The sequence below is a fragment of the Oryctolagus cuniculus genome, chromosome 20 (genome assembly GCF_964237555.1).
Source record: "Oryctolagus cuniculus chromosome 20, mOryCun1.1, whole genome shotgun sequence".
NCBI classification, from domain to species: Eukaryota; Metazoa; Chordata; class Mammalia; order Lagomorpha; family Leporidae; genus Oryctolagus; species Oryctolagus cuniculus.
The window spans coordinates 22,617,559-22,756,026 of NC_091451.1; the positions used below are offsets into that span (position 1 = coordinate 22,617,559).

Genomic DNA, 138,468 nt, shown 5'->3' on the forward strand with positions numbered 1-138,468 from the left:
TAGCAGAGAACTGGATCAGAAGTGGAGCAGCCGGAACTCAAACCGGTGCCCATATGGGATGCTGGTGCCACAAGCGGAAGCTTAGCCTACTACACCACAGCACCAGCCCCTATGCAGCATTTTACAAAATCAGCCTTACAAGATTATCTTTTTAATGTATACCTCCTCTTCATTCACATTCCTAATAAATAGTAATTAGGCATCTATCTGTGCCCGGTGCTGTTCTAGGAACAGGAGACTTGGTCCCTAGCTTCAGCTTGCTGGGAGGAGAGACACTGAATAAAGGTGTAGAGTGTTCTAGAAGAGGGAGCAATGGGTGCACTGAGAGGGTGTGGCACAGGGGAATCAGCAGCAGATGTAGCCAAGGGTCTCAGCCTTCCTGAGGAACCCAAGTTCAAACCCATACCTGGAAGGCAAGCAGGGGCTGGTCATGCGAGCAGAGGGGAGGAGGTGCCGCTGCTCAGAACCCACGGCTAGAGTCTGAGTCATTCAACAAACTGAAGACGCCCAAGAGTTTCAGAGACTATGGCTGAAGGAACAGCGCAGAAGCTGGCAGAGTTAGACTGTGAAGGGCTACTGAAGACTGGTCAAGGAGCTGAGGCTGGGGCCGGCGCTGTGGCAGAGCAGGTAAAGCCTCCGTCTGCAGTCCCCACATCCCATATGGGCACCAGTTTGAGTCCCGGCTGCTCCACTTCCAATCCAGCTCCCTGCTAATCCATCTAGGAAAGCAGCAGAAGATGGCCCTTACAACCATGTGGGAGACCCAGAGGAAGCTCCTGGCTCCTGGATTTAGATTGGCCCAGCTCTGGCCATTGCAGCCAATTGGGGAGTGAACCAGCGGATGGAAGACCTCTCTGTCTCTGTCTCTCTGCCTTTGCCTCTCTGTAATTCTGCCATTCAAACAAATAATAAGTCTTAAAAAAAAAAAAAAAAAAGGAACTGAGGCCATCTCCTTCCTCCAGCAGGAAACCTGTACGGAGTTTGAAGCAGTTGAAGCGGGGTCACCGGATCTCTTGTGATGCCTCCATATGTATTAGCCTTACAATGAGACACGCTCAGCCAGAGAAAGCAGAACCAGGCACTGGGACCGCCGAAGCTTCCCAGGCTCTGCAGAAGGGTGCAGCCTTCAGAGCCACAGGAACAGGTCCGGCTTCGACTGGGGGAAGGCGGGACCCCGGCGGGACCCCACACCTGCTTGCCCTCCGGGGACTACAGACCCACAAGTCTGGGCTCTTCCGACGTACATCTTCCAGCTTGCTTCTTCATCTTCAATATTGCCATTACTCTTTTTGGCCTTTGGAGTTTCCCAGACAAAGTCTAAAAATCAACTTGTCAATTTCCATGAACTAAAAGCCGCGTGCATTTTGATGAGGGTTGCACTGAACATGAAGACTAATTTTGACCTCTTTGCAGTCTTGAGTCTTCTGACCCATGACCACCGTCCAGCCCTGGGTGTCTTTAGATTTTCATTCATTTCAATAACGATGGGGTATTTTCAGTACGGGGTCTTGCATACGTGTTGTTAGATTCATCCCCATATGTGTGATGTTTTTAAGGTAATGTAATGGGCAAACATAAAAGATATTCATTGAGTGCCTAGAGCAGATATTTTGCAAAATGTAAAACTTTATGTAAATTTGAGATTTTTCTCACCAACAGCACAGCACGCCTCATTTTGAAAAGCCACTCTACACACACTGCAGGCCAGTCGCTACTGATTAACCAAGATGTGCTGCTCCGTAACCAGGATAGCCAAAAAAGTGACGTCAGACACCAAGAGAGTGAATGGCCTGGAATATACTGAACCTGATTTTACCCAACAGCCACTAGATGGCCTTGAGGGACGGGACAGTGTCAACAGGCACAGGATTCCGTCAAACCCAGGGACTTGTCTCCTTCCCCCATGAGCTCCTGCTGCACCCCAGCCAGCCTGCAGCGGGCGGGCCCTATGAGCCCCTTGGACTGCCCCCGCTCTTCACAGCGATCCTCACTGCAGGGGCTGTCCACAGTGGAGACCTGGCTTCTTCCTGGACATGGTCCCTGGCAAGGCAACACTCCTGCTTCCAGATGCCTTGAGTGACTCACGGCCCTCGCCGAGCCAGCCCCACGGCCCCACCCCCGCTGCCAGGCCGCCTGCCCTGCACACGGCCTGCTCCCCATCTCCTTCCCATTTCCACAGTCTGGAGAAGAAAAAGGCCAGAAGCAAAGTCATGGGGACGTGAAGATTACTCATCAAACACAGAAAGCGGAAGGACTTTTGCTGTCCTGCCATTTCAGTAACTCTGGGATGGAACGCAGCGACCTGTGTCATAACAAGTCCTCCAAACGCCGTAGGGACTTTCCAGGGCTGGACACCTACCCTTGTCTTTCTACTGACTAAGCTGTTTTAACCTTGGAAAGCTAGAAGTTTAGTTGTAGAAAAATGAATCACATTGCAAAATATCCTTGTCCATAGATATGCAAATTAATTGTGTCCAGTAGAGGACCATGGATTTTCAGAAAACATAATCCCATTCCGATCTGTAGAATATCCACCAGTCTTTACGCCCATCAGCAAATTCATCTCAGCATTGCTGATCAACTATATCCCTCTAAAGTGTTTTTAACAATTTTTTGAGGCCGGCGCCGCTGCTCACTAGGCTAATCCTCTACCTAGCGGCGCCGGCACACCAGGTTCTAGTCCTGGTCGGGGCACTGGATTCTATCCCGGTTGCCCCTCTTCCAGGCCAGCTCTCTGCTGTGGCCCGGGAGTGCAGTGGAGGATGGCCCAAGTGCTTGGGCCCTGCACCCACATGGGAGACCAGGAGAAGCACTTGGTTCCTGCCTTTGGATCAGCGCGGTGCGCCAGCCGCAGTGCACCAGCCGCGGCGGCCATTGGAGGGTGAACCAACAGCAAAAAGGAAGACCTTTCTGTCTTTCTCTCTCCCACTGTCCACTCTGCCTGTCAAAAGAAAAAAATTTTTTTCTGAAGGAGTTAAATAAAGTCTTTAACACAAATTCACTTTATGCTTGTACGAGAGCTGTAACCTTATGATTCTGAAAATTACACTTCAGCGTCATGAGTCTCTGGGTGAAGTCCCAGCCCAGCTGGGAGCGTGCCACAAACACAGGCTCTCAGGCCTCACCCACACCTACTGAAGGGACTCTGGGAGCTGGGCCCCGCCCCGACCTTCTGGTGCAGACTCCAGTGGGAGAGGCACTGCCCTAGCACCGCCACCCATCACCACCCACATGCTAACACGAGTTAACTCGGTTAACTCTTGGCCCCTAACACAGCCTGCCTGTGACAGCTGAGGACAGGCCAGCCACCCTGGTCCCTCCTCCCCAGGGACCAGTTCAGCTGTCCCCTCCCTCCCTCCCTCCCTGTCTCTCCCACAGTAAGAGAGTGAACAAGGGTCCTTTGTGAGCCACACAGAACAGGAGTGTCAGGGTTTCCTTGAGCGGGTCATCTAGGGCCTCTCCACTCTTGCTGGTCTGACCCCGTGGGAGTTAAACCCCCTGAGCTTCATAAGTCACGGTCCCAAAGGGCAATGGCCCTGGAGAGAAGGGCCTAGGATAGAGGGGACAAGTGACCTCAGGGCCCAAGCCCCAGTACTGCATCTATTCTCGGCCTCCTGCCGGAACAGAGTGCTCCCTCACTGCTGGCAGGTGCACAATCACAAGCCCTGGTGCACCAGGCTGGGGAGAATACGCTGCCCATTTGTCCTGCGGTCTGACCGGGAGCTCTGCCCGGTTCACAGGAGCCCTCTCTGACTGTGGGCCACCACATAAGCCAGATAATCATCCCCCCCCCTCCCCCGGGGGGGGATCCACCAGAACACAGCTCCCTTTCTCAGCACAACTGATGGGGTAGGAAAGGCACCCTAGCCCCCCAAACAGCAAACCCCACCTCTTCAAAGCCCCCCAGGCCAGCTGGGGCAGCCGCTGCTCATTGCTGTCCCGGGGACACAGCACAAGGGCACTCAGAGCCAGTGGGCAGTGCCCGGGCCAAGGGCACCCTCAGGGAGCAGCAGAGCACAGGGACTAAGACAGCACTTAGCATGGTCTGCGTTCCAATCCTGCTCCTTCCCCCACTGGGCACGGCCGTGAACTTGGGCACCTTGCTCCCCTCTCCTAATCCCATCTCCTGCAGTTGAACAGGGATGATAAAAACACCTTCCTCCAGGTGCTGTCAGGATTAAATGAGCTCACAGTTGATGGTGGTGGCTGTTCATAAAATAGATTCTCTAAAAAGCCCCCTGACAGGGGAGGACAAGTCATGGCCTAGGGATGAGATGGGGTGAGCACAGGGCGGAGCAGTTAAGACACTGCTGGGGCTGGCAATGTGGGGTAGCAGGTAAAGCCGCTGCCCCACTTGGACCCAGTTTATGGTCTGCCTGCTCCCTTGCCGAGCCAGCTCCCTGTTAGTGGTCTGGTAAAACGGCGGAGGATGGCCCAAGCGTTTGTGCCCGTCACCCATGTGGAAGATGCCAATGAAGCTCCTGGCTCCTGGGATCATCCTGGCCCATCTCTGGCCATTGTGGCCATGTGGGAAGTGAAACAGCGATGGACTCTCTCTCTCTCTCTGTAACTCTGACTTTGTGTGTGTGTGTGTGTGTGTGTGTGTGTGTGTGACAGGCAGAGTGGACAGTGAGAGAGAGAGAGACAGAGAGAAAGGTCTTCCTTTTACCGTTGGTTCACCCTCCAATGGCCGCCTCAGCCGGCACACCGCGCTGATCCAAAGCCAGGAGCCAGGTGCTTATCCTGGTCTCCCATGGGGTGCAGGGCCCAAGCACTTGGGCCATCCTCCACTGCACTCCCGGGCCATAGCAGAGAGCTGGCCTGGAAGAGGGGCAACCAGGACAGAATCCAGAGCCCCGACCAGGACTAGAACCCGGTGTGCTGGCGCCGCAAGGCAGAGAATTAGCCCATTGAGCCATGACGCCGGCCATAACTGACTTTCAAAATAAATAAATCTTTAAAAAAAAAAAAGAGAAAAAGATGCTGCTTGGGATCCCGCATTCCATATCAGAGTGCCTGGTTCAAGGCCTGGCTCCACTTCCCATCCAGCTTCCTGCAAATGTGCAACCTGGGAGGCAGCAGGTGCTGGCTCAAGTACTCAGTCCTGACACCCGTGTAGGAGACCTGGAGGCAGTTCTGGACTCCTGGTCCAGCTGGCGCACTGTTACATTTGGGGGGTGAACCAGCAGATGGAAGATCCCTCTCACTTTTTTTATCTCCCCTTTTCAAATAAGATGAAAATAAAGTTTAAAAATAGGCCACTAATAAATAAGTGGGCACTAACCGAGGGCTGGATTCACAGAGGCCAGGCAGGAGAGCAGTGATGAGCAATCACGCACTGGCGACTTTCTGCAGGTGCTGCTTGCTCTGTATGCTGACACGAGCAAGCCGCGGGGTCAGCGGAAGACCAAATTGGAAGATCAAAGGAAATACTCTTTGTTAAGAGAGAAAACCATTTAATAAATGAGTGTTTCCTCCTAACCATCGATATGGCCCAGGACAACCCCTGCAGTGAAGAACTGTGCAGCCCCAAACAGCAATAGTGCCCAAAGCCAAACACAGTCACCGGGCTAGAGCCCATGTCTCCCTCTGTGCACCTTGCACACCTTATTGGAGTATGAGTAGGAGCATTGGCTTGACTCTGCCGGTACTGCAGTCAGCTGGTGGCTTCTTGGCACAGCAGAAGGGGCGGTCATTCGATGGTGACGGCCCAGCAACAACCAATTTGCTTCTGAGCCATTTCCTCATCTGTGAGATGGAAACTACAGTCCCTGCCTGTAGATCCATGGTAAGCTTTACATGAAACACTCTGTGCAGAGCCTCTGGCCAATGGGATGCGACCTAGTGGATGCACCCCCAAGGGCTGTAGCAATCTTGTGCACATCCTGGCATCTTCAGCAGCATCTGAGGCCACGCCACGCTACATGGCAGACACTCCAAAATTGTTGCCGAACTAAAGGGAAGTCTTCCTGGGAGCCAAGGCTCGCAAACAAACCCAGGCCCATCTCAGAGAGGTATAGTCCTGCAAACGGTTCTGATGCACCAGCATCTCAGAACACCCTCTGTTCCTCCTAGCTACAAAGTCTGGGGCCCATCCAGTGAAGGGGGATTCTGAGACTGGCCTTTGATTCCTTCTGGGTCAGCCAGAGCCTTGGTCATGGCTAGAGAGAGCTACTAGAGCCTGGCCATTCCAGGTTGACCAACTCAATCACCATCCACTAGCCAAACACCTGCATCCAGTGCCTGGAGAACAGCGGAAACACTACGCTCCTGACAATAGGACGGGTGGGTGTGATTTGCCTGGAAGCTGGAGGCGCCATCCCTCAGTGCCCCAGGTTCAAGGGAACCTTGCCACGTGCACACCCCCACCTGCCGTCACCCACTGGGACACACAGTGCAGCCACACCTGAAACCTGGCACTGTGAAACTTTCAAGGGCTCAGCTGGTGCTGGCTTCTCCCCTGCTGGAGAACACATCGGAGAAGGCAGACGGCGCCGGGGATGATGGGGGCACTAGGTCCACGTGTGAACCCTCCACCAGCCGGCTGCGTGAGCCTCGGCACGTGCTGTCCTCTCTCTGGGCCTCTGTCTCCCATCTAGAAATGAGGGCTGGTCAAGAAGAGCGACGAGGGTCCTTTCTTCGCCATGTCCGGCTGTGGCTCTGTTCCCAGCGGACCTGCTGGACGCCACACAGCCAAGCCTAATCCACTATAAATCAGGCCGTCGCTGCTCTCCAAGGCCTGGATCTCCTGTTACTGTGTTGGTGGCCCCCAGAGAACGACAGGGGTGAGATCTCTCTGTTAGAGTCCTTTGGAATAGACACAATGAGTGCTGCCCCTGTCCAGCCCCCAGAGGCCAGGCTGAGCCGCCCAGGAAGTATCGAGCAGGGACTCGGATTACCTGTGTGCATCCTGAAGCAACACAGACACTGCCAGCCCACGGGAATCCAAGCCAAGACTAGATCACGCTTATTCGGAGCACACACCATAATTGCTAGGTGTGTAAGAACTAGCTGGTCCAGGTACAACACTGCTCTTAGCTGTTGCCTTCAAATCCTTGAGTAAAAGGAACCCAGGCACACCATCACCTAAAAGGACTCCACTGCAGATCCCTCCACCTGCCTTATCCCCAAATCCCCCGGCCCCCAGCCCCCTAGCACTCTCACAGAACACAGCTGCCTGGATCAGAGCTGTATGGGGGCCTCTTCTGACTCACAAAGCAAGGACGACATCCCAGTCCCCCGTGAGGATGCAGCGCAGAACACTGCTGTCTGTCTGCTGCCCCGAGCTCCTGCCTATGGGGTCGCCACACAGCGCTACAGGGGAAAGAACGTGGAGTTGGGACCCCAACAGTGCCAGCTTAAAGAGTGACAATTCAGGGCCGGCGCTGTGGCATAGCAGGTAAAACCGCTGCCTGCAGTGCCGGCCTCCCACATGGGTGCTGGTTCAAGTCCCAGCTGCTCCACTTCCAATCCAGCTCTCTGCTATGGCCTGGGAAAGCAGTAGAAGATGGCCCAAGTGCTTGGGCCTCTGTACCCACGTGGGAGACCTGGAGGAAGCTCCTGGCTCCTGGCTTCAGATCGGCTCAGCTCCAGCTGTTGCAGCCATTTGGGGAGTGAACCAGCGGATGAAAGACTTCTCTCTCACTCTCTGCCTCTACCTCTCTGTAATTCTGCCTTTCAAATAAATAAATAAACATTTAAAACATCCAAGAGTGATAATCCTTAATGACTTGAGATCTCAGTTGCTCATCTGTAAACTTGTGTCAGCAGCTTGTCCTGGGGATTACACGGAACACTGCAGGTAAAACAGCTGACCTACACCAGGTGCTTTGCAGAAGGTAATTATTATTATAGGGACTCCACTCACTTGATGGAATCATGCAGATCAAGACACGAAATACAGGAACTGTTTGAGAAAGAAGTGATTTCCAGTGGACCCCACAGGGTAGACATCTGGTCTGTCCACTAAGATGCAGGCTAAGATATTACAACCCATACCAAAGCGGCTGGGTTCAATTCCCGTTTCTAGTTCCGGATTCCAGCTTCCTACTGATGTGGATCCTGGGAGGCAGCAGGTGATGGCTCAAGCGGTTGGATTCTTGCCTCCCATGTGGGAAACCTTGATTGAGTTCTCAGCTCCCAGCCTTGGCCAAGCCCAGTTCTGGCCATTGCAGCCATTTGGAGAGTAAATCAGTGGGTGAGATATCTCTCTCTCTCTCTCTTTCTCTCTCCCTCCCTCCCTCCCTCTCAACTGACTTATTTGAAAGGCAGAGTTACAGAGGGAGATATAGAGAAAGAAATCTTCCATCTGATGATTCACTCTCCAGCAGAATGACTGGGGCAAGAAACTAAAATGACTGGAGCAAGGAACTCCATCCAGGTCTTCCACATCGGTGCCAGGGACCCAAGTACTCATGCCGTCTTCTATTGCTTTCCTAAGTGCATTAGCAGGGAGCTGGGTCAGAAGCAGAGCAACTGGGACTTGAACCGGTGCTCCAACTTGGGATGCTGGTGTTGCAAACAGAAAAAGCTCAACCCACGGCACCACTATGTTGGTTCCCTTCTTTCTCTTTAATAAGTAAAAGGTTTAAACTTGTTTAGGGGTTGTCATTGTGGCACAGTGGGTTAAGCTACTGCCTGCAACGCCAGCATCCCATATGAGCACAGGTTCAAGTTCCGGCTGCTCCACTTCCCATTCAGCTCCCTGCTCACGTGCCTGGGAAAGAGCATCCCAAAGCAGTCCTTCTGACACTATATTCAAAGTGAGCTGGATTCCATTAGGGCTCAGCAAGAGTAGGGTTGTTCTCCTCCAAGAATCTTGCATGCAGTTCAGACAGATGCCCCAGCCGGGGAGAGCTCTCCGAGTTTGTCACTGGAGCCCCACAGTGGCAGTCTGGCCCAAGTGCATTCAGGTGTTCGGGCTACCTGAGCGAGTCACTTCCCCTTCACCGTTCACAGCAGAGTTCAGTGGTTGGCAAGCCGGGCTACACATCCACACCGCCTGGGAAGCTCTCGGACACTGTGGGTGCCGCACCCCACCACACACCCATCTCATCCAGAAGTTTGGCTGGGTGGGGCCCCGGCGCCAGGAGCTCCCTGCTGACTCTCTCCTGGGATGCACTCGGCACATTGCTCAGATTCTTCCCAGGTATCCCTGCACGGGGCAGGCACTGGGGATGCAAATGAAGATGCTGATTCCCCCGCTTTCTTATTGATTTCACATCTGTAATATACGAGGAAGAAGAAGGAAAGGAAAGGAGTTGGAAGCCAAGTAAGAATCCTGGAGCAGCAGTCCCCAATGCAACTCTCACCACGACGGAGATGCATCATTGCCTGCACTGTTCATTACAGCAGCCACGGGCCACATGTGACTGCTGAGTCCTGGACACGTGCCTGGTGCAGCCGAGGGACTCGATGTTCAATTTTTCTTATAGACTCCTCTTTAAATTCCACTTTACACACACTTCTTTTTTTCTTTGAAAGGCAGAGTTAGAGAGAAAGGGAGCAAGCGAGTGTCAGAGAGAGAGAGACAGAGAGAGAGAAAGAGGCATCTTCCATCTTCCGGTTCACACCCCAAATGGCAGAAACAGCTAGGGCCAGGCCAGGCTAAAGCCAGGAGGCAGAAACTCCATGTGAAAGGGCCCTAGTGCTTGGACCATCATCTGCTGCCTTCCCAGGTGCTCTGGCGGGGAGCTGGATCCAAAGCAGAGCAGCCGGGACTTGACTCAGCACTCTGGTATGGGATCCCAGCATCACAGCAGCAGCTTACCCTGCTGTGCCATAAAATACCAGCCCCTGGATTTTAAGTTTAACACCAAATTCAAAGTTTCAGGGCCACATATAACTTCAGGCTGTGCTAACAGTGGACAGTGCAGAGTCTGCGTTTTCTAAGCCCACCCAGGCCTAAGCGTCTCCGTGTCCTGTTTTCCTAACAGCACCTTTTCACCTTCAGGGCTTCCTTCCCCAGGGCTTGCGAAGCTGTTCCTCTGGCCTAGAGGTGGCCCCAGCCCAGGCCAAGCCAACCCGACCTCCCTTTCCAGGAACTTGCCCAGAGTTTCAGTGTCACAGAAGAGAACATGAGTCGAGTAGATGGGTGCGATTGTTGATGCCCTAAGACAGTGTGTATCAGTTTCTAGAACATCAGTCTAGGGCGTGATAAGAACAGGAACGCACAACCTGAGCTAGGCACCTTTGTCATCATCCCCGTCACCAGTCACTGGGAGCCAGCAGTTCTGACACGCCAGCGACTGGGCGAGGTGCACACCCGGCCTCACCTCCCCGGTGCAGCGTTTCTTCACTGAAACTTCTCCCAGACTTTTTCTGAACACGGCAAAAGAGATAGTGGCTACAAAAGCTTTGAGCCAAATAGAGAGGTACCCAAGTGCCTGTCGGAGCAGCTGTTCCCAGGGCCCAGGCATGCGTGAGTCAGGGGAGGGTTTGGTGAGAAGGACCCAGGCCTAGGCCCATGTCACACGCTGTGCGACCTCAGCCCCACGCTCCTCCTCTTGGGGCTCTGGCCAAGAGGAGATTAAGTTAGACACAGCCCTTAGCAGCCCCACCATGGTCTGCTCTGGGTATGTGCCCTCTCACCTAACACACATTCCCTCCTATGTGCATACACACATTCTAGAAAATTCTCTAGCCTAGGTCATGCCGGTCGGGTTCCCGACTCACCTCTTCTCCACTTCCCCACCTGCCCGGGAAGTCGCTCTGAGCCTGCGGTCCCACAGATTCCTGTCCTAACCCTTTGACGGGGCACCTGCAGGGGACCAGGTCTAACCATCTCCTCAGCAAACAGACCCCAAGACCCACTAGGGAAACTGCAGCCCCGTTCTCCACTATGACTTCTCTGGTAGCTGGCACACAAGCAGGTGCTCAGTATGGGAGGGTCTCAGCGAATACCTTAAGTCTAGTTCACTAGCTGGCATTTCAGGAAATCCACGAGTCAGGCCAAAATTCACTGGTTCAAAACAGTGAGGGTCACTGAGTCTCTCTCCGTCTCTGTGGGAGAGAAGTTCAGACAGTGCACAGCGAGGTGGGCGTGTCTGTGCCCCCTGCATGTCGGATTCACGGGGCAGGTGCTGGAACCATCTGAAGCCTTGAATCCCCACCTATCAGGTGCTCGGTTCTGGCTGTCGCCTGACAGCCTACAGGGTGATGCCAGCAGAACACCCTGTCACAGCTGAGAAAGAGAGGGCGCTGTCGCCTTGATGTTACCGTAGGAGCCACACAGCCTCCACATCCGACCCATGAGGGATCACCAAGTCCAGCCCACGTCCAAGGGGAGGGAATTACTCCCTCCTTGGACAGAATTTGCCAGCATATTTTAAAACCACCAGAAGCACGTGGCTAACACAAAAGACAAAGTGTATGGTGAGACCCCGGTGTCTGGATTCTGGCTCCGCTCCACACTCGCTGTGAGAGCCTGGGGGCTGCTCTCAGACTCGCTGCCCTTTTATACGGTGAGTAGGTTTCATTGTGGAGACCCAGTGGCTTTCTCTCTTTTAACTTTATTTTTCAGGATTTATTATTTGAAAGGGAGTTAGAGAGAGAGAGAGAGAGGTATCGTCCATCCGCTGGTTCACTCCCCAGAGCCAGAAACGGGTCAGGAAGAAGCCATAAACCTGGAACTCCACCGAGTGGGTTGCAGGGGCCCATCTTCTGCTGCTTTCTCAGGCACATTAGCAGGGAGCCTGATCGGAAGTGGAGCAGCCGGGACTCCTGGCGCTCCTATGGGATGCGGGTGTCCCAGGTGACAGCTTGACCCTCCGTCCACAGCGCCGGGCCCTAGACCTCAATGGCTCTCCCGGGCCTGTTTCCTTCTCACCTTAGTGAGTTTGAGAGGACCCACACTTAAGTTACTTCCTTGCAGCCCTGGGATCTCGCCATCCCGGATCCCCCATGGCTTCTGACCCTGGCTGCTGGTGCTCAGAGACCCCAGGAAGCTCAGATCCCAGAGACAACCCCACAGATGGGGAGCCCCTGAGGACCTGGGGGTTCTCTGAGGTCTTCTCCGCCCCAGCCTTGGCACACACACCTCGGCTTGTCAAGAAATGCAGTGAGCGGGGCAGCGCTGGGGCCCAGTGGGTTAAGCCGCCACCTGGGAAGGCAGCATCCTAAGTCAGAGTGCTGGTTCCAGCCCCAGTTGCTGATCTGCTGATGCGCCTGGGAGACAGCGGACGATGGCCCCAAGATCTAGGGTCTCTGCTGTCCCCCTGGGAGACCTGCAGGAAGTTCCAGCTCCTGACTAGGGCTTGGCCCAGCCCCAGGCATTGTGGTCATCTGAGGAGTGCAAAAATGCATGGAAAATCAATCCTTCTCCTTCCCTCCTCCCACAATATGTGTATATGAGATTCTGTCTTTCAAATAAATCTGTAAAAGTAAGGGGAGGGGCTGGCATTATGGCGTAGCAGGAAAAGCCTCCATCTACAGTGCCGGCATCCCATAAGGACACCGGTTCAAGATCTGGTGCTCCACTTAAGATCCAGCTCTCTGCTGTGGCCTGGGAAAGCAGCAGAAGATGGCCCAAGGCCTTGGGCCCCTGCACCTACATGGGAGACCCGAAGAAGCTCCTGGCTCGTGGCTTCAGATAAGCTCAGCTCCAACCATTATGTCCATCTAGGGAGTGAACCAGCGGATGGAAGACCTCTCTCTCTCTCTCTCTCTTTCTCCTTTCTTCTGCCTCTCTGTAACTCTGCCTTTCAAATTAATTAATTATTTTTAAAAATAAAAGTAAGGGGAAACAAGCAAAGCAAAGCAAACCGTGTAGGCAAGCCTAAGGACCCGGAACCTGCCCGCTGCGGCCCAAGAATCCGCATGTCCCATGCACCGTCATTGGCAGCAGCTGCGGGCAGGACAGAGGGGAGGAAACAGAGCACACACCAGGCTCCGCGCATCTAATTAAGTCCTTGGCTTCTGCCGGTTTGTGTTGCCACGAGTGGAACGGGCAGCTTTGTGGAGTGAGTGGGGAGAGAGAACAAGCTGAGTTTCTGAAGCCCAGGGACCACACAATGGCAGGCGACCCTCCCCTCCTCCAGGCCCTGCTGACGCCCCACCTCCCCTCCCACTCCCAAGTTGCAGCCCTGCAGCCCTACAGCCCAACCCCGACCCCAGAGAGCCGCAGCCCTCCCTCCCCGTCCAGGGAGGCAACTCCAAGCACCCAACTCCCACCCGTGCTACTCCTCCGGGCTTTCGGTTCCAGAAGCAGACACCGCCAACCTCACTAACTCTAGACATCCTCTCTTAAGGAACACGTGCGGGCTGGGGGGCACTCTGCGCTCACCCAGTGCGACCACTACTGCGGGCACATGGGGACCCGGAGGCCTTCAGAAGGAAGCGATCTGTTGAGCCTCTCACAGCAAAAGCCGGGTCTTCCGGACCAGTGTTCTCACTTCCACCCTAGCTGAGGGCCCCCGCGAGGGACCCCCCTCAGGGAAATTCCTGACCGCGATAATTCCTTCCGTGCCGGGAATCTCCCTGGAGTTTGCGCTCTGTCCTGTCCGGGCAATCGAAAACTCCTTCTGCGACGCCACACCGACCCCGCCGCGCCCCAAAACGGAGGTGAGCAGGGAGCCAAAGCCCCCCGCATCCCGGAGATAACTTAGGGAGGCGAGAGGGCGGCGGGTGCCGGAGGACCGGCCGGGAATGAGCTGGCCCTTTAAGGGGGGGACCGGGCGCATGCGCGGAGCAGGCCAGAGTCGAGCCCGGTGGGCGACCGGCGGGCAGTGGACTCGGCGGGCAGCAGCCGGGCCCTCGGGAGGCGGGGGCGGCCCCAGCGTCGCCGAGCCGCCAGAGCCGCGATCCGCCAGTGCGCGCCGCGATCTGCCCGTGGGCGCCGCGCTCGCAGGCTGCTCCCCAGGGGCCGGCGCAGCGGCGTTCGCCCGCCCAGGCTTTGTCGCTCGCCTCCAGCTGCATCCGCCAGCCGTGGCCGCGCGGAACCTGCGGGCTGGCCCTGCGCGCCCCGTGGTCCTCCCTCCAGCCGCTCGCCGGGCCGCGGGAGCCCGAGCGCACAGCCACGGAGCATCCTTCGCACGCCCCGGCCGCGCCACCGCCCATGCTGCAGCCGGTCTGGGACAGCGACCCCGCGGCCGGAGCCCGCCGCTCGGTGACCTCTGCTCGGCCCCTGCGCGCTGCCCGAGAGGTTCCTGCTGAGCCCCGGACCCCGGCGTGGGACCCGCGCCCGGCGATGGCTCAGTCAGTGCAGCGCGGCGCCCGGTGCCCGCCGTCCGCCCGCTGAGACGCGCCCGGCTGGGGACCTCAAGGCCTTGGCTGTCCCAGCCTCCGCCTCTCCGCCGCGCCCTCCTCCTTTCTGGGGGGGCTCCGCTGCTGCTTCCCGCGGGCGAGCGGAAAGGGGGCCCAGACAAAGCCCACTTGGTACAGGGAGTTGCAGCGGGCGTGGAATGCGCGCGTCGGCGCGCGCCCGCTCCCCGCGCCCCGCCGGCCGCGAGTCGTGGCTCCGGGACTAGTCTCGGGCCCCAGCGCCTCCGGGGCGCCCGGACTGCTCGGAGCCTCCCCTCCCGCCCGGTGTCGCCTGGGCCCCCCGCGCCGGGGCGCGTGCCGGGGCGACCTCGGGAGGGTTTTGCGGAGGGACTCCCTCTCGCCGCCAGCGGGGTCCCGGGGCGCCGGGTCGGCGTGGGCACTCGTGCCCTGACCCTGCCTCCGTGTGGCCGCAGGTCCGAGTCCTCTAGCCTCAGTTTCCCTCCGACGGTCTCCTCCAGCCCAGACTGCTTGCCCGGCATTGTTCTCCCCGCCAAATGGGGGTGCTTTGCGAAGGTCGCCAGGGTTGGGGGTGTTCTCTTTATCCCGGTTTTCAAACAAGACGAGGCCTCTCGGGCTGACCCCTGCAACCCACCCCTCAACCCCCACTTCACGCTGTTGCACTGACTTTTTTTTCCTCTTTCTTTCGAGTAGTATTTTATTGTACAGGAGCCACGCCCTGGTGTCTTAAAGGCGCCTTGCACTCTGTTTGGCCATGTGGCATCCTCACAGCTGGTGTGTGGGAGGCTTCTTGTGAGCCCCCCAAATTTCCCGCCTCCTGATACATCCTCCCACCCTTGTCAAGGATTCAGGGATGCCCGGGGGGAAGAAAGTAGGCGGGGGTGGCAGCGGCGGTGCTGCCCCGACTGGAACTGCTGTGGCCGCCGCTGCCGCCTCCTCCGCTGGAGCCGGAAGCTTGGAGCCCAGCGAAGGGGCCTCGGCCCAGAGAGACGAGGAGCCAGAGGAGGAAGGGGAGGAGGACCTGCGAGATGGAGGCATCCCTTTCTTCGTCAACCGGGGCGGGCTGCCCGTGGACGAGGCCACCTGGGAAAGGATGTGGAAGCACGTGGCCAAGATCCACCCCGACGGAGAGAAGGTGGCGCAGCGCATCCGTGGGGCCACGGATCTGCCCAAGGTGAGGCGTGGGGCGCAGGGCCACCTGGGGTGTTCGGTGATCCGGAGTCACCCTGCCCTTTGAGGGTTAGGGATCCGCGGGCACAGTAAGAGTTTAAACACCTGTCAAGAAGGACTTTCCTCTGCCATTGGGGTCTCCTGGGAGGGGGCACCCCTGTGTCCTGAGCTGAACAGCAGGTGGATTAACAAATGTACTTGACAAAATGTTTTCAGGCATTGTCTCAGCAGTCTCCCAGCATATGCGGGAAGGACGTGCTGGTTGCGTGCCCATTTTATGGATGGGGAAGCTGAAAACTCAAGGTCCTGGCACCAAGAAGTGGCAGAGACTCCATGCCAGGGCCTGGGGCTCTGGGATCTGTGCCCTCCTGGGCACGAGCTTTGGGGCCCTTTGAAGCAGTTCGGTGGAGAAGGGTGAAGTTAAACGAATTTTCTGTGTTGGCTGGACCCTCCCACCACTGCTCTCTTCCCTTGGGTCGCCCACGGGGGCAGAGGCTGTGTCTCATTCATCGTTGTCTTCTCAGGGTCTCCTGTGTGCCTGGCACTGAACAGGCACTTATGTGTGTTTGCCCAATGAAAGGGTGTTTGAGACTTCTGTGTTGCACAGTGCTTTATGCAAAGACACACTTGGTGTTTTTTTTTTTTTAAAGAAACATTATGGTTAGGACTAAGGACGCATTCTCCCAAATGCAGAGACCCGAAATCTCCCCGGCAGAGTCCCACGGACAGAGACCCGAGCCCAGTGCTCAGCCCTGCCTGCTCAGGTGGTGAGGAAGGGCACGAGGGGGGATGGCAGCCAGTGCGATGGAACAGGGGACGTGTGGCCTGCTGTGTTTTGTTTCCGACAGGGTTTGGGCAGAGCCACCCAAAGCACATTTTCAGTGAGAATCAGAGGTCGGAGGTTGAGCTACTGCAGGATATTTCCTGGGGAAAATAAGATGCAGATGGATTTCGAATCGTTGAATCGCTGCGCTCTGCACAGACTTGTCATTTATTTAGCTAATCCCCTCTGGTTGGACATTTTCTCCCTCATCTTATTTTTAACCCTGTGGTGAACATTCTGGAGCATAAATTTCGGGGTTCATCTCTGATTATCTCCTCTGGATACATTCCTGAAAGACAACATGTTGCACCCAGGGCCGGTGACGTAGGCTGGGTCAGTCTGCCAGGCTACATGACTTTGGGCAAGCCTCATGGGCCTGCGTGAGCCACAGTCTTCTCATCCGTAGAATGGAGTTGATGGTCGAGGAAGAGTAAATGAGAGGTTGTGTATTCAAACGTTCGGCAAACCATAACGCCCGAGCCAGTCCTGGCGGCTGGCTGTCCATGCATCCTGCGCATCCTTCGACTCGAGGCCACACTAGACTTTACTCATAGCTTTTGTGGCCACCAGGCCCGAGTCCCGTGCTCCTCCCACGTGAACCAGTTGGGGCTGAGCAGGTGGCTCTCCAGCCATCTCACTTCTGTCTAAACCGGGCCTTGGCTTCTCTGCTCCCAGGGCCTGCAGGAGCGCCTTAGGGATTGGTCCACGGTGTCCTCGTGTCACCCTCCGTCCTCAATGGAGGAAGCGCATGGATGAAAGACACTGACATCTGTGGACAGGGAGGGATGTGAAGAGACTGACAGGAGTGTGGTGGAGAGAAGGGGGATGGGTGAGGGGTTTGGGGGAATCTGAAACCGCTCGAGCCACGCCTGAGTCTGCGTGAGGTTCTTCTTGTACCTCCATTAGAGTAGGGGCGAGCTCTGCGAGCCTGGGAGGGGTGGGGGGTGGGGCAGGGCATGGAGGAGTGAGGGCAGGCCCAGGCCAGTGGCTGCAGGGTGGGTGGGCGCCCCCTGGGCTCGCCCCTTCCTGAGTGGCCCTGAGTAGGAGCAGGGCCAGAGGCAGGCTCTGCAGAGGTCACACCATAGGGGGCCCAGGAAGTATGTTGTGGGGACTACAAAGACCACACGAGCCAGGATTTAAAGTTGGGAGATTTCCTCCAGGAAGCCGCAGACTTCTGGCATGAGAACGAGAGGACCTGGGAGCAGAGAGGCAGTCCCATGCTGCTGCACAGTGGCGGCTGGTGGCTGGGTCTGGGGAGCACTGCCCCCCCACCCTCAGTTTGGCACAGCCCCTGCCATCCACCTGCCCAGCCTGCCTTCCCTTTTCATGTTGCCTGCTGGGCCCCTGCGGGTGGCTGAGTCTGGAACCCCCTGAAGGGTGGTGTAACAAAAGGATGCTGTGGAGTCAAACCCAGCGCTGAAATCCTTACTTTCCCGTAACTGCTCACACGAGCAAGGCATGGGGATAATAGCAACGCCCACTCCAGAGGGATACTAAGTGGCGTGGATGGCAGAATGCGTGTGATGCTGCAGTCGGTGTCCCGGGCTGTTACCAACATGTTAAGGGCAGCTGTTTGCAAGAGAATCCCAAATCCATCGACAACGTCCGCTCCCCAGAAAGGATCTCTCCTTGATGGTTCGGGCTGTCACCACCTTTCAAAGCTTAGTGGCTGCTTGCCTCAGGTCCAGCTGCAACTCCAGCTAGGGAGTCTGGATGTCTCCCCTGAGAGGGTCACAGTGCTAGGGTCGTCGTGTGCCAACCCTGACACCTTTGGCACGCACTGATGATAACGGTGATGGCTCGTGTGCCCGACCCTGCTCGGATGCTGCGAGGTTGGCTGTGGGCTCCAGATGGGGCAGCCAAGGCACAGTGAAGTTCAGAAGCCTCACCGAGGTCACCCGACTGTCAGTGGCAGAGCTGGGCCCTGGGAGGCAGTGTGCAGTGCTGGAGCCGGCCCCACTCACCTCGAGGCCGTTCACCCTCGGCACACGTTCGGTCGTAGGCGCTCCCTGCTTCCCTGAGCCTTCTGCCATCCACGTGGACCCACCAGTAAGAATATCTTGGTGGAACTGGGGGCTCTTGGGGTGTCTTGGAGGACACCCTTGGCCGTGGCAGTGGAAAAGGGGCTGTCCCAAAGAGATCCGGGCAGCTGACGTCACTCGACCCTACCACATCCCCACCTAACCCCACTGTTCACAGGGAGGAAGCATTTTCTGGCTCCTGTTCTGGAGGTGGTGGGTGGAGGGCAAATGCCTGTGACCTGCCCTAAAGTAGGCCTGGTCATTTGTTTGTATGAGTTTATTTATTTGAAAGGCAGAATGACGAGAGAGAGAGAGAGAGAGAAGAGAGAGAAAATCTTCCATTTGCTGGTTCACTCCCCAAATAGGGATGGGCCAAGCTGAAGCCAGGAGCCGGGAACTCCATCCGGATTTCCCATGTGAATGGCACAGGCCCAAGCACTTGGGCCATCTTCTGTTGCTTTCCCAGGTGCATTAGCCGGGAGCTGGATCGGAAGTGGAGCATCTGGGACTTGAACACTCACATAGGATGCTGGCAGCATCGCAGGCAGTGGCTTAACTTGTTGAGCTACAACACAGCCTGTAGGGTCTTTGTTAATCGTGTTGGGATGAATGCGTGTGCCTGCAGAGAATATTTAGAGAGAAGCTGGTGGCATCCGCAGTGGGCTTCCAGGAGTCAAGGCCACGGCCGACCAGCCCCTTCCAGCTGAGCTGCAGTGGGCGCGGCCTGCAAGGGCCTGCTGGGAACCTAGGTCTTTCCCAACTCTTCCCGCTCTCAGAGCAGCCAGTTCCTGGGTCGTTTGGATGGCAGGTGCCAATGCTGTTGTGGGTCCCGTCTGGCCCTGGCCTGGGCCTGGCCTGGCTCTGAGGGAGGTTAGGTGAATGGTTCCTAGACTGCGGCCCCTTCCCTGTGGGAGCTTCTCATGAGAGGGTGCCTTGCAGACTTTTAGCTGGAGTTCCTTGAAGCCACTGGAGCCCCAGCTAGCAAGTGGGGATGATCCTGCCTTGCAGAGACGGCCACTTGAGCGGGTCAAGTGACCGATGAGCGTGCAATGCTGTTTATAGCAAACTCCTCAGTAATCCCGTTCTAATTCCCCCCTCCCTCCCCCCCTCCCATACCCCTGTGACAGGGGAAGCCAGGCCAGGTCCATGGAGAGTTCTGGAGTCCCCTGCACACAGGCTGGTCAGGCAGGAAGAGGGGGAGCCCCCATGCCTGGCCTTTCACCCCTGCTGGTGACTCCAGGTGGCAGCACCCTTGTAGGGAGGGAGGCCATTTGGAAAGGGAAGTGGCTTCCTCCAGCTGCCCAGACCGGAAGCAGGGGACAGCAAGGGCGGGAGGGAGCGGAAGCTCATGCGAACTGTCAGTGTGGGCTGAGGGCCCTTCCCTCCGGCCTCTCTGCCCTTCGGAGTGAGGAAGCATCTGTTGGGCGCTGCCATAGTCCCCTGCTGTCAGCAGCACCCCGGCCACTAGTGAGCAGCCATAAGTGTTGTCCCACTTCCCTCTGCCGCTGTGGCCACATCACTTAAGAGGCTGTGTCCTGTGGGCTCAGCTCCCCGACCACGACGAGCATCCCAAGGACAGGAGGGCAGGAGCCGGGTCCTTCCCCCGCTCCCCCCACCCAGACCTACCCCAGGAGACAGGGCTCCTGTCACACCCTACCTGCACAGACTGCAGCCCCCTGCCATGTGTGCGAGCTCTGTGTGGCCTTGGCAGATCAGCTGGCGGCCTTGGGGGGAAGAGGGTGGCACTTCCCAGGTGGGAGCCTGAGACCACCTCACAGGAGCTCCAAGGGGTGGGCCTTGTCCCTGGAGATCTGGTTCTTCTACCCAAGGAATTGTGTTCTGAACTGGGGTCCCGAGAGGACCCCCAGTCGGTGCCTCCCCTGGCCGCTTCCAGCCGCACTGACTTGTTGGAACCGAAGCTGCAGGACCTGGGCTTCACTGGCTGGAGGCCGAAAGACAGCCCCAGGGCCTCGGCGCAGCCTGGCAGTTCCCAGGCACTGGGGGCACCTGCCTGACTCCTCCCCACTGCCCCTCCTTCCGCTTAGTGCTGGAGATCGTTCTGGGGAGATGAGCTATCGGGTTACCCAGGTACCTGTGCTGCTCAGGCGGAAGAAGGTTGAAGGAGCCCCCGAGGCCTCTATAAAGCAGCTGGGACCTGGAATATGGTGACAGCAAGACCTGGCCCCCTCATCCCTGGCCTGCTGCCGCTGACTGCTGCCCCGGCCAGGAAGCCGCTCAGAGGATGGGACACTGGGATGGGCGGCTTTGAGCCAGCGCTTGCACCAGAGCAAAACCCAAGCCCAAACGAACTTAACCCCAACGCAGGCATCTCGTTAGGCCTTGAAGTTAACAAATACTTAAAATTCAAAGCAGTCAATGAATCAACCTATGTTTTTCTAAAATTATTGGGGAAACATAAAATTGGAGCGTCAGCGTGAGTTCCAAATGAGGCGCGCTGTCTGTGCCAGGAGGGAGGCGCTGCTGGGAGCAGTCTCGGGAGGGAGAGGCCGCCCCTTCCCTAAGGTGTGGCTCCCCTGGGAGCTAACCCCGGGCGTCCGGTGGGCTGCAAGCCGGGCCTCCCCTCGTGACTCGAGCTCTTTCTCTGTCCTCAGATCCCCGTACCGAGTGTGCCTACTTTCCAGCCGACTACGCCCGTCCCTGAGCGCCTGGAAGCCGTGCAGCGCTACATCAGGGAGCTGCAGTATCCGCTCTGGTTCAGGGTCATGGCCGCTGGCCGGCTGGTGTGCTGGGTCCAAAGCCAGACAGGCCTGGAGAGGGATCCGCGGGGCCTCCTCCTTCCCCAGCTGCAGAGGCATCGTTCTGTGACATGGCTCTGTTCCCCGAAACGCTGGGAACCCAGCCTGTGTCCCCCCTGGGTCTCAGAGGAACATTGATGAGTGCTGGCCTGGCTCCAGCCTCCATCACCCGCTTCCTGGGATAAAGGGGCAGTACTGTCTCCTGAGCAGCTCGCTGTGGCAGGGGTAGGAGCCTAGCTCATCATCAGCCGCCAGCCCCAGCAGAGGCTCCCTTGGGGCTGTTGAAAACATGATTTTAAAGGCAGGGGAAACTGAAGAAGACAAAGGATGTTTATGCCCCAGAAGGTTAACTTTCGCTTTCTGGAATCTTCTCTTGGTTCTTGCCTTTGCTTCCCCCAGCAGGAGCTAGCTTGCCCAGTCTTTCCAGATTCTGCCCTGAGTCACTGCTGATCCTGCTGTCGGCCCCTCCAACCTCTGTGCTATATACCCCAGAGCCGAGCCGAGTCTCCTGGGGCCTCTCCCTCCAGTCCCCCTGGCTGCAGACGAAGCCAGAGGTGGGGGAAGCAGCACAAGTCTGAGGTCGGGAAAGGCCCTGCTGAGGTCTGAAAGGCTGGTCTGGCTGTCCCTTTGCCAGCGGGGAAAGCGTCCAGCAAAGGGAGGGACTTGGCTCAGGAGCCCCCAGCCATTAGCCAGGCAGGACACTGCCACAGCCCCAGGTGTCTCCTTTCTCGCAGCCAGATGGGAAATGAAGCAATGCAGAGTCCGGGCTGTCGCCAGCTGCGGCCTCTCTTCCAGCCCCAGGTGGGAGGGTGCAGGAGGCCGCCAGGGGGAGCAGGGGGATCCTTTCTACGCCTGCCTCTCCCTCCGGGAGAAGCAGGCCTTGAGCAGCTTCCAGGGTGCCTGCAGAAGGCTTTTTGTGGGGTCCTTATGCAGCCTGCACCCCTGGGAGTGCTGGGGCCCCCGCGGGGAGAAGGGCTGCCTCTTCCAGAACAAGCCAGGAAGCCCTTAACCGGCACCCGCAGGTACAATCACACAGGGACACAGTTCTTTGAAATTAAGAAGAGCAGACCTCTGACAGGGTAAGTCCAGAAGACCCCAAGTCCCCTGCCCCCAGGCCGGGTTGGAGCCTCCGTGAGGTGCCTTTGAGTGGAAGCTCACGGGACAGGCAGGGCCGCTCCGGGCATGCCAGCCTACAGGGGACAGGTGCCACTGGGGCTCTGGGGACACCAGCAGATGACTGGCCAGGGCTGGCTTGATGAGAAGGAAGCCCGACTCCATTCTGAGCCAGCAGGGGGAGGGGCAGCCCCGCCCCCACCTGCTTGCCTTGGGGGTGCCGGAGGGTGGTCCCTAGTGGACTATAGCTGCATGGCCAGAGGACAGTAAGCAACGGATGCCACAGCCGGGGCTAGGCTGGGCCCCTAGGGTTTCAAAGTTAATGGGAATTGTCCATCTCGCTGCCCACATAATCTGTGTTTGCTTCCTGGTAAAATGTGCTTTAACCGGTTCATTAGCAAAATGACTTCCTTACCCCTGCTCCGGGCCCCATGGTGGAATCCAGGCTCCCTGACCCCAGAGCCTGGCTCTCGCTCTGCTGCAGCTGCAGTGTGTGAAGCCAGTGGCCAGGCTAAGTCTCACCCCAGGCCTTAAACAGCATTCAGTGCGGAGAGGGGAACCGAGCCTTGGGCACAGATGTTTGGAAGGGGGGGGGGGGCTCACCAGGCAGCTCTCTGCCTGAGGTCACACAGCCAAGCCTTGGGAGCAGGCGCAGGTGCAGCCAGTCTGGAAGCTCTTTGGAAAAGCCGTGGTTGGGTCAGGGGTGTCTGCCATGCTCAGGAATGGAAGGAAGAGTCCCTGCCTCTCCCCCGGGTCTTAGAGCTGGAGCCAGGAGTGGGAGGAGGCAGGCAAGGGTAGGAGGGGGCCTCTGTCCACCCCGACCGCCCCTTCCCACTTCAGAGGAGGGCGGCTTGGGGGCTGGGAAGGCTCTGTGCAGCCAGTATTTCTAGTCCCCCTGCCCCCTCCACTCGACCCTCCCCCACTGGAAGGGGCTGGAGATAGGCGCTGTCCTCATTGCTCTGCGTCCCTTTCCCACAGGCTGATGGACCTGGCCAAGGAGATGACTAAAGAGGCTCTGCCAATCAAATGCCTGGAAGCTGTGATCCTGGGAATGTATCCTTCCTCCGGGGTGGCGCCCAGCCTCCCTGGGCTCTGCTTCCTGCCCTGGCAGGGGAGGGCCCAACGAGGGCCAGAGCTCTCCCAGCTGTTGCCTGGGCAGTCATCCCCTGGACCCTCCCCAAGGTGGAGGAGCCTGGGGGCCCAGGGCCCCACGCCCCAGGCTTGCTGGGCAGCTGCCTTGAGTCACGTGGGCATAGCTGCCCTGTTCTCCAAGCCCTGAATCCGGGCACAGATCTCCCAAAGACTGATGTCCACTAGCCAGCCTGGGAGAAGCAGTCAGAATGCCCAAGTATTGGCATTTCCAGGGCATGCTGATTTGTGGGGACGATGCATAGGATCCTGGGAGTAGAACTCTCTTAAAAAAAATAACAACAACAAAAAAACCTCACAGACAGGGTTTCTCGGCCAGCCCCAGCCAGAGGGCAGAAGTATGGGAGGCAGGGGGGCAGCCAAACCCCCAGTGGGTGCAGGGGGAGGGGAGGCAAGTTCTGCACCCTAAGTGGTCAGTGCCCGAGCCCAACCTTTTCTTTATTCACTTGTTTCATTACAAGATTTTTCAAGTTTTTGCAGAGGGAGCAGTGTGGTCAACACCCACGCACCACTGCTCAGCTGCAGTAACTCCAGGCCAGTCCCTCTCTCCCCAGCCCTCCCATGTTCCCTACCTGCTTTTAAACACTTTGCCTATCTCCCCTGGGGTCAGAGGAGCACAGATGAGGGCGGGGCCGGGAAGGGGTGAGGGTGCGAAACTGGTTTTTCCTTTGGAGGAACAGGACCCGCAGGGGTCCCCTCTTTCCCCACAGACAGACCTTGGGTTTATACAGTGAGACCACAGGTGCCCTCCTTCCACCCCCCCCACCCCCGCCACCCAGAGGTGCCAAGAACCGAGTCCACGGTGGCCACAGTAGGCAGGCACATTTCTAAGAACCCGGCTGGCACTGCAGTTGATAGCTAGGATGGCCATGAGGCCCCTGAGAACTTTGTACCACGGCCAGTACACGGCCTCACATCCACTTCTTCAGGGAGTGTGTACCAACGTGGAGGCTGCCCATCCCCCATCACAGGAGGGAAGCTGCTCCCAGTCCAGGCAAAATCGTGGGGTCCCAAGGCCTTCCAAGGATCAGCTGGTGGCTTACGAGCAGGAAGAGAGGAGGGGTGTCCATCTGGGTGAGGGGCCCCCAGAGCCCCCTGTGCCACTGCACATGCACCGGGCCCCGTGCTGGTTCTTCCTGGCCCTCATCCCTGCTGCACTGGGAGCCACTGCAGGACAAGGCTGCGCACGTCTCATCTCTGTCCCTGGACGCTCGCAAGGAGCTGGGCTCAGTCAGCATCGGCGGAGTGGGTTTAGTGCTGGAGGGACGTGATGTAGGGGCTGAGGGCATAGACTCTGGGGTCACGCTGACCGGCGCTGGAATCCTGGCTCTGCCACTTACACACTGTGTGACCCCACGCAGGCTCCCTAACACCTCGGAGCCCTCCCCTGAGAAAGTGGGTGATTAATGGGGTACGTGTGGCAGAGTGCTTGGTACATGGAGGGCTCAATGCATTGTGCGCATGGCAGAGTGGTCGGTGCACGGAGGGCTCAGTGTGCCGTGCGCAGCACCTGCTCCGTGCTGTATCCACACGTCCCTTTCGAAGAGTCTACTGAGCAACTACTATGTGCCTGGCTCTGCCCTGGAGAAGCCGCAAAGAACCTGACAGACAAGGTCCCCAGTCCAGCAAGTTTACATCCCAGTGGGGGAGACAAAGTAAACACAGAAATAAGCAAAATACAGGTCATGATCAGCTAACTAGCAGAGCAGACTTGCTTTAGAAAGGGAGGCAGGAGTAGGGATTAGGACGCCGGCTGGAGAGCGTGCGTCCTGTACTGGGAGCCTGGGTTTCAGTCCCAGGCCCTGGGAGGGAGCAGGCGATGGCTCCAGGAGCTGGGTTCCTGCTACCCACACAGGAGACCTGGGTTCAGTTCCTGGCTCCTGGCCTCAGTCAGGCCATTGTGGGCATTTGGGTGGTTAACCAGAGGATGGGAACTCTGCCTCTCCAATTACAAGGAAGGAAGGGAGGCCGTGATGGCGCTGGCAGCCAGGCTTATGGACTGAGAGCAAGGGGGGAGGGGCCACAGGACAAGGCACTGGCGGGGGGGCGGGGGTGGCTGCAGAGGTGGAGCAGGCTGGGCTAGGGATGGGCAGCGAGACTGCGGAGACTGCCATGCTGGCCTCACGGGCCACAGCAATGCCCTTGATCCTTTGTGAAGGGCAACAAGCGGGGGGGGGGGGGGCGGCGTGTGGACCAGGCAGAGGGAAACCAGCGAGGGCCTGTGACAGGTGTGAGTGACAGGAGGGGGGAGGGTTGGGGAGCCGGCCAGGCCGAGGGGCTGCAGCCTCCCTCACCCCTTCTCCAGCCACTGCCGTCCAAGAGCACCTCACAAGGTTTGTGGGAAATGGAATGAAAAGAGAGGATTATTTTGACGCCAGATAGTTACCATCTGTGCCTATAGAGGCCTCCAAAAAGTTCTGCTTTGCAGCAAAATAAATTTACCTTCAGATTTAATGTTTTCCACGAACTTTGTGAAGAAGTCCCCTCTATTATTATTATTACGATGAGGAGGAGGAGGAGGAAAATGATTGGCCCAGCAGCTGGGAATGTTCTAGTAGTCCTGTTCCTAACAGAGATTCCGTTTATTAAGCACTTACTGTATGCTGGCCGGAAACCAGTGGGGAGGAGGAAGTCACGTGTCTGCACGGCTGCGCAGGGGCCGTGGGCGCGCGTTCCCCCGCCCCGGGTGGGGCCCCCACGCCTCGCTGGGCTCTTTCCTTAGCTGGGGTGCCCGGCAGTTACCTCACCAACAGCATGCCCGCCCTGGAGCGCTTCCCCATCAGCTTCAAGACCTACTTCTCAGGGAACTACTTCCGCCACATCGTGCTGGGGGTGAACTTCGGGGGCCGCTACGGGGCGCTGGGCATGAGCCGGCGCGAGGACCTGATGTACAAGCCGCCGGCCTTCCGCACGCTCAGCGAGCTCGTGCTGGACTACGAGGCCGCCTACAGCCGCTGCTGGCACGTGCTGCGCAAGGTCAAGCTGGGCCAGTGCGTGTCCCACGACCCGCACAGCGTGGAGCGCATCGACTGGAAGCACTCAGTCCTGGACGTGGACAAGCTGGGGCGCGACGACTTCCGCAAGGAGCTGGAGCGCCACGCGCGCGACATGCGGCTCAAGGTCAGCGCGGGGGAGGAGGGGTCCCCGCGGACGGGAGGTGGAGCCTGGGCAGGGGCGAGTTTGCAGAGAGGTGGCCGCTGGGGTGGGCAGACCGCGACGGCTCCAGGACCAGGGTTTGCTTGGTGGCTGGTGGCGGGTGTGTGTGTGTATGTGTGTGTGTGTGTGTGTGTGAGATCCTGGGAGGTGGGGGAGGGCCTTAGGAGTGAAGACCTGCTGGTGAGCACCTCCGTAGCGCCCCCTATGGGTCCTGACTTGGGCCCCCAGCCCCGGGCATCCAGTGAAGGACTAGGAGGAAGTCAGAAGAAACACAATGAGGGCGGTCACTTCCTCTCCCTCCCCCCACCAGCGATGAGCAGGGTCTTTGGGGAGCTAGAAGGGGGCTGGGCTGTTTGGACTAGAACAGGCGACCTAGCACTCGTGCGTATCCAGCTGTGCCTCCGCTGGCCAGCTGGGCAAGTTCCTGTCCACTGCTGCCTCCCCCACAGTCCCGGGAGCTACTTGGATGGGGACAGGAAGTCAGAAACTTGCTCACTGGTGCTGAGAGGCGGATGGGCCGGACCTGGGAATGCCGGCTTGTGGAAGATGCCTGCAGGCAGCCGCCCTTGCCCTGCCAGGCGGGAGGCCGGGAGCCTGCAGGGTGCCGGTGCCTTCTCCCAGGGCACACATGGGCTCAGTGGACCCTGCATCAGGGAGGGGGCTGCTCTTCTCTGCTGCTCCTGGGCTGCCCGCCCCCGACCCCGGCCTGCCTCTGGGCGGCCCAGCCCCCAGCCCTGGCCGCTCATGGTATGACGTGTCTTCAAGGCCCAGGTTGGGTCTGGAGCTAGAGCTGGAAGTTCCCTGCCGGGTAGCGCTGATCCCCAACCAGCCCAGCACTGAGCACTCCCCCTGTTACGTGCCCCTCTCCTGTACCCGACGTGCACCCCAGGCTTTTGGAAGCTCAAGCTGTGCTGCACTAAGGATGATTCATTGGTTTTTGTCATTTTCCTTAAGGTTTATATTTGAAAGGCGGCGTGACCTAGAGAAAGGGAGAGTCAGAGACCCTCTGCTGGTTTGCTCCTCTAAGTGGTCACAATGGCCAAGGCTGGACCAGGCTGAGGCCAGGAGCCTGGAGCTCCATCCAGGTCTCCCATGGACTTGGTCATCTTCTGCTGACCTTCCAAGCTCATTAGCAGGAAGCTGGATTGGAAGCAGGGACACGAATGGGCACTCTGATCTGGGGTGCCAACGCCACAAGTGGTAGTTTAACCTGTGCACCATAACAGCGGCCTCTGGTCGTTTTTACTTAGCGACAGAGCTACCAGTCTGACTCCTGATTGGCTTGGGATAATCAGTGCCACTTTTGGGGTTGATAAGGCCCCAGACCTGAGCTACCTCCCCAATGCCATGTTCAGCGGGCGTGGCTGAATGGGCTTCTCTTATCAGCCCAGCCACAGCCCCTACTTCCTGGCTACCTGCGGGGGTCCACAGGGACAGGACAGCCTTGCTGAGCACCGCCTGCCCTGGTCGCGGGGGTGCCTGGGAAGGGGACTTGGACAGCCCTCAGAGCAGGGCAGGACCTTGCCAGAGGCTTCCCAGGTGCCTGTGCAGGGCAGGTTGGGCCCTGGAGCAGCCTGGAGTGATGCTTTACTTCCCTCCCACCCCCACCTAGATTGGCAAAGGGACAGGCCCTCCCTCCCCCACCAAGGACCGGAAGAAGGACGTTTCCTCCCCACAGCGGAGCCAGTCCAGCCCCCACCGCCGGAACAGCCGCAGCGAGAGACGGTGAGAGACGGGATGGCCCCTGCATGCGGCCCAGGGAGGCTCTTTCCTTCCCTCTCCTTGTCTCCATCTTTTCCTCTCCCTCCCTTGTCCTCTCCCCTGTCCTCTTTCTGTTCTGCTCCTGCCCTAGGGCAGTGATGTGGGATGGTCGGGGTGGGTGTTTGTGTGCTGAGCGAGGCAGCCCATCTTCCACCAAAGACTCCACCCAGAAGAGCCAGGCAGGCAGCAGAGTGGGCTGTATGGGAGGGAAGGGGTCCCTGGAAGGAACTTCCCACCAGAGGCTATGCACATTGGGTGCTGGCTGTGTGCAGCCTTGGTAGATGGCTTCGAACGTGACTTTGAGTCTGTGGTTTGTGTCTCTATCTAGATGGAAAAATAATAATAATAATAACCAGGCCTCCTCCTGTGACTTTGTCTCCTACGATATGAGGCTGGCTCTTGCTTTAAATGCAGTTGTCACCCAGGAGCCACCTCTCTGCTGTGAGGCCTCTGGCTGGCTTTGATCTAGGCTTCTGCTTCTATAGGGATTTATTCTGCAGGCCGTTCCCCACCAGCTGCCTCCAGGGGAGCCAACCCCCAGAGGAGAGCGAGCATCTGTAAAAGTGAGCAGGACCACGCTCAGGAGGGCGCGTGCAGGCCAGCGTTCCAGAAACGCACCTGCCCGCCACTCTGCTGCCCCGGCAGGGCCCCTGGGGAACAGAGCTGAGAGCCACAGCCTCCCTGGGTGGCCGCTCACTCGCCCTGCTCTCTTCTCCTCCTCCCTCAGACCCTCGGGTGAGAAGAAGCCTTCGGAGCCCAAAGCCATGCCAGACCTCAACGGGTACCAGATCCGGGTGTGAGGCAGGCGCCAGCGACCCGGGGCCTCCCGCCCACTTCTGGGGACCAGGATCCACCTGCTGGAACCAGCATCGCTCATGGCGAAGAAGGGGCTTGTGATGGGGCAAGAAGAGTGCGCTCCAGCTCAGTGCCCCAAGACCACCCCAACTAAGCTGAGACCCCTAACTTTGGGCAGAGAGGCAGTTAGTACTTGATTTGGCGTTTTTAGCTCTGCAGCTGAAGCTGAAGGTATTTGGGGAAAATGAATCAAGTGGGGTCTGCTGATGGCTGCAGGGCCGGCAGGTAGGAGCTCCAAGTGCCATGCGCCGGCTGAGGCAGGGTTGCCGGTTCTGCTGGTGACGCGCCCTGGCGTCTTGTCCTATCTGTGGGGTGTGGTGGGGAGCGGGGGTGGGGTGGGGGGATGCGTTTCTCCGGTTCTGCCTGCACTGGCAGAATCTTGACCCAGGGAACGGGAAGCAGGGTAGGCACCATCCTTGAGAAAAGTCCACGTGGCCCTCAGTCCGGAGCTCGGCCCCCGTGACTTCTGCGCCCAGAGTGGGATCCTGTGGCCTGGAGACCCTCAGGCCCTGGTGCAGAGTGGCCTGGGGCTGGACTGCAGGGGAGCAGGAAAGAACCATGGGTCCAGGGTGCTCAGGCCCCCAACTGGGTCCGCGTGCTCAGCCTCTTGCCTCTTGCTGCAGGCCGGGGGCCTCCCTATTGAGGGTCTTAGCTGTGCACTGGGTTCTGCATGACCGCGGGGATGCAGCAGACCAGGAGCGGTGGCTGGACACGGGGTGACTGCCTGGGACCCTCAAGGCCTGGGTCCTTCCCCATGGCTCAGCCCTGCCGGGGGAATCAAGAGCAGCCAGGGACGGCTGTGGCCCCGGCCGGCCCCCCTCCTCCGGCAGCCCCTGTAGGCTGGGGGTCCCAGTGATGGCCGGACCCGCCGCTCGGGCCTGTTCTCCAGGCCCCAGCAGGGAGGGATCTAGGCGGCTGGAGCTGTCTGCAGCCTCCGACCAGACCCCAGACAGCTGGCACGGAGGTGAGACACGTGGGGAGGGGTCCGCAGGGCTGGGGAAAGGCTCTGCAGGCTCAGGCGTGGAGGTGTAGGGCCAGGGCGCCGTGTGTCCATGCAGGGGGGCCAGGGCCCAAGAATTGGGGGATGTAAGTGACAAAGGGGTATGGGGAGAGTTTGGAATCGGGCTGCTTGGGGAGCAGAGTGTCCCCTACAGCAGAGATAGGCAGCTACTTTGTCAGGAAGCTAAAGAGGGTTCGGGTTATGGCCGGGTGGCCGGGTGAGCTTATCATTAAGGTTTTTGACTGAGAGGTTGGGTCAGCCAGGAGCAGCTGCCCAGGAGGCCCCGTAAGGCAGGCGGCAGCTGGGGGCCTGGATCAGGAGGAGTTGTGTGCTCCAGGGGAGGGCTGCAGGGCGGGGTGGGGACTGAGGCAGCGTCTAGGGCTCTCCCCATTAAAGGGGCAGCTGCTGCTCATCTGTTCTCCCACGTCAGGCCCTGCGTGGAAAGAGTAATTCCTCAGAGGCCAGAAGTCTGGACTTCTATGAGAAATCTGCTTTTTTAAAGGTTGGCAATCAGTTCATAACATTAACAAACCCAATACAGAGGAAAGAGAAGGATTTGTGAACGCTGGAGCAGAGCCAGTTGGGCAGGGGGAAGTCTGCTGAGGGCTTTGAGGTGGGAAGCCTGAAAGGTTCTCAGCCTGGCAGAGAGGGAGAGGTGGGCCTGAGACTCCTCCCACAGCGGGCAGCTGCCTGTGTCCGCCTCCCGTCTCCCAGCAGGCCGGAGACAAACAGGACCACCTGAGTCACCACTGGGTCGCCAGAGCAGGTGCACTGGGATGGAAACGGGGCAGCCTTCCCCTGCCAGGGAGATGGACGGTGCCTCTGAGCAAAACCGGAAGAGGCGGAGCCAGGGCTGCCTTTGCTGCGCAGAGCCTGCCGGGGAGATGCCCCAAGGCTGGCAGCTCTTCAGTCCGGCAGCTCTGCGCCCAGATCCTGGCCCGCTGCTCCCAGAAGACCCTAGGAGCCCAGCTGGCCAGTCCCTTGCCTGGGCACATTCCTCCTGGGGTTGGTGGGCCTTGGCCCCTCCCCTAAGCCACACCAATCAGAGGGGCGTGGTCAGGGATCCCGAGTCAGCCTTCAGCGGGCAGGGAGGGTGGTCCCACGTTGCTCCCTCAGGAGGCCTGAGGCTGCACACGCTGCCCTCTGGGTGTGGGTGTCACTCGCCATCAGGGCGCTGGGAGCCGGAGCCTGCTTCAGGAGGGTCCAGGACCCTGAGGATTGCGCTGGACCACAGGGCCTGTCCTGCAGAACCCTGGGGGGCAAAGGAAGCAGAACGGAGCCCTGACCCACGGTCCGCCCCTCCCTGGCTGGCAGCCCCCTGGCACTCCCCTCCCAAGCCGAGACCTCGCCTAGGGCGACCACCACAGGCCGCAGCGGTGCTTCTTACTTTCTGTTGAACAGTCTCTCCTATGTAGCGGCCCCTCCTCCCCGCTGGGCATGTTTACACAGGCTCTGCTCCCCGGGGCTGGCCTGGGGTTCTGGGGAGGCAGAGACAGGGACTTCGGGGCCTTAGTCACCGTCCATGGCGTCACTTCATCTCACTCCCCAGGAGGGACGGGGCCTGGCTGCTGGGGAGGGAGCCCAGCTCCTATGCCCTCTGCAGGTGGGGGCTGCTGGCTGAGGAGGGGGCAAGGTGAGGTCAGCCCGAGCCGCCTGGGGAAGGGGGGCCGGGGTCAGCATTAGGAAGCTGTCCACCTGCCTGCCAGTCCTCCCCCTCTGCAGCCTCCCCACGTCCCCACACTCCCCTCCCCCATCATGCCCGCCACCACCATCCCTCCCTGGCTGCAGCCAAGGGCACAGCAGGCACAAAGCCGGGGCTGGGGTCTGAGGAGTAGAGAGAACCCAGGAGTTGACCACATCTGGTTTCCGGCCCTTCCTGGCACTCCCATCCTGCCCCTTCCAGCTTGGACTTGACTTCCCCGCTCTGGGGTTAGATGGGAAACCGGGCTGGCAGAGGGCCCAGGGGCACCTGTGCCAGTGTGCACACCTGTTCTTCCTGCCTGCAGCCATCTCCTGGCTGGGCCACAGCACCACGCTCTGCCCTGAGCCCCTGGCCTTGTGGACGGTGTGAAGGCAGGAACAGTGCTCTGCGGGGGGTGCCCCTGCCAGGTACTACAGCTTCCCGCCAGCTTCCCCCACCCCAGGGCTGCGTGGTGCTAGCCGGGGGTGTGTCAGTGTCAGCCCTCTTGCCCCAGCCTGGTGCTCTGAGTCCCAGGTTCCGGAGGGAAGCAGCCCGGGTTGGTGACGGAGTACCACCCCTCCCCCAGGCCTTGTGTTTGGCTGCCGTGTTATACTTGACATTGTACTTCCTGTGCTCATATCAGTATTGCCCCTCCCTTTCTCCCTGACACTTCGTCTCATTCCTGTTCTCACTTCTGCCCTGAAATGAATAAAGTCTCCCAGCTCCGATGTGTGGGCTGGGCTGGCATCACCACACCCCAGCTGCTGCGTCTCCTTTTCCTTGGGAGCTGGGGCCCTGTCCACGCATCCCCACAGTGGTGCGGGGAGCCTGAAGCCAGGGACCAGGATACTCCCACCCCTGCCGTCCTGAGGCGCCTCTGGGGTCCCAGACTTTCATCCTCAGCCAGCCGAAGCCACTGGCTTCTTGTGAACCCTAATCCGGGAGTGGGTCCTTGCTTCTCCCTCACTGCGCCGGGGCCCCAGAGCCTGCGCCCAGCGTGCATTCCAGAGCCCTGCTCTTCCTGTCCCCATCCACAGCGGCCCATGGGGACGGGGAGCAAGGGGAGGGCTCTCCTGGGAGATGACCTTATTTCAGGGAACCATGGCAACAGGGGTCTGGAGTCCCTCCTCACAGCCGCCAGCCCGGAGCGCACCCAGTGGTGAAAGTCACAGCTTCGGGGGACACCCCTGGGTCTGCCAGCCTCCCCCACCCCTCCGCTGCCCCTCTGGCTCTGGCCCTCTTCCCACACTTGAACACAAGCCCAACCCTTGAAGGAGGACTGGCACAGAAAATACCTTTCAGATTCCCAAGGAGTTTTCAGACCTAAGTCTCCCTCGTCACATCTCTGTTCTTTCATTCAGCCCGAAGTAAAACCCCAGACTTAAGAAATAAGACGGGAGGTCTCCCCCCAGCCAGACCTCACGACGTGCTAGCAAGGCTCCCGAGGAGGCCTGGCAGCTGGGGAGACGAGGTGTTGGCTTCTGTCCCACCCACAGGGCCAGTTTTGCTACAGGCTTAGTGGACTCCAGCTACAGCAATGCCCAAAAGAGCCTTTCGGTAAAGGTGACCAGAATCATGATTTCACAAAGGCAGTGTCGGTGCGCTGCAGTGGGAGGACAAGGGCCCGGTGTGCAGGCTTCCCGGAGACCGCTCCCACACAGGCCGTGTCAGCAGAGACCCCTGGGGGCCCCTCAGGGGGAGGCAGCTGGCTCACAGCAGGTGCAGCCGATTTAGGCATGTGTCTAATCAGCGTGGCCCTCTGGCTGCAGGTGGCACCTTTCAGAGCCCTGGAGGTGAAGAGGTTGGAGCTCTGCCACCCCTCTCTGTCAGGGTCCGGCATTCCGACCGCTACTGTGGAGGGCAGTGCTGGAAGGAGGTGGGGGTCACGGCCAGGCCCAGGCTGCCTGGCCACCCTTAGTGCTTGCCAGTGGGAGTGAAGGGAGCCCAACTGGGGCCTGGCAGGTGGTAGCCAGGTGCCACCCCAGTCATCTGGAGGTCAACCCATATGGCAGTTTGCACACAGACGGACAGACTGTCTTGGACCCCTGGCCAGAAAGGACTGGGTCTTGGGAAACACAAAACCTCAGGATTTCAGTGCAGCGACTCTGCTGTGTTCACAGCTGGCCAAGGGCCCAGGCCTTACTCGGGGTGACGGGAACCGAGGGGCTGGGCAGAAGGGCGGGGTTCCCTTCCAGTCAGCCAACTCAGCTCTCCTGGGCCTGGTGGAAATGCACTCTGCCGGGCCCTCATCTGGGTGGCTCTTGCCTGGGACGGGTTCCTGCCGCACGTTTGTTTAGAAGAGAGAGGAAAGGAGCAGGGGGGGTGCACCCAGGTGTTGGCAGCCAGGGGAGGGCAGCACCCCCTGGTGGAAGCCACGCTGTGTGTTCACTGCGTACCCAATCCTGCAGGGAAGAGCTACCCCAGGCCAGGAGAGGTCTCCAGCTAAAAGCCTTCTCTGCCCGTCCTGGGCCCCTATCCCACATGGGTGACCACCACACAAGGTAACGGCCTCTCTCCCAGAGAGAATCTGTTCCAAGGAGCTTGGGGTGACAATAAGGCAAAGGGATCCCAGTGTACACGCTGGGAACTTCTGTGTCTTCAGCTGTAGAGGTGCCATCTGAACACACCTGAACCCCGCCTCGAAGTGCTGTTGTCTCAGTCACATGGGGGCACTGTGTGCACTGCTAACAAAAGCATTGTCCAGGGGCCGGCGCTGTGGCATAGCAGGTAAAGCCTCCACCTGCAGTGCCGGCATTCTATAAGGGCGCCGGTTCAAGCCCGGCCTGCTCCACTTCTGATCCAGCTCTCTGCTATGGCCTGGGAAAGCAGAGAATGGCCCAAGCCCTTGGGCCCTGCACCCATGTGGGAGACCTGGAAGAAGCTCCTGGCTTCGGATTGGCACAGCTCCAGCCACTGCAGCCATCTGGGGAGTGAACCAACAGATGGAAGGTATCTCTCTCTCTCTCTGCCTTTCTAATGAATAAATCAATCTTAAAAAGTGCTGTGCAAAGCTAAGTGACGGAGGCGATGAGGGGGCCCAGGGAGAGGACTGTGGGGCCACACCTCCAAGCCTAGAGCCTGCTTCCCCCCACTCGAGTTTGTACTGGAGTGTAGTTCTGCTCTGAGAACGTACTGAGCTCCTATCGGCATCACCACCGGGTGAGCACCAGCCTTTGTTAAAGTGGTGCCAAGGTCACGCCGCTCCTGCCGTGGCCCTACCCTCCATTCACAGTGCTCTCTCTCCGGACTCTCGCGGCAGCACTGCAGAGCTGAGATCAGCACTCACGCTCTCCAGAAGAGCAAGCCGCGGCCTCTCTGGCTAGCCCGCAGTTGAGCCGGGGTGCCTGACCCCAGGGCCGACGCTGACCGGAGCTGGCACACACTGCCTCCCAGGTGGCGGCTGTGTCCCCCGCGAGCTCCTGGCACTCGGCTCTGCTAGGGAGCTGACCGAGGACACTGCTGATTCAGTTCGCAGATGCCTGAGAGCAAGGACGATTTTAATTAATTTACCTACTGAGGATTCCAAGTAGGGTCGCCAGGTAGGCCTTCAAGCTTTGGAAGGCGTCCCAGCTCGCAGCCCGGTCGTCCAGCCTGGCCAGGGAGAACCGCACACCCTCAGCTCCTCCCAGCGGTGTCTGGAATTCTTAGCGTCCTTTCCTTGCCAAAGCCCGGAGGAAGACTAGGATCTGAAACCTGCTCACAAGTGGAAGTGACCATGACTTTCACTTCCATCCCGCCAGGGAATGTGCACTGAACACACCGTGGCTGACCTTCCTACAGTCCCCAGCCAACCAGGCCGAGATGACCGGTCGGGTTCCCAAGCCCGGGCCCTTCACCTCATCTGTGGACCCCAGCTCAGGGAGCACTACGTAACTCTGATTGAGTGTGGAACCTGGGAAGGTGGCGCCCCACACCTGGTGTCAGGGCTCCTGAGGGTGTGTGGGCCTGGCAGGGCTTGCGGCACGGGATGCTGGAGAGAGACCCAGGAACCAGCAGCGCCAGGCCCAGGAAGGAAGGGAGATGTCTCCAGCGACAGATGGTCATGGCTCAGCACCAGCTCCCAAATATAAGAGGGATGATCAGAAATAGACTCTCTGCGAGAGGCACTGCCCCACGCCTCCTGCAGCCGCTGTGCTTCCATGGGGAGGCTCACCTTACCCGCTTCCCATCACTGTCACTGTGCAGGGGGAGGCGCGGGGCGGTGCCACAGCCGCAGTGAAAGGCAGCTCAAAGAGCCATTCTCCTCTCAGCTGGTGGGGATGGAAGAGGGAGCTGCCTGCCCAGCCCACCTCATCTCAGAGTGGTGGAGATGGGGGTCACAGCAAATCGCTCAGGTCCAAGCGTGGGTCTGGATCCTACCCACCTCACTCTGCCAGCCCTGTTCAGAGACCCCTTGGCCTCCATAATGACCAACAGTAGGGGCAAAAAGGCAAACCTTTATTTGGAAAAAGAGAGCTTAAATGACCATTGAAAACCCCTATTTCATTTCCAAAACAAAACAAGCAAACTAAAGCACATCTCAGCTCCTGTCCTCCGCCACCATTAGCCGTTTCCAGGCTGTCTCTCCTGAGCTGGGCCCCCGTCCTAAGAAGCAAGAGGCACCGTCTGGAGGCCGCTTCAGGAGGTGCTGGGGACAGAGTGAAGGGGGCGCTGTGGACAGACAGGCCTGGGGCTCAGACAGGCACATGCCTACTCCCTAGGAAACAAAACTGAAAGATACACATACATAGAAAAATCAATTCCCTGGAAAAACAAACTCCCCAGAACCAAGGCATGGAAATCTCAGAACCACGAATGTAACAGAATTCAAGCCGGGTCTTTGGCTTTCAAAGAAAGGAACGCACGTTAACTTCCGGCGTGCTGCCCCTGACTCAGGCCCTTGGCCATTCTCTTCAGTCCATCGCAGAGGCCGGGCTGGCAGCTGTAAGAGCAAGCGGGGCCCACGGCGAGGCTGGGTCAGGGGTGTGAGGAGGGGCAAGTAGGGAGTACCCCTGGGTCAGGGGAGTGAACGCAGCAGCAGCACCGAGCAGCCGAGGCCTGCTGGACTGAGCAGCCCTCGAGGTCCTGGTTCCACCCCAGGCCACCCTTCCGCTGAGCCAGCTGAGCCTCAGCTAAAGCAGGCTCCGCTGGAGAAAGTGGACGTGAATGGCAGGAGGCAGCGCAGAGTGGCGGGAGGAGGGGGCGGGCACCAGGCCCTGGTGTGCAGGGGAAGCACCACAGCCCTGGCAGAGTGCAGCAGGGCCGAGCTGCCCTTCCCCTCCTGGGACTCCCGCCCCATCCGCTCTGCAGGCCGCGGTGAGACAAGTGTCCTGGGGTTCTTCCTCCTCATCCTCAAAGAGTGGACACCTCAGGCACTGCCTCGGCCCACCCAACTCCACACGGGGATTCCACTTCCGCCTCCCTCAGGGCCGCCTGGGAAAGGGCCTCGCCCTGGAGAAGTCATGCCAGCTCCGTGCGGAGTTGTGAGCAGGTGCATCCCTGAAGGCGCTGCTCCAGGCCCTGGGGCCCTCCTTCCCAGAGCCCAGACAAGCCTGGCCTGGCTGGCAGGACACACGCCTCACAGAGCCCAGGAGGAGAGGAAGAAGGGCCCCGGTCCTGGCCCCTGTGACACGCTCTCATCCTGCCCCTGGGCTGTGGCCCTGGTGCAGAAAGTGGGCTGGGCACGGGCAAGAAGAGCCGTGCGGGCTGCCCCCTGCCCCAAGAGTACAGACATGTGACACATGCAGCAGCTCGCGCACGCACGCCTGCCAAGAGGCTGGGCCAGGGGTCGCGGAGGCAGGGAGCAGGTCGGGTCAGGAGGAGCGCCCGAGAAACAGCCTGAAAGCAAATAACCAGTGAGATCTAGAACTCCCGCAACCCTGGTAATTAACAATCAAGGCAGAGTGCTGGATACATGGAAGGAAGGGGCCCCCTCTGCCTCTCCGGGGCCACTCACTGAGTGTGCGGCACAGGATCAGGAAGAGGCTGGGGGCAGGGACCACGGGCAGAGCGTAGGCAGGCCCGGAGAGAACCTAACGGTGGGAAGAAGGGACCAGCAGGGGAGGGCAGGGGACATGAGTTTCTTGGCTCTAAGTTTCCAGAAGCAGGGGTATTTCCAGTCTCTGATCCACTGAGCTCTTCTGGAAGAGACGCTCTCTTCCCCTGGGAGCCCATCAGGGGGCGGTGACTTCCATCCCGAAGCTGGCTAGCAGGCAGAGGTGGTCAGAGGAGCAGAAGGGGTTGGGCAAGCCGTTGGCAGCCCACAGGATCTCTTCCGAGAGCAGGGAGAGGCGGCCCAGCAGCTTGAGAGTCCCATCTCGATACAGCCTGGGGTCTGGGGGGCACAAACCAGAAGCTAGACACGGGGCACAGGGCGGCAGGCGGCAGGCGGCGCCTCCAGGCAACCACGCTCTGTGCGGGCTGTGCCCTTGGCGGCCCACCCTCCCTCCTGCCTCCTGTGCCCTCTGGCTCTCAGAGATGCCCGGGCTGACATCAACGACTGGAACAGGCAGGTTCAGAGTGTGGGCACACAGGAGCACATGCCCAGCCCAGCACCCAGGACCCAGTGGAGATCCAGGTGGTCTATATCAAACCTGAGTTTTAAGCACGGGCAACCAACGCGGACACTTCAGAAACCTTTAAACAGAGGCAAGGAGGGAGCTGGGGCGCGGGGGGGTGGGGGGGGGACGGGACTCCAACACAGCCTCGTCCCTCACTAACTGGCCGCCACTGAAGAAGCGCGGCCACCTCCCAGTGCTCTCTTTACACCTGAACCAGGGGTGGAGAGTGGTTGTCCTACACCCTCTCCCTGCTGCTCCAGGAAGCAAAGACACAAGGCAGGCAGCTGGCCTGTGGGGAGAAAGGTAAGCATGCCCAGTGCCAGGCTGCTGGGAAACTGCCCCTTGGCTGCCTGGGCCCCCAGAACGCCCTACAGGCCACGGGTGCCCACCCTCCCCTCCTCATCTTCTGGGACCCCAGCCCCCGCTGCACTTACCAGTTCTGTTCCCACTCTCGTAGGGCTCCGCCGAGAAGAAGATGTAGTCCACTGTTGTCCCCAGGCCCAAGGGCATGGTGGTGACCTCTGGGCGGCCGTGCTGGGGCAGGAAATGGGTGTACACTGAGGTCAGGTGGAGGCAGTGCTGGATGGTGCCTGCAGTCCTGGGGGGCGGGAAGGGGAGCCGCAGTCAGCTGAAACCATTCTGTCTTCCCCAGGTCACTTGCCCCAGGGGTTTATTGCATCTTTTTTAAGGGAAGATCCCAAATGAGGCAACCCTAGCAAATTCCCTCCCATGCTGATAAAAGGCTGGCAACTTTAGCTGGAATTAGCCTAAAAACAGATAGGCTGAGACCCCCTGACACTCCTCACTTCTACCATCTCGTACACCTGATGTGCCCTAGCCACGGGCCAGCAAGCCTGCTGTGAGGCTCTACCCCCAGGGAAAGGTGGCACACACGGCCTAGCAAGTATTAGAAAGACGCGGCTCAGCACAAAGTGCTCCTGCAGATCTGTCTCAGGATAGCCAATGGGACTCTTTCATCACAGGACAGCCAATCAGACTCTCTCACTTATCTCCAGACAACCAATGGGAATCGCTCTCTCGTCCCCAGACACCGAGGGGAACTGCTCTCTCACACCAAGGCAGGGGCGGAGGTAGGGTTACCTGGGGAAGACAGGCTCAAGGTCAGATGTGTCTTCCTCAAGGACAGACTCGGCCCAGTCAGCAGGTCGCTCTGCAGAGGACCAGAGAGAAGAAGGTCTTATCACCATCGACGGTGAAGCAGGTCAGAACCGCACCCTGCAGTTCCTCTCGGATCCTTGACTTGCTCCAGAAGGATCCAGAAGGGGAAAGGGAGAGACACAGGGGCGCCAACAGGAAGAAAACAATGAAAACAATGAGGTCAGGAACCTCCCCAGGGCGGCCATCAAGGCTTCTCACCTAGACATGTCTCCCTTGGCTCAGCCCCTGCTTTGTAATTCAATTAATTAGTTAATTAATTAAAAAAAATTTTTTTTTTTTAGGGAATAGGTCAGACAGCTACATAGTATAAAATCAAAATGTAGAAAAAAATATCAGTGAAGTTTCGCTCCTGTTCAGTTCTCCTCCCCAGAGGCATCAGTGCTATCAAACTCCTGGCGCATTCCTCTAGAGATCTTCCATCACAGGCCAGCCATGGTGCGTCTGTAAGTACCCATGAATGCATGTGCACACACACAGCACATGTATGTACCCCACACACACATAAAGGTTACCAACCTAAGGAGAGAAGAGAGGACACACTTGACATCATTAGGGTAACAAGAATCAACTTGGCAGCCCCTTAGAAGAAAAAATACTCAATAACATCAGGAGTGAAAGCAGGGCCTTAGTTACAAACCATATAGAAGTCAAAAAACTCTACATGAATACTGTAAACAACCAAAAATTAGATAACTTAGGTAAAATGGACAAATTTCTGGAAAAACACAAACAAGGAAACTAACTTAAGAAGAAACAGGAGATCTGAGTAGGCTTTCAGCAGGAGACTGAGTTAGAAATTTAAAAGCTTCCCACAAAGAACAAACCCAGGCACAGATGGCTTCACTGGTGAATTCTACCAAGCCCCTGCAAGAGAACTGGTGCAAATCCTTCACAAACACTTCCCACAGCAAGAGACGCATCCCAACTCACTCTACAAAGTCAGTGTTACTCTGATACCAAATCAGACAAAAACATCACCAAGGAAACCATAGATCAGGGGTCAGTGCTACGACCTAGTGGTAAGGCTGCCGCCTGAGGCGCCAACATCTCCTATGGGTGCTGATTCAATTCCTGGCTGCTCCACTTCTGATCCAGCCCCCTGCTAATGCGCCTGGGAAAGCAGTGGCCCAAGTGCTTGGATGCCAGCACCCATGTGAGAGACTGGGAAGCAGCTCCTGGCTCCTGGTTCTGGTCTGGCCCAGCTCCGGCCATTGCAGCCCTTTGAAGAGTAAAGATTTCTCTGTATGAGGCCGGTGCTGTGGCATAGTAGATTAAGTCTCTGCCTATGGTGCCAGCATCCCACATGGGCCCCGGTTCGAGTCTCAGCTGCTCCACTTCCAATCCGGCTCCCAGTTAATGGTCTGGAAAAACAGTAGAGAATGGCCCAAGTCCTTGGGCCCCTGAACCCATGTGGGAGACTCAGAAGAAGCTCCCGTCTCCCGACTTCAAATTGGCCCAGCTCCACCCATTGCGGCCATTTGCAAAGTGAACCAGTGATGAAAGATCTCGCAGTCTCTGTCTCTCTCTCCCTCTGTAACTCTACTTTTTGCATAAAATAAATTACAAAAAAGATTGCTCTGTCTCTCCCCCCTCTCTCAGTGTAACTCTGCCTTTCAAAGAAAGAAGAAAAACTACAGATCAATGTCCTTTATGAATACAGATGCAGAAGTTCTCAACAAAATGCTAACAAACCAAACCCAGCAAAATATACAAATGATTATATATGGTGACCACATAGGATTTATCCCAGGACTATAACATTAGTTTAGCATCTGAAAATCAATTCATGTAATACATCACATTAATTGAATATGAGGGGGTTTCAAAAAGTTTGTGGAAAATGTGTATTACACAAAAACATGCATGAATTTTGAAATGCTAGCAGTAACTAAACTTCTCTTTTAACTCCATCTTGCCATCCACATTTTCCACTCCTCTTGCACTCAGCTGAGCAGAGAAACCCCGTATGAGCCTTCTTCCTTCTGCACCTGGACACTTCTCAGGCCCTGTTTCCCTGCTAAGTAGGTTAGCTGGCGCTTGTGCATCAGCAGCCGGTTCTCAGTCAACCAACCCTTGGAGTTTATGCCACTGCTTTTCTGCTCTCTCAATTATCTCCATTTTAATCGTTTTTCCTTTTGTTTTCTTTCCTTTTCTCTAATTTTTTGAACTGGATGCTTATTTCACTTATTTTCATCCTTCCAGATTTACTCATGCTATGATTCTAAATCTTGTATCTCACTCTATGCATTTTTCAATGAGCAGTTTTAGCAAGTCTCGCAAACATAGGACATATCATTATTATTTCCTAGCTAGTCTTCAGTTTGCTTAGATTTGTTTTTTACAACAAAGTTTAATCGTTCAGATGACAGTATTTCCTTTCTTCCCTCTGCTGCTTTCCCAGGCCACAGCAGGGAGCTGGATCAGAAGTGGAGCAGCCAGGACTTGAACCAGCGCACATATGGGATGCTGGCGCTGCAGGCAGCAGCTTTACTGCCTATGCCACAGCCACAGCGCCAGCCCAGTGATAGTTTTTACGCTTGGAGTCTTTAAAAAGGCTTCCCCAGGGGGCACTGGTCAGCCCCAGGTGAGGTGACACTCGCAGTATGTGCTGAGTGGGCGTGTTCACAAGCCCCGTCTCTACGTTGGGAAATGCTACTACTATTTTGCACCGCTGGTGAACTGGCTATTTTCCCTCCAAAGATGAACTCTTTCCTACTTACAACATGACTGTCAGTATGTATTTTAGAGACTTTTGGTTTAATTTGTTTGCTATTGAATTGAAATGGTTATTCTATGCTGCACTCAAGTATAGCAATGATTTTTCAAAATAACTTTTTGGTAACATGGAATTACCTCGGTGGGGTCCTGTCGCCACTCCTCCGTAGGATCCTGTGATCCTGGAACACTGAGCACTGCTCTCCTGCCTGAGCTCAACCCACACAGCATTCACCCCAGCCGTGGGCACGTGGGAATCCCACAGTATGGCCATGCTGGTTGTTGGTATTGCTATTGCCACGATTATAGCATACTTGACTTCGGGGTGGGCACTTGGCAGAGCAGTTAGGAAGCCCCTCAGCACACCCACGTGTCTCTTCCTGGAGTGTCTGTGCTCAAGTCCCAGCCCTGCTTCTGACTCCAGCTTCCTGCTGACACATCCTAGGAGGCGGCAGGTGACGGCTTAAGTACCTGGGTCCCTGCCACCCACCTGGGAGACCTGGACCTGAGTTCTGGGCTCCTGGCTTGGGCTGTTTGAGCTTTGTGCCTCGCTTGGAGCGATGGCCCAGTGAGCTCCGCAGCGCCGCCCCGTGGCGCCCGCGCTCCCCGCAGCCACTCATGGGGTCGCGGTTGTTCCCGCCTTCAGCCGTCTGCCCATCTCGTTTGGTCAAAGATGGAGTTGGTTTCTTTGCTCCGCTCTCCTAGAGGCTTCGGAGACGTGACGGGACGATGCTCCGTTCGGCCTGGAAGCTCCCCCCGCAGGAACAACTTCCTGCGACGACCAGGACCACTGGCGCCCTCCAGAGCCCGAGGCCCCTGGCGTCTCCCTTCCCGACTCCACGGTGCCCACGGGCAGCCTCCTCAAAGCCTCCGGGCCACCGAGCACCAGCTCTCGGCCCGCCTGCCCGGCCACGCACAGGTGTGACCGCCTGCGGCTCTGTACCAAGCCCTCAGGGCTACTGAGGAGAGGCTTGGAGGCCGCCCCACGCACACACCGCGGCGCCCGTCCCGTTACCTGGCTTCGTGTCCGTCACGCCCTCCATGAAAACCAGCCCCACCGGGCGCTGACAGGAGACGCTGCAGAAGCGGAAACGCAGCAGGAAGTCCCGGCCGTACTTCAGTCTCCCTGTGAACCGGGAAAGGCCGCACGGTGAAGGAGAGGAGCCCCGAGGCCGCGGGGAAAGTCGCCGTCTCCCCGGGTGACCGTGGGGCAGGCAGAGAGGAAGAGGGGAGCTGCGCAGAGAGTGGGGGGGGGTCGGGTTCCGCTGGCTCTCGTCACCCAGGCGCCGGCTTCCTCCCAAAATGGGCCTGACAACTCAGCCCGCGCAGACGCCGGCGCGTGCTCACCTGCTCGCTTGGGGTGGCAGGAGGTGACGTACTGACAGCAATCCGTGATGCCCAGGGAGCTAGGCCACAGCGGGGCCTGCAGCTTCCGCTGGTAAAGCTGGTGGGAGAAGTCCTCCTGCCCGGACACCTGCAGCGAGGAGCAGGGCGGGAATGAGGGGCACGAGCCCGCAAGGGAGCACCAGCCCACGCTGGAGGATGTGCGGACACACACAGACACACGTGATCACACGCTGCATACAAGGGACACGCAGGCCATGGTAAACTCACGCTACAGACAAGGGACAAGCAGGCCACAGCAAGTCCCAGGGTAAGGTTAAAAATAAGGAGCTACTCGAAACCACTACGCTCTTGCTGGAAACGCTGAAACGTCCACGAGACAGGAATGAAGGGGAGGAGAGGGAGGTGAGCCCAGGGGAACGGGGCTGCATGAACGTGCGAGCCCGAAACTTCCCCTCAGAAGACACACGCCGTGCTCCTCGGGGAGGACCCGCCCTCGGGGGCTTCCGCTGCAACAGGAAGCTTGGACCCTAATCTCTGGATCTTCCGGATCAAGGTCTAAGGTCTGGAGCCTTGCGCTGGGAACTACAGGGCCAGACCGCATGGGAAACACGCCAAAGCTCTCTACCGTGTCTACGTCACCATCCTCGGGCAAAGCCGACGAGCAGCCTGCGAACGGACAGAACGCAGCAGGGGAGACAGTCGGCAGCATCAGTCGTCGGCGTACCTCCAACGCGTGTAGCACAATTCCTTTTATTTCATTTAACAACAACCAACAAATAGTTGCGTGCCAACTATGTGCAAGACGTTAGCTCGGTGCTGGGGGCTGGGCAGGGGTCTCCAATGGCGTTTGAGGTCAGAGAGACCTGGAGTGCAATGCCCATCGCCAGCTGTGTGACTGGGCAAGTCAGTTAACTCCCCGGTCCAATATCCTCCACCGTAAAGCGGGGTAGTAACATCTCCAATGTACAGATGAGGCAAAGGGCACTTCAGGGGCTCAGTGACTCGCGCCAGGCGTGAAGGCAGGGATTCGAACTCGGGGCTCCTGCTTCGGAGCAAGCGCGCTCATTCCCCACGCCTAACAGTGCCTCTGCCGAGCCAGGCGTGCAGTGACTCCTGTTCTCTCCCTGAGCTCCGTGACCACAGCTCCCTTAGGCAGGGCCGGCCCATTCTCCACACACAGCAACTGGACACCACCGGCACTAAACCTCACTAAAATAAAGCCCAAAGTGCCCAACCAGAGTCCAGTCATCCCGCGTCCTTTCTCCCGGCCAAAAGTTCAGCAGTAAGTTGGACCAGTAAGGGCAAAACAGGGGAACAAGCACTTGTGACCTGTAAAACAATCAGCACACTCTGTTTAAGACTATGAGATCCGGCAGTTAAAAGGAATGAGAGCGAGCTAAGTGCAAAATGCTACGAGAAAGAAAAACCTCGCTACAAATGAAACCACAGTAGGTATCTCGTGTATACAGCACAAGCACACGTGGCGGACTACATATCAGCTGTCAGAAGCAAACACAGCACAGTAATTAAAGGCCAGATCTCAGCGGCCAGACCACCTGGCCAGGTTACAAATCCTGACTCCGCACCTAACGACCTGCGTTACCTACAGCAAATTACTTCACTTCTCCGGCTTCCTCCCTGCAAAGCACAAACAAGGGAGGCAATTGTGAAAAGTAATGAGTTAATCCAGGTAAAGCGCTTAAAGCAGCAGCTGGCACACAGTAAGTACTTCATAAATGTCAATCTCGGTTACAACATCATAGGAACATATATATCTCTGAATGCATAGGAACAAACTGGCCGAAGGCCACCAAGCTTGCAACGGTCATCCCTCGACTCGACAAGGCGAGGGGAGGGAACACAGGTACCACGGGGGGCTTTAGCCCTGTCAATGTTTGGGTTCTCGCAGCTATGTAGTACATTTATTACGGGTGAATTAAAAGTAGTGATAAAAACCAGAGAGGATTCCAAAATGCCAAAGATATTCAGCGGTTCCTAACTGCCAGACTTGGGCACAGCTACTCAACCGGACCAGGGAAAGCAGGAGGGAGCCAGAACAGGTGTCCCCAGGTCCCTGCCACAGAGGCAGACCGGAGGTCAACACCCGAATCTCTCCCTGCACCGTGCTCCCGCCGCACATCACCTTCCAGGCTGGCATCCCGTGGTACTGCAGCTCCCCGTCCCTGATGAAGCTGTAGAGAGGCGAATCGGGCACAGAGTTCAGGTCCCCACACAAGATGATGGGGCAGTGGCTGCCGTCCGACAACCTGGCCACCTTGTCCACCTCGGCCAGGAGAATGGCCATCTGGGCCAGCTTCACGTCACCGCGGCGTGGGTTGTACAGGACGTGGGTATTTGCCACACACAGCGGGGCCACTGAGACTGGCCCTAGGCCTTCCGGGACCAGCGGCTGCAGCAGCAGCACCAAGCCCACGTTGTCCCGATTGAGGAGCTCCAGGCCTGGCCGGAAGTACTCCACAGGGCTGGCGCAGAGCAGACGGAATCTGGTCGGCTTGTAGCAGACGGCACAGCCATCTGTTTTACACCCCGTCCTCCTCTTGTAGAAACAGGTAAAGCCTGCAAGGAAAACCCCACCAAGCAGCCAGTCAGAGTCCTGGGAGCCAGCAGCAGGAGCCCAGCAGGGTCTAAGGTGCAGGCCCTCAGCAAGGGGAGCCCTTGCCCTTGACACTTGTCCTGCAGAGGATTCCCTCATGCTTGAAACCAGAGCGCTGAGGGCTGCAGGGGGAAGAAGGGAGGGCAGGGAATGCAGCAAGATTCCTATAAGGTGATCAGAAGAACCCGACTCTGCAGGTGAACGAGCTGGAGCCCCAGTTCCACCCCTGTCAGGCGTCACAGCTTTGTGACTTTGAACACAGAAAGTTTTAGAGCCTCGCTTTCCTCCTCTGTAAAATGGGCACAGTTCTCAGCCTTACCAGGCTGGTTACGTCAAGGATCAGAGAGCTATATACAGGTGTCAGGACGGCTTGAAAACTGCAGACCTCAGCGCCGGCATTGGTGGCGCAGCGGCCGTTGCCTGAGACACTGGCGCCCCATATGGGCACCGGTTCGTGTCCCAGCTGCTCCACTTCCGATCCTGCTCTCTGCTAATGGCCTGGGAAAGCAGCGGAAGATGGCCCAACTGCTTGGACCTCTGCACCTGCGTGGGCAACCTGGATGAAGCTCCTGGCTTCGGCCTGACCCAGTCCTGGCCATGGTAGCCATCTGAGGAGGGAACTAGGGGACGGAAGAGCTGTCTGTCTCTCATTCTCTCCCCCTCTCTCTACAACTCTTTCAAGTGAATAAATAAATCTTAAAAAACAAACAGACAAGCCACCTGCAGACCTCTACTTTCTTTGCTACCCACACATGGAAGGAGCGAGCTCGTCAGTGCGACTGGGGCAGACAGGCCTGGGGGGAGACCGGCACGCGAGCCAGGGGCTGCATTACCCATCATTCGCAGCGAGGGCTCCAGCTGCTCCCAGTAGTGATCTTCCTGGACTTCCTGGAGACACAGGATCTGAGGATGGACACAGAAAGCCATCACCCCAGAGTGCCGGAGTGTGACGTCCACCCTCTGGGAGCAGACCTGAGGCCCCAGGCAGGGTCACGGCACCAACTCCTCCCCGACGGCCGCCAACGTGCGTTGAGCAGGCGTCATGTGTGCTGCCTCTTCCTGCTCCCTGAGTCCCCGGGGGCCCCTCCCGGCAGCAAGCACGTGCACCTTGCCGGATTCTTCTCAGCATCAGCCCAGAACTCACGGACTGACCAGTCATCTGAGCAAGCACGGGTGGGACTCGGTGCCCGCGCGAGAGGACACGTGGCCTCGTCACTCACGTCGGGGTCCCAGTGCTGGAACTCCTGCATGATGTTGGCGAAGCGGTAGCTCCAGCTGAGGATGTCCGGGTGGCAGTGCAGGTAGAGCTCGGCGCTCTGCTGCATCAGGTCCTGGGCCAGGATGTTGTAGGACATCAGAGTGAACTGGAACTGAGGGCCGTCCCCTGCCTCCAGGCCCTGCGGGTCTGGCTGCGTGGAGAAATCCTCCCACTCGCGCCACAGGATTTCTGCAAAGAGGTTGGAAGAGAGTTCAAGGCCACAGCTGCGCGATCCAGCGGCCCCGCCCTCTCCATTCTTGATGGGGCCTGAAGCTCTTCTGTTCCTATCACCTGTCCCTCTCTGCGGTGACTGGGCCAGGGCTCCAAGGACACTCTCATGCCAGAGTAGCAACACAAGCCAGAAAAGAATCCTGGCCTGTTCACCACCGCGTCCCCCGTACACAGCACCTAGTAGATGCTCAGTAAGGACTTACAGCCCGACAACCCCTCACTTTCCATCAACCCAGGAGTCTCTGGAGCATCAGTCATCCAGGGCATTCCTGGGGTCGTCTCAGCCTTGGGTGTTGGCTGACCTCCAAAGCTGGAAAAGTCCCCGGGGCCAGAGCCCACAGTGTGCCCCCCATGTCCTCTACAGTGTGGGGCAGCACAGTGGATTTCAAGCCTTCGTGAGCCACAGAATCCTCTCTTCACATCGAAGAGGACACCCAACGTGTATCACAAAGACCACGGGAGTCACTCTGGCCGAGGCAGATGGGGGAGGCTGAGACCCCCACTCCTCCCGCAGGGAGCCCTGGGAGCGTGGAGGAGGAGAACCAGGGCCAGGTCTCAGCCCGCTCCCCCGCACCTCCCACCTCTGGGGAAGGCAGAGCAGGCGCAGTGGCCCAGCTCCCCGCCCGCCCGCCCGGGCACCTGCCGTTCGGCAGCAGCTCTTCCCAGAGCCGACAGCCTCTGCGGCACCAGCTCCCTCGGCCTGCTGACGGCCAGACTCACCGTGATACGGGATTTCCATCGGGGGAGGCTGCAGCTGCCCCAGGCCATCAAAGGGCCAGATGGTGGCCTCCTCCTGGGGCAGAGGCTCAGGGGCGATACTCCAGGCCACCACCGCGGGGTCCTCTTCCCACTGCTCAGCGGCGGGGGCACCCATGGGGAGGACAGCACAGTCCACGTACTGGGGGCCTGTCTGCACGGGGATGGCGGTCCACAGGGGGCCCCCGGCCTCTGGCAGCGGCTCCTCTTCTAGCACCTCGGGGAAAGGCTCCTCCAGGCTCTCCGCTGCCCGCAGGTCACTCAGCTGCCTGCTGGACCACTTGTCCTCTGACGCAGCGTCGTGTTCCCCAGGGTTATCCATCAGGAGAGCCAGGCTGCTCTGCGCCAGCCCCTTGTCCGCGAGGGGGCCCTCGCTGGCCGCCGAGAGCACCGGGCTCGCCCCTTCTTCTCGCCACTGCTGCAGCAGGCCCTCACACTCCTCCTGGTCCGTGCCCCGAGGGGCCATGGCAAAGTCGCCCTCTAACTGGGGGGCCGTGCTCTTCGCCAGGAGAGCATTTTTCCGACATGTGAAGAAAGCATCTAAGAGGAAAGGTAAAACACCAGGTTGTAAGAAGGTGGCATCACACAACCCACACCCCTCCACCTGGCTCATGTCCGCGCCGTCGCTGAGCCTGCCCACTTCATGCCTGGGCCACCCCCATCATGGCAGAGTGCACGCTGAGTGCCAGGCGCTGTACTGAGTGCTTCCCCTAATTTACCCGGTAGGGACCTGACACATAAATAATATTCACCCGGTGCCCCAGTGAAAGACTGCTGTCCCGTGTAATCCAAGACACTGATGGGCACACAGAGGTACGCCCCTTCTGTGTGCACGCTAACACGGCCGCTAACAGCAACCTTCTGGTTCAAAGAATCACATGACGTGGGAGCCATGAGTCGGAACCACAGGGTATGGTCCGGCCTTGAAATTAACTCCAACATCTCCAACAATAATTATCTCCGACAATGCCCCTCACTCTTGACTGTAAGATGGGGACAAGATCGCCCTCAGGAGCTTTCCAAGCTCCCTGAGTCACCAAATCTATGACAGCACTCACTGCAAAAAAAAAAAAAAATATATATATATATATATATATATATATACATGCCCCAGAGTAGACAGTCTACAAATCCAAACAATTGACTTCTGAGTGAAGGCCCTAAGGCTTCTTCTCAAAGCTCTTTACTCCACTCGTAAAATCTTCCTGCTCCATGATCCGCTTTCCCATTCCACAGCACCTCAGAGACTGTAACCCAGAAGGTGCCAACAACCGACAGTAGAGTCAGCTGTCACCGCTCGGCTACCGCAGCCACAAATGATAGCCAACAGGCGAGAGGGCAGAGTCCCCAAACTCTGAGCCCAGCATATCAGCGAGAGCAGACCCCTCCCCACCTAAGCCACCGAGTCACAGCACAGGACAGGCGACACACACACAGCGGACCCACAGTCTCCACAGAATTGCTTTATGAGTACTGGCGGTTATATTTAAAGGCAATAAAAACCTCAAAATGGCTTAAATATTGAAAGATAACTCAAAAGTCTTATTTAGGGCCTATGTGAATTGCGGTGACTTTGCCCCCAGGGGACACTTAGCAATGTCCACGGATACTGTGGCTGTCACAACCGTGGCAGTGCTGCGGGCATCCAGAGGTGAGCAGACAGGGCTACAGGCAGACCCTCAACAAGTGATCCAGCCCAAAATGACAATGGCGCCTGCTCTAAACCCACAGGCTGGGTCGCAGGTGTTGGTGTGAGGGACCCACTCTGTGCCCTGTGTATAACAGAGGGCAGAGGCTCTCCGTCCTCCATGCAGGAGGCTACCAGCTTTCAAATCTGGCAGCTTTGGGGTTTTTTTGTTTATTGTTGTTTTGGTGGTGGTGGTGGTGCTTTGTTTTTCAGAAATAGAATGCTTTTCTTTGAAAAAAAAAATCTTATCTAAAAACCAAATCTGCACAGCTAATACAAGCACAAGGCTCTTGTCACTAGTGTTTGCTACAAGGCTGCCGCTCCGGACGCGGGTGCAGCTCCAGCCACAGCGGCGGTTGAAGGAGCAGGCTTAGTTCCTGTAAACAACGACTTCTGGGGAGTTTTGCATTCCCGCCCGAGTTCACTGGGTACCTGCTCTCTACCAGGCAGGGCACTGGCGCTGGAGAGACGCTGCACAGAACGGACTTGGCCCAGCCCTGCCGAAGCTTGCGCTGTAATGCAGGCACACAGGAAAACCGAAATGAAAAAGCTTCCGCTGAAACATATGCTAGCAATGACACACACACACACACACACACACCGCGTTAAGTTCCAGAAAGGAAAACACGGACCGCACAGCGGGACCCCGCCTGCTGAGAAAGTAGCCCGTGCTCCTGCTCCGAAATCGCAGAAGTCTGGCGGCCCCGCGGGATGTCAAAGACCACGGACGGGGAAGCAGGCAGATTGCGAAAAAGTGAAGTAATAACCCTGCCTCTTCTCCGGAGCAGGGCACCGCCCCTCCCCGGCACAGGGGCGCGGGCACCCGGCCAAGGCGCCAGCGCTGACATGTCCACGTGTCCCTGTCCCTGAGCAGAGCCCAGAGTCAGCTGTGAACGGGGCGGAAGTTCACCAGGCGAAGGCGGGTAGGTCCCGCAGGGCCGCCCTGCCTCTGCGTCGGCCCGGAGCTGCCAACCCTCCCGGACCCCGCAGCCAGGGCACTCCCAGGGACAGGCGGGCGCGCCCCTTCCCCTGCCCGGCTCCAGGTTAACCGTGGCCCGACGTCAGCAGACCACAGACGTGAGGAGGGGCCGTCGGCCGGGCCCGGGACTTCTGAGGCCTCGCTGGACCCCGCGGGTCCGGGACGGCATCCCCACACGTGGGCACTGCCCGGGGGACGGTGGTCGCGAAGCAGGGCGCACCGCCCGCTGCCCCAGGCCCAGCGCTGCCCCGCACGGCCCCGCCCCGGCCGGGCTCCCGCCTGTCAGGACGCGGGGCCGGTACCTGTGAGGGCGCGGAAGAGGCGCGCGACCGGCAGCAGCAGGTAACACAAGCAAGACGCGATCATGGCCCGCCTCGCGCGCCCGCGCCCGCGCCCGCGCCCGCATCCGTCGCCCTCCGCCTCCGTCGCCCGCCGGGTCAGCCCCCTGGCCCGGCCCCGCCCCGCCTCGGCAGATCCCGCCCCCAGCCTGGCCACGTGGTGCCGCTGCGGCTTCTTCCGCCCGAGCTTCAACAACAACTTTATTGGGAGCGCAAGGTACCGGAGTGCGCGCACCCGCTGCCATGGCAACGGGTGCGGCCTGGCTCCGAGTCGCCCAATGAGGGCGCGGGTTTCACAGGAAGGGGTTCGCTGAAGCCTTTGTCGTATCTTTCAGAAGCCACAGTTGTATTGTCACTTTCGCCGCTGACTAAACTCTGGCCCCTCGGTTTTCTTCCCTGCAAAATGGAGGCGGGCTGGACTTCCCTCAGGGCGACGCCTCACCCCGACTGGTGTATTCTAGCCCTTCCCATCCCAGGGAGGACCGAGAGTTTGTCCCCACCCCGCCCTCTTCCTGCTTCTGCCGCCGTCCCCAGCTCAGACTCTAGGGCACGATAGGAGTCCACCCTCGCTCCTAACCTGGAAGACAGAGCGTGCCCCGTTGGTAAGGGCGTCTCAGAAGGAAAGCAATTCTGCCAAGCCAGGGGCAAGTCCGACTGGTGGTTTGTTTACCTTGCGGTATCTCGAGATTAAACTTTGGAGCCTGCCACTAAAGGGAGACCAGTCCCCCCATCTTCCCCGGTGCTGGGCAAGACCTGTCTGAGCGCCGCCTCCCTCCCACACCCACCACCGCCTGCAGCAGGAAGAGGTCAGCGTGTCGTCCCCCCGTCAGTACCCAGTGTCTGAGCTGTGCAACTTCCGATTTGTGGCTGGAGCCTTGGTTGTTCTGGGAAGCCCTCCGGGGAGTCACCAGATCCTGGACCGGCTGGATACATCATAACACTGACAGGCTAGGAGGAGGAAGCAGGACAGAGTCAGTGCGTGACCTTGTGTGCGATGCTACTCACCCGCTGTAGAGGCCCCAGCATCTGCCCTGGGCAGCGGCGCTCATCCCTTGGGCCGAGAGGGGTAGGAGGCCCCAGCCCTCTGAAAGTTGCAAAGCTGACTAGAGAGTAGTGCACAAATGTTAGGTCCACCCAAGGAGCCCCCAAGGCCAGGCGCTCGTCTTTGACGTGCTTAAGTCAATCCTCCTCTTGCCTGAAGTCAACCCTCTTCGTGCCTGCCTTTCTTCCATTTTGTGCCAGTAGTTACACGGAAGTCCAAGTTCAAATCAGATTGTGGAACAAGGTACTTATCTGTATTTGCCATTATGTGAAGTACTAGTAACCTTATCTATTTGGGAACAAAAATTAATACAAATTTCTAGGCCCCATTCCCAGAGTCCTGACTTCACAGGTCTGGGATGAGGTCCTCAGACCCTCACCAAGTTAGCCGGTTGTGCAGTGTGGGCACCTCTGCTAATACAGCTAGCCTTGGCTGAATGTCCAGTGCACAAAGAGGGCACAGCATGGCAGGCTGGCCTATGCCGTGGTTTTTTGTAAGGTGAGTTAAGCAAGGCTTCTCTCTTCTTGTTTCCTGATCCATGGTCAGCTAGGTTGGAAGGTGCGCATCATCGTGCTAGACCAGCTGAGTTCAGACCCAGCCTCTGCCATTTCCTACCTGTGGAACCTCTCCATTCTCCTTACCATGCCTAGTCCAAGGTAAGCTCTCTGTTTACTATTATGTTCTTTGAACTTGGGCAGAAAACAACTCAGATCACTGTTAATTCATGGAGGGGAGGTTTCTGCTACAATCCCAGGCTGAAGTCAGGCTCTTGCTTGCCAACCGTGGTAACGAGGGCAATAATGCACACCTGCTTCCATCATCAGTGTGATTTCAAGGGGGCAGAACCGACCTGCGGGGCCAGGGCTGCCTCTGTGGTACCGCGGTCGGGCTGCCACTTGCAACACCAGCTTCCCATGTCAGTGTGCCGGCTACTCTGCTTATCATCCAGCTTCCTGCTAATGCTCCCAGGAAGGCAATGGAAGATGGCCGAAAGGCTTGGGTGCCTGCACCCATATGAAAGACTTAGATGGAGTTCCTGGCTCCTGGCTTTGGTCTGGCCCAGACCTGGCTGTTGCAGGAATTTGGGGAATGAACCAGCAGATGGAAGATCTCTCTTCCTCTCTGTGTGTGTCTTTCCCTTCTCTCTGTTGCTCTACCTTTCAAATAAATAAATATTAAAATAAAAACTAAAAAGAACCTTGCCAGTGGGGCAGTTGGGAGGTTTTATAATCCTCAGAGGGACTGAAGGAGAATTTTTTAGGAGCATTTCCTATGTACAGGAAACTTAAGCCCTTAGGGACCAAATTTTACTTAGAACAACAGGTACATGTGGAAGTTCAGCAGTATGGCTGCATTCACGAATGTATTGGTTGAACTTGGACAATATACAGGGAGTGCATAAGGCTTCCTTTTGGACTACAGATGCTACTGACCAGGACTGGGAGCAGTGCTGCCAACCACATTCAAAATTTCAAATTTTCTGGTGGCCTCATATCAAAAGTGAATAAATAAGCAAATAAAGCAGATGAAATTAATATTAACAATTTTTTGACCCTGTAGATCCAATAGTTCGGCATGAAAGCATGTAATCCATATGTTTAAATGAGGTGTTGTTGTCCTGAGTAATAGTGTGTGTTGCACTTGGACATCACATCCCAGTTTGGACTGGACATGGAGGTGATGAGGGGCTCCAAGTAGTGAGCAGCACCGTATTGAATCCGTGCCGGTCTAGAGAACACAAATGGTGACTCTGACAGGCTAAGCTTGCCCACGTGTAGCTCATCTGACCCTGAGGCCACTGCACTCTGATAAGGTGGCTTCTCCTAGCCTAGTGTTTCCTTCAAGTTTCCAGGATTATAGCAAAGTAGTCCCAGAATGCGCCAAAGTAGTCACGAGTTGGTCATTCCTTCTCTCACTCACTCACCGGCTCATTCGTTCATTAGAGTGCATCAAACACTCATCAGTGTTTACCCCAACCTCACTCTTCTCTTCATTGTTTTAAATATTTGTTTATCAGAGTTGCAGAGAACAAAAGAGAGAGATAATCTTCCATCCACTGGTTCACTCCCCACATGGCTGGGCCAGGTCAAAGCCAGAAGCCTGGAACTTCATCTGGGTCCCCCATGTGAGTGCAGGGGTCCAAGGTCTTGGGCCACCTTCCATTGCTTTCCTTGACACAGTAGCAGGGAGCTGGATCAGAAGTGGAGCAGCTGGGACTCGAACCAGCACCCATATGGGAAGCCAGCGGTACAGTTGGCAGCTTAACCCACGGCACCGCAGTGCCAGCCCCAGCCCCCATCAATTTTAGAGGACAACATAGAACCACCAAGTGGGAACTCTCTGACCCTTCCCAACACAGTGGCTGAGCCTCCTACCATGAGCGGGACCCCTCCTTGCTACCTGCTCAAGATGTTCTTTTACTCACCCTCGCCCTTTCTGACCTGACTCCTTCCCGTGAACACCTAAACGTGCCCACATCACTCCTGTACCTGAAACCCTCCTTCAGCCCCAGGTCCTCCCACCCCCAGCTGCCCCTCTGTCTCTGCGCCTCCCCCTCAGCCCCAGCTCCCCCCACCCACCCCCAGCTGCCCCTCTGTCTCTGCGCCTCCCCCTCAGCCCCAGGTCCCCCCACCCACCCCCAGCTGCCCCTCTGTCTCTGCGCCTCCCCCTCAGCCCCAGGTCCCCCCACCCACCCCCAGCTGCCCCTCTGTCTCTGCGCCTCCCCCTCAGCCCCAGGTCCCCCCACCCACCCCCAGCTGCCCCTCTGTCTTTGTGCCTGCCCCTCACAGCCATCCCAGGAGTTGGCTGGACCTGCTACTTATGCTTCCTCATCTCTCAGTCAGACTTTTCCACCTAACTATGGCTGCCTCCACCACCACTCCTCTGAAACTCCTTCACCCCAGATTGTTGGTGCCTCCCTTGCTAGGGACAGTGGAGAGCCCAAGGAAAGAATGTATTCTAGTTCCCACTGATTCTTGACTATTCTGCTATTTTGCTTACGTGTCCCCTCTCTTCCCGTGATGTCTGTGACATTCTTATTTCCCCTGTCTCTGTGGACATTCTGTCCTCATGTGCTTCACTGTGCCCCCTGCCCACTTCCCTTCACTGATGCCGTCCTAGGATTTCACCTTGGCCTCCCTCCTCCCCTTACTCTACAGACCTGTCTTGAGAAATATTTACCACTCCAATAGCCTCAAATACAGTCCACATACCGACCACTCAAACGTTTGTATTTGTAGCCCAAATCCTTTTCCTTGACCACAGATCCACAAACCTCTCCAGTAGTTGTCCCAGAGGTGACTCAAAGAGCCAACACACCCAAAGATGTGTTCATCGCCTGCCTCCACCAGTCTCAGAAATACCCACCTCAGGGTCGGCATTGTAGGGTAGCAGGTTTAGCCGCCACTTACAAAGTGGGCCTCCCATATCGGTGCCAGTTCACATCCGTGCTACTCCACTTCTGATCCAACTTCCTGCTTACGGGTCTGGGAAAGCAGCAGAAGATGGCTCAAGTGCTTGGGCCCCTGCACTCCATGTGGATGACCCAGAAGAAGCTCCTGACTTTGGCCTGGCCCAGCCCTACCTTTGGCTTGGGCCAATCTGGCTTTGTAGCCATTCAGGGAGTGAACCAGTAGATGGAAGATTCTCTCTCTCACTTCTCTCTCTCTCTCTTCCTCTCCCCCTCCCTCCCTTTGCCTCCCTCTCTGTAACTCTTTCAAACAAGTCAGTAAATCTTAAAAAAAAAAAAAAATACCCACACCCCCCCCCCCCGAATCTTTTGCTGTAGGAATGGCACCATCATCTACTGAGCTGTCTGCCACCTACCTTTTCATCTCCTCTTTCTCTCTCTTTTTTTAAGATTTATTTATTTATTTGAAAGACAGAGTTACAGAGAGGCAGAAGCAGAGAGAGATAGATTTCCCATCCACTGGTTCACTCCCCAAATGGCCACAATGGCTGGAGCTGGGCTGATCTGAAGCCAGGAGCCAGGCGCTTCTTCCAGGTATCCTACATGGGCACAGTGTCCCAAGGACTGAGACCATCTTGCACTACTTTCCCAGGCCATAGCAGAGAGCTGGATCAGAAGTGGAGCAGCCAGGACTCAAACCGGTACCCATGTGGGATGTTGGTGCTGCAGGCGGCGGCTTTACCCGCCACACCACAGTGCCAGCCCCGTCCTCTTTCTTTTCTATCCCATCTATTCCCAAGTCCAAGTGGCTTGGCCTTCTTGATATCTACTCGATCAGCCCACTGCATGTCTTTAGCCACTCCTAACATGTGTTGATTCCCCACTTTCCACACTGCAACTGGAGCACTCTACTGTGCAAATCTGATTAGGTGACACCACTGCTTCTTATAAACCCCCACGGTCCCTAAGATGCAAGTCTAACTCCTACACAGGCATCAAGGGCCCTTCATGATGGGCCTCTGCGTACCTTCTCCTCTAACTCCAAGTACATGCTCCTCAATACCACTCTCCCGCAGCGGGAATCCTGCCCCGGGCCTCACTACTCTACCTCAGACTCCTGCAATGTGTTGTGGGGACTTGGTACAAGAGTATTCTAAAGAGTTTGTAGAAAATTGTGTTGAAAGTTTATTTTGGTGCAAAAAAAATGTCAAAAGCCATGCATGAGAGGAGGCATCAAAATGTTCATGGAGGCCCATGCTATAACGCTGTGGGTTAAAGCCCCAGCCTGCAGCACTAGCATCCCAAATGGGCACCAGTTTGAGTCCTGGCTGCTCCTCTTCTAATACAGCTCCCTGCTGTGGCCTGGGAAAGCAGTAGAAGAGGGCCCAAGGCTTTGGGCCCCTGCACCTGCCTGGGAGACCTGGAGGAAACTCCTGGCTCCTGGCTTCGGGATCAGCTCAGCTCTGGCCATTGTGGTCATTTAAGGAGTGAACCAGCAGAATGGAAGACCTCTCTCTCTCTAGCTCTACCTCTCTCTGTGGCTCTTTCAAATGGATAACATAATTCTTTAAAAAAATTTCATGAAAAATACATGTGAAAAACTTAGGCATGGGTTTCAAAAATTTTTGCACCAAAATAAATTTACCTTTTAATTCCATTTTCAAAGATTTGCTTATTTATTTATGTGAAAAGCTGAGCTACATAGGAGAGGGAAAGAGAGGAAGAGATACAGAGAAAGAGAGAGAGAGAGAGAGAGAGAGAGAGAGATCTTCCATCCACTGGTTCATTCCCCAAATGCCTGGAACTGCCAGATCTGGGCCAGGCCAGAAACAGAAGCCAGGAACTCCATCCTGGTCTCCCACATGGGTAGCAGGGGCTCAAGCACTTAGTCCATCTTCTGCTGCCTTCCCAGGTGCATTAGCAGGGAGCTGGATTGGAAGCAGAGCAGCTGGGACTGGAACTGGCACTCCAATTTGGGAAGCTGGCATCGTAAACGGTGGCTTAACCCATTGTGCCACAATGCCAACCCCTTCTTTTTTAAGATTTATTTATTTATTTACTTTATTTGAAAGGCAGGATTACAGAGAGGGAAGGAAAAACAGAGACAGAGAAAAATCTTCCATATACTGGTTCACTCCCCAAATGGTTGCAATGGCCAGGGCTGGGCCAGGCTGAAAGCAGGAGCCTGGAATTCCATCTGGGTCTCCACATGGGTGGCAGGAACCCAAGCACCCAGACCATCTTTTGTTGCTTTCCCAGGTGCGTTAGCAGGGAGCTGGATCAGAAGTGGAGCAGCTGGGACTTGAACCCATGCTCATATGGAATGCCTGTGTCACAGGCACCAACTTACCCCCTGTGCCACAATGCCAGCCCCTTGCCAGTGTCTTTGATCCTTTTCTCTCCATTCTCTCCCCTGAAGAACTTGGACCTTCAGTCATCACCTTGTGTTAATAACAATGAAATACGTTTTTAATGAGTCAGATAGGAAATGTCTTTGCCTTTGTAGCATGAAGAGTAGCCACAGGCAACACCTAAATGCATGATCATGATTGCTTCAATAAAAGTTCATTTACAAAATCAAGCAATGCACTGGGGCTGGCCACCAGATTGTGGTTCAACAACCTCTGAAATACCTCACTGTGGGGAGCAACTCGGACTAGACTGTTACTGGAATTAAGACTTATTCTATGCATCTGCTCTCCCACAATATGGCGCTGGGAGAGGAGGAAACAGCTTCTACACAGCTGCCTCCAGTTCAACCAATAAACAGCAGGACCTGCTCCTGATTGCAGGAGAGCAGCGTACTCGGCGTGTGGGTAGCAGAGTTGGGATTGGTGGAAGAGGACTATAAAGGAGGAGAGAGACAACATGCACCAGGAACATCTAAGAGGAACATCTGAAGGAACACCTGAGCAGCCCCCGAGAGAGCCGGCCGGCGGTGTGCCGCTCCCCCGCGGAAGTGGGGAAAGTGGCAGGGGGAACCGCCCTTCCACAGAGGTGGAAGGGTCGGTAGCCAACCCGGGAAGAACCAGCAGCAAACCCGGGGAGGGCCGAGCAGACAAAAGAACAGCGCAGGGTCCTGTGTCGTTCCTCCGCGAAGACGGGGAGCGACACCTCACCTAGGCTCAGACCTGTATGGCTGTGGGCAGCAGTTGTCCTGAGGAGTAGAGTGGCCAGGGGGCCCATTTGGAGACAGCAGAGGCTCTGTAGCTGACTGATCTCACTTATGTCCCAACTCTGCCACTCACTACCACCTACCAGCTATGTGACCTGGGGCCAGGTGCTTAACCCTCCTGTGCTCAGCTACCTCATCTACAAAATGGGAATAAGAACAGCAGTGTCTCACAATAGCATCCTAATAATTGTTGGGCAACTTCAGTGCATCCATGCATGTGAAATCCGTACAACAGTGCCTGTTAGCGCTATAGAAATGGTAGGCTATTAAAGGGCTCCCTCTGCCTTAAGCCCCACTGGTGGAAGTGTTATAGCGGGAATGACCTCCAGACCAATCCCAGACGACCTTGTCTTTGGCACATTTCAAGTCAAAGTCACAGCTCCGCTCCTCCCCTGGCCTGTCTCGCTTGCCCCTCCTCCGTGGATTAACCACAGCCAATTCACCTCCCACCCGACACACCTTGGAACCACTTCCCATCACTGAGCTCACAAACTGGCAGTTTGAAGTCACAGCACTCAGACGGTGCCGTGCAGCCCTGGCCCGTGGTTTCTGAGATGCTAGCCCCGCAACAAAACTGAAAGGATGCAGATCCAACTGATTTTTGACAATGATGATAGGACAATGAAATAGTCTTTTCAGCAAATGCAGCTAAAACAACTGAACGTCCACAGGCAACGTACATGAATCTCATCTCGTACTTCATGCCGCATATAAAATTCACTCAAAATGGGCCAGAGGAAAAGTTCTGGAACAGCAGAGTAAGCTACCACTCGCCATGCTGGCGTCCCGTGGCAGAGCACCAGTGTGAGTCCCTGCTGCTCTGCTTTCAATCCAGCTCCCTGCTGATGTACCTGAAGGCAGTAGAAGGGGCCCAAGTACTTGAGCCCATAGAGGAAAGCTGGAGGGAGTTCCAGGTTCCTGCCTTCAGCCTGGCCCAGCTCTGGCTGTTGTGGCCATTTGGGGAGTGTACTAAAGATAGATCTCTCTCCCACCTCCCGCCTTCACTCCGCCTTCCTAATAAATACATATTTTCTATAAAGTCCTGGGAAAAGTGGTGTTATCTGCACAATAGTGTAAATATATTTAATGTGACTGAACAGTACACTAGAAAAGATTAAAATGGTTAATTTTTTCTTCTGTGTATTCTACTGCAGTAGAAAAGATTGTTAAATGGATCATAGCTCCAAACATAATAGCTAAAACCATAAAGTTCTAGAATAAAACATACCAAAAAAAATCTGTCTGAGCTTGGATTAGACAAAGAGCTTTTAGATATGAAACCGAAACCATGATTATGGGCAGGCACTTGGTTAAGATGCCGCTTAGGACACCCACATCCCATATCACCGTGCCTGAGTTCAAGTCCTGCCCCCGGTTCCAGCTTCCTGCCAATGTACGTCATGGGAGACAACAGGTGACGGCTCCAGGAGACACAGGTTGAGTTTCTGACCCCTGGTGTTCCCGTGTGGGATGCAGGTGTCCCAACAGGGGGCCCAACCACGAGGCCACACCCATCCCCCGTGGCCTTTCAGTTGTCCTGAATCTACTGAACTTGCCCTGGCCCTCCAGATCTCCCCTTTCCCCACCTCTCCCCATGACTCTGCTGCCTTCCTACATCCTGCACTCCTGGAAGGGCCTTTTCCCCAGACCATACGTGAGTCCAGGGGAGAAACCCCACCCTCTCCTGGACTCCCAGTGCATCTCCCTGACTGTCCTTTCCAGTGTCCAGTGCTGCTCTTTTTTTTTTTTTTTTGACAGGCAGAGTGGACAGTGAGAGAGAGTGACAGAGAGAAAGGTCTTCCTTTGCCGTTGGTTCACCCTCCAATGGCCGCCATGGCCGGTGCGCTGTGACCAGCGCACCACACTGATCCAATGGCAGGAGCCAGGTACTTATCCTGGTCTCCCATGCACTTGGGCCATCCTCCACTGCACTCCCGGGCCACAGCAGAGAGCTGGCCTGGAAGAGGGGCAACCAGGACAGAATCCGGCGCCCCAACCGGGACTAGAACCCGGTGTGCTGGCGTCGCAAGGCAGAGGATTAGCCTAGTGAGCCGCAGCGCCGGCCCCCAGTGCTGCTCTTAAACATGCGCTGGCAGTGCCACCGTCTGGTGGCTATTGAGAGTCCCCACCTCCAGCTTTTCTAACTCATCTTTCAGTATCTGAGAGTAGACGGTGCTGTCCAAGCACAGCTCACAGAGCCTAGACCAGGACCCCACACTCCCGGCTGCCTCCTCCTCCTCCACCCTAGTGATGCTTTCTTATCCTCCACCCAGCCTGTACCCAGCCAGATGCCCCAAGGGCCTTCCATGCTCATGTGTTCCTGGTCATCCCAGGAGCTGACCACTTCCCCTGGCCTGTCCCGTGTATCTCTCCAGGGGGCATGTGAGATTGGCCCACCAAGATGGTGCCACCTTCTGACTTAGAGGGACTCAAATTGTTTATATGAACAGGGGAGCTGCCAAACAACTGACCCAGGACCCTCACCCTAGGGGTGGCCCTGTCTAGCTCTATCTTGCACTGCACATGCCTGGGAAGGTTCTTGTCTCAAACGCCTTTGCACCCCCTCCCCACAGTAGTGCCAAGCTCAATGCCTTGCACATAGTGGATACTCAGTAAGTATTTTTCAGAATGAATGCCTGAAGGAATCATAGCATCTCTTTTTAGCTATGGATCTTTGATTTTCTCGCACAAGTCTTAACATCTTCATCGTTCTTCTCAGGTGAGAGAGATTGCCATTGTCTCGTCCCAAGCCCTCCAGTCACTGACCTGACAGTTGGTGTGCAGTCAGCTTATCAAGAAGGAACAAACGGCCTCCAGATTCTGTTGGCAGAAAACTGCACCTGGACTTCAACTCTGAGACATGCGGAAGCAGCCAAACGTAGGGATGATGGCCAAGTGGCTTCAAGTTAAGCAGCCCAGCGGTTTGGATTGAGCAATGCTTTGGCTGCAGCCAGCTGCAGTGATAGAACCTATGTTTGTCGTGCTTTGCTTTTGGTCTTCTGCTCCAAGGTTGAGGATACTCTGCCAAGGGGGGAAGTGAAATGGAAGAACCGGGCAGAGGAAAACTGACTTCACCCATCACTGAAATACTTCGTACCGGAAGCACAACCACCTTGAGAGAAGAACATGGTGGCAGCTCTTCACAGTCACCTGCTTGGGGGGCTTGGGTTTGGTCCTGACTCAGAGGAAAATACAACACCAGCAAGAGGGCCCCCACAGCACCTGAGCACTCACAGCCAAGCCTGGGCTCGGCCCCAGTGGACATATGAGAAAAGATGATGGACAGAGCCACCAAGAGGGCGGGAGGCCTGCTGTTGCCAGGTCCACCCACGTGGATCACAATGACTGCATGAGGTCATGGAATGTTGAGGGGGAAATGCATGTGGCTCCTCAGTCACAAAGTCGCAGGCGGGTGGTTATCCTTTCGCTGGGGCTGCCGGGAATAGAGCTGTGTGCCGCTGTCCCTGATGATCTGGGGAAGGGGCTGCCTCTCCCAGGCATAAATGGGGTCAAGATCACGCACGCCCAGTGACCACCAGAGCCCACTCTCCCTGGGGCTCACTGGGAAAGAGGGTTAACTAGAGGCTCCCCTGGGATTGGCCAGGGTTGGGGGGGGGTCCCACACAAAGTTTGAGACAGAGGCGAACGAGCAAGCATGCTTCCTAGGGAAGCAACAGAAAGGTGGCGAGAAGCTGACAGCAACCCTCAGGAGAGTCCTGACACCATGGACAGTGACACACCTCTTGAGCTCGAGACACAAGGTGAAAAGTCTCCCACCTCTCGCCATGCAGGCCCTTCCGGGCCCTGCAGTGCAGTCCCCAGGGATCACAGCGCCCTGGAAGCCCACCTCACTGCTTCCTGGGACCCTCTAGGATTGGGGAGATGGCTTGGGTCCCAGGTCCAGCACACAGTGAGAGTTGGATGCAGAGCTGTGCTGAAGCTGGGTCACACCAGCTATGGCCAACTTTCATTCTTACCTGGCCAGCTGCTTGATGTCCTGTTGGTAGCCTGAATTCAGCTGTGTTGGAATATTTACACCACATGAATTGGCTCATGCTATCAATCAGGATGTTCCTAGTATAGTCCCTCCCACCCTCTCGAGGAAGCCAATTGTTAACTATTTACCAATATTCTACTGGTTGAATGAAATTCTAAGATTGTCTGATCACCCAACTAGTCGTTTGGCCTCTCAATGACCACATGTCATAACTTCCAGGCCACTGCTACCTGCATCCTATATCACACAGACCTTATCTCACAAGCTAGGAAATGAATGCCGGGCCTGCGAACAAGGACTAAGAAAGACACATGCCTGTGTGGACTCCCTAGGAACCCACCATCTGAGAATCTGAGCGGTCAAAACTTGGGACCCCAGCCACGGTGCTCAGCACACCCCAAGAACAGGCAGGCTAAATTCTGCCAGGCCGCCCAGAGGCCCAGTGTCTTCCCTAAGCCACTGGGTCCTGCTGGTGTCACAGGACTGAGTTCTGGACCTTCTGTATAGCTTCCAGAAGCCCATGGCTGGTCCCAGACCGGCAGCCAGTGGTGGGAAAACCACCTGTAGCAGGTGCAGCGCACTGGTGTGAGGGCAGCTGTGCTCCTGTCTACAGCAGCTCAGCAGACTCTGAGGCACGTGGTTACTCAGAGCAATGGATTCCACCCAAGCGGGTTTTCAAGCCCCTCCTTCTTCCTGGCCATAAAATGATCCATGTTGGTTGGGTTAGAAGCTTCTTGTTGAGAAACCAGATCGAATTCTTAGACTCAGCTTCTCTCGAGCTCCCTGGAACTGCTCCTGGTCCATTTCCAAGTTACCACCTGCCCCACTCTGCCCCTCCCCAGCACCTTTTGTGCCCGACAAGGGGCATGCCCAGGCACCAGGCATGCCCCTTCACCTGGAAGAGCAGGTGCAAACCCTGAAGCCCACCCAGGTGAACGAGGAGGGGGAAGTGTGAGCAAGGAGCACGCCCCCACCACAGCCCCCCACAGGGAACAGGGTGGCAGCAGCCAGTGTGAAGGGACGCAGCCGAGTCTTTAACATAAGAGCCCATGGCAGGCAGCTTCATGCTGGGAACTGTGCCTTGTAGTAGAACGAGACCTCCCTGGCCGTGCAGGCCACCTTGAGCCACGTGCAGCTGAAGGGGGGAATGGGGTGGGCTGGGGAAGGGGTGAAAGGCTGCAGCTAGAATCTGGGATGTGGGGGCCGTGCGGGTTTCAGTCCCATTCATTCCCACAATCAGAGATGTGTTCCGCCTCCCCCTGTCCCACCCCCAGAGGAGCCGGAGAGCCCACTGGCACCGCACAGCAGCGACGAAACGCTCTACTGTGAGGCCGAAGCGCCCTCGACTGTGATGAAGGAGAAGCCAGCCTGGGAGAACTCAGAAACAGACCTCGAGGCTGAGGGTGAGAGTGGGCCGGGAGGAGGTCCCCCACCCCACGCCCAGCGTCCTCAGAAGCTGGGCGAATCCAGCTCTGCCCGCTGGCATCTGGTAGAGACTGAGGCAGACACGCCCTAGGCTCAGTTTGATGCCACGTTCTGCCGCTCCCCCTCCTCTTCCTCTTCCCCCTCTTCCTCTTCCTCCTCCTCCTCTTCCTCCTCCTCCTCTCCCCGCCCCCACATCAGCTTGCTGGAGCCTGAACCAAAACACCAAGAGGGCTTCTGTCTTCTAAGTGCTCCCCTCCGTGGGGCCTGGTCTGATCTTTGCAACAAGCCCAGGGGCTGACCCTTGTCACCATCACCTGCCTTTTCCAGACGAGAAAACCGAGGCTTAAAGAGACAGTGTGAGTTGCCCAAGCCCACCATGCTGGCCCGTGCCTTTCTGGACCTCGCCGATGATCTGAGCATTCAACATTCCAGGGCCCAGGCGCGTCTGGCTGGCCCATCTCACATCCCAGTGACTTTCCCAGCGTCACCTTTTTTTAAAGACTTATTTATTTGAGAAGGAGAGTTACAGAGAGAGAAAGATCTTCCATCTTCTGGTTCACTCCCCAAATGGCCGCGAGCCAGGAGCCTGGAACTCCGTCCAGGTTACTGGCATGGGTGGCCGGGTCCCAAGCACCTGGGCCATCTTCTGCTGCCTTCCCAGGAACATTAGCAAGGAGCAAAAGCAGAAGCAGAGCTGCCAGGATTCAAACCAGAGCTCATGCACAATGCTGGCTTCACACGTGGGCAGCGGTTTACCTGGCTGTGCCTCAATGCTGGCCCCACGATCACCATACGGCTCTTCTCTCCTCTGTAAATCCACGCCTGCTTGAGCATCGGGGGCCAGTTGAGCTGGCACAGAGACTCTGTTACTGCAAACACCACCCCCACCCTCTCTCTCCTCCCAGTTTCCCCAAGGAGAGGAAGTACCGAAAAGAACATTTGTGAAGCAGGGGAGAGTGATGTCATCGCATTGGATGGGACCAGCCTCAAGCTTCCCAGTCCGAGGCTAGCCCAGTCACCACTCCTCTCCCATGTTCCTGTAGCGGGCAGCAGGCAGGGAGGCTCAGGAGCGGAGGCGGAGCCTCGCGCTGCTGAATTGTGCAGCGTGTCTGCACGGGGTCAGCTCCAGACCCCCTCTCCGCGGCCAACACTCAGCTTCCCTCCTCTTCTCCGCTGACCTCTTGCCTCGCCGTGTTGCTCTTTCTCTTGTCCACATCAAAGCTGGCACGAATACTGCTCTCAGTGCCTGACTCCGTGGATGGAGGAGGTGGCGAAGCGCAACCCCGGAGGTTTTGCCCAGGGCTTCTGCTTCCGTCTCCCCTGCCCTCTTCCCCACCCGCAGCGAGCGATCACAGGTGCCGCTGCTGCCCGTCAAGTATAATCAGGGCGGGCATTAGATGCGGCAGTCAAGACGCCCACGTCCCACACCGGAGTAGCTGAGTTTGAGTGCTGGCCTCGCCTGACTCCAGCCTCTTGCCAATGGGCATGCTGGGAGACAGCAGTGATGGCTCAAGTGCTGGGGTCCCTGTCTCGTGGGAAAACTGGATTGTGTTGTACACTCCTTGCTTCAGCCAGGCCCAGCCCCCAGCTGCTGTGGGCATTTGGATAGAATCTTTCTCTGCCTGCCCCCACCCCCACCCCACCCCCACTTATCAATTAAGTTTAAAAATGAATGAAAAATCAAACACAGTGAATACAGGTAGAAAGGTTCAGCATCAAACATAGCGGAATTAGTTCCAAGGACAAAACTAGGGATTACCTTCCCTGCTTTGGCCAACAGGAACCTCCAAAGGCTGAGTTTGGCTCCAACAACCCTGACCCAAGCAGAAACCTGGGCTCAGCTGCTCTGGCTTCCAGCTCCCCTGCAGCTGGTGCTGAGAAACTGGGAACTGGGCTGGAAGGATTTGCTGGGCAGACCCGAGACTCGAGACCAGCAGGAGCCGCGAACTGGCAGCCAGGACCAAAGACAGACAGAGGGAAGCAGGATTTGCTCACTGGAGAACTTGGCACCCGAGGGGACATTTAGCCAACCAGGGAGTAGAGGGTTGCTCCTGGCATCCTGTGGGTACAGCCCAAGGGTCCTACTAAATACCCTGCAACGTATAGGGCCAACCCCTCCCAGCGGAGAGAGATCCAACTCAAAACATCAGCAGGGCTGAGGTAGAGAAATGCGCTGCACGACCATCCCAGGAGAAGGCAGGTCTGTAGCTGTGCTTACAGGACCGGCCTCCCCGTGAAGCCGCTGTGCTGCCACCAACAAAGCTCTGCTTGTCTGCACAGGCTGGGTGCGGGTTGGCCAAAGGCCCCGGGATCTGAAGAAAAACAGATGCAGACACAGACGCCAGCTGGCCACAAGAGGCCCTGCCGGCCACTGGACTTGCCTAATGAGGACGCCACCGCAGGGCACCCAGGATCCTGGGAGGCCCAACACCTATTGACCACAGGCCAGGCTGAGCTAAAGCCTAAGGAGTAAAGACCCCAAGGGGCTGGGGTGCGAAGGCGGAGTCCCCACTTCTGTTAGCTGGTTCAAGCACCTGTCAGCTGCGTGCGTGTTTCCAGGGTGGAAGTGTCACGGTAAAGCCTCAGGCACAAGTCCCCACCCGACCTGCATGCCTTCCTGTCTTGCACTGACTTGCATCTCCAGATGCCCACTCTGCTACTTGGGCTTTGTTTCTTCAGCTGCTACTTCTCCAAGTCTTTGATGAAACTTTAGTCATGGCTCATGGCATTCTCTTTAGCGTGGCAGCCACGCTAAACTGAGAAGGGGACACTCCCAACCATTCAAAGTTACCAGCTTCAGGGACAGGCGTTTGGCCTAGTGGTTAAGACAGTTAAGATGCCCACATCCCATGGGGCCGGCACTGTAGTATAGCAGGTAAAGCCACCTCCTGCGGTGCTGGCTTCCCGGCTGTTCCACTTCCAATCCAGCTCTTTGCTGTGGCCTGGGAAAGCAGTGGAGGATGGTCCAAGAGCTTGGACCCCTGCACCCATGTAGAAGACCCAGAGGAGGCTCCTGGCCTCTGGCTTCAAGTTGGCCCAGCTCTGGCCATTGCAGCCATTTGGGGAGTGAGCCAGCAGATGAAGACCTCTCTGTGTCTGCCTCTCTGTAACTCTGCCTTTCAAATAGTAAATGAATGGATCTTTAAAAAAAGAAAGTGCTCACATCCCACATCAGAGGGCCTGGAGTTGGTTCTTGACTCCGACTCCTGACTCCAGCTTCCTGCTAATGCAGACTCTGGAGTGCCTGGGTCTCCGCCACCCAAATGAGAGACTCACACTGAATTCTGGCTTGCAGCTTTGTCCTCAGCCTATCCCCAGCTATTGTGGGCATTTGGAGAGAGTGAAATAGTGGATGGAAGTGCTCTATCTAAAAAAAAAAAAAAAAAAGATTGTCATTCGCCATTGACCATTGACCATGATTTTGCCCTTGCAGAGGTGTCCCAAAGTGGACCAGGGGGCTGGGCCTTCACTTGTCCCTTAGGGTTCATCACTACCTGCAGCCAGCCTGGGAAGGCAGGGTAAGGGCACCTGCTTCTCTACCCTGGGAAGGCTGGGGGCACGAAACCAGGAGCCACATCTTACCCAAAGGATGACGTCCCTCGGGGGCTTTCTGGAACTGGGGTCTCCTGTTCCGCTCCCAACTGACTTTCAGGATCGGAGCAGGCTCCTATAGCCCATACTACTCACAGGGCCGGCTCCCCCAGTGGAGGAGCGAGCGTTGCCTGGGGTTAGAGGGAAGACCAGGCAAAAGTGGAAGAAAACCCTACTTCCTCTCATCTTTCTCTGCAGATAACGAGAAGTTTTTCACCACTGGACAAAGGGAGCTGTACCTGGAGGCCTGCAAGCTGTTGAGTGTCGTGCCTGTCTCCTACTTCATCCGGAACATGGAAGAGCCCTACATGAATCTCAACCACCATGGGCTCGGCCCCAAGGGCACCAAGGCGATTGCCATAGCCCTGGTGGTGAGCATCCCCACGGGGCACACAGAGGCTGGTGGAGGTGGAGGGTTGACAGGGTGGCAGCCCCTAGACCCAAGGAGCCCCTGGTAGGTAGCCCGCCTGCAGCTTTTATGCCATCTGGGCTATGCCCGGCTGCCCATTGATTTCCCCAAAAGCATGGACTCCGCTTCAGCTCCTGGAAGGAGCGGCTAGAGGCCAGGGCCTTACACGTCTGCGCCTTTCCTGTTTAAGAAGCAAAGGCACCTGCACTGGGGGCCTGGGGAATGTGGCTGGGCTGGGCTCGGGCTGGGCCCCAGTTCATGTAAGAGCACAGTATGAAACGCCAGCCTGTTCTCCCCATCCCTGAACACACCTTCACTGGGGAAGACTTCCAGCAGTTCCTGGAAATAGACTTGAATGTGTTTCCATCAGAACAAAACCTGTGGCAATCCATGCCTGCTTTTTTTTTTTACTTGTATGCATTTTCCATGAATTTTTGGAAGACCCTTGTATGCAAGGGTTTTTAATTTTTTTGCACCAAAATAAGCTCATCTTTTAAGTCCATTTTCCCAGGAGCTTTTTGAAGTGCCCTGGTATAAACGGATTCATGGCCGAAGCATTCCATTCCGCGCCTGCCTTCCGCAATAGGGCACTTCAGAGCCGAGATGCTATCCCTTGACTTAGCACTATGGAGCAAAGACGTGACATCGAATTCATCGTAGCTTTATGTATTGTAACTGATTGCACACCAGCCTGACTCGCGTCACAGAGTAGAACGTGCAACAGCTGTTCATCAGCACAGCCCGGTGTGTCCCCTTAGGGAGGTAAAGAGGAAGTTGCATTTTCAAGGAGCTCAGGAAGGGTGGGACATAGATGGTTCCTTCGCGGTGATTCTGTGCATTTGGCACAGTGGTGGTTGCTAATCTTGCATCCGTACCAAAGTCCCTGGGTCAAGTCCCACCTCTGCTTCCAATTCCAGCTTCCTGCTAATGTGTGCCCTAGGAGGTAGCAGATGATGGCCTAGGTGCTTGTGTTCCTACCACCTGAGTGGAAGACCCTAGTGGACTTCCTGGCTCCTGCTTTAGCCTGGCCCAGCGCTGGCTGTTGTAGGCATTTGGGAAGTGAACCAGCAAATGGAAGATCAATCTCCCTCTGTCTCTCTCTCTCTCTCTCTCTCTTTCTTTCTTTGTCTATCAATCTCTTATGCCTCTGCCTATCCATCTATTTGCCTTTTAAATAAAATAAATCCCTCTTAATTTTATGGAAAAATTGAATTGAAAAAAAGTTTATTTTGGTGCAAAAAATTAAAAATCCATGATAACCTTTTCATAATACATATTTTCTATAAACTTTTTAAAGACTTGTCATACACTGTCAAAAATGTTGGAGTACAAAATTATCCTCGCCCCTCAGGCTATATCTCTCTCGTGTTTTTAAAGATTTATTTTACTTATTTGAAAAGCAGAGTTACAGAGAGATGGTGAGATAGAGAGAGAGGTCTTCCATCCCCTGGTTTACTGTCCAAATGGCTGCAATGGCCAGAGCTGGGCCAGACCAAAGCCAGGAGCCAGGAGCTTCTTACAGATCTCCCACATGGGTATAAGATCCCAAGCACTGGGCCATCCTCTGATGCTTTCCCAGGCCATAGCAGGGATCTGGATCCAAAGTGGAGCAGGGGCCGGCACTGTGATATAGTAGGCTAAGCTTCTGCCTGTGGCTCTGGCAGCCCGTAGGGGCTTTGGTTCATGTTCCAGCTGCTCCTCTTCTGATCCAGCTCTTCCCTATACCCTGGGAAAACAGTAGAAGATGGCCTACGTGCTTGACTCCTTCACCCACGTGGGGAACCATGAAAAAGCTCCTGGCTCCTGGCTTCGGATTGGCTCAGCTCTGGCTTGTGCAACCATTTGAGGAGTGAATCAGAGAATGGAAGATGTTTCTCTCTGTCTCTCCCTCTCTCTGTAACTCTAACTCTCAAATAAATAAATAGCATCTTTAAAAAAAAAAGGAAAAAAAAAAGGAAGTGGCGCAGCCACAACTTGAACCAGTGCCTATGTGGGATGCCGGCACCACATGCTGTGGCTTTAACGCACTGTACCACAGCGCGGGCCCAGGCTACGTCTCTTGAGTCCTCCTTGTGCCTCTTACCTTTCAATGTTTTGACGGCCTTGTTCTAAATTCCCCCAGAATAGGCACAGGGTGGGAGCCAGGCTCAGGGACAAGCTCATCCACTGTGCCACTGTCGCCACACCTTCAGAACGGCCGGCCTGCATCTGCATGCGTTTCCTGTTACAACACTGAAGTCCCTGAGGCTGGGCAGTGTACAGTCAGCATTAGCTGGGCTCTGAGGAAGACTTCCTGATGGAGGGCATCGTAACGGGAGCACATGGGAGAGGGAGCCATCACAGATGAGCCAGGAAGCCAGAGAGACACGGGGCGGGGCCAGGAATGACCGTCCACTCGCCACCCCCTCCACCACCACCAAGAAGTCCCACCGCCGCTTAACCTCCCTGGAAACCAAGCTGCCAACACACGGACTCGTGGCGGGGGCAGGGTGGGGGTGAGGGTGGTTTACAAACTACACCCAAGCCACAGCACCCTCCCACCTGGCTGGGGTGTGCAAGAGGGTGGACACGTTCTGGGCGCAGGTGGGCAGGCGCTGACTCCTGTCTCTCCCCCTCCCGGTGCGGTGGCTGAAGTCCAACACGACCATCATCAAGCTGGAGCTGGAGGACAACTGCATCATGGAGGAGGGCGTGCTGAGCCTGGTGGAGATGTTGCAGGAGAACTACTACCTGCAGGAGCTGGTACTGCGCCCGGCCCCGCCCCCCGCAGCACCCGGTCAGCACGAACCAGCGGCCCGGCTGCGTGCAATGGTGACCTCTCAGTGTGACCTCTCAGAGGAGAGCCACGCCTCCCAGGCTGCCCGGGGACTGTGGGAAACCCTCAGAAACTGTTTCTGTCTGGGCCCTAGGAGCCCTCCCTGGATAAATTTACCTCTCCATAGAGGACTTAGAGGGGACCTTCTTCAAGAACATGAAGACATGAGCTAATATAAAATACAGTGTGCCTGGAGGTAGACAGTGGTGATGGTTACAAGCAACAGAAAAATACTTTTCAAAAAAGATTTATCGATTTATTTGAAAGAGAGTTACAGAGCGAGAGAAGGAGAGAGAGAGAGAGAGAGAGAGAGAGGTTTTCCATCTGCTGGTTCACTCCCCAAATGGCTGCAATGGCCGGCTCTGCACCGGTCCAAAGCCAGCAGCCAGGAGCTTCTTCCAGGTATCCCATGTGGGTGCAGTGGCCCAGGAACTTGAGCCACCTTCTGCTGCTTTCCCAGGCATGTTAGAAGGGAGCTGGATCAGAAGTAGAGCGGCTGGGACTCGAACCAGCACACATATGGGATGCTGGCACTGCAGGCCATGACTTAACCCACTATGCCTCAGGGCCAGCCTCAGAAAGATACTTCATACTATGGAACTGTAAACTTAAAAATAGTTGAGTGGGGCCGGCACTGTGGCATGGCGGGTAAAGCCACCACCTGTGGTGCCAGCATCCCATATGGGCTCCTGCTTGATTCCTGCTGCTCCACTTCCAATCCAGATCCCTGCTATGGCTCAAGCCCTTAGGCTCCTGCACCCACGTGGGAGACCCAGAAGAAGCTCCTGGCTCCTGGCTTCAGATTGGTGCAGCTCTGGCCTTTGTGGCCATCTGGATAGTGAACCAGTGGATGGAAGACCTGTCTCTCTCTCTCTCTGCCTCTTGCCTCTCTATAACTCTGCCTTTCAGATAAAATAAATAAATCTTTTTTAAAAAAGTTTGAGATGCTAAATTTTATGTCATATGTATTTGACTAACATAAAATATTTTAAAGGGAGGAAAAAAAGCCAAGGAAAATGATGGCTGTTTTATATAAAACCTCTCCCACTAGGATGATGTCCGTGTGTAGCCCTAATCTTTTTTTGTTTATTTTATTTTAGATTTTTATTTGTATGTTTGAAAGGCAGAGAGAGAGAGATCCACCCCCATCGCCCCCATCTCTTTTGTTAACAAGGGCCCTGGGGGAGCCTTTGAGACACAGTGCGCTCTTGCCTTTCAGAACATTTCCGACAATGATCTCGGTTTGGAGGGGGCCAAGATCATCTCAGAGTTCCTCCAGAGAAACGCCTCCTCGCTCTGGAAACTGAAGCTCTCAGGTGAGCCCTGGGAGGGGCGGGCGGGGACACTGGGAAGCAAAGGGAAGATAAGAGGGGCAGGCGCAGCGGTCAGGACCCTCCCTGGGAAGCCCACGGTGCTAGCACGGTGCCAGGTTCAAGTCCTGGCTGCCCTGCTTCCAGTCCAGCTCCCTGCTAATGTCCATCCCGGGAAGGGTAGCAGAGGATGATGGCCCACGTAGCTGGACCCCTGCTACCCACATGGGGGATGCCGATGGAGACAGCCCAGGCTTTTGTGGACATTTGGGAAGGGAACTAGCGAGTCAAAAATGTCTGTCTCTCTGTGTGTCTCTGTCTGTCTGTGGCTCTCTGCCTTGCACATAAAACAGAAATAAATAAATAAAATAAAAATATTGTTTAAAGGGTAGGAAGAGGGAGAGAGTGGCTGGGACGTAGGGTCTGGTTGTTCCCGGCAGCACCCTCTGCTCTCAGCAGCCTGCCTGTGGCTTCGCCTGCTAAACCCTCCACATCTTCCTTCTCCTGCTCCATGGCCACGCTGGCTTCCTGCTTCCTAAAGCAGTCACCACTGGTGGGCTTGGCAACTCTCCCGCCTGAGCTTGCAAGTCCCCGCCTCGGCGTCCGCGTGGCTTCTGTGCCGGCCTCTCCAGCTTCGCTCACACCTCTGCTCGGGGGTCATCCCCCGAAGGGTTTCCCCGAAGCCAGCAGCGCTGCTTCTCCATGATTCTATTCCCTGCTTGGTTTTACTCACCATCCAGGAGCTCCAAATGGGTCTCTCACATGGATGCAAGGGCCCAAGTACAAGCCTTCCTCTGTTGCTTTCCCAAGAACATTAGCAGGGAGCTGGATCGGAAATGGAGCAGCTGGTATTCAAACTGGCGCTCGAATGGTATGTTGGCATCACAGGTGGTAGCCCAACTCGCCACGCCACAGCGCCGGCCCCCCGTATGCTATTTTTAAAGTAGCTTATTACCTGTCTCCCACAGGGGACAAACAAAGCCATGTGGGAATTCGAGAAGCCACAGACTTGCCGTCACTGAAGTCTGTGGCTTGGATTTATGCTGTCTAGAGTGGCCTAGAACCCCAACACCGAGCAATTAAACACAAGGAATGACCCCATACTGATAAGAGTAAGGCCCCTTGGGAGGAACACCACCTCCTGCAGACTGCTTGGGATTCCCACAGAGAAAGCCCCACTCAAGGTGGGCTCACAGGCCACATGGCAACAAGACCGTGGGAGTTGTCGAAGGCAACAAGTGGTAGGATTGGACTCTCAAGAACTTCCGGAAACTGAAGTGTCAGGGGTTGACTTTTGGCAGAGCAGTTAAGACATTGCTTAGATGCCCTCGGGCCATATCTGAGTGCCTGGCTTGAAGTTTCTGCTTCCACTTCCCGCTTCCTGCTAAGGTGTACTCCGGGAGGCGGCATGATGGCTCAAGGACTTGGTTCCCTGCTACCACGGTGGGAGACCTGGGCTGAGTTCTGGACTCCTGGCTTCAGCCTGGTCCAGCCACGGCTGTTGTGGGCATTTCGGGAGTGAACCAACAGATGAAAGATTCTCTCTCTCAAGTAAAAATGCAAATAAATTTAATCGTACATGAAATAAATAATCAGATATAAACTATAAGGGGGCCCCATACAATTTACCACCAAAACCAGGGGCAATGTACCAAGTATAATCATGTTTAACATGGTTAAGAATGTAAAAATAGCTGTGAGTGGAAACATAAAAGAGCATTCCTCTCCTCACCAAGGAATTTCTAAAAATGAAAACTATAGAGCCACTGAAATCAAAGAATAAATCCAACAGCACATTTGATATAGGTGAACAGAATTAATAGAAAACATATTTTTCTATCTTTCCAGCATAGAAAGATTTAAAAAATAGAGACTATAAAAGAGAACATACGAGAATGAGTACACTCAATATAGCTGATAGGACTTCCGGAAGGAGTAGAGATTGGGTGGGCAGTGGTATTTAGACAAATAACAGAGGACGTCTTTCCCAGATTGACGAATTCTGAGATACGGACATTCTAGTAAGTCCCAAGTAAGATGAAAAGAAACCCACACTTGAATACGTCACTGAAAAAAGTTCGTAAGATCTTTAAAGTATCGGGGGGGGGGCAATAAAATTTGTGTGTTTTTAATATAAATGCTGTCACATGTCAGATATTAGTCTCCAACTTTGCTCATGTTCCTCTAAAGATGTCTTGGGTTTCCTTCTGTGCTGGGACAAGCACATGTACCTCATTCTGCTACACTGCCAGGGACGCCCATGTCATGAAATTAATATCTTAATGTCAGACAAAATAATATCTTAATATCAGACAAAATAAACTTTAACACAAAAACTGTTAAGAGAGACAAAGAGGGGCACTATGTAATGATTAAGGGATCAATTCAACAGGAAGATGTAACTATTATAAATGTATATGCACTTAATTACAGGGCACCGGGTTATTTAAAAGATATGCTAGGGAACTTTAAGGGAGACTTAGACTCCAACACAATAGTATTGGAGGACTTCAATACTCCACTTTCAGCAATGGATCAACCAGACAGAAAATCAACAAGGAAACAGCATATTTAATCAATACTACAGACCAAATGGATCTAACAGATATCTACAGCACTTTTCATCCTACACTTGAAGAATACACATTCTCTCAGCAGTACATGGAACTTACTCTAGGATTGACCACATACTAGGTCATAAAGCAAGTCTCAGCAAATTCAAAAGAATCAAAATCATACTATGCATCTTCTCAGACCACAATGGAATTAAGCTGGAAATTAGCAACTCAGGAATCCCAAGAGCATATGCAAACACATGGAGACTAAACAACATGCTCCTGAATAAACAGTGAGTGATAGAAGAAATCAAAAGAGAAATCAAAAACTTTCTGGAAGCAAATGAAGATAACAACACAACACATCAAAACTTATGGGATACAGCAAAAGCAGTGTTAAGAGGAAAGTTTATAACAATAGGTGCCTACATCAAGAAATTGGAAAGTTACCAAATAAATGAGCTTTCAATGCATCTTAAGGATCTAGAAAAACTGCAGCAAACCAAACCCAAAACTTGTAGGAGAAGAGAAATAATTAAAATTAGAGAAGAAATCAACAAAATTGAATCAAAAATATTACAAAAGATCAGCAAAACAAAGAGCTGGTTTTTTGAAAAAATAAAATTGACATACCATTGGCCCAACTAACTAAAAAAAGGAGAGAGAAGACCCAAATCAATAAAATCAGAGATGAAAAAGGGAATGTAACAACAGACACCACAGAAATAAAGAGTCATCAGAAATTACTACAACTACAACTACAAAGAGTTGTTTGCCAGCAAACAGGGAAATCTATCAGAAATGGAGAGATTCTTGAACACATACAACTTACCTAAATTGAACCACGAAGACATAGAAAATCTAAACAGACCCATAACTGAGTCAGAAATTGAATCAGTAATAAAGCCCCCCCCCCCAACAAAGAAAAGCCCAGGGATTCACTGCTGAATTCTACCAGACATTTAAAGAAGAACTAACTCCAATTCTTCTCAAACTATTCGAAACTATTGAAAGAGAGGGAATCCTCCCAAATTCTTTCTATGAAACCATCCTCACCTTAATTCCTAAACCTGAAAAAGATGCAGCAGAGAAAGAGAATTACAGACCAATTTCGCTGATGAACATAGACGCAAAAATCCTCAGTAAAATTCTGGCCAATAGAATTCAACAACACATCAGAAAGATCATCCACCCAGACCAGGTAGGATTTATCCCTGGTATGCAGGGATGGTTCAACGTTCACAAATCAATCAACGTGATACGCCACATAAGCAAACTGTAGAAGAAAAACCATATGATTATCTCAATAGATGCAGAGAAGGCATTTGATAAAATACAACACCTTTTCATGATGAAAACTCTAAGCAAATTGGGTATAGAAGGAACATTCCTCAATACAATCAAAGCAATTTATGAAAAACCCACAGCCAGTATCCTATTGAATGGGGCAAAGTTGGAAGCATTTCCACTGAGATCTGGTACCAGACAGGGATGCCCATTCTCACCATTGCTATTCAATATAGTACTGGAAGTTTTAGCCAGAGCCATTAGGCAAGAAAAAGAAATTAAAAGGATATAAATTGGGAAGGAATAAGTCAAATTATCCCTCTTTGCAGATGATATGATTCTTTATTTAAGGGACTCAAGGAACTCTACTAAGAGACTATTGGAACTCATAGAAGAGTTTGGCAAAGTAGCAGGATATAAAATCAATGCACAAAAATCAACAGCCTTTGCATACGCAGACAATGCCATGGCTGGGAAAGAACTTCTAAGTCAATCCCATTCGCAATAGCTTCAAAAACAATCAAATACCTTGGAATAAACTTAACCAAGGATGTCAAAGATCTCTATGATGAGAACTACAAAACCTTAAAGAAATAAATAGAAGAGGATACCAAAAAAATGGAAAAATCTTCCATGCTCATGGATTGGAAGAGTCAATATCATTAAAATGCCCATTCTCCCAAAAGCAATTTATAGATTCAATGTGAAACCAATCAAAATACCAAAGACATTCTTCTCAGATTTGGAAAAAATGATGCTGAAATTCATATGGAGACACAGGAGACCTCGAATAGCTAAAGCAATCTTGTACAACAAAAACAAAGCCGGAAGCATCACAATACCAGATTTCAGGACATACTACAGGGTAGTTATAATCAAAACAGCATGGTACTGGTACAGAAACAGATGGATAGACCAGTGGAACAGAATAGAAACACCAGAAATCAATCCAAACATCTACAGCCAACTTATATTTGATCAAGGATCTAAAACCAATTCCTGGAGCAAGGAGTATCTGTTCAACAAATGTGCTAGGAAAACTGGATTTCCACGTGCAGAAGCATGAAGCAAGACCCCTACATTACACCTTTAATCCACTCAACATGGATTAAAGATCTAAACCTATGACCTGACACCATCAAATTATTAGAGGACATCGGAGAAACCCTGTAAGATATAGGCACAGACAAAGATTTCTTGGAAAAGACCCCAAAGGCATAGGCAGTCAAAGCCAAAATTAACAATTGGGATTACATCAAATTGAGAAGTTTCTGTACTGCAAAAGAAACAGGAAAGTGAAGAGGCAACTGACAGAACAGGAAAAAATATTTGCAAATTATGCAACTGATAAAGGATTAATAACCAGAATCTACAAAGAGATCAAGAAACTCCACAACAACAAAACGAACAACCTGCTTAACAGATGGGCCAAGGACCTAAACAGACATTTTTCAAAAGAGGAAATCCAAACAGCCAACAGACACATGAAAAAATGTTCAGGATCACTAGCCATCAGGGAAATGTAAATCAAAACCACAATTAGGTTTCACCTCACCCCGGTTAGAATGGCTAACATCCAGTAATCAACTAACAACAGATGCTGGTGAGGATGTGGGGGAAAAGGGACGCTAATCCACTGTTGGTGGGAATGCAAACTGGTAAAGCCACTTTGGAAGTCAGTTTGGAGATTGCTCAGAAACCTGAATATAGCCCTACCATACAACCCAGCCATCCCACTCCTTGGAATTTATCCAAAAGAAATTAAATTGGCAAATAAAAGAGCTGTCTGCACCTTAATGTTTATTGCAGCTCAATTCACAATAGCGAAGACATGGAATCAACCCAAATGCCCATCAACAGTAGACTGGATAAAGAAATTATGGGATGTGTATGCTATAGAGTACTCTACAGCAGTAAAAATAAAAAAATCCGGTCATTTGCAACAAAATGGAGGAATCTGGAAAACATCATGCTGAGTGAAATAAGCCAATCCCAAAGGGACAAATATCATATGTTCTCCCTGATCTGTGACAACTAACTGAGCACCTAAAAGGAAACCTGTTGAAGTGAAACAGATACTATGAGAAACAGTGACTTGATCAGCCCTTGTCCTGACTGTCGAGGAACAACTTACTATTTTATTCCTTTTAGTATTTTTTTGGTTCTACTTAATACCATTGGTTGAACTCTTTAATTAACACACAACTATTCTTAGGTGTTTAATTGAAAAGTGAGCCCTGTTAAATCTAAGAGTGGGAATAAGAGAGGGAGATGTACAGTTCGGCACATGCTCACTCAGACTTATCCCTCATGGTAGAGCTAGAAATGTGCCAGGGGATTCCAAATCAATCCCATCATGGTGGCATGTACCAATGCTATCTCACTAGTCCAAGTGATCAGTTTCAGTTCATAATTGATCATAATGATAGGATTAAGTGTCAAAGGGATCACATAAACAAGACTAGTGTCTGCTAATAATAACTGATAGAATTAAAAAGGAGAGAACTATCCAACATGGGAAGTGGGATACACAGCAAACTCATAGAATGGCAGATGTCCTAAACAGCACTCTGGCCTCAGAATTAGCCCTTAAGGCATTCGGATCCAGCTAAAAATTAGCCCATGACAGTTTCTCAGGCATGGAAAGCCAAGACACTGTGGGAAAAAAAAAAAAAACACACACCTAAATGAAAGATCTCTGTGAGTGAGTGTCTGTCTCTCTGCCTTTCTCTGAAGGAAGGAGAGAACTTCCACTTTGATTATGGCCTTGTCTTAGTAAGGTTGGAGTTTGTGAATTCAAGAGTTATATATTTAAATATATATATTTATATATTTACTACTGTCAGGACCATCAGGTTTTTTTTTTCTTTATGGATTGAATTTTTTTAAAAAAAGATTTACTCATTTATTTGAAAGGCAAAGTTACAAAGAGGCAAAGCAGAGGCAGAGGAAGAGAGAGAGGTTTTCCATCTGCTGGTTCACTCCCCAAATGGCTGCAATGGCCAGAGCTGCACCAATTCGAAGCCAGGAGCCAGGAGCTTCTTCCAGGTCTTCCACGCAGGGGTCCAAGGACTTGGACCATCCTCCACTGCTTTCCCAGGCCATAGCAGAGAGCTAGATCAGAAGTGGAGTAGCCGGGACTCAAACTGGCACCCATATGGGATGCCAGCACTGCAGCCAGCAGCTTTACCCACTACACCACAGCATCAGTCTCCAGAATGCTTTTTCCTAATTGGTTATTATTGGTATGTCCGAAAGCTATTGAATTTGCACATTCATGCTGTATCCAGTCACTTTATTGAATTATTTTGTTAGTTCCGATGTTTTGTTAATTTTCTTGGATTTTATTTAAAAAGGGGATTATATCTGCCAATACTGAGAGTTTCACCTCTTTTTTTCCAGTATGTGTAACTCCTACTGGTTTTCCTGGCTGAGTTGGTTGAAATCCATAGCATATTAAAGTAATGCAGAAAACGCTTTGTAAAATACAAATTTCTTACAACCAGCTGTGCACTATTTATAACCAAGGATGTAATTAACACAATAACTTTAATAGCTAACCACCTAATTTTATGTATTGACTAGCTTTTTATCTCATTGCAGATGAGGGAAGGGAGCAGACACAGATGAACAAATCTTTGTGTTTCAGGGAATTCATTCATTAATTCAGAAAGCATTTATTAAGCACCTGATAATAGCCAAGCATGAGTTAGGTGCTGGAGACACAAAGATTAAGGATTCAAAGGAGGTCCAACAAATTGATAGGAATTATATAGCAATTGAATGATTTTGTGGTTGTTTTAAAATTTGCATGAATAAAGTTGAGCATCTCTTCATTTGATGATTGTTTATGCACCTTGACGGTTTTCCTGCTGCGCTGCGATCCTTTTATTTTTTATTTGTTGAACTTTCCTTTAGTAGAGCCATTAAACCTTTGACTATAATATAAATTAAATACATGTTATCTTAATAAAATAATAAAGTATAAAATTTTTAAAAAGATTCAAAGAAGAAATTTGAGAATAAAGCTCTGTATCATGTATTTTTTTAAGATTTACATTTTATTTTACTTGCAAGACAGAGGGACAAGGAGAGAGGGAAAGACAGAAAGAGAAAGAGGTCTTCCAACCACTGGTTCACTCCCCAAATGGCTGCAATGACCAGGGCTGGGCCAGGTGAAGCCAGAAGCCAGGCTCTTCTTCCAGGTCTCCCATATGAGTGGCAGGAGACCAAGCAATTGAGCCATCTTCTGCTGCTTTCCCAGGTGCATTAGAGGAGCTGGAAATGGAGCAGCCAGGACTCAAACCGGTTCTCCAATATGGGACACCAACGTTGCAGGTCATGGCTTACCCTGGTGCACCACAGCACTGGCCCGTAGTGTACGTTCCCAGGAAGTCACGACGCTTTAACCTGCAGGCCGGGCCTGGAACCAGGGCAAGGTGAACGAGGTGCTTGTCTTGGTTGCAAAACACAAGGGTGCCTCAAAAGCTCAGTAATCAAGGAAACAGCATCTGACTCAGTAGTTTCAAAGTCAGAATTAGTGCAGAAACATCCATGATAGACAAACTATGAAACTTTCAATAAAAGCAGTATCCAACAGGGGTCGAATAGGTGCAGTGACTAAGGCCTAGCCATGCAAGTGGAGGGTTAGATCCCTTTTCTATTTAAAAATTTTAAACTCCATTCAACATAGATGTTTTTGCATTTTTTTAAAATAGTTAGGTACTATTCTTACTGAGTTTTTGGCATTCCTTAAATTTTGCACCCATGGCAAGTGCCTCACTTGCCTCCCTGTAGTCCCAACCCTGCTCCTTGAACTTCAATTAGCATTTTTAAATTGTATTTATTTTCATCTTATTTGAAAGGCAGAGAGACAGACAAACATCTTCCATCCCATTGGGTCACTCCCCAAATGCCTGCAACAGCCAGGGCTGGGCCAAGCCAAAGCCAGGAGCCCAACCACATCCAAGTCTCCCATTTGGATGGCATGGGTCCAAGTACTTGAGCCATTACCTGCTGCCTCTAGGGTCTGCATTTGCAGGAAGCTGGGATGGGAAGTGGAACCACGACTCACAGCCAGGCACTCCAATATGGCAACTTCACTGCTGCACCCAAAGCTTACCCCTGCCTTAGCATTTCTTATAATGTTACCGACTTGGAGCACGAGGCCAGGGGCTGATGCTGCCAATGGAGACCCAGGGGGTGGTGTTCTGAGTGCTGAAACTTCTCAGACAGTCATGGCAGAGAGGGAAGGGAGCGTTAAAGGAAGTGGTGAAGATGAGCCTTGTCTCCTGTTTTCTCATGCTCATGTAATACGCACAAAGTTCTCGCCGCCTTTCCTGTGTCTGAGTGTCCCAAAGCGAGGAGGACTGGCAGGGCTAGGACTCAGGGTGGGCGAGGGGAACGGTGATGTGGGGTGCACCTGCTAACTCACCATCCTCCCTCCAGGAAATAACTTCAAAGAGGAGTCCGCGGCACTGCTGAGCCAAGCCATGTCGGTAAGAAGCGAGGGGTGTGGGCTAGCCATGAGGGACAGCAGTACCTGGGTGGCCCAGGGGGCTGCTGTGAGGCCCCTGGAGTAGTGCAGGGAGCAGGCGAGTGTTCAGGCTCCACCAAGCCCCTGGCCAAAAGCTGCAGCAGGCCACAGGGCTGTTAGCATGGCGCTACATCCCCCATCACCAGTTACACAGAGAATGAATCAGCACTCGTCTTCCATCTAAGAACCCTGGCCCACCTAGCTGTGAGTCCGTGGCATCCCTCCAAAATACTGCTCTGAGATGAACACCGTGTCTGCGGTCAGAAGCTAAAATAACCTCTCTTTCCACTGTTTGTTTCTCTAGTCCAATTACCAAATCAAGAAGCTGAATCTCAGCCACAACCAATTCTCTGACCAGGGAGGGGAGCAGCTGGGACAGATGCTAGGTAGGTCCCCAGGCAGGGAGGGGCCAGCCAGCGGGAAGGTGGGTGGGAGCGCCACTCGCAGGGCTGTTTCTTTTGGCATTATCGTTATTGCGAGTAATGAATGTCTTTATTAGAGCAGAGATGTAAACCAGGCCCAAAATACACTTTATTAATTAATTAATTAATTTTTATTGGAAAGGCAGACAGACAGAAAGATCTTCCATCTGCTGGTTCACTGCCCACAACAGCCAGGGCTGGGCCAGGCCAAAGCCAGGAGCCCAGAACTCCATCTGGGTCTCACACATGGGTAGGGCCAAGCGTCCACTCCTAATTTTTTATATTAATCAAATGCTGTAAATATCTACTCCCTGTCTGCTGCTTGTGCTTTTAGGATGTCCAGGCTTCTCTTATTATATCCATGTGTCATGTGTATTGTTGTCAAATACACGAATTACGGCTGTTGTGTTTTAAGCCTGCCATACCTCGGGCCATCCTCCTTAGCCTATGGGATTATTGCAAAGTGTAACTTCCTGCACCTGGGTGTCTGCTTCATTTAAAATGCATTTGTGGGGGCAGGTATATGGTGCACAGTTAAGATGCTACTTGGGATGCCCACATCCAATATTGGCGTTCTGGGCTCCATTTCCTCTTGCAACTTCCTGCTAATGTACTTCCTGGGAAGCAGAATATGATGGCTCAGGTACTTGGGTCTCTCTCTCTCTCTCTCTCTCCCCGCCTCTCTCTCTTTCAAATAAAACAAATGAATAATTGGTTTTTAAACATTAGTGTTCAGAACATTGATAAAAGATGCTATAGATCAATAAAACAATACTACATACCCCACCAATAGAGCAATGGTAAGCCATATGGACAACAGGAGAAAAAAGCCGCATGCCCAACCTCTTTAGGAATGACAGAAATGTGACATAAACCAGGAAGATCACCCTTGTCTGCCAAGGCTGCCAGTGTGCAAAGTCAGTGAATACGACTGCAGGCAATGGAGAGAAGTGGACTCCCCGCCCCCGCCCGCGGCTGGGTCTAGGCACTGTGGGGAACAATGGACGGCGCCTGCCACGAGTCAGCCGTGTGCAGATCCTCTCTCCCGTCTCAGAGCAGCTCTCTCCTACAGAGATGTCTGGGGACCTTGTATAGTGCAGCATCGTTAGAAGAGAGGGGGAAAATGGCAGCACCTTTAGTGATTGTCCCTGGGCCAAGGAATTGTCCCTAGCCAAAGGAGGTGGGGCTGGGGCTGTGTGTGTAGACGGGAGGTGACACAAAGCCTCAAGGGAGCAGAGAGTCCCTCGGCTCGAGCAGACAAGCCACAGGAGGAGAGGGAAGAAGGGGTCCCCTGTGAGTTGGCCCGCAGGCTCTGGGGACCATGGCTTGCAGGAGGTCGGGTTTTACTTCACTTGCGATGGAGTCACTGGGGGCGGGGGTTGTTCAGCGGAGCAGGCACACGGCTCGAGTTGTGGATTTGGAACCACTGTGTCTACTGGATGAGGGTCTTGGCTCAGGGAGGGGGCGATGACAAACAGAAGTGGGCAGATTCAGAATATATTGGGGGTGAGGCCAGGAGGACTGGGGTGTGATGCATGAGGTAAAGGGAGAAAGAGAGGTAGACCCTGGGTCACTGTGCTTCAGCCACTGGCCGGACAATGGTGTCACTCGCTTAAATGGAGAAACCCCAGGGAATGCATGCTACAGAGAGGCAGGAGTGGGGCGTCTGGCTGCCCTCCTGGCCACGTTGTGTCTGTGATGGCCGCTGGACACCCACACCTCCGTGGAGGTGTCAGGCAATTGGTTTGCTGCATGAGTTTATAACATGGTGAAGAGGTCAGGATGGGAGATTGGCACTGGGAGTCACGGACACAGACGTATTGAAAACCAAGAGACAGTATGAAGACATCGAGGCCAGTCATCTAGACCGAGCGGAGTGGGTGGCCATCAAACTGACCCCCGAGGAATGCCATATGAGCACAAACATCCCTGCACATACGAGTCCTCTGCAAACCCAGCTTCTGCACCGGCCTGGGGCCTCCGTACTTACAGCTGCGTGAGTGCCCAAGGCGCTCCAGAAGCGCAGTTCCGGAGTGGCCCACGGCTGCCCGTGACAATGACATCACCATGGCCCTAATACACCAGGGCCACCACTGCTCCCTGTGTCAGCCCCGCCCTGACGGGGTTTCCCACACTGTCTCTACCTTCTTCTTTCAAAAAACTTTTCATTTGTTTGTTTTTATTCAGCTGAAAAGTAGAGTGACAGCGACAGACAGAAAGAGAGCTTCCATCCACGGACTCACTCCCCAGGTGCCCACAGCAGTCAGGGCTGGGCCCAGAGAGAGCCATGAGCTTGGGATTCCATCTGGGTCGCCCACGTGGGTGGAAGAAACCCGGAGCCATGACTTGCTGCCTCGCAAGATGTGCAGCAGCAGACAGCTGGAATCAGAGTGGAGTCAGGGCTTGAATCCACGCACCCGTTAGGGGACACAGGCTTCCCACGTGGCATTTTAATGGCTGCTGCAAACGCCTGGCCTGGTCCCTGTCTACTTTAATGGCTGTGGCCTCTTCCAGCAGAGGGACAGTTAGTACATGTTCTCTGCTTCCCGCTTGAGTCAGGGGTCTGAGCTCTCCATGATGGTGCCACGTAAACATACACAAACACAGGGCTCTCCCACGTCCTGTGCTGTCTCCCTAGAGTCTCAGGCAGGAGGGAGGGTCTACACAGCGCTGTGATCCCATACTATTCTCCAAGTAGATTACAGCAGTTCACTCCCCCTGCGATATAGGCGTGTGATCATTCTATGACACCTGTGCCTGCATTGGGAATCAATTTGCAATATTGTGTTTAAAAGAGTAACTCAAACACTTCTGCCCTGGTTTTGCGTGGCCATGGAGCAACCGTTCTCCGTGGGTGAGGCTCCTGCGCGCCTGCTGGCTCTGAGCCAGGGTCGCTGGGGAGGTGGGGAGTGCAAAGCTGACGCCCTTCCTTTCCCAGCCCTCAACGTAGGGCTAAAGTCGCTGGATCTCAGCTGGAATCACTTCCATATTCGGGGAGCTGTGGCCCTGTGCAACGGTCTCCGGGTAAGGCACTCCCTGGGAGCAGTGCATTGAGCCTGGGGTGAGGACGGCCAGGGCCTCGGGGCTGCCATCTGGAACCCTTCTGGGTGGCCACCACCGATGAGGAGGAGAGCACCCCGTTCATACTCTGTAGCATAAAACCCAGCTGCGGAGGCCTGGGTGGCATCTCTGGGGACACTTCAAGAGGGCAGTTTACTGAGAGGGGTAGGGAAGGACCAGGGCCCAAGGGGCGTAACTGTCTGGAGCTCTCGAGACTCTGAGCCCGGCTGGGAGGGGACTGGCGGAACTGGCTCACCCAGGGCCCGGATCTGGACACCAGCAGGGCTTAGACATCAGGCTCACGTGGCGCAGCCCTGACCCTGGTGCTGTTCTCTCCTCTCCCCCGAGGCGAACGTGACCCTGAAGACACTGGATCTCTCCATGAACGGCTTTGGGAACGAAGGGGCCCTGGCCCTGGGCGAGGTCCTGAGACTCAGCAACTGCTTGGTCTTCCTGGACGTCAGCGGCAATGACATCAACAATGACGGGGCGTCCAAGCTCAGCCGAGGCCTGGAGTACAACGAGAGTCTCCGCGTTCTGAAGGTTGTCCTTCCCAGTGTGTGTGTGTGTGTGTGAGTGTGTGTGTGTGCATGACTGTATATGTGTGTATGCAAGTGCATGAGTGTGCATGTGTATGTGTGTGCATGTGTGTCCATGTGTGGTCCCTGTGTGTGTTCACGAGTGTATATATGTATATGTGTGCATATGCACGTGCATATGTGTATGCATGAATGTGTATGTATGTGTATGTGTGTCGATGTGTGTCCCCTGTGTGTGTGTTTATATGCATCTGCGAGAGTGTGTGCATGTGTGTGTGTCCATGTGTCGCCCGCGTGTTGGGGTGTGCCGGGTGGGGGGCACAGCAGGGTGGTGGGGCTGGATATTGCTGCAGAGAATTGTTGGGAACACCTGTCTTGGACTTCTGCACACAGGGGTGCTTGCTTGCTTGCTGTCTCTGCCCTAGACCCAGTGCCATCCTCGGCTCTCCCCAGTGCCCCGCAGCTGTCTCCCAGCTGGACTTCCTTCCCTATCCCGGGCCACACTGCAGCCGGAGTCTGCTTAGAACACAAATCTGACTTCCGTCCCCTGCACCCTGCAGTCCACTCTGCAGCCTGGATCCCCAGCGGCTTCCCGTCGCTCACACCCACGGCTCTGCTTACCCCCCTCTCCTGGGGTCTCCCCTGCGTCCACTACGGCCTCCTGGTCCTGTCTCCCTGCGTTTCCTCCTACCCCAGGCCTTGTGGTGCTTTCTCCTTACACCCCCGCCTCCTGCTTGCTCTGGTCACAGCCGGCCGTAGAGTGAGCGCCCGTGGCTAGTCCTCGGGGAGCCCTGCCAGGGTCTCTGTCTGGGTTTTCTGCTCCCCCTCCCTGCACAGCTCAGGTCAGTCACCCCCACTGCTTTAACCAAGGCTGGTTTGGTTTTCCCGCTGTTCCACCCAGCACAGTGCTGGGCACGTGGTAGATGCCCAGTGAAGACTGGATGAATGAACCTGTATTTTACTGTGAATTAATTCACATAGAATTAATTAATTAATTAAGCGATAGCATAGAAGCTGCTGGGCAGTGGCAACACAGACAAGAGAGGACTCCTGACACTTCCTTCAGGGGCTGCTACCCTGAACTGGTCCTTTTGCAAGTTGGCCTCGCTTCTCAACGCCACGCTGTTAGCTCCACTTGGCAGATGAGAACACTGAGGCCATGGCACGCTCTCAAGCCACATGCCAGCAAGAGGCAGGGAGAAGCTCCCTGGAGATGCAGGGATGGCTGGGGGCAGGGAGCCACAGAGGTGGGAGCGCTGGGGGTAGGTGCAGGGGAGAGTCACACGGGATGCTAAGGAGACAAGGAGGAGCGAAGCTCCCTCCAGGGAGAAGGGGCCTGCAAACTGGACCAGACAGGTCAGCCGGGGACCAAGAGAGCTGCTCAGCCTGGCCTGGGTGCTGGAGTGGGACGGAGCCCAACTCAGAGAAGAGAGGCTGACCGGGCCGTGCCTGCTTCTGCCACAGTGGCTGTGGGAGCCAGGCATGGTGCTGAGAGCCTGAATTTCAAGACTAGGAAATGGTCCGAGAGGGTGAGGGCAGGGGCTGCTTCTTGCTAGTGGGGTAGAGGTGACTTAAGACATCTTTTCCTACCTCTTTCCTAACGTTTCCACGATGACCATGCGTGGTAAACATATTTTAACGTTTAAAACGTGTTTCAGAAGGAAAAGACAAAAGCTGAAGGCAGAACTCTTGAGTTCAATAGCAGGTAGAAACCACACCAACTCGGCCTTGGGGAGCGGGGGTCTCCACACCCAGCCTCCACCCGCTTCCCGGAATCTTGGAGAAACAAGGAATTCTCCCTGGGAAGCCGGCCGGCAAGGGTCCACACCCTCTCACCACAGCACGGCACAGCCCGCGTGGCGCCCCGCCCACAGCACATCACGGCACGCGTGGCATCCCCTCCACAGGACGTCACAGCCCGCATGGTGTCCTGCCCACAGCACATCACAGCCCGCTTGGCGCCCCGCCCACAGCAGGTGCTCGGTGAATGTGCTGGCGGCCACAGGAAGCCACCGGCTCACTGGGAGACAGACGGACAGGGAGACAGGTCCTCCCAGAGACATCTGCAGGGAAGAGGGAGGTGTGCCTGACAGGAAGAGGTGGAAGCCAGGCTCCAGGCCAGCCCTTCCTGCGTCCAGCTCAGCACCCCCGTCTCATCCCTCTTTCCACAGCTTTCCCTGAACCCTATAACTATGGACGGGGCCACTTTACTTGTCATGTCCATTAAGAAGAACCCCAAATCGAGGCTGGAAGAGCTGGACATTTCCGTAAGTGACCAAACGGTAGTTGGCTGCCCAAGGGAGGGAGCCAGTTCCCACGCCCACTCGGTTCACCAGGGCCAACAGCCGATCCCTCCCACAAATGCACTGCTTTGGGTACAGCTCTGTCCCTCTCCAGGGGTTCTTCCGGAAGGGGGAGCCATTCAGTCAGTACCCAGGTCCTGTTCCCCGCTGGCCAGACACCCGAGGGCAGAGGCAGGGAGACAGCAAGGAAAGACAAGAGGAGCCCAAAATGTTTGCTCACCATCAGCATGGCTGACGCGTGGACCTGGATCCTGCAAGATTTTCATTTCTTAAAGACTTACTGATTGGTTTATTTATTTGAAAGTGAGAGATAGAGGCCAGCACCACGGCTCACTAGGCTAATCCTCCACCTAGCGGTGCCGGCACACCAGGTTCTAGTCCCGGTCGCCCCTCTTCCAGGCCAGCTCTCTGCTGTGGCCAGGGAGTGCAGTGGAGGATGGCCCAAGTGCTTGGGCCCTGCACCCCATGGGAGACCAGGAGAAGCACCTGGCTCCTGCCATCAGATCAGCGCGGTGCGCCGGCCACAGTGCGCCGGCCGCGGTGGCCATTGGAGGGTGAACCAACGGCAAAAGGAAGACCTTTCTCTCTGTCTCTCTCTCACTATCCACTCTGCCTGTCAAAAAAAAAAAAAAAAGTGAGAGATAGAGAGAGAGAAAGAGAAAGAGAGAGAGAGACTAAGAGAGACCAAGAGAGAGACTGAGAGAGACCAAGACCTTCCATCCACTGGTTCGCCCACAACAGCTGGGACTGGGTCAGGCCAAAGCCAGGCACTGGGAACTCCATGCAAGTCTCCCAGGTGGGTGGCAGGGGTTCAACACTTGGGCCTCATTGCCGCCTTCCCAGGAGCATTAGCAGGGAGCTGGAGCAGAAACAGAGCAGCCGGGACTCCACCCAGCACTCTAGAATGGCACGCAGGTGGGCGTCCCCAGCTCAACCCACGGTGCCACAATGCCCACCCCCCAGAATCGCATTATCGGGAGGATCCGGGCCTCAGAACCTATACAGATGGGTGTTTTTGTTTCCTGACTTGGCCGGAGGAAATGACTGTGACCCCAGCCATGTCTTCCTGCCCGAGTCGTCACAGAGACGGCAGCTGGGGGTGAGCTTGACCACACTCCACAAAAACACCCGGTCAAAGTCATATAGGAGGGGAGGGCATTGGGCTGCACCCTGCTCTCAGAGGGAGGGAGTTCGAGTCCCAGCTCAGGCTCTGGACTCCAGCTTCCTGCTGCTCTGTGACGTCCTGTGGGCGGGGCACCACGAGGCAGCACGAGATGATCCCAACATGCAAGACCAGCATGGAGTTCTTATCTTCAGCCTAGGTCTGCCTTAGCCATCACGGGCTCTTGGGGAGTGAACCAGTGGATAGGAGGTCTCTCTGCTTCTCAAGTAAATAGATCCTTTTTGAAACCATGCAGGAAACTTCCGAGTCAAAATCATAGGCCCTGAAATCCCAGCACTGTCCAGTCTAGGAGCCTTGCGCAGCCAACTGGACAAAGCAATGCTCCCCAGTGGCCTGGGAGTAAGCGGAGGGCCCTCTGGCAGGCAGGGCCAGGGCGCCATGGCAGGTCCCCTCTCTCTGCCCAGAACGTGCTGGTGACCGAGCAGTTCACAAAGATGTTGGACGGGGTGTACGCCGTTCACCCCCAGCTGGATGTGTTGTACAAGGCGGTGCAAGGCCTGGAGGAGAAGAAAGCCCTCTTCCTGTGTAAAAACCCCATGAAACTGATCCAGGTGAGCTCCCGCCTGCGCCTTCCCAGAGCCTCCAGGCAGCCCTGGGGAAAGTGTGCCTTGGGCTCCAAGTCAGCTACCCGGATCTCCTCTCCCCCAGAGCGTGGGAACCATCCTCCCCAACCAGCAGTCTCGGCCGTGGGGCTGCAGACACCAGCACCCCCCCACCATGGACACTGGGTTGCTCAGCCATGCTTCAGTGCACAGGACCCACTCTGGGGGCTGCTGGGAGGGGGAGGGAAGGGAAACAAAAGGGTCCAAAATCTTACAGACACTTCAAAGGCATTCAGAATGCAGGTGCTGGGCCGATGCTGTGGCGTAGTGGGTGAGGCCGCCGCCTGCAGTGCCAGCATCCCATGTGGGCGCCGGTTCAAGTCCTGGCCGCTCCACTTCCGATCTGGCTCTCTGCTATGGCATGGGAAAGCAGTGGACGATGGCCCAAGACCTTTGGCCCCTGCACCCGCACAGGAGACCCGAAAGAGGCTTCTGGCTCCTGGCTTTGGATCAGCACAACTCCAGCCATTGCAGCCATCTGGGGAGTGAACCAGTGGATGGAAGCTCTCTCTCTCTCTCTCTTTCTCTCTCTCTCTCTCTCTCTCTCTCTCTGCCTCAGCTTCTCTGTGACTTTCAAATAGATAAATAAATCTTAAAAAAAAAAAAAAACCAGGTGCAACAGAAAGATGCTAGATGATGACAAATAAATGAGATATACAAATAGATAATAGATTGATGATAGATATGATGGGTAGTTGATAGACACGATTTATAGATAGTGGATTGATAAGATAGTTGATAGACCTAAAGATGGATGAGTAAAGAGGTGATAGATATTAGATTGATAGAAATATAGATGATGGCTGGCGCTGCACCTCACTTGGCTAATCCTCCGCCTGCGGCGCCAGCACCCCAGGTTCTAGTCCCAGTCAGGGTGCCAGATTCTGTCCCAGTTGCTCCTCTTCCAGTCCAGCTCTCTGCTGTGGCCTGGGAAGGCAGTGGAGGATGGCCCAAGTCCTTGGGCTCTGCACCCGCATGGGAGACCAGGAGAAGCACCTGGCTCCCGGCTTCAGATTGGCGCAGTGTGCTGGCTGTAGTGACCGTTTGGAGGGTGAACCAATGGAAGGAAGACCTGTCTCTCTGTCTCTCTCTCTCTCTCTCTCACTGTCTAACTCTGCCTGTCAAAAAAAAATATAGATGAATGGATGGATGGATGATAGGTAGATACATAGAGAGATAGTAATAGGTGATACATAGATGAATAGATAGATAATAAATAGATGGATGACTGACAGATGATAGATGCTAGATAGATAGATGATAGCGATGACAAACATATAAAAGGATACATATCAAGATGTTACTTCTAGAACTTCAGAGAGAGAAAGAGAAAGAGGGAGTGTCAGAGAGAGGACTTCCATCCACTGGTCTGTTTCCCAAAAGACTGCAACAGCCAGGGCTGGACCAGGCCGAAGCCAGGAGGCAGGAGCCTCCTTTAGGTCTCCCACATGGCTGCAGGGGCGCAAGCATTTGGTCCACCCTCCGACGCCCTCCCAGGAGGATTAGTAAGGAGCTGGATCCAAGGCGGATCAGCCAGGTGCTGAACCGGTGCCCATATGGGATGCCAGCGTCGTCACAGGCGGCAGCTCCGTCCCCTGCACCACAATGCCAGCTCCTTGCGGGTTCTTTTTTGTTTTCTTTCTGCTCATCTAAAAATCACACAGCGAGTGGGAAGTACTTTTGAAATGAAATGATGAAATATTCTTTTTTACATGTTTGAACGGAGCACATCTCCACATAAGCATCTGTGAGAGACTGAGACACCTAAAAATTCTTAGCATCTGCCCAAGCCTGCGCGCCACGCGGCTGTGGTTGGAGCTGCTGCTCACCGGCTCACAGCAGCCTGCCCGCCCACCGCGGGGCCCATCGAGCGTGGTCTTATCAGAGGTGGTTTTCCCCGGGCAGCCTCCCTTGGCGCCCTGACACCTGAGCAGCACCGACTCCCACTCCTCCATCTTTGGAGTGGGTGGGGCTTCTGCTCAGTGGGGGTGGGGCTTTGAGACCCTGAGCACACACCCAGGAGCCCTCGGGATGTGCAGCCTTGTCATACATCAACTGCACAGGGCTCATGGTCCCAAACAGCTGCTAACAGGAAAGACTGGGGTCCCCAGGTTCCACTGCGGGCCCTGTCCTGAGCGTCCCTAGGAGCCTGGGTCACCCTTTGGAGGAGGGAGCCACGATGCTTGTGGCAAGACCACGGGTCTGCTCCCGCTGTCTCCCGCTTCTAGAGCTACGCAGACAAGAACCACATCAGCATCTTGGACTTCTTCAAGAGCCTGAACCCCACCGGAGCAATGCAGATGACCGTCGGCGAGTTCCGGAAGGCTCTGTTACAGGTGTGCCTGGGAGAGAGAGAGAGGGAGGGAGGGAAGGAGGGAGGGAGGAAGGGAGGAGGGGTAGGGGAGCCTCTGGGCAGATAACAGGGAGTGAGAGCAGAGAGCACCTCCGAAGGCCCCAGTCTTGCCCCACTTGGGCCCACCATCCTGCCTGAAATCCCTCGTCCACCCCCAATATAATGGAGGGGCTGAGGCCCCCGCAAAGCTCACTTGAAGGGCTCCATTGCCAGGAGAGAGCTGGGCCCTGCAAGGAAGCCCAAGGAGAGGAGTTCTGGGGGCCCAGGCCGGGATGGACAAAGACCCAGGGCGCAGACCGGAAGCAGGAATGGCCCTCAGTGCTGCCAGGCAGAGTTCCTGGCCCTCGGGTCCTGACCTCTCCCCTCACCGCGCCCTGGAGAAGGGGGTCCCCAGGGGTCCAGGTAGTGACCTGTGGGCTGCAGGCTCCTTCCAGCCTGTGTGTGTGGTGGCTGCATTTCCTCCGAACTCTCAGTTCTGTCCACGGTCTCAAGGGGAGCGAAGCCTTGAGGGGCGGGGCTGGGAGGGCTGAGCAGAGGTCTCCGCTAACGCACTGTTGCATCCCCCCCCCTCAGCAAAGCGAGGTGCCTGTGAACCACAGCCAGATCAGGGAGCTGGTCAGGAAGCTGCAGGAGAAGCCCGGCATGGTGAACCTCAGGTCAGCCCGGGCCACGGCTGCTGCCCACTCGCCCGGGCCGCCCAGCAGTGCACAGGCTACCGGGAGGGGACTCGAGGGGCCAATGCTTGGGCCCTGGAGGAGTAATGGAGGTGTGTGCTGGCTTGCACCAGAGCCCAGAAGCAGGTGTAAGCCCAAACGGGAGCTGGCGATGTTTCCATTGAGTCTGGCAAGACAGACAGACACAGGCGAGACAGAGGGACAGCCGAGTCCCAAGTCAGTGCGGTGTGCAGGGGACCACAACAGGAGCAGAGGCAGTGAGGCAGGTGCCACGTGGGCTGCACTCTCCAGAGAGAGAGGAAAGGGCCCAGTGAGGCAGCAGCAACAAAGGCCCCCACTGAGCCCTCCCCGAGCCTGTGCGCCCAGGCAGGCGTAGCCCCCAACGGCTCACCGCGCCCAGCGGTGCCACCACAGGCCCCTGGTGGCAGACGGTGAGCTTTGGAGATGCGCACAAAGAAGCCAGGCCCTAGAGGCCAGGAAGGCGCAGCTGCAGCCTGGACCTGGCCAGGTCACGCCGCCCTCCCTCCTACCCTGGTTCCTCGCCTGAAATCACACCAAGCGCGAATCTACATATGGCCTCCCCCCGACCCTCCCCACCCCACCCAGTCCCTGTCCCAGGGCCTCTGCCCCCCTCCCCACAATCCTTGCTGCCTCCCCCAGACCTCCCTGTGAACAACGTCAGGTGCACGTTCAGTGCCTTTTCCCATGGCATGGCCTTGAGGGCATGGGTGTGGGCCAGAGACGGTGGCTGCAAATGCGGTCCCAGTGCTCTGGTCCAGCTCCACTGCCGGGCAGCCCTGGGCGAGGGGCACAGCCTCCCTGTGCCTCAGTGTCCCTGGCTGTGTTGGGGGGCTGACAGCAGCACCCACAGCGGGGGCTTCTGAGGACTACACGATGTCTGTACACACTGAGAACACGGCGTGGCACACGGCGGGGGGCTCATGGAACACGTGGTTTTATTACATGCTTTACAAACACACGCACACACAGACACACACACACAGTTTCTTATCATAAGTAGGAGCTCACTGTCCCATTCCTCCAAACGTGCTCCACTTAGCACAGCACCTCAGTGCCTAATACCCTCCACCTAGACCCAGCTCAGCCGTTTCGACTGCCACAGCAGCCTCAGACTTTAATCTTGTTTTTATGGGCACTTAGGCTATTTCTGATTTTATTTTTTAGTTTTTGGGTTTTTTACTGGACAGAGAGACTGTGATAGACAGCATCCCTGGGCCATTGCCTAAATGTCTTCAGTGGTCTCCAGCTGGGGCTGAAGGTGGGAACCAGGAACTCAATCCAGGTCTCCTGTGTAGGGGGCAGGGACCCAGACACTTGAGCCGTCACCACTGCCTCCCAGCGTCCATTAGCAGGAAGCTGGAGTCAGGAGCGGAGCCAGGAGCAGGTCGACACTTGCAGATGGGCCATGGGCTTCTCACCGGGCCTAACAGCTGCCCAGGTTTCCAGTATTCCCCTCGCCCAACAGTGCTCACACACCGCACACGAGTGTTTCTCTACAGTCGGCTGGGTGGAGGCCAAGGGTGTGCACGTTTTGCAGCTTGAATCTGCCCAGCCCTTGCCAATCACAAGCCCTGTTCTGCCAGGATGAGCGTGCCCCCTCCCCCATGCTCTCACCGGTCAGCCCTGAGGCCACTCGAATGCTCAACACGACCCCCTTACCTTTCAAACCAGTTTCTTGAAATGACAGAAGCCACAGGCACAAGTCTGGTCTGCAGAGAAGACTTGCAAGAGAGAAGTCCCAGCAACTCGGACGGGGACGCGAGGGAGACGACGCAGTGGCCGGACGTCGGGGGACGAAAGCCAAGGCCAAGACTGAGCATGAGCAAATAAAATCCGGCTGGGCTCTGGGCGTCTCCAGGCTGCTGGTGGTGTTGCCCCTCCCCAGGGAGCACCTTCTAGACGCAGTGACCCGCAGGGGACACCTTCTTGGTGGCGGTCACAGCAGGAGCTGCGGAGACCAGTTGGGAAAAGAGCCCGCAGCAGCAGGTCAGAGGCCCACCGCAGTCACGGTGGCCACGGGACTGTGCCCACGGGTTTTCCGGAAGGAAGGCAGTGGCAGAGGGGCCAGCTGCTGAGGGCCCGTCAGAAGTGAATGCCAAGGTCACACAGGGGCAGCACTTAGTGACCCCGTGCCACCTGGCCACATGACCTTGGAGCCTGAGAACCAGAGCAGCTGGAATCAGGCGTTGCTGTCCATCCCAGGGAGCTCTGCCCTGTGTTTCACTGTAAAATTCCCTGGGAAGCCGAGGAGACAGGCGGAGCCCACACAAGACAGACCAGGAAAAGTCAGGGCAGCGGGCCCTGCACGGGTGGGCGGAGCCGGCACTTCCCCGGGCGGGGCTTGCCCTCCCCAGTCGCCACTGTGGACAAACTGGAGCAGGCAGGGTCTCCTGCACCTCGGTAGCACCCACCCGGACCCCGGCACGCGGTGGACACTCAATAAAAACCTGTGCACTGAACAAATGCCGTCACCTGGCAGTCACTGGGGGCGGGTGGTACAGAGCTGGGCACACCGGGGACTGGGGAGGCCCACACGCAGGCGCACAGCAAACCAAGTCACCAGTACTTGGCTTTCCCTAGCCTGCACCAGGAGACTCAGCAGGTGCAGCAGACCCGGCACTGGAGAGAGTGCATGGCCCCCACCGTGTGCTGTGTGTCCCCTTCCTGCCCCTGCAAGGCCTGAGCTTGGTGGAGTTTAGGGCCAGCAAGACTCGTCCCTCCCACAGCCTGAAATTCCTAGAAAGGAGAGAAGACATGGGAGGGCAACAGGAGCGCGAGAGAGCTTCCTGGGCCCTGTGGGGAGGCCGGAAGCTGCACAGGAGCTCAGAGCAAGCCAGCTACTGATTCTCAGCCCCAGGTCCCCAGCCTCGCCGAAGCCCCCCTTTCTCAAGCGCCCACGAGCCCAGGGGAGCAGCAGCCCTGAAGTGACCCCAGGCCCCCAGTGTGGACAGGCAAGCACTGGGAAGCACCATTCTGCGCCCAGCCCTGAAGGCCGGATCCGGCACCTGCTGAGACAAGCTGAGACGCAAACTCAGGCCCGTGGAGCTGATGGACTGAAATATCACCTCAGGGTGGGGTGGGGGGCATATGGAGGGTGCTTAGGGGTGTCGGCGCTTTCTCCACAAAAGAAGCAAGGCCTGTAGAGTCGGGGTCCCTTCTCTGCACGTGACAGCCAGGACACCGGCATCCTTTATAGGTGCTGGTTCCAGTCCTGGCTGCTCCGCTTCCGATCCAGCTCCCTGCTAATGTGCCTGGGAAAGCAGCAGGAGATGGCCCAGGTGCTTGGGCCCCTCCCAACCATGTGGGAAACTCAGGTGGAGCTCCAGGCTCCTGGCTTCAGCTTGGTCCAGCCTTGGTTATTGTCCATTTGGGGATGGAAGCTGTGTATGTGTGTATGTGTGTATGCGTGTGTGTGTGCCTTTCAAACAAATCTTAAAAAAATATATAACCCATGGCATTCTCCAAGTTCCCCACCTGTGACTCAATGTACAACCCCTGTGGGGATGAGGGGAAGCCCTGAGGATGGTGTGGGGGCTGCAAAGAGAGGCCACCAAGTAGGAAATGTGCAATGGACAAATCACAAATTTGCCACGGTTACAGATCAGTAAAAATGCTTTGTTCATGGCCGGCACTGCGGCTCAATAGGCTAATCCTCCACCTGTGGCACCGGCACACTGGGTTCTAGTCCCGGTCAGGACGCCGATTCTGTCCCGGTTGCTCCTCTTCCAGTCCAGCTTTCTGCTGTAGCCCGGAAGTGCAGTGGAGGATGGCCCAAGTCCTTGGGCCCTGCACCCGCATGGGAGACCAGGAGGAGCACCTGGCTCCTGCCTTCGGATCAGCGTGGTGCGCCGGCCGCAGTGGCCATTTGGGGGGTGAACCAACGGTAAAGGAAAACCTTTCTCTCTGTCTCTCTCTCTCTCTCTGTCCACTCTGCCTGTCAAAAAAAATGTTTTGTTCATCTTTTGCATAAAATGGAAAAGGCAGCGACTGTTCCTATCAACTACTGCTTTCGTTGGGGGAAACGGTGGAAGGAAGCTAAAATCCCCTCCCCCATCAACACCCCTGACCAAGAGCAGCCAGGGGGCGCTGACCAAGCCCCAAAGCTGAGCACAGCTGCCCGAACCGCCCGGAAGACGGTGCAATTCCCAACAGTGGCCACCAGGTGTCAGGGCAGCCCCAAAAGTCCCAGGGAGGTCTGTGCGGGGCGCTCCTGGAGACAGTTCCTAAACTTGGGAGTCTTCGCCACACACTGATCTCCCCAGGGCCTCCCCGGCTTAAAACTGGAAGACTCCTCCAAAGCTCCGCGTGGAGCTTGTTGGAGCAAGGTGAGCAACAACTACTTGTCACCCCTCGTTGCCAGAAAATCAGGCGTCCAGGAAGCGCTCTTTACACAGCCGACCCCAGAGCGGGGCGAACCCACAAGGACCAGACGCGAGCCCGCAGGGGAGGTCGCTGGGGGAGGGCCCAGCAGGAGCCACGGCGCTGCCACCGGCCAGGCGAAGGACCTGGCCAGGGTCCAAGACCACCAAGGTGGAGGATGGCCTCTGAAGGTGGCCAGGCGGGCCCAGCCCTCCTTACTCGCTTCCCTCGTGGCTAACTGCTGGCGTCACTGGAGCCACGCCGGGTGGGAGCACGGTTGTTCGCCCATTTCACAGCTGGAGAAGTGGAGCGCCAGGGTCTGGCAGCCGGTGAGCAGCGCCGCCAGGGAGGCTCTGGTTCCCTGAGGGCTTGGCTGTGATGCCTTCCCCGCACCTCCCCTGTACCTCCGCCTTGGTGGGGAAGCTCAGGTGCGCTCACCCCGCGGGGCTGCTTCCTGCACCCAGCAACAGCCCCCAGCTCCCCGCCTCCCGCTGGCTGCTGATGGAGCGGCTCAGAACTTGCACTGTGGAGGGCGGGGGCAAAGAGGAACAACGGGGTCACCTCCGTGCATGGTCACCTCTGTGGTCACCTCCGTGCATGGTCACCTCTGTGCATGGTCACCTCCGTGTGTGGTCACCTCCGTGCTCCGTGCATGGTCACCTCCGTGTGTTGTCACCTCCATGAGTGGTCACCTCTGTGCATGGTCACCTCCGTGTGTGGTCACCTCTGTGGTCACCTCCGTGCACGGTCACCTCTGTGTGTTGTCATCTCTGTGTGTTGTCACCTCCATGCGTGGTCACCTCCGTGCATGGTTACCTCCATGTGTGGTCACCTCTGTGGTCACCTCCGTGCACGGTCACCTCCGTGTGCAGAACCACAAAATGGCCACGCACCCGCCCTCTAGCCTTCAACCATTGTAGGTCTGAATTCTTCTTTTATTAACTTTTTTTTAGCAATTTTGGTTTTCATTGTATTTGCAAGGCAGAGTCTGTGGGGGGCCTGAGGAGGTTGAGGGAGCGCTCGAGGCTGTAGCTGGCCACTCAGAAGCGTCTGTGCCGGGTGGACGTTTGGTGTGGCCATTAAGATGGGTCAAGATGCCCCTCCAGGGGCCGGCGCTGTGGCTCAGCGGGTGAGGCCACCAGCCGCTGCTCCAGCATTCCATATGGACACAAGTTTGAGTCCTGGCTGCTCCACTTCTGACCCAGCTCCCTGCTAATGCTCCTGGGAAAGCAGGAGAAGACGGCCCACGTGCCTGGGCCTCTGCACCTGGTGGGAGACCTGGATGGAGTTCTGGGCTCCTGGCTTTGGCCTGACCCAGCCCTGGCTGTTGTGGGTGATGAATGATATCCCTCTCTGTGTCTCTATGTACCTCTGTCTGTGTGTCTCTCTGCTTTTCAGGGGAAAAATGAAAATATAAGTGTTTTTTTTTTTTTTTTAAGCAGGAAGCGGCTGACATCTGATCTGGAAGACGCGGGCTGGTGGAGTCTGACGCTGGTCCTCAGCGGCTGGTGTGGCCCTAAGTTGCGAGGGAACAGAACACTGGTCCACAAACACAGGTTTCCATTTGAAACCCAGACGCGTGGCCTGTGTGCTCCAACGTTCCCACGCCCCCAGAGAGGGGTTCCTCTGTGCCTACCGCACCGGCCATCCAACCTGCCCTGCTCCGGCAAGGCCACTCCCGGCTGTACTTCTGCTCTGCCAGCAGAGGGCGCTCCTGGCTCGCAAGTCCTCCATCTCCACGACGCTGTGCCAGTTCTCCAGGGCCTGCTGGGTGCAGGAAGCACAGGAAAAAAGGAGTTGCCCAAGCTGGCTCGGGGAAATCGAAGCCTTTCCAGACGCCTGCAAGAGGCAGGGGCACAGGTCACAGCAGGGAGGCTGCACCAGCGCCCACCGGGACTGGCTCACCTGGGGCCCCACTTCCCCATCCAGGGCCAAACCCAAGGCCTGTTGGGGCTGAGTTTACACAATTTAGGAGCATTGTTTTAAATATACACAAATTTACAGAAACAACGTTAGAGATGGAAAATGGATGCGTGTTCAAAATGAGGGAGGAAATCAACAATTTCCCACTTTTGAAAAGCCGAGGGTGCTACAGGGCCGGCCGTTTGGCCTGGTGGCTAAGTCCTGCGTGGGGTGTTCATGACCCACCTCAGTGTCCCTGGGTTCGAGTCCCAGCTTCTCCTCTTCTGGCTCGAGGCTCCTGTTAATGCGCACCAGGGAGGCAGCAGGTGAGGGAGGGAGGGCTCAAGCTCTTGTGCCCCTGCCACCCCCGCGGGAGACCCAGATGGAGTTCTCAGCTTCCGGCCCCAGCCCCAGGCGCATGGAGGGCATCTGGGGAGTGACCCAGTGGACAGGAGTTCTGTCTGTCTGTCTGTCTGACTCTCTGTCTAGACCATCAGAAAGCCAGCTGCCAGTGCCACACATGTGGCCTCCCCCCATACACGGGGCCTCTGCACACAAAGGCAGCCTGGGTTCCGCTGGCCCCTGCTCTCGGCTCTTGGCTGTGGGAAGGGGAGTCTGGGGCAGCGGGCAGACAGCGTCCCAAGGCAGAGGCTGGTGTCCCTGCTGGGGAGAGGAGTCCAGGAGCTGCCCTGCCGAGCAGCTGGTCTACCTCTTCAGGCTCGTTGGCCAGTGTAGCCACACATGGCCATGTGGGGTGCTCTGCCTGCCCCTCTGCTCTGGGGGCATGAGGCAGTCTGCCTCCCGTCTCCACAATGGGCCTTTGATCCCCTCAGGGTGATGTTAAGACCCTAAAACCCACAGCTCCCAAAATGCCTGTCCCCAGCGCTGCGACATAAGAAACAACCCCTCCCCGAAACCAGTGGGGAAATCCCAGAATGCAAAGTCTCTGCGAGAATGAGCAATAGCACATTTGCTTATTTAGTGTGCAAGCGACTTCAGTTACATTCCAGAAATACAGATTGAGGACTGACTGGGTGCCCAGTGCTATGGGAGGCGTGTTTGAAGTCCATCAGTGAGGGGCCGGCGCTGTGGCGCAGTGGGTTAAGCCTCTGCCTGTGATGCCAGCATCCAATACGGGTGCCGGTTGGAGTCCCAGCTGCTCTACGTCCAGCTCCCTGCTACTGCACCTGGGAAAACAGCAGTAGATGGCCAAGGTGCTCGGGCCCCTGCACCCAGGTGGGAGACCCGGAAGAAGCTCCTAGCGTCTGGCTTTGGCCTGACCCAGCTTCGGCCGTTGTGGCTATCTGGGGAGTGAACCAGTGGATGAAAGATTCTCTCTCTCTCTCTCTCTCTGTGTGTGTGTGTGTGTGTGTGTCCCCTCTCTCTCTGTAACTCTGCCTTTCAAATAGGTAACAATGACCAAACCCATCTCTTAAATGGAAGTGACATCTTTTTTATTTTTTAAAAGATTTATTTATTTATTTGAGAGGCAGAGTTACAGAGAGAGAGAGGGAGAGACAAAGAGGCCTTCCATCCGCTGGTTCCCTCCCCCTGTGGCTGGGCCTGGTGCTTGGTTGCCGGCTCTGCCATCACCACCTTCCAGTTCTTGGAGCAAGCATTTGGCCCAGTGGTTGAGACACTGGTTACGAGGCTTGCATCCCACCCCTGGGTCCTAGTCCCCGCCCCGGCTCCTGGCTCCCACTTCCTGCCAAAGCAGACCCTGGGGGGCAGCAGTGACAGCTCAAGGAGTTGGGTTCCGGCCGCCCACGTGGGGGACCTGGGTGGGGCAAACAGCTCCCTGCTGCAGCCTTGGCACAGACCTAGCCTCGCAGGCATTTGAGGAGTGAACCAGTGGATGGGGACCTCTCTCTCTCTCTCTCTCAAATAAATACATTTTAATTCATTTTTAATGAGTAATTTTTTTTTTTTCCCAAAATGTCCTCATCCTTGATCCTGCCTGGGCCCTACCCAGGCCTTCCTGCCTGGGAAGCGGATTGGAAGGTGCTGGAAGAGTCAACGCCCCCTCCTCTCTCGGCCCCAGCCCTGCCCCTCCCCCAAGCCATAACCAAGGAAAGGAGAGTTTCGGCAAGGCCTCCTTTTGCCATTGGTCACATGGGCTGTATGGTTCCAGAAGGGAGCAGAGCCAAAGGAGACCACTGACAGGGAGAAGGGCAGGTGCAGCGAGGGCCTGCGCTCCTCACCAGGGGCCCTGGGCAGCCCTGGGGGCGGGGGCTGCTGGTCATCAAGTGAATGAGCCCCTCGGGCTGCAAGGCGGCAAACGGGCGGCCGCGGAGGCTCGGAGCCAGCAGGAAGGCTCTCTGGGCCTCAGCCAGCAGTGCCAGCCAGGCCCGCGCTGGCCCCTGGGCTCCGGCCAGTCCCTACTTCAGAAATTCCTCCCAGTCGCTGCCTGGCTCCTCCCAGCTGAGCCAGCCGCCTTGGGCCCGCCAGACTCTGGCTTCCCTGAACCCAGATGCCGGCCAGCTGCTCCTGCGGCCTCCCCCGGCACGCACAGCTGGTCCGGGGTCAGGCGGTGCCGGGAACGGAGCTGGCAGGAGCGGAGCGGGCCCCGGGGCCCCCGGCCCAGGGCTGGGAAAGGTCCAGGCTCCTCAGAAGAGAGCGGACCCCACCCTGTGCGTGTTGGGGTGGGGTCATGGAGCCTTAGCCCCAGGGATGGGCCCTCGGAGGCCTGCCACCAGAACCTGGCCAGGCGGGAGCCAGCAGCGGGCAGGGCCGGGCTCAGCACCCCACCTTCCGTCCCTGAGGCTGAGAACTGGGCCACGGGAGACTCCTTCCCCAGCATCTCCCAAGGTCCAGGTGGCTAATGCAAATGTCCTGAGGCCGGGAGAGGGCTAGCATCCCTGCAGGAGCTGTGTGGCCAGCCCCCCCACCCCAGTGAAGCCCAGAGTGACCGAGAAGGCAGGGATGAGGGGAGCAGGCAGCCTTGCTCTGCCCACTGCGACAAGGGACCAGAGGGTGGACGAAGCTCCCAGCTACAACACGGAGCCGCTACCTCCGCCCTGCGGTCTCTGCCCGGCCCTGAGGTTCCTGGAGCCCCAGAGACTTGCTAAAACTGCCTCTCTGTCACGGATGTCCTTCCAGGCATCCTCCCATTTCACAGACAGGGAAACTGAGGCCCTGAAGTATCCGGGGAGGCCACAACAACCCACAGGTGGGGCCTCTGCCCCCAGCCTCCTGGACGGAGCACTGCACAGCTCTGAGTCAGAGCCCAGCGCTGCTGCTTTCTGACCCGGAGAACACGGGCAAAACACTAACGGGCAGACAGAGAGTCCACTCCCCCAACCCGGGCTGCTGGGGGCCCAGGCTTTGCTGTCGGTCAGGCGGGGCTGCAGGAGAGCTCGGTGACTGCCCACCCCTAACACAAGCTGAGGAGCCCTGGAGGCGTGGCCTCGCGTCCCCAGCCCCAGCAGGCCTCCCCTGTGCAGGGAGCACAGGTGCGTGGCCTGCAAAGGGCTGGGTCCAGCTGCCTTCCGCCATACTTTAGAAGGAGTCTGGATCTAAAACCTGCAGCAGTCACAGAGCATGCGCCGGTCCCTCCTCCCCTGTGAGAACAAGACGGTCCCAGGGCCTCTGCAAGGGGACTGAGAACCCAGCGCAGCCCAGTCTGCTCACCCTGGAGAGCAACTCTGCGAGCCGCACCCCTGGCCCGTGGATCTCCACCACCCCACCCCTGCCGCCTGCAGTGCCGGCATCCCCTATGGTCGCCGGTTCAAGTCCCGGCTGCTCCACTTCTCTGCTATGGCCTGGGAAAGCAGTAGAGGATGGCCCGGGTGCTTGGGCCCCTGTACCTGCGTGGGAGACCCAGAGGAAGCACCTGGCTTCTGGCTTTGGATCAGCGCAGCTCTGGCCATTGAGGCCATCTGGGGAGTGAACCAGTGGATGGAAGACCTTTCTCTCTCTCTCTCTGCCTCTCTGTAACTCTGCCTTTCAAACAAATAAATAAATCTCTTTTAAAAAGATCTTATTGCGCTGTCCCCACTTCCTCCTGTGGTGATGAAATGACTCAGCACCTTCGTGGTAGACGGGAGGGGCGAGTCGCGTGGCACTGGGAACCTGAGCACAGAAATGGCATCAGAAAAGCAGGGCTACCAAGTGATTGCCGGGCGGGTCGTGTGCCCAGCAGGCAAGTGCAGGACAAGCGGGCGCTCATCCTGGGAGGACAGAGCTGGACGGCCACTCAGATGGTGCACCATTTTAAATTTATGAACTGTTTTATAAGACTCGTTTGTTTGTTTGAAAGGCAGACTGACAGAGACAAAGGGAGGGAGAGAGAAATCTTCCATCTGCTGGGTCACTCCCCAAATGGCCACAACGGACAGTTCTGGGCCAGGCTGCAGCCAGGAGCCAGGAGCTCCACCGAGGTCTCCCACGTGGGTGGCAGGGGCCCAGGCACTCAGGTCATCTTCCACTGCACTGTATCGGAAGCAGAGCAGCCAGGACTTGAACCGGCGCTCCGGTCTGGGAGGCCCACGTTGCAAGCAGCAGCCTAACTCACTGCGCCACAGTGCCGGCCTCTGACCTAGGAATTATTTCATTTAAGAAATTTCCACGTCATACTTTCAGATCATGGTCACGGAAACCTCAGAAAACAAAACAGTGGCTAAGAGGAGGCTGCTGCACTAACCCACCACCTCACAGCCCGGAGGCAGGGGCGGGGTGTGAAACCAGCGGTGGGAGCCAGTGCGGAGCCCTTGGTACCCACCAGCATCCTGTTCTGGGAGCTTGGCCCAGGGCCGCGGCATGAGTGGCGGCGGGGAGAGGCTGCCTCCTTCCTCTCCTGAGGAAATGGAAAAGACATGGCCTCTCTCGGCTCTTCCCTGTCCCCAAAATAGATCAGAAAGGGCTGTCCCGGGAGGCTCACCTGCCGGGTGTGAGCACAGCACCACCAGCCGCCGCAGCGCCGCGCGGGCCGGGTAGTTCCGCGGAGAAGCCCGCTTGGACAGGCGGCCAGGGGGTCGGCAGAGGCCCTGGCCCGAGCCCGCCAGGTTCCTTCACTTGACACTGCTGCACAAAAGGCCGGCGGCGGGGAAACTTGCAGTGAGGAGGGGCTCATTTAGCTCCCCCAGGGCAAGGGCGGCAGCTCAGTGGCAGTCCTGCAGGAGGGAGAGAGCCCCAGGCCAGACAGGAAGCAGAGAGGGGCCGGCCAGTCTAGCTCCCTCCCTGGGGAACCAACTGGGGTCCCAGGAGAAGTCACAGGCCAGGGCCTCCTAGGACCTAATTACCTTGCATTAAGACCCGCCCCTTAACACCCCCCTGGGGCACCAGGCTTCCAACCCGCAGACTCCTGGGGGTCACGCTCAGACACATCCAAACAGAAGCAGTAGCAGAGCTCACCTTGAAATCATTTCTTTTTTGAGATTTATTCTATTTATTTGAAAGGCAGAGTGACAGACACACACATACATGCATGCACGCATACACAGAGAGAGAGAGCGAGCTTCCATCCCCTGGTTCACGCCTCAAATGGCCACAATGGCCAGGGCTGGGCCAGGCTAGAACTCCATCTGGTTCTCCCACGTGGGTATCATGAGCCCCAGGGCTTGGGCCATCCTCCACGGCCCTCCCAGGTGCATGAGCAGAGAGCTGGAGCAGCCGGGACTTGAACTGGCTTAACATGCTCAGTCACAGCACTGGCCTCTCTGCCCCAGATTCTACCAAAGCCTGCCAAGTAGGGTGGTCTGGCCACCAGCAAGAAGATCATTTGAGAAAAGGGGTCAGCACATTCGGGCAGAAGCAGATGGCTGAGGGGAGCAGAGGGGAAACTGAGGCAGCTGCTTCCTCTACCCTGAGCTCCCCATGCAGGACTCAGCTTCTCCTGCAAACCCGCGTGGGTCAGATGCTTCCCCGAGGCCTGCGTGGTACGTCAGCCACCTGGCCTGCCTGCCTCCCCGGAGCCCCTCCCAGCAGAAAAGCCCACACGGGGTGCAAGCCCGGGGGTGGGCCGGGGCACAGGTGGGGAAGAAGGGGCTGGGGGCAACCTCGGCCACCTCCCCTGGGTGCTTCACCCGTTGGCTCTGGGAGGCCGACTGTGGGGCAGCGCTTCTCACGGTGCGAGGCCCAGGGCCCGCCCTCTGCACACGGCAGCTGCGGGTCCCGAGTAAGGGAAGTTCACCAACAGCAGGAACGTTTCCACACGCTTTTAGCCATCAGACAGAGTGATGTCGTGTCCATTCAATCCAACAGAAAAAAAAAAAAATTGGGCTTGTGTTTTGCTTGTCTCTCTTGCCTTTCCTGCTTCCAGCAATTCTTTTATACTCTGTGAAAGCGGCGGCCTGTAATCGATTAGAAATTAGAAGGCAATTGGCCCTTGGCCACACAGAGTTGGAGAAGCTCAGCTCCAGATGTCTCTTTGTCTTTGTCTTAGCAAACTTCTCAACTTTTTACATTAAAATGTGCCACTTGCAGAGACGGTGCAAATGCTCCCAGCCCTGCAACCCAGGCACGTGTCCAGCCCTGGTCAGCTGTCCCATCCGAGCAGGCCGCAAACCCTCCCTGTCGCCAAGATCACAGCCCCGGCTCCTCCCCTGGAGCCCACAGGACTTTCTGTCCCCTCTGTTCTGTTGGCCATTTACCTAGTTCTTAAAAACAACGACAGCTGCACGCAAGGTGCTGTGCTGTGAGATTCGGCTTGGACCTGCCCGGGCGCTCGCCTGCGCTGTCCCTCTTTGAGTGTGGGGACCCCTCCGGTGGGCTTTGGGGCTGGCTGCTGCAGGAGGCAGAGGCATAGCAGAGATCCAGTCAGGGGTCTGCCCAGGGGGTGCGCAGCCAGTAGATGGGGGGAAAGGGAAAGGCAGAGAAAGGCCTCTCTCTTTTTTTCCATTTTTATTTCTAAACATCAGGACTTTTGGCTTTTCGTGTGAAAAATTATCCCTTTTTTCCCTGAGTCATACATGTACAAGGTAGAAAATCCAAAACCTACAGAGAGCAGCAAAACAAAAAGTTGGTTTTTTTTGTTTGTTTTTTTTTTTTTTTTTGCTGTGCCCACCCCGGCCCGGGGTTCCCTCTGCAGAGAGAGTGGCCCCCACCCCACCTCCAAAGCCGACGGCAGCTCCAAGATTCCCCCTCCCCGTGCAGCTCTGCCTCAGTCCCAGCGCCCGACGCCCCTTCCGTCCCAGGCGCCTTTGTTTGAAAGGATCTCGCCCAGCTGCGCCAGCTCTCAGCTGGACTGTGAATCCGCTTTCCCAGAAACCTGCCCTCCCTCCCAGGGTGCAGCGGCCGGACACGGCCCAGCAGCCAGGGGTGCATGGGGGGGAGCATAGAAATCTGTATTTCCTAAAGGTTTCCCCACCCCTGTCGCCTCCCCGTGGAGCTAGTGGCTCCCTCACTCGCCACATTTGGGACCTGCGGGCTGTATTCAGAGTGGAAGTAGTCGCCAAAAGCCACCCAGGAAGTCAGCGGCAGGGAGAGCCCACAGACACCCAGAGGACGCGACTCCCAGCTCCTGCTGCCAGAGCTGCCATCCCCGGGGGTTTTAACCAACAGACGGGTCTCCCTCCCAGCACAGGAGGCCAGGCTGGGGAGCTGGCAGGGCCACACCCTTTTTTTAAAGTTTTTTTTTTTTTTTTGAGATTATTTATCTATTTGAAAGGCAGAGTTAAAGAGAGACAGAGGAGGAGAGAGAGAGAAAGAGAGGTCTTCCATCCGATGATTCACTCCCCAGTTGGCTGCAACAGCCAGAGCTGCGCCAATTTGAAGCCTGGAGCCAGGAGCTTTATCCGGGTCTCCCACACCGGCCCAGGGGCCCATGAACTTGAGCCATCTTCCACTGCCTTCCCAGGCCATAGCAAAGAGCTGGATCAGAATTGGAGCAGCCCGGACTTGAACCGGTGCCCATACGGGATGCCAGCAGCGGCTTTACCCTCTATGCCACAGCGCCGGCCCCAGGGCCACACTCTTGCGAGAATCCTTTCCTGTCTCTTCCAGCCTCCTGGGGCTGCTGGTGCTCCTCGCTCAAATCCTGCCGCCATCGGCTTGCGGCCTTTGCCCCGTGTGTCTCTGTGTTCACTCCTCTTCTTTGATTTTCTGTTTATTCACTGTCATTCATTTGAAAGGTAGAAAGAGAGAGAGCGCGCTGGATTCTGTCCCGGTTGCCCCTCTTCCAGGCCAGCTCTCTGCTGTGGCCCGGGAAGGCAGTGGAGGATGGCCCAGGTGCTTGGGCCCTGCACCCCATGGGAGACCAGGAAAAGCACCTGGCTCCTGGCTCCTGTCATCGGATCAGCGCGGTGCGCCGGCTGCAGCGCGCCAGCCGTGGTGGCCATTGGAAGGTGAACCAACAGCAAAGGAAGACCTTTTTCTCTCTCTCTCACTATCCACTCTGCCTGTCAAAAAGAGAGAGAGAGAGAGAGAGAGAGAGAGAGAAGGAAGGAAGGAAGGAAGGAAGGAAGGAAGGAAGGAAGGAAGGAAGGAAGGAAGGAAGGAAGGAAGGAAGAGCATCCAGTAGGGCTGGGTCAGGCTGAAGCCAGGAACCTGGAACTGCGTCCAGGTCTCCCATGTAGGTGGAAGGCGCCAAGCACTTGCGCCCTCACCTGCTGCCTCCCAGGGTGGGCATTAGCAGGAGGCTGGACTGGAAGCAGAGGAGCGAGCAGATGAAGCGGGCACTCCCTGGTGTGGGATGCGAGAGTGCCAAGCAACTTAACCTCTGCACCGAGTGCCCGCCCCGCCTCTCCTCTTCTAGGTACACTAATCTCACATCTAGGATGATTTTTCCCTCAAGAGCCTTAACTAATTACATCTGCAAAGAGCCTGCTGTTGCAGGCGGACATGCATTTGGGGAAGACATCATTCAACCGTGATAGGGCCCTTCCTTCAAGGTCAGTTCCCAGGGGAGCACTGGAGGCCTGAGCCCCAACCTCCACCCCAGAAGTCCTTGGCTGCTGGAGGACCCAGAGAGACCGCTTCTGGCTGGGAGCTGGCGTAGCCAAGCTGCTGGACATAGCGACTCAGGCCCCCGTCGTCAGGCCAGTGTGCCAGCTGCCTGGAGCCTGGCTGCTCCCACTGGCCGCTTCTTCCATCGACTTGGCCTCCGGCAGCACCTGGGCTGCAGCACTGCGTGTCTGTCCGCCCTGGTGGAGGGCTCCAAGTCACAAAGGGCTCCGTGGGGAACACACGTGACCTAGGCCTCACGGTGACAGCACTGCCTGTCCTTGACCTCCACAATGGGTCAAAGTGAGCATGGACCTGGCTGGACCAGTGGCAGCCCTCCTGGGGATCTGTACTGAACACGGGGACACAGAGTCCTCTCTCTGCTGTGCTGCTGTGACGCGAGCCTGAAGCGCTGGTAGTCTTGTGTCTGCCGGCAGGGGAAACCTGCCTGAGAAGCAGCCCTGCTCAGGGAAAGCAGCGCGAGAGATGGAAGGAAAAGGCTCCGACATCATCATCTGTGCACCCGGATCCCGCCATGCCTGAAAACAATCCTGAAATGTTTTAGCTACGTGAACCAAGGAATTCCCTTTTGGGGGTTTTATTACTGGGAGATGCTTGGATGTTGCTTCTCCCTGGAGACTACATGATGAACCTGGGAGACCTGCACAGAGGGACACCCACACCCCACATCAGAGGGCCTGTGTTGGAGGCCCGGCTCCACTTCCAATCCAGCGTCCTGCTACTGTGTGTCCTGGGAGGCAGCAAAGGATGGTGCCTGCCTCCTACATGGGAGACCTGGGTGGAGTTCCAGTCTCTTGGCTTCTACATGGTTCAATCCTGGTTGCTGTAGACATCTGGGGAGTGAACCAGCAGATGGAGGTCTCTGTGTCTCTCTGTGTCTGTCTGTCTCTTTCTCTCTTTCAAATAAAATGAATATAAGTAGTTTTAAGGAAGTGGGGCATTGGCTGGTTCAGCCAACACTGAGTCTTCAGCCAGCTCCACGTGGGGCCCTCAAGGCTCTGCGTCAGCTCTCCGTGACTGCCTGTGCCCTCTCCCATCCGGCCAGGAACCAGGGCACAGCTACAAGGTCTTCCTCCATCTGACTGCACCACTGGTTTCCAGCACCTTGCACAGGCCCTAGGTCTGCCCTGCAGAGTCCAAACTCACTTCAAGAGAGACGAGCCTTCATGTGTTCAGGGAAAGCGGCCACTCTCCTTCCTGCTCACGGAGAGACCGTGCAGCCGCACGAAGCAGAAGCCAGACTGCAGCGGCTCCGCCAGGCCCCGAGACACATTCCCCTCCCCTACTATTAGCAGGCGGGGGCCGGGCAGGTCAGAGCTGGGGTAACCCCTCATCCGGGTCTCCCATGCAGAGACCTGCATCCAGGCACATTAGCAGGGAGCCAGATCCGGAGCAGAGCCGCAGGACTCAAACAGGTGCCCCACCATGGACTGCCAGCGAGGCCGGCAGTGGCTGTGCCGGCTGTACCACCGCGCTGGTCCTGCTCTCCAGCCTGCGCAGACAGCCTTTGTCCCACCCATGGCCTCTCCACGGCAAGGTGGCAGCTCCACCCTCAGACTCCAGCCCAGCTCCACGCAGGAAGCAACAGCAGCGAATCTCCAAGGAAGTGGGACTTTCCCAGAGAGGGCAAGGGACGAAATGGCCATGGCTGTCAGACCGTGGCACTGGGCCTTCTGGGAGGTAGGCTAGCTTTGGTTTACCTCCACGACGGGTATCTGGACACATCTCAAAGCAAACCATGGTGTCATGGCTGAAGGCCAACGGGAAGACGGGAGTGGAGGAAGCCCAGGGCCTTGCCGGCAAAGTCCGTGGGGGCTGCACCTGGCCCTGCAGGGTCCCAGCTCCGAGCGCCACCTCACCTCCTCCTCACCCACGCGGGACTTGGAGGGGTCATCCATGAGCTCTTGCAGCTCCCGGGTGCTCCTGTTTTCAATGTGGACATTTAAAGCGGCGCCCCATTGCCCATGGTCCGGCAGCACACGTCGGGACAGCGGCTTGGCCTCCAGCAGGAAGGAGGAGGAGGCTCTGGCCGGCCAACCAGTGGCCCCTGGACGACAGATGGGGACAGCCCCAAGCCGAGGGGTGGCAGCGGCTTCCGGAAGCCAGAAAGGGTGAGGAAGTGGATGCTCTCTGCTGGACTCGTTTTGGATTTCTGACCTGGAGAGTAAGACGGTGTTATCTGAGTCACTAAGTTCATGGCCATTTATTACAGCAGCCACGGGAAACCGACAGAGGGAGGAGCCTGGGGAATTGGGGGAGGGAGGAGTCCCGGCAAGGGTGCGAGTTGCCATCACCAGGGCCTCAGGGACGCCAGCTCCTCCCTCTCCACCAGCCGGTGGTTCCTCGGTCTTTCAAAGCTCAGCTCTTCCCCCTGAGTACACCTGGGCTGGCACCTGCAGGGCGCTCAGTCCAGGACCCTGTCCGGAGGTGGCCCAGCTGTAGCTTCCATCTGTGGCTCTGAGTCTCTGAGTCCCTCGCGGCCGGCAGCCACGGTAGTGTGGCTGTCACGCACGGGAGCTGGGCTCTCACTTCTGGAGGCTCAAGGGCGTGGCGCCGGCTGCTGCCCGGCTGTGATGAAGGCCTCCTGGCGGTGGCATCACTGTGGCAGAAGCGCAGGTGCAAGGGAGAGATGACACAGCCAGACAGGAAGCCAGACACTGGGTGGGGCCAGTACCAACCTCCCCTAGACTCCCCTAGACTCCACCCAGCAGTGCCTCCCAACACCACACTCTGGGCACCGAGCTTCCAATATGTGGCCCCTTGAGGGGTACACAGGCAACCCATAGGCACACCGTCACAAGGACTTTCTCCTAAACGTGGCTGAGGTCGACTAGAACCAAGCCGGGCCCTTGTCATCCTATACTTGTGCTGCTATTGGGTCTCTCTGGTTTCATTTCTGCCCAGCCCAGCTGTTCACAGCTCATCTCCTAAAACAGGAATTTTCTGCGAGCGTCTTTGACAAGCTCCCTTTCAGCACCCCCCTCAGCCGCCAATATAAATGTAACCATGGATACCTACTGTTTTGTTTGCATTCCTCCCAGCAAAGTCCCTCCCTAGGAATTTTTCATCAAGCAAAAGGTTCTAGCCCAGGCTGGTTGCTCCCTTGAAGAAGGCCATGGAAACCCAGCTGCTGCTGTTTTCACTCCTACGTTCTGTGCATCCTAGAATCTAGGGCCAAAGGAGGGGAGAGAGAGAGAGAGAGAGAGAGAGAGAGAGCAAGTGGAGGGAGGGGGAGGGGAGACACCCTGCGCCCCCACTGTGCCCGTCCCTAAGCCCAGCACAGCTCTGCTCCGGATTCCTGAGATAGCCCAACAGATTTCCTGTTCTGCTTAGCCCAGCCCGAGTTGATTTCTGTCACTCATAACTAGAGAAGTCCTAAAAAGCTTGGAACGGACACGCTCCAGCCAAGACGGAGCTGGCACAGCACTGGCTGTATATGGTGCGCTCCCCAACCAAATACGGTAAAGCCTTGCTCGCTCACGGAGGCCGCGTGTATGACCCCTGCTCCCCTCGCAGAAAGCCCCGGATGAAAGTGGGCTGCCAGGTGGGGGCAGGAGTGGAGCAATGCACTGGCGTGTGCCAGGGGCTGGACACCGGGGAGCAGCAGCCAGAAACGCCGGGATCCCGTGGCCGGACGGGAGCGGAGTGCTTAACCAGGTGGCAGGGAATGGCCCTTTACCTACAAGACATCCCTCATGAGCGTCCCACAGAAGGGCCAGGACATGCACGGAGGCCCAGGACCCCGGCCACTGACACCTCCCTGGCCTGTGAGACACTGAGCCAGAAGTGCAGTTCAGCAGCTGGCGCTGTGGCTTAGCTGGTAAAGCCGCCGCCTGCAGCGCCAGCATCCCAGATGGGCGCTGGTTCGAGTCCCAGCTGCTGCATTTCTGATCCAGCTCCCTGCTATGGCCTGAGAAAGCAGTAGATGTCCCAAGTGCTTGGGCCCCTGTACCCATGTGGGAGACCTGGAAGAAGCTCCTGGCTCCAGGCTTCGGATAGGACATTGTGGCCATTTGGGGAGTGAACCAGCAGATGGAAGACCTTTCTCTCTGTCTCTCCCTCTCGCTATCTGTAACCCTACCTCTCTAGTAAATAAAGTCAGAAAGAAAGAAAGGAAGGAAGGAAGAGGAGGAGGAAGGGGAGGGGGAGGAGCTGGAGGAGTGGGAGTGCAGTTCCTGAGCCCTGGTCAACCCTAAGCTCATGAACTTGACTCCTAAGAGCAGTCCTTGCAGGGGTGGGAGTAGGGGACAGGGCGGTGGTGTTGTGGCATCGAGGGTTAGCTGCTGCATGGAGATCCAGGCTCCGGGCTTCAGCCTGGCCCAGCCCTGGCTGTTGTGGCCACTTGGGGAATGAACCATCCTGTGGAAGATCCCTCGCTCGCTCGCTCACTCTCTAACTCTGCCTTTCAAATAAACACGTCAATCTTTCAAAGGCCTGAGTCAGGATCACCGAGCTCAGGCTGTCCATGCCCGTCTGCTCTGCTTTCACAACCAGCTTGAGGAGCCGGTGTTCCGGCCCACAGCACGGGGACAGACGCTGTTGGAGGGACAGCAACGACGACAGCCAGCACGGACGCTACCGCAGCCCCAAGTCCGCTCGGGCCGGCTGATCTGCCTGCGCTTTGCAGGATGCTGAGCGGCGTGTGTGGCCTTTCGCCACTAGAGGCCAGTAGCACTCTCTCCATTTGTGGCAACAAACTGTCGCCTGGGGCCAGCGTTGTGGCGTAGTGGGTGAAGCCACTGCCTGCCCATTGTCAGAGGGACGGTCCACTTCTGATCCAGCTCTTTGCCAATGCACCGGGAAGGCCGCAGAAGATGGCTCAGGTGCTTGGGCCCCTGCCACCCACGGGAGAGACCTGCAAGGAGTTCCAGGCTCCTGGCTTTGACCTGGCCTACCCCTAGCTATTACAGACATTTGGGAGGTAAGCAAGCTGCCAGAGGAGTGACTCCTTCTCTCTCTCCCTCCCTCCCTTCCTCTCTCACTCAAATAAATAAATACATATTTTTAAAACCACAAATATGTCTCCAGACATTGCCACACATTCTTGGGGGTCAAAATCACCCTGGGCTGAGCGCCGCTGTGCTGTGCCCAGGGAGTCAGAAGCACTGGGCAGGCAGTGGCGACATCCTTGCCCAGCTGGTGACAGGGACAGAGGCCCACACTCGCTGGTGGCCCTCAAGAGTAAACACGTGTGGCAGAGAGGAGCAATCCCGGGCACTGGGCACTGGCCCGCGGGGAGCTGCCCACCCACGCGCCACCGCTGAGTCCCCGCTGTGCTCCGAGAGCGCCCAGGAGCACGGGAGCCAGCTAAAGAGTGAGTGATAAGACTGAGCTAGCCAAGGTCACCCCGCCACTCCACGTCCAGCCAGCTGGGGGTCACGGCCTCGGCCTCTGACGGCTTGGCCTCTGCCTCACCAGTGGGTGCTCCCAAAACAGCAGCAGGGTGCCCACGGGCCCAGCTCGGAGGGACTGAAGCCAACAGTGCTCCCCAGGGGGCCTCCCAAGAGGTACCTCAGCAGTGCACCCAACACCTGTGCCGGTCCTGTCATTTCTTTTTTTTTTTTTTTTTTTTGACAGGCAGAGTGGACAGTGAGAGAGAGAGAGACAGAGAGAAAGGTCTTCCTTTGCCGTTGGTTCACCCTCCAATGGCCGCCGCGGCTGGCGCGCTGCGGCCGGCGCACCGCGCTGATCCGATGGCAGGAGCCAGGAGCCAGGTGCTTCTCCTGGTCTCCCATGGGGTGCAGGGCCCAAGCACCTGGGCCATCCTCCACTGCACTCCCTGGCCACAGCAGAGAGCTGGCCTGGAAGAGGGGCAACCGGGACAGAATCCGGCGCCCCAACCGGGACTAGAACCCAGTGTGCCAGCGCTGCTAGGTGGAGGATTAGCCTAGTGAGCCGCGGTGCCGGCCCGGGTCCTGTCATTTCTGATGAAATCCTCTGGCCACTTCAAGGCCTATCCCTAGTGCTGCTTCCCACCCTGGGGTCTTCCTGCCCAGGAGCCTCCCACGCCTCTCCCCACCCGCTACGCTCAACGCATGTAATGATGAAGTCAGAGTTTCTGTTCCCACTCAGAGCCCTGCGCCTGGGACAATCAGATGGACAGGGCAGCTTGGGCTGTAGGTCTCTGTCCCATTCCTCATGTGCAGTGTGGGCCCTTCTCCCTCACCCCTCAAGGAGTGCAGAAAATTGGGAGTGACCTACAGAGCCAGCAGACAAGAGAAGGCTGTGGGTTGGCGCCTGCGGCCTCTGAAGCCGTGGCCCGCCTCTTCCCTTCTCAGAACATCAGACCCGGCCAAGTCACATCAGCTGGGTCTGGCCCGCGCCCAGGCTGGTTGCGTGCATATGCATGTCCGGGTGGGCGTGCTGGAGAGTGAGTGAGCGCGTGAGCGGGCTGGCGAGGAAACGCACACGTGTGTGCATGCACACGGACCTGGCACGCCTTCTCCACGTGGGGTTATTTGGGGTTTGCCCGCGGGGCGCTGGGAGCAGTCAGCTGAGAGGCCTCTTTTGCAGTCAGAGGCGAGGGCCTGGCTGTTCCCTTTTGCAGAAGTGGGTGCTGTGAGGAGTCACGCCAGGGCCCAGAACAGAGCGCAGGCCTGGCTGGGGAATCCAGGCTTCCGGAGCTGGTCTGGACAGCCACTGTCAGCCCTTCCCACGGGGACAGCCCCAGAGAGAGTGGCCTGTGGTGAGTATGTGAGCCCCTGGGCCACAGCCACCGTCAGGCGGGGGTGGGGGCAGGGACCTCTCTGGAGGTCAGAGTCAGGGCACGCCCCGCCCAGCAGACCCTGTGTTCACGTTGGAAGGGGTGGGCGGGGCAGCCGATCCTGCCAGCTCAGGAAATTTGCATCATGGGAATTCCCAAAAGCTGTGCCCCTGGAGGCGTGACCTGAGACGGCCACTGGGTGCCACTTCCAGGCTGGAGTCCCACACGAGCTCTGGCTCCTGGGTGGGGACTTACACACTGAGAATGACGCCCACAGGAAGACCCCTGGGACCACGATGAACGGGGAACCCTCGCCACGCCGGAAAACGCACAGCTGAGGAAGTGACCCAGAGTCGCTTCGGGGAAAAGCTTTGGAGGACGAGTCCCCGGCACTGTGCCAGGCGCTGCGTCACACGGCCAGCTCAGAGATCCTCAAAGCCAGACCCAAGGGCACTGGGAAGTGACAGAGGGCTCAAGACATGAGCAAGCCAAGGCTGAGCAAGAGGAAGTGACTTTTCCATTATCACCCAGCTATGGAGCGGCGGAGCCAGGACCCAGACAAGGGCGAGAGTAGAGTACACAGCGTCCCTCGATCGATGGTTAAAGCAGCAGTGGTTTGATTGTGGAAACCTGGGCGGCCACTGACATTTTTTGGTAAAAATTTAACAGCCTAGAAAAATGTTTAAGGCATGTAGTTGGGGTTGGAGGTAGAGCAGGTGCAAGTGCATGGTTTAAAAAATAAAATACAGGGGCTGGCGCAGTGGCTTAGGGGGTAAAGCTACCGCCTGCAGTGCCAGCATCCCACATGGCCGCCGGTTCGAGTCCTGGCTGCTCCCCTTCCAATCCAGCTCTCTGCTATGGCCTGGGAAAGCAGTAGAAGATGGCTCAAGTGCTTGGGCCCCTGCACCCACGTGGGAGACCTGGAAGAAGCTCCTGGCTCCTGGCTCTGGATCAGCGCAGCTCCGGCCTTGCAGCCTTTGGGGAATGAACCAGTGGATAGAAGACCTCTCTCTCTCTCCGCCTCTGTAACGTCACCTTTCAAATAAGATTTAAAAAGTAAATAAGTCTTTAAAAATAAATAAATAAAATACAGAGGTATGACTTCCCAAAAAACTCAAAGTATTCTGTGGCTAGCAGTAGCTGTGCTCCGTGCTCCTGTCCGTTTCTCCTTACAATGATCACTTTGTGACAAGGACAAGACCGACATGGAAACTCTGATTGGGTCTTGGCTTGCTCACTGCTGGGGACCAAGCAGGCGAGGTGGGGGTGGGGGTATGGCAGGAAGCCCCGCCCTGCCTGATTTGGGCTGTGGAGATCAAGTTGACCAAATTCACCAGGCTCGTTGAAGCCCCCCCACCCCGCACACCCAGGAGGCCAGCGTGACTTGCAGACCCCAGAGGCGTCCCACAGTCCCTCCTGTGGGGCCACCCCCCACGTTCCCAGCCAGGACTCCCAGGGGCCTCACAGCCATCTGCAGCCTCCTTGGCCTCAGCGGCTGGGGGGGGGGGGGGGCGGCGCAGACCCCTGAGAAAGGCGAGGAGCGGGCAGGGCAGCCTCCTCCCTCCGGGCTGTCTGCTGGTGGCTCTGGCGGGAGAGGGCATTCTCAGACGCCGCTGCAGCCACTGCACTTGGCTCCTGATGGAGTCCTTAGAGCCAGAGCCAGCGATGATGTCATTGCCTCTGCAGGAGCGTGGAGGGTGACTTTGAGCCAGGCCTTGGCCTCAGCCCCCTCGTCCATCAGGCGAGTCGGGGCGCCCGTGAGGAGTGCCAGCATCCCTGCACTGACACTCTGGTGTGAAGACAGAGCCCTGCTGGGCAAGCCCCTCGGGTGCACAGCGGCGCGCCTCCTCTCCTTCCTCTCTCCCTCTCCAGGTGCTACTGGGCAGCTGCCAACCAAGGTGCCTACCCCCTCTGGAGGATGGAGCGGTGGGCAAGGGGCCCAGGGGCCCGAAGGAAGCTCTCTCTGTTCATTGGATCATATGGGCATGGTCTTGGGCAGAGCCAGTTAAAAGGTCTTCTCTGGGGTATGAAAGACAGAAGTTAAGCTTCTGGGGATTTATTACGCTGATGTGAGTCTAAGGCAACTGTCTGTAGAACAAAGCTGATACTCAGAGGAGACAAGCTGAGAGGCCACAGGCGGGAGGCAGGCCTGACAACAGTGTTTGAACTCCTAGATCAAGCTGTGCCTGAAGGTGGTCCCCAGGTACCATTTTGCCTGAGCTAGTTTGACTTTGGTTTCTCCAATTCCTGAGACATCCCAAACCAATGCAACTCTTCAGCAGTTTCTCTCCAAGTTGGGCTGCAAGCAGAGTGTTGAGCACATGGAGGCATAGACAGATCAGCTTATACTGCTGCCTGGGCCAGAGACCCCCAAATTGCAGCACGCCTCTCCTGCCCTGTGCTTCCCCAGTCTCTTAGCTCCAGCCTGGTGGAGGGGAGCCCTCCTAGCCTAGCTCACAGCCCATGTCACCATGCGCATTTTCCAAGTGCAAATCTGGCCAACATTTGTCCCAGCAGTTAAGACACCACTCGGGATGCCTGCATCCCATATCAGAGGGCCTGGGTTCGAGTCCTGACTGGGCTTCTTGCTAATGTGCACCCTGGGAGGCAGCTCAAGGACTTGGGCCCCTGACATCCATGAGGGAGGTCAAGATAGAGCCCCTGGCTCCCGGCTTCAGCCTGGCCCAGTGCCAGCTGTTGCGTGGGCATTCGTGAGTGAACCAAATAGTTAGTAGATCTGCCTGTCTCTCAGCATTTCAGGGAAACAAATTAATGAAAACTAGAAAAAAGAAGCCATGGAGCTCTGCAGGAAATGCACGCAGGAGACTGTAGTGACAGCGAGCGAGCGCTCCCTGGGCTGGGCAGGCGGGAAGCACGGGCGTCTCAGGCTGTAGGACGCACCAGCGTGGGCACCGCACGCAGTACTCGCTCGCACACTCTCTGGACCTGCACCGGGACAGGCCATGTGGGCACTCAGTGAGAAGGCCGCCATCTGCCAGCCAGGAAGTGGGTTCTCCCGTGAACCCGGCTTCTGGAATCGGGGAAAAGGCGCTCCTGTTGTCTCGGCCTCCCAGCCTGGGATGGTTCATTCTGGTAGCCTGAGCTGTGACACAGAAAGCTCGCCGCCCCCCCACCCCCACCCCGACCCGTGCTCCCTTCAGTGGGGGTGGGGCAGTGGTTCTGGGCCAACAACTCTCAGCAGCCACCAGGCACCAGGCATCGCCCTCGGCACTTCCTCGTAGTCCTCAGAGCGAGCGCCGCGAAGGTGGCAGTGTAGCCTACACACAGACAAGGAGACTGAGGCCCGGCGCGGCTAAGGAGCCAGGGTTGCCGAGCAGTCCTCCAAGCCTGGTTCAAACCCCAGCAGTCTGAAGCCGGCTCTCCCCAAGGCTGAGCAACTGAGCAGAGAGCTCTCGAAGGACTCCGCCGTCACCCCGAGAACCAGCAGGAATGGGCCCTGTGACCCCAGCCTTGCTCCTAGACCCCTGCCGAGGCTCTGCTGTGGGCCAACCCGCTTCCCCGCTCAGGCGCTGTGCAGGAAGTGCATGGTGTCCCCTCCAGGGGTGGTCCTCACACTCAGGAGCTGCGTGACGTGTCTCAGTCACATGCCGCAACGTAAGAGGTGGAGGTGGCGCCTGGTGCGGGGCTAACTCACCGCCTGGGCACTCGCGTCCCATCTGGCAGTGCCTGGTTCAAGCCCCAGCTCACCTCGGAGCCCAGCCTCCTGCATCCTGGGAGGCAGCAGGTGACAGCTCATGTCACTGGGTCCCAGCCACCCACGGGAGATCCCTGGATGCAGTTCTGGGCTCCTGGCTTTGACCTGGCCCAGCCCAGCTGTTGTGGCCATTTAGAGAGTCAACAAGCAGAGAGCAGATAGGTGACTTCTCTCTCTCTCTCTCTCTCTCTCTCTCTCTTCAAATAAATTTTTAAAAAGGAAAGGAAGGAAGGAAGTGGGAGACACACCTGTTCAGCCCCTCCCCCATTAGCTCTGTGGCTCCAAAAACACAAGAGGTGGTGCTGTCGGGATTGACTCAGCTCACAGGCCGTGCCTCCCTGTGGCTTGGGCGGGAGACGGGGTGGAGGCGGGCACCTGGGCTCCGGATCAGACATGGACAATGGGGTCTGCCCCGGAGAAAGGCAGCAAACTCGGCTTTGTGCCCCTCCGTCCCTGGGCGCTCACACTGAGGGCCCCCCGCTGGGTCCAGTCCCTTCCAGACCTTTCTGGAGGCCTCATGGCTGTGCCCTGGACGGGTCCCCAGAAGTCCTTGTCTGCTGGGACACTGGATCCTTGCCAGCTTATCTCCTTGTCTCCAGAGGTCTCCGGCACTGCCGGGAGCAGTGGGTTTGATGCCCTCACCCCTACCCGCGGCTCCGGGGGAAACGGACTCAGCCCAGGGACCGGGTGAGGCTCAGAGCTGGAACCCAGGGCACAGCCAGGGAGGGGCTTCTGGTCCTCGTTGTGGTGGCACCTGGGATCCACCAGGTGTCGCTGTGCTGCCGGCGAGAGGTAGGGTGAGCCTGGAGGGAGGATTTTCTCCAGCACCCATGCTGAGCACTGGGGAGGAAAGGGAGGGGAGGCCTGGGTGGAGGGGAGCAGCGGCCCAGCGCCCCTGCAGAAGCACCGCCGAGAAAGCGCATGTCATGGCCTGCAAGCCTGGTGACAGCAGAGGTCACCATCAAAGGCTTGAAATGAGAGTGACATGGAAGGACCCAGGAACCAGCAGTCCCCTGAACTCCGACTCCGTCCTCATCCTCTTCCGTCTGGAGGTGGGGGTGAGAGGGAGGTACGATTTCCTGTCCTCCCTGAAGCCCCAAGCCCAGGAGCCCCTGGACGTGACCCTGGAAGGACTCTCCCAGGGCTTGTGGGCCAGCCCTATGAGGTCCCCCACAGATGCCAGAGGCTGAGTGACAGTTCGTGGAGGAGAGGTCTGCATAAGGAGGAAATGAGGGGGCAGCCAGGTGGGGCCCTCGTGCTCCCACCCAGACACCCCCTCCGCCCCGCCCGGCCAGGTCCTTCTCTCTGCCCCACGCTGGGTGGCCTCCCTCTAGCTCTTAGGAAAGACAGTTCAGGGAATGGACTCTGGGCCCTGCGTTTGAGGGGAGAGGGAGGGAGGGGGCGGGCAGAGACTCTGCAGCATGTGCAGGGGTGAGGCTGGGTCCAGACTGCGGCAGGCAGCCGATGATGCTGCCGTGGGGTCGGGCTGTTCCTAACCAAACATCACGTGAGCATATTTAGGCTCTTTCTTATCTATTGATGCGCAGAATGCAACTTGATCCCCTATTAGAGGCTGCCCTGGGCCACACGAGGCAGGAGACTCGCTGTGCAGGGCAGAGCAGCTAGGACAAGGAGGGAGGAACAGAGAGCGCACGCGGAGCACCTGCCACCACACAGGCGGTGACAGCCCTCCGACAGCTGAGCATGCCCGCGGGGGCCTCCGAGTCGGGGCTCGGAGCAGCTCCAGCCCCAGGTTGTCCCCCCCCCACCTCTCATGAAAAATGCAACCGAGTTTCCTTCGTATCTGTGAGCTTCCACTCAACATTTTGGAAATGTGTGTGTGAGCATGTGCACATGCGTGTGCACGTGTGTGTGCGGCAGGTGACCCAGCCCATCAGTGGCACCTGTGACATTTTGATGGGGGGGCATCCTGAAAAAAAAGGAGTTTCTAAGACTCAGACCTGGGGGATCCACTCGGCCCCTCCTTGTGCTGAAGGGGAGAAGACAAAGGCCAAAGGCTTCGGATCAGCGCCTCTGGTCCCTCAGTGGGTGAACAGCCTCGAGCCTGCCACCTGCTATGTGAGTTCCCGGGGTGAGGCACAGGCAACCCCGAAAGGGGACACAGGAAGTCCTGTTTCCTCTTCTGCCCGTGGCTCCCCTGGGGACAGTTGGTGGCATTTGCTGTCAGCTGTGCCAACCAAAGCTTGACCACCAGCGGGAGGCAAGAGAAGAAAATGCGTAAGGCTGGGCCCTACAGAGCAGCATCCCTGGTTGGAATCTGGCCCTATTACTTACAATTTGCTTCCTAAGATCTGTGGCCCTCAGCGTTCCAATCTGGAAAATGGGGGCAACAATACCACCTCCCTGCCAGGGCTGTAGCCGGAGTGAAATGGATGGAGGCCACGCGCCGTGTGCATCCCTGTCAAGGCCACGTTCATGCAGGGAGCACCGATGGGACCCAGAGCTTGCCCCTCCGGCCTTCCCAGCTCCCGGGCTGCTTGCTCCGGTTTTACGGACTCACTTTGTCATTCCCCAGTCAACTCACAGAGCAGCTCTCGCCACCTCCTGGTGAAAACAAGAACCGCAGGCAATGGGGGCTGCCCAGCTTTGTCAGGTGGCTGCAGCAAGGGGCATGGACGCCACGCTGTGTTTTCTCCTGCCTGGACACTGCCTGCCTCTTGTGGCAATCCAGGGTGAGTGCTTAACACGGTGGTCAGGACGCTGCTGGGACCCTGCAACCCACGTCAGAGCGCCTGGGTTCGAGAACTGGCTCTGCTTCTAATTCCCACTTCCTGCTGACGTGCACCCTGGGAGGCGGCAGTGAGGGTTCAAGTACTTGGGTCCCTGCCATCCACGTGGGAGACCCAATGGGGTCCCGGGCTCCTGGCTTCAGCCTGGTGCAGCCGCAGCTGTTCTGAGGATTTGGGGAGTGAACTGGTTTCTGCCTCTCTCTGTCTCTGTCTCTCTGCCTTTCAAGTATTAAATAAAAAAATGTGCATCAGGGAGAGTGCCCGCCATGGGGAGTTCACACGATTAGGCTGCTGACAACTGCTCGGAGAGCTCTCTCTGTGTGCCATTTATTTTTATTTTTGTCATCTACTGCACTCCCTACCTCCCACACCCCTGACGCTGGGCCCTGCTGTTTACAGCATTTCAGGTGAAAACCAGCAGGCAGCACGGGGCCAACCTTGTCCTCACGGTCGGTGAGGACCCTGAGCGCAGGCAGGTTTTTCCCGTGAGGCTGGGGTGAGCTTTGCCGAGTCTCTGAGTCCGGGCCGGCCGCTGCCCGTCCCCTGAGGCCAGGTGTTGCCAGGCCCTAGCAACAGCTGCAGAATTACGGCCGAGAGTGCGCCTGGGATCTGGCCCCTGGGGAGGGCCCATTTAAAGAATCACACTTGAACCTGAGCCTAGCTGAGCTGGCGAGAGAGGTGGGGCGTGGGCTCCGGGCTGGCACGGGGCCTGTCTGTCCCTCCACCCTTTCCAGAACCCGTGACAAACAACCCTGCCTGGTGCTCCAGCTCTTGCCAAGCCCCGTCACATTAAAACCCTGGAAGACTCCGCGAGGAGTCCAGTTTCAGCCCAGCAGGCAGGGAAACCAAGGCAGCAGAAGCCCAGTGTGACCAAGGTCACACGCAGGGCTGGCCACCAGGCCCTGCGGCGGCCAGCACGGAGCTGCATGCTAGGCACGGAGTACTCAGACTCGCCGGGAGCCAAGGCTCCGTGCCGGGCACCAAGGAGAACAGACATGTCCCACCTGGCACCTGCAGCCGGGCCCAGCTCTTCCATCGGTGGGTTCCTCTTAGCCATCCCCTCTCTTCTGGGGAAACAGAGACCAAGGAGGGTCCCCAGAGGCCCTGGGCCAGTCAGCTCCAGGCCAGGCACTGGGCTCTGTAGCGAGCAGTCCAATTCCCAGCCAGCTGCCCGGAGCACCAGACATCAAAAACCTGGCAGGCCTTGGGAGAAGGGAAGATTAGATCACTACAGCAGAATGCAGGAAACCGAGAAACTGAGACAAAAGCCAGGAATGCCAGGGGCCAGCCTGCAAACCCCCCCAACGGAAGCAGGAAGGCCAGGCGTGTTGCAGGGAGGGCTGCTGGCCCCCCCACATGCGTGCAGGTCTCCGCTCGTGGGTCTCACCGGGAAGACGGGAACGCGAGCCTGTCTGGCCGTTCCGTGTCGTCCACGCACCCAACACGCGTGCGCAGGGTGCAAGGCCCCGGGAGCGCATGTGTGTGTTTACGTGCAGTCTGCAAACATGTTTTCACAAAGCTAGAGGAGAAGCGATCAGTCATCTCCGAGGAATCTTAGCAACAGCCGTCCCAGAACAGTCCCTGCCAGCTGGAGCAGGAGTGAGTCAGCAGAGGTGGCGGCGGGGCAGGCGAGCCGTGGGGCCTGCAGCGGCCTCGCCCTCCTCCCGGGAAGGCCTCCAGGCCCAGCCCGGCCTGGCCGCCTCGCCTGGGTCACTGCTTTGGCACGGGTGTTCGAGAACACATTCCTGGAACTGGCCAGCGCAGGCGGCCGGCCGCAGGGCTTTCCTTCCTCCTCTCCTCCCCCCCTTACCCCCCCCTTTCCTGCCCAACACCCGCCCTTTTATTTCCCCTTCTCGCTGCAGAACCAAAGCAGGGTTCAGGAGCCGCAGCCAAATGGCAGGGAAGAGCTGGCGGCGGCTGGGTCAGGATCCAGGAGCTGCCCAGGCGTGGGCAGACCAGGGAAGGAGAACACCTCCCTCCTGGCAGCAGCAGCGAGGGCCCCGCGAGGGGCTGCTGACCTCCGCTGATGTCCTACAGGGCAAAAGTGGCATCGCCCTGCGCCCCGACTTCACCTCGGGGATGGGACCCATCTCCTTGTACAGAAGCAGCGATGCAGGTGTACACAGACAGAGGGAGTTGGCCCCGGGGCACGGAGCCAGCTAGCTTGAATGAGCCCCGGGGAGGGCTGGCTCCAGCTTGAGCCACTGGGCCACACTTGCCTCTCTTCCCCACTGCACTCCCAGCTTGGCTGCACGCTGGATCACCGCACTTAAAAACCCAACAGATAACATGGAAACCCCAAAAGGCTAGGCCTGCCCCTCGTCCCTCCCCTGGCCAGAGTGGGGGAGAGCCACTTGCCGGCTCAGCGGTGGTGGCAGCCACAGGGCCAGTTGCAGGCTGGCCCAGCCCAGGTCCCTGGCCTCTTCACTGGAGGCAGGAAATGAATAAAAGCGAAATGAGTTTGAAAATGCCAGGAGGCAGTGCTTCTTCTCAGCCCCCTCCCCCTGGCAAGGACCTCGTATAGTTACAGTTTAATCTTGGAAATGCCAGACAGCTGTTCCCCGTTGCTAAGAGACGGGCCCACATTATGCAGATGTCAGGGACCTCAAATGTCTGCCGGAAATTACAGATCATGTTGGAGGAGCAGAGGGGCCTTCTCTCGGCTGGGGAAGCGCAGCGGGAGACCCCCTGGGGGGATGGCAGCCATGAGGGCCCCACCCCCTCCCGGGGCTCCTCCTCTGCGGCTCTGGATCCCTTTGCCAGCCTGGCCCTGCCTCCTGGCTTGCCTCCTTCCTGCAGCTCCCAGCCCACAGCCCAGCCTTCATCCTCCTCCAACTGTGTCAGCCCCCAGTTTTCCCTCTGGGCACCTTTCTTCTGTCCAGTGTCCCTGTCGCTCTGTCTTCCGGCCTCTCCCACCGCAGGGACCCCAGGGAGCCAGCTGGGACTGAGCTGGGAAGAGGCAGATCCCGATGGGGAAGTGTGGGCCCTCCTCACCTGGAGCTAGCAGGGGGGCCTGCACACGTGGGCCTCCCCCAGCCCACAGGAGCCTGCCAGCGCTGCTGCCTGCTGCGCCCTGGGGAGGGGCAGAGGGTGGCACCGGGGAAGCCCGTTCCCAGACTCCACTGTGCATCCTAATGGCAGGTGGCAGGGAGGCTCCACCAGGGCCCCGGTGGGAGGGGCTGGAGATGGGCCGGGCCAGGCTACAGAGCAGGGCAGCGGGGAGCAAAGGCCTCGCGGGGTGCTCAGGATGGTCCCCAGAGCCCGCGGTTCTGATGGCCTCACAGGGCCTCCCAGCCATGCGTCCAGTGATACCCAGCTCTCCCCGCTGCCAGCTCTGTGACCTTGGCCTTGGCCTTCCTCCAGATGAGGACACCAGCCGTATAGAATAAAGCTGAGTGGATTTTTTTAATGTGCCGTGGAAGGTGGCTTTGAAGCTGAGATGGTGTGTGAATGTGTGTGTGTGTGTGCGTGTGTGAGTATGGGTGTGGGTGTTTCCCCGTACATGAGACTGCCATGAAGGGGCTCTTGGGCACCTGTGACAGTGAGGCCTTCTCCCCATCCATCTGGCCTTTGCCATACGTGCCGGCGAGGCTGCCCATAGAGGCTTCTCCCAGCAGGCCTTCCTCCTGGCAATGGACTTCACTCTCAAAGACTGCCTTGTGGCCCCTGAGACCCGGCCGTTGCTACTGCCACAATGATGCCGGATGGGGAAACTGAGGCACAGAGCCTTCCCAGACCACAAGTCAAAGCGATTGTCTACTGGTTTTGCCACTGTCCTGGCTTGAAGTGGCAGGAGGCCAGGATCTGTGTCCCTGTATTCTATACGGCTGGGTGCCGGGGTTCCTCCTATCAGCACAGCTGTGCAAACCCCCAAGCCTTGCTGGCCAGCCCTTCTAGAATGGAAGGCCTCAGCCTCTTAGGGCTGCCAGGAGGACCACAGGAGCTGCTGTGGGGCAAGCACCAGGCTCCTGCGAAGCTCTCCATACACCTGAGTTCTCCTGTCACTCCGTGGGGCTGGCTCCAGGCACCACTCCCCACCCAGGGTCTGCTCTCAGCCCTGGAGATGGTTCTGCCTGGCAGGTGCCAACCACAAACTCTGGAGGTGGGGGTGGGGCTGTCTTTCCCCAGAACAGCGTGGGGCCGTGCCCCCACTCCTCCGGGAAGAGGCTGAGTCACGGCTGCCCCCGGACCGCCCAGCCCCTCGAAGCCTCCCGAGGAAGCCTGCAGTCGGCCGGCAGGAGGAAGCGGCAGCTGCTGGTCTCCGTCTTTGTTCCTCTTTCTCTCTTCCCGCAGCCTCTCCCACCCTTCCCCCTCCCCTCCCCCAGCACTCTCGCGCTCTCTCTCGCTGGCTCGCTCATCCTCTCCCCCTCCTCTTCCTGGAGTTCCCCTCCCCCTCCACTCTTCCCTGGAAGCTAATTTCTTGCTTTCTCATCCTTTCTCCAGCCCTACTTGGCCGGCGTCCCTCCCGCCTCCCCCACGCCGTGTCCCTCCCCCTCCCATCAGCCTCTCCCTCCCTCCCCCTTCCCTGTTCCCATCCTCCTCCTCCTCCCCGCCCTCCTCTCCCTCCATCTTCTCTGTTTCTCTCTTCTCACCTAAAAGAGACACTTGGAGTCCTCACACACAAAACCAGGTCAAGATCAAACCCTCACCGGCTCTGGTCTGGGAGGCCGGAGTCTAGAGACCAAGGTCAGATCTGAGCAGAAAAGCAGAGTGGGCTGGGGCGAGTCCAGCCAACCTGGGCCAGAACCTGGAACCCTCTCCCGACCTGGGGCTTCCTGGGCCAGGTCACCTGCTTCCGTGCTTAGCTGGCCACACTCACTGGGCCCCTCCCCCGCCTGCCTGCTCTGCTCACCTCCTTCCTCTGTTCCCCAGTGCAGGGAACCCAGGAAAGAAATCAGAAGCAAAGATGGCAGGGTTGGGGGAGGCTCTGAGCTCTAGGATAGGGGGAGACCAAGGCTCTGGACCAAACGGGAGCGTCCGAACCTCATGGCCTCTAGGGAGATGCCTGCTGCCCCCAAGGTGGGGCTCCTGGAAGGCGCCCCTCCCTCCCAGGGCTGGCGCCGGGCCGGCTCCCTCAGAACGGAAGGCTTCCTGGAGGAGATGGGGCTTGTTCTGCCTGTGAGGGATGGATAATTATAGCACCCACACTCTCCTCCTGAGCCAGGCGCCATGCTAAGCTCGGCTCATTTCACCCTCCAGCGGCCCCTCCGGGGCAGCTTCTTCCTTCTTCTTTCACTCAGGAAGCTGTGGAGACTCCCAGAAGCACACAGCAAAGTGGAGCCCCAAGCCCTTCATTCCTCTCCTGTCACTTGGGGTGGGGTGCACAGGCAGGATCCGGGGCAGCTCCTAGGCCAGGTGGGCACCGGGGACAGCCCCCGTGGCAAACCCACCTCCCACTCCGGGTGGGGCTCGGCTTTCCTGTCGCCTGTGAGCCCTCAGAGCCCCGACTTCTGGCTGCTGAACCACCGTGGGGTGGGGTGGGAACCTGGTTTCTCTGGAGCAGCCAGGCCTCCCCTCCCTCCCACAAAGTGCAGATCACCCCTGAGAGCCTCCCCTTGTGCAGTTACACAAGGAGATAATCACTCCTTCAGTGGGTTTCTATCGCCTGCGATGACAAACAGGGTAGAGCAAAGAGGCCAGTGGCCCGGGAGGAGAGTATCGTGGGGAGAGGGGCAGCCAGACCCCGGCTCCTGGAAGGAAGAGGTGAACTGGGAGAGCTTGGGCCAAGCAGGTGTAGAAGCCTCATTCCGCAGCCCCAACACCCAGTCTCCCCCTCCCAGCCATCTCAGATTACACCGTGTAAGGCTTTCAAATGGAACTCTGCAGTTTCCATGGCAACTCACCCACGTGGTCCCTGCCTCGGAGGCTGGGGGGGGGGTGGGCAGTGGCAGGCGGTGAATGGCCGCTGATGGGAGGTGTGAGGGGAGGCACTCCTGCAATGGAAGGTGAGTGCCACCCCTAAAAAAAGGCAGAGTCCCAAGCCTCTGGGTCCCTGTCCCACCTCTGGGGCTCTGCAGAGACCACACAAAGCGCCCAGGCAATGAGGAGTTGGCGCTCCAGGACAAAGAGACAGCAGGATCCCTGGCCCAAGCTGAGCCCTAGACCTGCCAGGGGCCTGGGGGAGGGGTCCCCACCCCTCTGGACTCTTCAGGGGGTGGTCAGTGGGGAGCCTGTGCAGGAAACACACCCTTGGTTCTGTCGCACCCTCCCTGCCTTGGAAATGAGGCTGGCACGAGGCTCTGAGCCAGGGTGGGATTCTGGGTAGGCGGCTTGCAAGCTCTGCCACAGCTCCATGACCTCTCTGAGGGTGTGCCTTCCTCCCCACCAGGAGCTCGGACGCGTCTCCTGTCCTGCTGTTGAGAGAGGCAGGTGAGATGACATTTGGGAAGGTGCTTTGTGAAAGAAAAGACACACACACACACACACACACACACGCACGCGGGAGACGTAGGCAGAGATGGTTGTGGTGAGACAGGACAGCTCTCAGAGCCCCCTCTGTCTCTCCTGTCTGGCAGGAGCCCAGGCACGCTGCATAGAACCCTGTAGTTCAGAAACACTGTGGTATTTAAAAATGGTTTTTTGAATCTCACCTTCCAAGTCCCAGTGTGTCTTTTCTTAAAATGTTAATTTTTTTATTTATTGAAAGATGGACAGAGATAATGAATTTGCTGGTCCACGCCCGCCATGTACTGGCAACAGCCTGGGCTGGTGGGCGAGAGTGGAGCCAGGAGCCTGGAATTCAGTCTGGGCTCCCACTCGGGTGGCAGGGACCCAGCTACTGGCGCCAACACCTGCCGCCCCGTAGGGTGCACACTAGCAGGAAGCTGGAATTGGCACCAGGACTGAGACTCGAACCCAAGCTCTCCGAGATGGGATGGGGCGTCAACCACTGTGTCCAACACCCGCCCACTGGTCCTCCCCGAGACCCCTGCCAAGGGCATCTCCCTCCAGCCAGGCCTCGTCTCCAGAGCCCCTCCCTCGCTCCTCACTGCCCCAGCCCCTGCAGCTGGACATTGGCCTGGCCTCTGGCCCAGTGTCCACACTGGCTCAGAGGAACGGATCCCTCCCCTTGCTATGGGGTCCCTGGGCTTCCCTCAGCTGGCACTCCCTGCCCTGGAGGCGCCCCCCACAATGAGTGCCCGCCTCCCCTCCCCTTGTACCCAGGGGGTGATCTCCAGGCCCCTGTGGCTCCAAAACACTGACTCGGCAATTCTCTGCCTCAGCCGCAGCCACGGAGCCGCCCCTCCTCCCTGCACCGCCCAGCCCCCTTCTCCTTTGTCACCTCACTTGGCAGTGCCCTGAATCCCAGAGAGAGGAGCTTTCATCATTTTTTCCCTTTATTTTTATCAAAGGTGGTTTTTTTTTTTTTTCCAAAAATTGTGTCTCCCCTGAGACAGTGCAGTCTCTGAGCCGGCTCCCCTGGTTTCCATGGCGACAGCAGCTGGCTCACATGTGTGGTTGCTATGAAAACGAGGCTGGTTCTCCTCCCCTTCTTCCCAGCCGCCACTCAGCCACCTCGCCACCCCCTCCTCTCTCCACACCACTTGCTGCCAGGAAAAGGCCCCGTGAGCCCCCAGGGGCCCTGGAAGCAAACCCCACCTTGACTCCTGGCTACGCAGTCGCCAGGTAACCAGATCTTCCTCCCGGCCCAGAGAATGAGGTGCTCTCCACGCAAGGCACGGGCACACACAGCCTTGTGCCCTGCTATACAACGGTCTGGGCGAATCCTGCCTCTTCCTGGGGCCGGAGACTGACCCGTCCCTGACCAGCCCGGGGTACAGGCTCAGCAGAAAGCTGACCAAGCCGTGGGCCACGAAGCCTCTGTCTGCCTAAGCAGGGATGTGCCAAAGAAAAGAAAAATTCTTGGGCAGAAAATAGGAGCCATAGACGTGAAGACAGGGGGAGAGAGGGGATAGCTCCACGCTGCCTGTCTCCTGGGTTCCCCCGCGGACACACAGACACCGCCAGGGTGGGAGCCAGGACCCCCGCCTGCCTGCTCCAGATCCATCCTCTTTGCCTGAGACCCCAAAAGGTTCCTGGAGACTGGTCTTAGCTGTGGTTCTTCACAGAGCCGTTTTGCTCGTTTTCTTCTGTGAATATGTATTAAACGAATCTGTATAAAAGAAGCCACACATCTGTTTGTCTGCTCTTAGAGGGAAAACGGGACCTGGAAGGAGCCCAGAACTGGCATGTCACGGGCTCTTTTAGTTCAATGCTGGAGCAGGCAGTGTGGCCGCCTGGTCCCCGAGACACTGTGACACACGCTGGGCCCAGAGAGGTGCAGTGACTCCCCTGCTGTCTGTAGCTGTAGCAACGGGGACCCTGTCCTGGGAGTGGAACGACAGGCCCTGGCCAGCTCAGGGCAGAGCCAGAGTGAGATCCACATGGACCAGATGTCGCGGGGATAGAGGTGTCAGGGGCCGGGGACTCAGACCGGGAGCTCAGGCAGCCCTCTCCTCATCCGTGTCCCCTTACTCAGTCCCCAACCCCTGCTCGGTCTCCCAGGCCTCAGATGGGGACTTTGACTCAACTGGAGCAGAAAGGGGAGGATCCCAGCTTGTCCCCTGCAAGGCGTCCTCACAGACGAAGCTCGTCCTGCACCAAGGGCAAGTTCTCTGTTTCCTGCCCCCACCGGCAGCCAAGACACAGGCAGCGGCCCCGGGCATCTGGGGAGATGCGATCAGAACCCGGCCTAGGCGGCAGGCGGTCCTGGGCTGTGGGAGTGAGAGGCCTGCGAGGCCTGCTGATGGCCCCCATCCCCGCCTCGGATGGGCACACGGAGAGGCGGGGCTCGCCCTGGCTCCCACCCAGCCCTCATCCGGCCAGCTGTGAAGGCAGAGACAGGGACCAGAGAACAAAGACAGAGGTGCAGGAGGGAGGGGACGGGTCTTGCTCAAGGGGCTGCCAGGGAGCAGGGCTGGCTTTGCTCCTCAGGGATGGGCTGAAGGTCAAGGCCTCCTCACTGCTCAGGGCAGCGGTGGCTCTGGTCCACCACAGGCTCCTCCCTGTGCTGGAGCAGGACTGAGGGTCACACAGCCTGGCCACAAGTAATGGGTCGTGTCCACGTTGGCTCCCCTCTACTGCCCCTCCTGTGGCTTCTTGGATGCCTCCTGTGACAGGGAGCTCCCCACCTCACAGGTAACTCATCTCCCTGCACTTGGCTGGGAGGAGACAACACCCTGTGTTGGGGAAGTGGAGGGGTTTGCAGGGTCCCCCTAGGGTATCTGCGCTACCCTCTGCCTCGCACGGTCTTTATTGGAGACCCAGGACGAGGAACCCCCGGGTGTGCCTCTGGCCTGTGGCCATCACATCCGCCCTCACTCCAAGCGGGTCTTCCTGATACTAGCAATAAAACCCCCACCCCCACAGGACCACTGTGTTGCCCTGGACCCTTCCCACAAGCCTCAGCTCCACATGGGATGCAGCCACCAGCCTGGCTCCGGTCCCGCCGTCTCGGCTGCTCCCTCCTCCTCGCCCTTGGTCTGTGTCCTTCCTAAGCTCTGAGTGTGCCCTTCCCCAGTGTGAGCTCATCCACCGCTCTGATGAGCCGCCTCGTGCCCAGGCTCCGCCCCTCCTCCCTCACGGTCGCACTGTCGCCGTTTCACGGTCAAGGCCTGCCAGGTTGCATCAGCTCCTTATTTTCAGGCTTTTATTTTAGGATTGTGCTCTCCTTGTCCATCTGTGTGTGTTTATTGTTTAAGTTGTATCTATCTATTTAAAAGGCAGCATGAAAGCGAAAGACAGAGAGAGAGAGAATCTTCCATTTTCCATCCATTCGTTCACTCCACAAACACCGGCAACAGCCAGGGCTGAGACAGGCTGAAGCCAGGAGACAGGAACTCCATCCATGTCTCCCACATGGGTGGCAGGGGCCCAATTTCTTTAGCCATCACTGCTGCCACCGAGAAGCAGGGGCAGGGGGCCTGCGCCGTGGTGTAGCGGGTTAAGCTGCCCCCTGTGATGCCGGCATCCCGTATGATCAGAGTTTGAAGTCCCAGCTGCTCCACTTCCCATCCAGCTCCCTACTAACGGTCTGGGAGAGCAGCAGAGAATGGCCCAAGTGCTTGGGCCCCGGCACCCACATGGGAGACCCGGAAGAAGCTCCTGGCTCCTGGCTCCTGGCCTGGTTCCTGGCTTTGGCCCAGCCCTGACTTTTTCTGCCAATTGCGGAATGAACCAGCAGATGGAAGGTCTCTCATCTCTCTCTCTCTCTCTCTCTCTCTCTCTCTCTCTCTCTCTCTTTCCCCCTTTCTCTGTAACTCTGCCTTTCAAATAAATAAATAAATCATTAAGGCTGGCGCCGCGGCTCACTTGGCTAATCTTCCGCCTGTGGCGCCGGCACACCAGGTTCTAGTCCCAGTCAGGGCGCTGTCCCGGTTGCCCCTCTTCCAGGCCAGCTCTCTGCTGTGGCCCGGGAGTGCAGTGGAGGATGGCCCAAGTGCTTGGGCCCTGCACCCCATGGGAGACCAGGAGAAGCACCTGGCTCCTGGCTTCAGATCAGTGCAATGCGCCAGCCGCGGCGGCCATTGGAGGGTGAACCAACGGCAAAGGAAGACCTTTCTTTCTGTCCCTCTCTCTCTCACTGTCCACTCTGCCTGTCAAATAAATAAATAAATAAATAATTTAAAAAAAAAAAAAAAGAAGAAGAAGAAGCAGGAGCAGCGGCAATGGGGGGAGGACAGGAACCCAGGTGCTCCTCTAAGGGGTCCGAGTGTTTCAAGCCTGGCTTACCCCCTGGGCCACACCACTCGCCCGCCCTCGCCCTCTCCCTCGCCCTCGCCCTCGCCCTCGCCCTCGGTGTTTTGAATGTAACCTGACTACCATCCCCCTCCTCTCCAGGTCTTGCTGGCTTTGAAGCCTGGAGCGTGTATTAACTCCCGCGGCTGCTGCCGGAACCAATCACCAGGAACAGTAGCTTGAAACCGAGGACAGCCCTTCTCTCCTGGCTCTGGAGCCGCGGTGCTGGCAGGGCCACGTTCCCCCTGCAGCCTCCAGGGACTGGGCCCTGCCTTGTCCCTTGGGAGCCTGTGGCAGCTGCCAGCCCTGCTGGGTGTTCCTCGGCTTGCAGGTGCATCACTCCAGTCTCTGCTGTCGCGGTGGTGACCTTGGTGGTGACCTTGACCTCACCACCCAGGATCCAGGTTTCCTCCTTCTGTCACGGGTCTTTGAAGGCAGAGCCCACCCAAGTCCTGTATGTCCTCATCTTAACTTGATTCCACCCACAAAGACCCTATTTCCAAAGAAGGTCCCATCCGCTGGTTCCAGGGGGACGTGAATTTGGGGAGGGATGCTCTCTGACCCAGGTGCTCTCGCTTCCTCTGTTTTGATTTCTGCCTTTCCCTTAGCCCCAGCACCAAGAGACTGCTCACCCCCGCAACACCCCTGCCTGTCCCCTTCACCACCCCAGGCTTTCCTCTGGGCCACACTGCGTCCCTTGCTAAGATCGGAGATCCTAAAGATGCGCCTACCCTGCTCTGGGCCTCAGTCTCCTGATCTGCAAAACGGAGATAATTATAATACCTACTTGATAGGTTTGTTGCCATAATTAAGTGACTTACTCTGGGAACAGATAGAAAAATAACGCCGGGGCTGGCACTGTGGCAGAGTGGGCTAAAGCCTCTGCGTGTGGTGCCTGCATCCCATATGGGTGCTGGTTTGAGTCCCAGCTGCTCCTCTTCCGATCCAGCTCTCTGCTGTGGCCTGGAAAAGCAATGCAAGATGGCTCAAGTGCTTGGGCCCCTGCACTCACTGGGAGACCTGAAAGAAGCTCCAGGCTCCTGGCTCCGGATTGGCTCAGCTCCGGCCATTGCGGCCATTTGGGGAGTGAACCAGCGGGTGGAAGACCTCTCTCTCTCTCTCTCTCTCTCTGCTTCTCTGTAACTCTGCCTTTGAAATAAATAAATAAATCTTTTAAACACACACACACACACAATCACGAATGCCTGTATCCCGTATCTGAGTGCCTGGGATCCAATCAGGCCTCTGCTTCCAATCCAGCTTCCTGTTAGTGTGCACCCGGGAGGCAACAGGTGAAGACTGAAGCACTTGGGTCCCTGCCAGCCACACAGGGGACCCAGGCAGAGTTCTGGGCCCCTGGCTTTGGCCTGTCCCAGCCCTGGCTGTTGCAGGCATTTGGGGAGTGAACCAGCAGGTGCCAGATCTCTACCCCTCCCCCACCTCATCTGCCTTTCAAATACAAGAAAACAAATAAATAAAAATTTAAAAAGAAAACAGTGCCTGGCACAGAATGGTGGCCACTGGGGTTCCTGGCATGGATTCCTACCACTTTCAAAGCACAAATGCCACCGCGTCACTCTGCGTCCCACTGCAGTCAGCCGTTCGCAATGGAGCACACAGGACCTTTGGGGAGGCAGCCCTCCCCTGCTGTGCCACACACACACACACACACACACACACACACCATTTCCCAGCTCTCAGGAAGCCCCAGCCTGCTCCTCTCCCTACCGACATCTTGTCTCGCCTCGGAGTGGAGCCTCTGGGCCCCACTGCTCCTCATCCCACCACCTACCAGCAGGTGTCCGAGATGGGTCTGTAAGGCCAGCGCTGTGGGCTCTCCCTGTAGCTCAGGCTGCCTCGCAGAGCCCCAGGGCACGGGAAGGGAGGAAGCACATGCGAATACAAGGGGTTCATCTTCCAGACCCTCCGAGACGCCTCTGACCTGCATCCCACTGGACGCCCACCTGTCTTCACCGGATTGGTGGGGGGGGCTGACTCCCACCAGCCCTCAGAGCCACCTGCTCTCGGCCTGCAGCCTCTCCTGCCTCCTGGGCCTCTGCAAACTGCTGCCTCTCTCCCTCAGCCCCAGCCTCGGCTGCTTTCCTTTCTCCCCTCGCCGAGGCTGCCCAGAGCTGGCCCTCTCCTGGGCTGCTCTTCGACTTCTGTAATTGCATTTATTTGCATGCACCTGTCATTTGGGGATGCATTTGCAGAAACCCCTCTGCAGTACAGTGTTGTGCATTTAGGCGGGAGCAGGGGAGCAGCCCCCAGCTGGCAGGCAGCAGGGAGCAAGATCTGTAGGCCTCCTGGGAGCTCCTGCTCCTGCTCCACCCCTCTCCAGAGAGCAACAGCTCAGGGCACCCCCAGGGCTTGCCGTGGGGCACCGGCTGCCCTGCTGGCAGAGGTGGGAGGGGAAGCTGCTCCTTTAGGGCATCGCCAGTGGGAAAGGCTCCTCCAGATCAGAAGAAGAAAGGCCTTCGGATGCCCTTCAGAGGTCTCGGGGCTAAGACCAAGAGGCACTAGTGCCCTCCTGGCAGGAAGGCAGTCCTGGGTGACAGAATTACCCATAGCCCAAGGGCTTGGACTGTAATGTAATGCACACTTCTCACGTGGCCCTTGTTTTCCTGTGGGCTAAGATGCCAAGCCTGTCTGCACAAGGGCGCTCCAAGAATTTCACGGAAAAACTGGAATTAAGGGCAGGGGCAGGTGTTTGGTGCAGTAGTGAAGATGCTGCCCGGGACATCCCGTATCCAAGCGCCTGGTGTGAATACTGGCGCTCGTGCTTCTGATCCAGCTTCCCGCTAATGTGTGCTCCGGGAGGCAGCAGGCGATGGTTCCTCCAATGTGGAAGACCTGGATGGAGCTCCAGGCTCCTGGCTTCAGCTTGGCCCAACCTTGGCTATGTGGGCATCTGGGGGAGTGAACCAACGGCTGGAAGATCTCTCCATGCACGCTCACTCTGCCTTTCCCATGAAAATGAAAATTTTTTTTTTTTTAAAGAAAGATAGTTGTATTTTGGTACCAAAAATTTTCAAAACCCGTGCTTGGTTTTTGAACACAGACTTTTCCCATGAACTTTCTGAGACAGTCTCTTAGGCATGGGTTTCAAAGTCGTTCTGCACCAAGATAAAGGTATCTTAACGCTGTCCCCACGGGCTGTCTGAAGCACCGTCACACTGATGGGGCATCTCTCAGCCACACAGGCCAGCTGCAGTCCTTAAGCCCAGTCTTACTGGGCTCGCAGCAGCGTGGCCTCTTCCCCACCACGCCCAGCTCCAAAGCCTCAGGGCTTCTCCCCCAGATCTCCAGGCCAAAGGCACCCCGGCCCACATCAGAGCCCCGGCAGTCTCCTTGCACACCCCTCTGCCCGCTGCCCCCCCCCCCCGCCCCGGCCCCCCGGAACCCGCTCAGAGGGTGGCCACGCTTACCTTCTGGAAGCTTCTCTCTAGCGCCCTCTGCAGGCCCTGGCCTCCACCGCACCCACCTCATGGGCCTGTGTTCTCAAAGGATCCCTGGGCGCCCCGCCCCCTCCATGGCCCCTTTTCTCAAATCACGATGTGACCACGAGGTCCAAAAGCAGAGGTCAATACATTAGAAGTGGTTTGCTACTCTCCCGAGACAACACAGTAGCATTATCCACGGTCTGCTCACATTCAGATCTGAGCTGGGCGAGCTTCGCTGCAGGGCTGGCCTTGGCACCCCAGTGAGGATGCTGCTTGGGGCGTCCAGGTCCATGTCGGAGTGACTGGGTTCAAGTCCCCGCTCCACTTCAGATCCCAGCTTCCTGCTCATGTGCACCGTGGGGGCAGCACCGATGGCTCCAGTGCTTGGACCCTGGCACCTGTGGGAAGACCTGGATGAAGCTTCTGGCTCCTGGCTTTGACCTGGCCCAGCCCTGGCTGTTGCGGCCATCTGGGGAATCAAAATCTCTGTGTGTGTGTGTGTGTGTGTGTGTGTCTGTAACTCTTTCAAATAAATCAATAAATCTTAAAAAGAAACAAAAAGTGGATTTCTGGGAAGCTGAGAGACGAACTTGGAGAGAGCCTTCCCCGCCAGGGGACCCGGATGTGTCCTGCTCCGCCCTGTGCAGCCCCTCCCACAGCCCTGCGTTCTCCCGTGAGGAGGGGCTCGGGGCCCAGGCTTGAGCAGGCCAGAAGAGCAGGCCCTCATGGTCATGGTCACGCTCCTCCCCGGGCCTGCTCCCCTGCAGCCCCACCTCAGGGCTGCCCAGTCCTCCACCTGGAGTCCAGGAAGGATGGTGGGCTGGAACATCGGCACCGGATGGACGCCAGCTGTGCTTTGCTTTCACAGCTGGAATGCAGCCTGCTCCCTCTCACATCTCCCCAACCTGTCCCAGGCCTGCTCCCACTGCCAGCTCCCTGCTAAGCCCTGGGGGCCCCAGGCGGGTGTCACAGGCCCCTCTCTGGAGCAAGGAAACAGGAAGCGTGCCACCCCCTCTGAGGCTCCCCAGCTGCCTGCCTCAGTGCCTTTGCACAGCTTCCCCATTGAATACACAGAGGTTCCAGATGGGTCCAACCATGCTGGGGTAGGGGGCTTATCATCATGGAGGCTGTACTCTGTGTGGTGACCTAGTCATCACGTCCCCGCTTTAAGCAGCTCTGGGAGGTGGGCGTGGTCATCCCCTCTGCACAGACACACGGAAGCTCCCACACCTGAAAGTGACCGAGGCCACAGAGCAGCAAACAGGAGGGCTCCGATGCTCTGGCTGCAAAGCGCCCCCTGTGAGATGACCACCGGCACAGGGGTCTTCCATGGATGGGCCCCCCCCCACACCACCCCCTCCATTCCCCGGGCCACCTTCCCTGGGGCCGGTGCAGGGGCCTGTGGTGCCACACCCAGCTGGAGCTCCGCCTGCCCCCATGGACCAGGCCCCAGCCAGCCGCACTGGTATCCAGGCAACCAGCTTCAGGCTCCAGAAGAGCAGAAACAGCTGGGCGCTGCGGGCTGGGAGCCTGGGAGCCGGCAGGCGGGCAGCGGGTTATTTTGAGCCTGCTCTTCTCACCCTCCCAGATCTGACCTGCTAGCGCCTGTCCCCAGGCTCGTCCTTGTCACTGCCGCCTGCAGCAGGGGAGGGTCTCCAGGGTGAACACCTGGCCCAGCCTGATTTAGGCAAGGTCAGGGGGGGAGAAGTGCTGTGAGCAAAGGAGGGAGGGAGAGGAGGCCCAGGCTGCCAGGATGAGCCCTGGGGTCAGCCCTGGGGTCATCTGATAAACAAGTCCCGGCCAGGACAAGGATGACCAGTGTGACTTAGCAGGGCAGGGCTGTCAGCTGAAGCTGGCCCAGTTCCACCTTGCCTGGTAGTAGCCAGGCTGTACCTCTCCGAGCCTCTCATCTGTGAGATGATGGAAATGAGGGAGGGGTCGGGGAGGGGCGTGCCTGTCCCCCCTTCCCCCCCCCCCCCGGCCTGGGCCTGCCCCTGCTGGCCTGATGGCTCCCCCACACTGGATTCTGTCTCCCGCGGGCTATTTCTGTCTCCTGTGCTAAAGGTCAGCGCCGGCGGCCGCTGCCTCTCACCTCTCCGTGGTGTTTGTCCAGTGGCCCTGGCTGTGGCTGCCCCACATGGCTTTCCCCAGCCCCTGCCTCGACCCCAGGTGGCCTGGGCAGGCCCACCTGCGCGTGCACATGTGCGGGCCTGGAGCGCGGCCTCACTGACCACAGCAGTGGTCATTGATCATTCAGGTGACCGAGGCTGAGTCCCGGCTGCCCAAGCCTCTGGCCCTCGCTCCAGCTCCAGATCAGGGATGATGGAAAGACAGCAGGAGACTGCACATTCCCCAGGGTCCCACCCTCCCCCCTTAGGAGGTGAGGTCTGGGGGCTGTGACAGGTGTGGGGGGGGGTGGAACAGGCAGTGTCCTGGAAGGAGAGGATCTGGTGAGGGAGTCTCCTGCAACCAGAGCCCAGAACAGGAACCAGGGCCAACCCGGGAAGGGCCACCAGTACCCAGAGGCACCCTGCGGGATGCACTGACCCTCCGGGCAGCAGCCGCCGGCATCTTTCCATGCGTCAGCGGTGACTCCTGGACAGGGAGCCACGATCCCCGTGTCACAGGGCTCCTCCTGAGGCTTGGGGCACAGACTACCTCCCAAGACACACGCAGGAAAGCGCTGCGTCCCAGTTGGCTGTTTCTTCACATCCAGGTTCCTACAAGGGCCCCAGCCCTGGGTGTGCAGACCAAAGGGGCGTGGATTGCTTAGAAGACTGGCCCTGCCCACCCCACCCTCTCCCAGGGTCCCAGAAAGCAAAGTGAGGGGACAGGGCCCCCAGGACCCGGGCTGGGGATTGTGGTGGTGCAGACAAGGCAGGACACCTGCCGAGGCCTCAGTTTC

At 56.8% G+C, this 138,468-nt stretch overlaps 3 protein-coding genes across 8 annotated transcripts; 2 read left to right on the top strand and 1 right to left on the bottom strand.

The window, feature by feature from the left end:
- Positions 1 to 13,667: 13,667 nt before the first annotated feature.
- VASH1 (vasohibin 1) lies at positions 13,668 to 32,457 on the top strand. The gene is made up of 7 exons (XM_017349429.3): positions 13,668 to 15,391; positions 20,844 to 20,932; positions 22,010 to 22,066; positions 23,079 to 23,153; positions 25,988 to 26,369; positions 28,018 to 28,130; positions 28,894 to 32,457. Exons 1-7 carry the CDS (start codon positions 15,071 to 15,073, stop codon positions 28,964 to 28,966), a joined length of 1,110 nt encoding a protein of 369 aa, XP_017204918.1. The 5' UTR covers positions 13,668 to 15,070; the 3' UTR covers positions 28,967 to 32,457.
- A 3,661-nt stretch (positions 32,458 to 36,118) lies between these two features.
- On the bottom strand, positions 36,119 to 61,877 carry ANGEL1 (angel homolog 1). 6 transcript variants are annotated; one of them, XM_051825986.2, is made up of 11 exons: positions 61,738 to 61,877; positions 52,179 to 52,293; positions 48,306 to 48,881; positions 47,317 to 47,543; positions 46,930 to 46,999; positions 45,626 to 46,059; positions 43,483 to 43,609; positions 43,151 to 43,261; positions 39,343 to 39,412; positions 38,676 to 38,839; positions 36,119 to 38,015 (listed from the first exon to the last, which is right to left on the bottom strand). In XM_051825986.2, the coding sequence occupies exons 2-11, from the start codon at positions 52,279 to 52,281 to the stop codon at positions 37,855 to 37,857; spliced, it is 2,043 nt and encodes a 680-aa protein (XP_051681946.2). In that variant the 5' UTR covers positions 52,282 to 52,293; positions 61,738 to 61,877; the 3' UTR covers positions 36,119 to 37,854. The 6 variants fall into 6 exon arrangements, with proteins under 6 accessions (XP_051681946.2, XP_051681948.2, XP_008270225.2 ...); XM_051825988.2 differs by lacking the exons at positions 52,179 to 52,293; positions 61,738 to 61,877 and adding exons at positions 50,461 to 50,540; positions 51,078 to 51,283; XM_008272003.4 differs by lacking the exons at positions 52,179 to 52,293; positions 61,738 to 61,877 and adding an exon at positions 51,310 to 51,467.
- A 522-nt stretch (positions 61,878 to 62,399) lies between these two features.
- Positions 62,400 to 94,888, top strand: LRRC74A (leucine rich repeat containing 74A). Its single transcript, XM_017349428.3, has 14 exons — positions 62,400 to 62,732; positions 64,243 to 64,371; positions 68,183 to 68,355; positions 71,028 to 71,135; positions 72,428 to 72,524; positions 81,809 to 81,858; positions 82,201 to 82,282; positions 85,257 to 85,342; positions 85,727 to 85,921; positions 88,089 to 88,184; positions 89,808 to 89,954; positions 92,234 to 92,341; positions 92,932 to 93,014; positions 94,725 to 94,888. Exons 1-14 carry the CDS (start codon positions 62,627 to 62,629, stop codon positions 94,735 to 94,737), a joined length of 1,473 nt encoding a protein of 490 aa, XP_017204917.3. The 5' UTR covers positions 62,400 to 62,626; the 3' UTR covers positions 94,738 to 94,888.
- The last annotated feature ends 43,580 nt before the right edge of the window (positions 94,889 to 138,468 follow it).

What these genes read in the sequence shown, in the direction of transcription:
- VASH1 (XM_017349429.3), top strand. Translation starts at nt 15,071, where the DNA reads ATGCCCGGGGGGAAGAAAGTAGGCGGGGGTGGCAGCGGCGGTGCTGCC. An exon ending in AAGAGCAGACCTCTGACAGG is followed by an intron (nt 22,067 to 23,078) that starts GTAAGTCCAGAA and finishes CCTTTCCCACAG; the next exon opens with GCTGATGGACCTGGCCAAGG. An exon ending in GAAGCTGTGATCCTGGGAAT is followed by an intron (nt 23,154 to 25,987) that starts GTATCCTTCCTC and finishes GGTGCCCGGCAG; the next exon opens with TTACCTCACCAACAGCATGC.
- LRRC74A (XM_017349428.3), top strand. Translation starts at nt 62,627, where the DNA reads ATGCTTCCTAGGGAAGCAACAGAAAGGTGGCGAGAAGCTGACAGCAAC. An exon ending in TGGAAGAGCTGGACATTTCC is followed by an intron (nt 88,185 to 89,807) that starts GTAAGTGACCAA and finishes CTCTCTGCCCAG; the next exon opens with AACGTGCTGGTGACCGAGCA. An exon ending in TCCGGAAGGCTCTGTTACAG is followed by an intron (nt 92,342 to 92,931) that starts GTGTGCCTGGGA and finishes CCCCCCCCTCAG; the next exon opens with CAAAGCGAGGTGCCTGTGAA.
- ANGEL1 (XM_051825985.2), bottom strand. Translation starts at nt 49,235, where the DNA reads ATGGCTCCCACGTCATGTGATTCTTTGAACCAGAAGGTTGCTGTTAGC. An exon ending in GTCTTTCACTGGGGCACCGG is followed by an intron (nt 48,882 to 49,093) that starts GTGAATATTATT and finishes CTTTCCTCTTAG; the next exon opens with ATGCTTTCTTCACATGTCGG. An exon ending in ACGGGATGCCAGCCTGGAAG is followed by an intron (nt 43,610 to 45,625) that starts GTGATGTGCGGC and finishes TCCTCGCTGCAG; the next exon opens with GTGTCCGGGCAGGAGGACTT.